This window comes from Ochlerotatus camptorhynchus, unplaced genomic scaffold (genome assembly GCF_037179485.1).
Source record: "Ochlerotatus camptorhynchus isolate MF236.1 unplaced genomic scaffold, CSIRO-AGI_Acam_v1.1 ptg000784l, whole genome shotgun sequence".
In the NCBI taxonomy this organism is placed as follows: domain Eukaryota; kingdom Metazoa; phylum Arthropoda; class Insecta; order Diptera; family Culicidae; genus Ochlerotatus; species Ochlerotatus camptorhynchus.
Genome location: NW_027041249.1, coordinates 92,350 through 236,528, shown reverse-complemented (window position 1 = coordinate 236,528; position 144,179 = coordinate 92,350). Strand labels below are relative to the sequence as shown.

General features: G+C 39.7%; 2 protein-coding genes across 3 annotated transcripts; one reads left to right on the top strand and one right to left on the bottom strand.

Annotated features, from left to right (window-relative positions):
* Window positions 1–17,869: 17,869 nt before the first annotated feature.
* On the top strand, window positions 17,870–21,857 carry LOC135715023 (uncharacterized). The gene is made up of 4 exons (XM_065238432.1): window positions 17,870–17,909; window positions 17,979–18,391; window positions 21,270–21,388; window positions 21,452–21,857. The coding sequence occupies exons 1-4, from the start codon at window positions 17,907–17,909 to the stop codon at window positions 21,847–21,849; spliced, it is 933 nt and encodes a 310-aa protein (XP_065094504.1). The 5' UTR covers window positions 17,870–17,906; the 3' UTR covers window positions 21,850–21,857.
* Window positions 21,858–37,504: 15,647 nt separating this feature from the next.
* Window positions 37,505–130,777, bottom strand: LOC135715025 (uncharacterized). Of its 2 annotated transcripts, none has more exons than XM_065238433.1 (2): window positions 129,799–130,777; window positions 37,505–40,264 (listed from the first exon to the last, which is right to left on the bottom strand). In XM_065238433.1, the coding sequence occupies exon 2, from the start codon at window positions 40,262–40,264 to the stop codon at window positions 39,434–39,436; it is 831 nt and encodes a 276-aa protein (XP_065094505.1). In that variant the 5' UTR covers window positions 129,799–130,777; the 3' UTR covers window positions 37,505–39,433. The 2 variants fall into 2 exon arrangements, with proteins under 2 accessions (XP_065094505.1, XP_065094506.1); XM_065238434.1 differs by lacking the exon at window positions 129,799–130,777 and adding an exon at window positions 95,978–96,049.
* Window positions 130,778–144,179: the final 13,402 nt, after the last annotated feature.

Sequence of the window (144,179 nt, the reverse complement as noted above, 5' to 3'; positions counted from 1 at the left end):
TCAAGATAAGCAATTATAACGGAATTAAAAGGAAATAAACCAACACACTCAAAGCTCTTCATGATTGGACATTTAAAATTCTCGAATAAAGACAAGCAATTGAACTTTGAGAGTGCATATTGCCACTATAACTGAAACGTTCCTTAAACCTGACCATAAGGTTAAACGGGACGTAAATTATTTCATTTATAATGATAAAATTCTGTTTGATGATTTTTCTGCAGGTTATTATACTATTCAATATCGAAACAGCCCAACATGCTCTCTTCAGCGAGAAATTCCTTTGGTCTTAACTGATTCATGTCAACTTTGTAGCCAATTGGTAACAATTCGGTTTTGATCACCTTCCAGTAAGTTTTGAAATATCATAAGTAATAATGTCTAATCCTAACTACTTTCAATTACCATAGATTTGGGAGCAATATTGATCATTTATGGAATATAGCTTGGATCTAAATATTCATTTGCAAACCAAAGATGATATAAATAACGCTCTGAGGACTTCTATAGTTAAGCAAGAGCTGCCTCAGCACCAAAATGCTAGGTTAAATTCGTTTAATTTATAATATAGAAGACGATTTTCAGCCCTTGATCAGCCGTAAAAATGTCCGTAAGAGGCAACATCAAAGAACACGCGAACCTGCCATGAAGGTTATCTTTGCGGGATTTGCAAAAGCAAATTAAAAAGCGATTATCAAAAGTTTTGAAAACATTGTTTCGAAATTAGACCCAAGTTCCAAACCCTTTTGGAACCTCACTTTTTTTTTTAAACCTTAAAAGTCTATTCCAGCGCTTAATGAATTATCAACTTCACAATTCGGAAAAAGCTCAGAAACTTGCTAAGCAATTCGAGAGTTCCCATAATTTCAGTTTGGGTCTTACTAGTCCTATTGATAATCAGGTTGCTCGGGATTACCTGCCTATTTTCTCTCGGGAAAATATTTTTGATGATTCCAGGGGAACTGGTTTGGACGAGGTAAGATCTATAACTAAAAAGTTTCAAAATGTGAATGCTTCAGGTAATGATATAATTTTCTATATCCTCATCAAAAAAGTTCTAGAGAGTACTTTGTCTTTCTTCGTCAAATTATTTGACAGATGTTTCCAATTGACATACTTTCCTGATAAATGGAAAAATGCAAAAGCTGTTCCAATATTCAAGCCGGATAAATCTCCAGCTGAAGCTTCTAGCTACCGTCCAATAAGTTTGCTTTCTTCAATATGTAAACTTTTTGAAAAGGTAATTTTGAATACGACTATATGTTAGAGCTGGAGCTCCTCAGGGTAGCATTCACAGCAAAAAATAAATTTTAATATTACATCCAAGAGGATGCAGTTCAATCATGTCGAAAACCTTATGTAATTTTTATGGCCACACAAATAGACAAATGCAGTAAAAGCAACGTAATGTCAGCTCATGCACTGGATTAATGATAATTTTGCCCTTTTTGGCAAGTAATATTACACCATATTTTCGGCACGATTGAAGTGCATCCACTTTGATGTGATATTAAAATTATTTTTTTGCTGTGTTCTTGTGCCTACACAGCAAAAAAATAATTTTGATATCACGTCAAAGTGGATGCACTACAATCATGTCGAAAATATGGTGTAATATTACTTGCTAAAAAGGACAAAATTATCATTAATACAATGCATGAACTGACATTACGCTGCTTTTACTGCATTTGTTTATTTATGTGTTCATAAAAATTACATGAAATTTTCGACATGATTGTAGTGCATCCACTTTGATGTGATATCAAAATTATTTTTTTGCTGTGTATATTGTATAACATTTTCACTTCCACAAATCGGCGTTAATGGCACAGGCAGTTAACACAGGCATTTCCACCAAACCTACATTCAATTTAATTTTACAATTCATGTAAATTTAGGTGCTCTGAGACTGACATATACGAGCGTCAATTTTGACATAAAATTGAGTCATAATAGACGTGAAGTTCAGCTCAATCAAACGTACTTTCGAACTTTTCAGTCTAGGAGCACCTAATTTTACATGACATGTTTGTTTACGTCTCATTCTTTATGTCAAAGATGGATTCCGTCATGTGTAAAATTAGGTATTTCTAAGTGTGTACAGACAACAGAAATGTTTGTATATTTTCTCTACTCATATACAAAAATGGAAGATTTCTCCAAACGCTTCCAAAACTCAATTTATAGTATTTGTGCATAAGCCTAGAGCTTCATTTTTGAAACCTAGTAGTAGTCACATTGTCACTATGAACGGAGTTCCAATTTCTTGATCAAGTCAAGCTAAATATCTTGGATTAGTACTTGACCAAAAATTAGTTTTTAAAGATCATATTGAGGGCATTTAAGCCAAATTTTACAATTATATAAAATGTTTGTATCCTCTTATAAACAGGAACTCCAAACTTTGCCTGAAGAATAACCATTTAAACTTAAACTAGTTGTTACACTTCCAGGAAAAAGGCTCTTCAAAGGATTCAAAGCAAAGTACTGAAGATGATTTTGAAGTTGTACTGCTGTGGTACATAGAATTTCAAATGTTGAGACTTTCAGAAGAAACGCCCAACGATTAACTCCCTTTATATTTAGTTAAGATTTAGTTTTAGTTTTTAGTTTTAAGATGACAATTATATATAATTACAAACGGCGCCGGTGGTGTAGTGGCAAGCGTGATTACCTCTCACCCCAGCAGGCCTGGGTTCAATCCCAGTCGGCGCCGCCGAGATGTTCTGAGGCATAACATCTCTGATCACGCCTTCCTTCGGATGGGAAGTAAAGCCGTTGGTCCCCGGTTCATGAGTTGATGGGTCGATAGGTATGGTCCAGGTGTGGGAGCTGCCTTCCTGGCACGTCGGTAGCATTGGTGCTCAGCACGGAAAACAAGATCGACGGAAAAAACAAACCAAAGGAATATATATAATTACACTGACATACATGTACAGAAAACCTGTTTAAAATACTGAATTTCCAAGGCTGGAACAATGCAAAAACACTTAGATATATATCATAACAATTAAGGCTGGTAAGTTACGGTAGTAGCTGGAGCATCTTGGTTAAAATGAAATATAATTTAATTTAAATTTGGAACAAATAAAGAGTTAAACAACGCAATTCCTATTTGGTCACGGTTGCAACAGGAAGTACCTGCATCGGTTTGGGCACGCACGGTCACCCCTCAGTCTGAAGTGCAGAAATGTGAAAGAAACACCGGAGCACGTGGCACGTGGTATGTGTAATGCCGTCACGCAAATACTGTCGAAGCTGCAACGTAAGTTGAGAGATTATCAGCGAACTAGCAACGCCGGCTAGCGGGGTGCACGAGCATTGCTTACTGAGAAAAATATCATGCGTTCAATCCCAGACTCCTTTGCATATACTTCATACTCTGTTGGTCTCGACGGAATTCCCGCTTGTATATTGAAAAGATGTGCAGATCCTCTTGTAAACCCTTCTTCTTCTTCTTCGCAATTCAAGCTTATTGCATATCGCATATTAGCTTATTGCGTGCTCTCAACTTAGTGTTCTAGATGCACTTCCACAGTTATTAATTGAGAGCTTTCGATGCCTGTACCATTTTTGCATTGGTATAATTGTGTGGCAAGTCCAATCATACTTCTATGCCCAGGGAAGTCGAGAAATTTTCCAATCCGAAAAATTCCTAGACCGAACCGGGAATTGAACCCCGTCACCTCCAGCATGGTCTTGCTTTGTAGCTGCGCCTTTACCGACTGAGCTAAGGGAGGACCCATTGACTGTTTTATTCAATGCTTCCTTAGAGCAACGTAAATTCCCCACTTGTTGGAAATGTTCTGTCATGTTCCCTGTCCACAAGAAAGGTTATAAGGCAGATATTGAAAACTATCGCTGTGTGCTAGTTCGAAGGTGTTCGAGATCATTGTAAATGATGCTTTATTTGCCGGCTGCCAGCGATACATTTCCACTGAACAACACGGATTCTTCCCAAAACGGTCTGTCTCAACGAATCTAGTTCAATTCCTCTCCACATGCCTGCGTAGCATGGATTCTGGTGCCCAAGTCGACGCTGTTTATACGGATCTTAAAGCCGCGTTCGATCGTGTTGACCATGGAATATTACTAGCTAGACTGGAAAAAATTGGCATGCCTCCTGCTTTTGTCACTTGGTTCAGATCGTTCCTAACTAGTCACACGCTGTGTATAAAAATTGGATACAATCAATCTGAGACATTTTCCAACACCTCCGGAGTACCCCAAGGAAGCAATCTGGGGCCGTTATTCGTACTATTCATCAATGAAATTGAACTTATGCTGCCACCTGGATGCCGAATGTTTTATGCGGACGATGTCAAGATCAACATGATAATTAGGAGTCTACTATGTAGATTGTTTCGAGCTGCAGAGGATGGTAAACTGCTTTGAAATGTGGTGTTCTCGTAATTTCATGACGGTTTGCACTTCGAAATGCAGTATCATTTCGCTCCATCGAATGGTCAAATCGTATGTTTTTGACTACTCTATCGCAGAACAGCCTCTACAACGAGTAACTCAAATACGAAACTTCGATGTTATGCTAGATAGCGAGACTGAAAAGCTCAAAATTACGTTTGATTGAGCTGAATTTCGCGTCTATTATGACTCAATTTTATGTCAAAATTGACGCTCGTATATGTCAGTCTCAGAGCACCTAAATTTACATGAATTTTTCTAAGTGTGTTGCTAAAAGGGTGATTATCGGGCTATCAGCGGGCTTGGTGGTTACTTGGGTATAGCGATGTTATCTCTAAAGCGAATACGCAGCTTGAATTTATATTAAAAATTTCTGCAGAGTTCCGGGATCCACTTTGCCTACGATCCCTGAATTGCTCGCTGGTACAATCAATTTTGGAGTCAAGTGTGGTTGCCTGGTGCCCGTATCATGCCAGTTGGATTGCTAGGATCGAATCAGTGCAGAAAAAAAATCGTTCGATACGCACAGTGCACTCTCCCGTGGAATGATCCTTCCAACTTACCACCCTATGAGGCCATCTTCTCGGACTAGAGACGCTAGAACGACGACGCTTAAGCGGTTTTTGTGGCAAAAATGCTGAAAGGAGAAATTGATGCCCCGAATATCCTGATCGAAATTAATTTGTACGCACCAATTTCCTTCATCTTGGTTCGCGAAATATTCAATCTGGAAAACATGACCACATTAGATTTATGTGTAGTACTTTTAACGACGTTTTTGAATTGTTTGACTTCAATTTGACCATAAGAACCTTTCAACAACGACTCTCTTTAAGGCGATAGCTTTTTGTAATACTCTAATTTAGAAAGTTTAGAAAGATGTTCTAGTCTTGTGCATAAATTTAACTATTTATTAAGACCACAAACGAGTCAGATGAATGATAGGTAAATAAACAAATAAACAAATAAAAACAAACTGGGTTCAATTCTCAGTTCCCTTCATTCTATACAGTTGTTATGATCGCAATGAAAACAAACGATCATATCACATCCCATGTAGAATCATGATCTGCTACCTTTCCGCTAATATTAATACCCTGATAGATGTGGAGATGCAGATGTTTTCTCGGTCTCTAGCAGCAATTTCTGTCATACTAACATTGCTTCCCTTCCCCAATGACCACTATGACTTGGCCGGCGCCACTATTGGTCTAGACAATAGTGATTCACTGTACACTGATAATGCATTACCCAAGCCCCATTCTTTGGGTTCTTTGTGAAAATTTCGCTGAATCAGGTCAATCGTGGAGTAGCAACTACTAATTGTACGATCATCAATGCTCATGGTCATCCTCATGTTAGATTGAAATCAAAGCAAAAGTTCGTGAAAACTCACTACGATTCGCAAACTTTTCTTTGGGTAAACTAGGTAAAATTGCGCGAAAATTTCCAACGGACATTGAAACTCGATCATGAAGAAATCAACACAAAAACAAATAGCATGTACACTGAAGTCTTTTTTTACACGGTTTTTTTACGCGGTTTTTTTTTACACGGTTATTTTTACACGGTTTTTCGCGATTTACAAGGTACGTTTTTAACGATTTCTCGACAACGATAGAACATATCGACTTGATTCCAATCACACTATTCGTTTCAAGCTATAGGTAATCGAATGGCATACTTAGAAAAAATCACAATTTTTGGTGTAAATACAGAAATTTTTAAAATATGTCTATATGGACCACAGCATGCTATAATTACAAATGGCATCAAAATCCGATTTTTTAAAAACATTTAAGCATGTGAAAAATCAAAATCTCGCAGGTTTTTTTTACACGGTTTTTTTTACACGGTTTTTTTTACACGGTACGTACATATCCCCCATGTAAAAAAGACCTGAGTGTACTTCAAACGTTTGTTTAGGTTACTTACATCCTCTGTAAATGTTCCATACGAGAAATTAAATTTTAGGATGAAGGATCTGCGTTAGGAAAATATGCTACCGAGGGGCAGTGGGGGTTAAGGAATGATAAAAAAAAGTTAGTCATTTATGTATACTCCCTTTCAACGGACCGTAGCGATCGAACAAGTTTTTATTAGTATTTATTATATGGTAGGTGTTCCAGTAATAGAGGTATACCTATAGAGGCGGTATGGGGTTTATGCCAGAAAAAATGGAGGAAAACCAGATATAATAATAAAATGAAATTAAATATAAGAGAGCTTGAATTAATAGTTGTGGTATTAGCGATCGTAAATAACATCTAATCGATTTGTTAGCATCTGTATACCTATGGATAAGTTGTTATATTTGGCTGGACATATACAAGTTAACCGTTTCTGACCAAAGTTCTGCTATGGCCAAAAATGCTGCAGCTGAGTATTTGGGGACGAAAAAGGCATCGAAGTTTCCCAAAAAATACCTTATTTGGAAAGCAATTTGCAAGTGTGGCCGAAGGAGTAAATCTTTCGTCACTACAGGCACAATCAACAAGGAGATTTACCAGACAGAGTGCCTGCAGAAACGATTGCAACCCTTTATCAAAAGTCACAAAGAAAATCCTTTGTTCTGGATCGATTTGGCATCATGCCATTATACTAAAACTGTGATGGAGTGGTACGAAGCAAATCAAGTGAATATTGTACCAAAAACCGCAAATCCGCCAAATTTTCCAGAGTTACGCCAATCTAGAGATATTGGGCTCTGATTAAGCGGAAGCTTTCTGGAAAGAAATAAGAAATCAAAGATATCAAACAATTCCAACAAATTTGGACAAAGAGGAGTCTGTACAAACCCTAATGGACGGAGTTAAGCGCAAAGTTTTGACTTCGTGAATTTTAAATCATATTCCATGAACCTGAAATTAACAACTACAATTGAAATATAATTCGCAATTTGTGTTTTACTTAAGTTTTTATGTGTCCGGATTATTTTGGATACAAACCTTACTAATCAAACGCGCACTCCCTTACACAGGTAATAAATTATCGTACAAAAGCATCGTGTTGATATTTGTATAGCATTTCCGGCCAATTCTGAAAATTGTCTTAGTTCCTACACAACTGGCCCAGTACATTAAGGGAAACTTTATTCGAGAATTCAGCTAACATAAATCCTGCACAAAAAAGATTTGATCTGTCATTTATTTGTCAAAGCTCAAATAGGGAAGCTTTACGGAGCCGTAATTTATTTTACTTTTTACAATGTTTCTTAATACTAGAGTTAGAGTAACAAAATTATATGGAAAAACTTTCCGTCGACCATTACAGAATCTGGTTATGCTTCACTGCACAGATTTTTACTACATTACATTTTCTGTATATATTTAAAAAATCTGTAATTGAATATTTCACTTTCCGGTTGGGTCATGAAATCAAAATTCCAAGGATTGTGAAAAGCAAAGTTTAACTACTTTATTTTGAAGAAACTTCTGGAAAATAACAACTCTATCAAAAAATCCTAGCAATCAATTAGGTGCATCTTAATTCAGAATAATACAACTTATAAGTCTACAAACTATCTCTTTAATGCTCGCAGTGCAATGATAATAAACAAACGTAAATTAATTCAAAACCTAAAAATTAAAATCACACTGATATACTCCCTTCATGATTCAATAATTATTATCCTCCATCTCCTTTTGTTCGTCACACTGAAAAGATTTGCTAGCACAGCGAACTCTGAAAAGATTTGCTAGCACAGCGAACTGCGCAATCGCGAACATAAAGATCGCTTTTCTTCGTTCAGAAGCTCCCGAACTGAAAGCTTGCTTACAGCTACAAACTGAAGCTTTTTTTTATGGCTGTGAAATAAACTGTGACTCGTAACTGTGGTCATAATAACTGAACGATAGAATCTTCAATAAATTTAAGCTCCATGACTTCGTTCAGTAAGTAGTACACTAAACACATAGGGTTAAAGAATGTAATTTGGGCCCATGTTCGTATTTCTTGTCTATCACTTAAAGCCAACCTAAAGCACAAAACCATTGTTCGTCACTAGTTGAGTACGATGCGTTATGATTGTTATCTATAGATGATAATACTGACAAAGACAATAATTACGTATATTGTCAATCCACAATGTTCACTAAAAACGAATTTTGCTCAGAGAGTGAGTAACTATCCCCAATCTATCGATGTGAATGATGTTAGGGCCTACAAAGAATTTTCTTCATTGATCCTCAACAGTCGCTCGCCAGCTGGCAAAATAAATGGAGTTAAAGGAGCTTGGGACGATGGCTATATATTTAAGGTGTCGAATATTCCTTGGTTCAAAGGGTTGGAGGTGGGTCGACCTCATGTCCAATCACTAATCGTTAAACGCCCACTTGCTCCGTGTGGCGCTGGGGACAGCAATCTCTGTGAATGTGGACATGGTTACCAGGACTCAGATCACATTATTTGGTCTTGTGCTGATCATCGAGGTAGACAACCAAATGTTCCAGTTCGGGATGTTTTGGCTCTACGCGATCTGGAGTTTATGAAGCTCATAAAGTCTGTTCCATTTAGAATTTGGTCACACAAAATAGGTCATTTCCCCAAGGGGAAATAAAGTACAAAACGCTAAAGGTACACACTTAGTTTTACTCTACCGATCTCGGCTGTGCAAATCTCGGCAAAAATAGGTTTCACTGAGATTTCAGCAAAAGTGACATTTGATTGCTGAGTCTCGGATAATGCTTAGCTGAATCTCAGCAATCAAATGAAATGTTTGCTGAGATCTCAGTAAAACATTTTTTGCCGAGTTTTGCACAGCCGAGCTCGGTAGAAAAAACTAAGTGTGTATCATTTTGTAGGATTTTTATTTAGCTTTAAGGGAAGAATACAATAAAAATCATTCGTCAGCTTTCGGATGAATTTTCGAACTTTTCGCGGAATACTTCTCATCATGTCTTGCACAGTAGTACTGTCAACCTCTTCTACTATTATTTAGCCACATTTCTTCAATTTGCGCTTGATAATAGCCCAAAATTTTTCAAAGGGACAATTTGGTGGATGTTCTGGACACACTCCCCCTTGCAAAGTTGTCCATTCATAGTCGCTCCAGTGATGAAAACCTTTGTTTTCTTCCCGCAACTGCAGATGCCTTGCCAAATCATCAACTTGCGAGCGAATTTATCTGCAAAGACAAATTTGAAATTATCTGGAGCATCCCCCTTACGTTTAGCAAAGTAAAATTGTTGGCGCAAGATTTGTTCTGAGTCCATTTTTACGTAAGTTTCATCGTCCATCAAAATACATCCGTTATACTTGGTCAGAACTTGCTCGTACAGCTCCTTGCACGGTTTTTGGCTACCAGGTTTTGTTTCAGTATCCGGTTGGGATGTTTGCTGGCATGGTACGATCGGAAACCTTCTTGCATACAGATTCGCCGAACTGTACTGTGTGCTTTTCGCCAAATCACTATCGGAGATCCCAGGATTCTTTTGAACGGCCCTTATGACCTTCGCTCGTAGTTTTCGGTCATATGTTCCACATCTACGTTTGTTTTGTTTTGTTTTGCACGATCCAACGTTAGTGTTTCCCGGTAACGTTTAAGCACGGTATTTACAGTCGATTTTGGTAATTTGAGAGCCTTTCCAATCATTCCTCCTGACCATGTTGGATTTTGCTCGTGAGCGTGCAGAATTTTTCACGTCTGTCACGTTCCATCTTCGATAACCTTTGAACAAGTTTATGAATCCAGATGAAATTTTCACTTCCAAATAAATAATCCTTCCGGATCAAAACGCTGTCAATAGTTTCTTGCTACGACAACTAGAGGCGCTACAGTTATTAAAAAGAAGCGGCCAAATACTAACTGGAACAGACTTTATGTGTATTCTTGAAGAATATTAACCTTAGATTGTATGTTTGATTAACCTTGTGTTTAGTTTGTATTTTGTGGCTGCGTGTGTTTTTTTTTTCTGTAATGATTGTATAATTACAGCGCTGATATAACGTTGAATAGTCAGTGTTCACTCGGCTGTCGACAGAAGCAGGCCACTCTCGATTTGAATCACGCGATCGTCTGCTTACTCGGCAGCAACAGTTGTGTGGTCTTCCTCATTGTTCTTCATCCGCAGTTCTTTCAGTCGATGCGACGCCGACTTTGGAAAGCAACCGTTGCGTGATGATTGTGTGAGTGATGACCACGTTTTGCGTCCATTGCATTGTCAATTGAAGCACTTTGCCCCTCGTTGGCGATACTGCCATATAATGAAACCACTGGAAGCGGATTCCACTCTGATGGAAGAGGCTTATTGGACAGCGGAAGATAAATTGTTTTTTGTTTTGTACCTTTTGACTATAGTTTTACGATGTTTTGTATAGTGAATATGAATCCTCGGCTCTGTAAAGTTGATTCGGTTGAGCCTTATTAAATAAATTAATCAAAAACAAAAAATAAAATTAACGTTGAGTAGGACTAAGTTAATGTTTTAGAAAAAGCGAATTTGTTGTATCATAAATCATACTTCAAACCTCCTTCTCCCTTTCCATCAATTGTTTAGTCAATTAATATAGATTAACACAATATCCGTTTACGATGTAGATGTAAAACAAATAAAATCTATTTGATAAAAATATACACAGTAATTTTTAAATTCTAGTATTTTGAGTAAGAATTCCAAAAAAGTGTTATACATCCAAAATCTCAAAATGTAATTTTTTTATTTTTTCTTAAAAATAAAAGCTCATGAAAAAATAAATTCTTTGGAATTTTTTTTTTTGAAATCACATACAAGGTAGAGTTTTTTTTATTGGGTATCAAGCTGGAGCTGCGTGACAGCTTAGTTTTCAAGATTTGACCCATTTGAATAAATTTTGCTTCTATCTTTGACAATACAGCAGAAGGACTAGCCTATGTTGGCCGCTTGAACACTGGATTCCGTATGTATTGTTTCAAGATAGTTATAGAAAAAATGCTGTGACGTGTGCGCGTAGATACATTCGCGTAGTAAACCGATTGAATAAGTAAATCCGTTTCTAACGAAATATCTAAATTATGTAAGTTACGAAAACCGCACGAATTCCGAAAGCCATGCGAGACAACAGAAGCGAGAAAAAAAGGCTTATTATCATTTAAAGAGTGCCACCAAAATAAATGTGATAGCCCATGTTGGCAAGTTGATTAATTTTGGTTTCCTCCCTAGATATTCTACTTATTTACTACTAAGCTTTGTATCAAATTAGTTAATTTAAAGAACGTATCAATCATTTCAAGATTTCGCGACCGCACCGAACAATTTCTATACTACATAAGCTCAAAAGCGTTTGACAAGCTCTACCGAATTGCGTATCAGTTCTGCGTAAGCTCCGTAGACGTAGGCGCGTAGAATCCGACCATCGGCAAAGGTAACTGTACCAACACCGCTTTAGGAACGACATCGAGTCAGTAAAACCGTTTAGAGCTAAACAACTAAATTACGTAAGATACGAAAATCACGCAAATTGTGAACGCCCTGCGAAATAACCGTAGAGAAAAAACAGCTTATTATCACTTAAAGAGTGCCACCAAAATAAATGTGATAGCCTATGTTGGCAAGTTGATTAATTTTGGTTTCCTTCCTAAATATTCTACTTATTTACTGTTCAATTTAGTTATTTTACCGTACGTATCAATCATTTCAAGATTTCGCGACCGTACCAAACAAATTCTATACTACAGAATTTCAAAAAAACTTTTGGTGAGCTCTACCGCATTGCGAATCACTTCTGCGTAAGCTCCGTAGACGTAGGTGCGTTGATTCCGACGGCCACGAAAAGTTAAACATGCATCAATACCACATAAGGAAAGATCGATTTTACGTAGGGTTTAGTTCATAGATTAACATTGACTGCTGTTTTCAAATGTAAGTACTTGGACACTAAGAAATAAGTTTTTTTTTTTTTTCCTTTGGTTTGTTTTTTCCGTCGATCTTGTTTTCCGTGCTGAGCACCAATGCTACCGACGTGCCAGGAAGGCAGCTCCCACACCTGGACCCTACCTATCGACCCATCAACTAATGAACCGGGGACCAACGGCTTTACTTCCCATCCGAGGGAAGGCGTGATCAGAGATGTTATGCCTCAGAACATCCCGGCGGCGCCGACTGGGATTGAACCCAGGCCTGCTGGGGTGAGAGGTAAGCACGCTTACCACTACACCACCGGCGCCGTTTAAGAAATAAGTTAACTCAATGCTTTTACCGCATATATAAGAGATTTTGCGTATTGAGAGAATAATATAGTAATCGAGTACAACAAACTCAGAGGAATACAATACCTCCAAAAGTTTAAAAGCTTCTAATGGTCACATACCTCTACTTTTACTTATTTCCTAAATTATTCCTCTCCTTGTTAATCTTCTTAATGCTATTGGTCTGCCTGCGTTTTCTTTTTAAAGTTCAACACTAAATAAGAAGATTTATTCTACAACTTTAAAGGTTAGTTGCCTCCTTAAGCGGATCCCCCGCATCCTAATTTTTTTGTTAATCTACTTAATGTCATTAAACTTTCTGAAGTTTCTTATTTAAGTTTATTTGATGATTATGACATCTCATTAGTCTAATTTAATAAATTATTAAAAGCTTGTATTCACCTAATCAATCATAACCCATGCTTTTTTAAGTACCTGCACTTGTGCTTGTAATCTAAAATTAAACGTGTTTCAAGTACTTTTGATTTAAGTCTATACCTATTTATTATATCTTAGTTCGACCCAGGTAACACCTTCATGTGACTAAAATGCTTCATTTTGAAGTTAGTTTCCTGGCTGATTTTTAAATTATATAGTGTGTATGCTCCAACTATGCTCACACGCTTCCACCTTGTCGCACCACAAAAATACGTATGGGTATGTCACAATAGAAGCACGCCACAGTGGAAATCCTGAGCCATAGTTCAAACACTTAAAACAAATCAAAATGAAGCACAAATAAGATTAGTTACAATACCATGTACAAAAATGATGTTTAACATTGTTTCCTAAGTAATACTTCAATGAAAACAACAATGAAAGCTTGTCACGCAAGTAGAAGGAGCACCGTTGGGCACTTTCTGAAATATTTCAATAGTATAATCCCCTTGCAAACCCAAATAAATCTATCTGCGTAAAAATAAATAAAATAAGAGTGATTTGCGGCAAAACCCGCCTGTATCACACCCAACGTTAGTGCCTATACGTAAGCGTACTACGACGCGGCTCTCAATTAAAAGAGTAACAAGTGTGATACTATCACTGCTGGACTAAATCTTTGGTTCTCTCATGCAGTGGTTTATCAGAGAGGGGAAGCTTAGTAATCCCCATTGCCTGTCCATGACGCCATTCTATCCCGGCATGAGCCAGCAACGCCGACCATAAACCTACCGTCTCCAACACTCCACTATAAAGCATGAAATTAAGCCCGCCCACCAACAGCAAGGTGCAAAAAACAAGCCAAGGGGAGGGTGTTTTTTTGTGTTTTTAAGGGGTTACGCCTACCTGCAAACTTTCGAAAAATCGATTTTTTTTTTATTGTCCTAATCGAAAGTATATAAAGTCAAGAATATTTCCTCAAAAGATCAAGTTGATCCGATGAAAATTGTGAAAGTTATGCGACGTACAAAAATATTCACTTATAGTGGACTAAACCCAACTTGAAAATTTAAACGCGATTATCTCGGAATCATATTTTCAAAACTGGTGCCAAAAATTTCTCGAAATGTATACATTCGATTCGTCCGATTCATTTTGATTTCTGTTCAGTACTATTTTGTGCAGTCCACGATCGTTCGGATTTCGTCTATCATTTAATTTCGATTTTTTACAGCCGATCAAAGACAAATTTTAAGGAGCAAAAAACTTTGCAAGGCCGCCATTTTGTCAAAAAAATTAAAAAAAAAACTGAACGATCAAGGATTAGTTTAACACATGCTTAACGATTTGGCATGTTTTTTTTTTTTAATTTCAGATGATTACATCACAAACCGCAATTGGCACCGCAAAAAGCGTTTTTTAGAACATCGTCCACGGGGAGCAGCCGTGCGGGGCACCAGGACCTCGTTTTTACAGCATCGACTGATAAATGTACCATTTAATGTGTGTTCAATAAACGGCAGGAAACTGATTTTCAATATGTTGCGTCGTTTTCGAGAAAAAAATCCAAACTTTCGCTTTTTTTCGGTCTTGCAGGAAGGCCTTAAGTGAAAATTCCAAACAGGTGTTAGAAACTCCAATATTTCAAGATGTCCAATTTAAACTTTTTTTTTTTTGTTAAGCGCAAGAAAAATTAAAGTTTTTGGAATGTTCAAAACTATGGACACTTAAAATTGACAAAAATCGTAAAACAAGAACTTTTAGTCAAAGTTTTCAACTTTTTGTTGGTACGCTTTTTAATGTTATTTCATCAAAGGATAAAGGGTGATACGGTCAAAATTTGGTCAATATCAACTTGACGTATTTCTTTCAATTTTGCATTTAAAAAACCTGAACACCCCTCATTTTGAAGGTGTGTGTGTGTAGAATGTTGCTCCTATTTTGATTTTAGAATTCACTCTTCAGTTGTCAAAATGCCGTCCAAGCAAGAAGAGCAGCGTATCAAAATTTTGCTCGCGCATCGCGAAAATCCGAGCTACTCGCACGCAAAGTTGGCAAAATCGCTAAAAGTTGCCAAATCAACCGTTACAAATGTAATTAAAGTGTTTGGGGAACGTTTGTCGACAGCCAGGAAGTCTGGATCGGGGGGAAATCGAAAACCGGAAGCCGCTGAGACGACAAAGAGAGTTGCCGGTAGTTTCAAGCGAAACCCTAACCTCTCTCTCCGAGATGCCGCAAATAAGCTGGGTGTATCGTCTACAACCGTGCATCGAGCCAAAAAACGAGCCGGACTATCGACTTACAAGAAAGTAGTGACTCCAAATCGCGATGATAAACAAAATACGACGGCCAAAGCGCGATCCCGGAGGCTGTACACGACGATGCTGACGAAGTTTGACTGCGTGGTAATGGACGACGAAACCTACGTCAAAGCCGACTACAAGCAGCTTCCGGGACAGGAGTTTTATACGGCAAAAGGAAGGGGAAAGGTAGCAGATGTTTTCAAGCACATGAAACTGTCAAAATTCGCAAAGAAATATCTGGTTTGGCAAGCCATCTGTACCTGTGGCTTGAAAAGCAGCATTTTCATAGCTTCCGGGACTGTCAACCAAGAAATTTACGTGAAAGAGTGTTTGAATAAACGTCTGCTGCCTTTCCTGAAGAAACACGGTTGTTCCGTACTGTTTTGGCCGGATTTGGCATCTTGCCATTACGGTAAAAAGGCCATGGAGTGGTACGCCGCCAACAACGTGCAGGTGGTTCCCAAGGACAAGAACCCTCCCAACACGCCAGAGCTCCGCCCAATTGAGAAATACTGGGCTATTGTCAAGCGGAACCTAAAGAAGACCAAAAAAACAAGGGCGAGCAGCAGTTCAAGGCAAACTGGCTTTCTGCGGCGAAGAAGGTGGACAAGGTGGCTGTACAAAATCTGATGGCAGGGGTCAAGCGTAAGGCCCGGCAATTCGGATTTGGAAAAGCGGAAGCCTAACTGAATATTTTTCCTGAATTTTATACTAATTGAACTTGAAAAAGAAATTTAATTTGATTTTTTAAATAAACGATTTCACCGATTTACACGCGTTTTCCCTTGACCAAATTTTGACCGTATCACCCTTTATTAAACTGTATATAACTTATACATTGTTTTCTGTGTCAAAAGTGTTTAAAAAAAGTACGAGCAATAAGTTCAAAACTTTTACCTAAATTTCTTGTTTTTCGATTATTGCCATTTTTTAAGTGTCCATAGTTTTAAACATTCCAAAAACTTGAATGTTTTCATTTGCTTAGCAAAAAATTAAAAGTTTAACTTGGACATTTTGAAATATTTGAGTTTTTACCAATTGTTTGGATTTTTTACTAAAAAAAACACTACGATGTATGTTTTTTTTTCAAACAGACATTATTTTTCTCTAGAACTTTGCGTGATTGCGATCAAAAGTGATGTTTACGTGCAACATCACCGTAAAATACCCAATAATGAATCAAAAAACTCAATATTGACTATAAAGGAATCATTTTCGAAGAAAACAGCGACTACCAATTGAATGAGTAAATTTTTTACTCATTTATGAGTATTTGTTACTATTGTTACAATGCAATAACAATTATTGTAGCAACCATATATCTTTTAGTCCAAAACAATAAAAATACAGTAGAACTTATTTCTATGGGGGTTGTTAGTTACCGTAACCATAAAAAAAAATCCATTTTTTTTCTCAAACAAGATTGATCTCATTACAACAAATTTTATTGTTTTTATTGTTAAATATTTTAATAACATAGAATTTATTGTAAGCCTATTGTGGTGACTATATGATCATTTGACCAATACAATACAATTAAGGTAGTATTAAGAGTCAACAATATAATCTATTGTATTTTATGGATTTTGTATTGTAATTTTATGATTATTTTTATCTGGGTTACTACTCATTTTTGTAGTTATAATTACTCATAAATGGATAAAAATTTTCTCATATAATGGGTAGCTCCAGTTTCGCTCGAAAATGCTTACTTTTTATTCATTATTGGGTAATTTTCGATCATCGTGCAGAATATTGAAAAATGTCAAAAACCTCATTTCGAAAAAAATTACAAGATCCTAAATTGCCGAATTTTAGCAATTATGTTCGCCTATAAGACGTGATATCAGCTATATTCCTAACGAAGTATTTACCTACGTACTGCATCAGACCATGAAAAGACGTAATAGGTACTTATTGAGTTTGGCACGCCATCAAAACTAATCATTCAATATTGGATTCCATACTTCATAAACCGCATCCGGTGTGGCAGTCCTTGAAAACTACATGCATTGCATATCCACTGAAATCGACAAGCTCAGTTCTGTCGTCTTCCGTCCTAGAGAGTTTGCATCGCTTTTAAGGGAACATTCAATAATCATGAAAGTATTTAGGGGGGAAGGGTGTTTGAATTGGCTACAATTTCGTACATGGAAGAGATAGGATCTAATAAATATATACCGTAAGTATAGACGGATCAAATGCAGAACACATGTAAGATCTCACTGAGGGTAATTGGTAGAGGGGGGGTTGAAAAATCACAAAAATTGTCTGCTTACGTAATTATTGAATTTTCCCTTTCCCCATATCGTACATTTACAAACACCATCACTGTAGCTGACTGACTGCTGTTTGGCAGAACTTTCCGTTTCCGGTTTGTTTTATGTTTCCTCCACCGCAACTTGAAATTTTCAAGTGCATCGTTGCCGTCGTCCCCATCGGGATTAGTTCCAAACGATTTGAGCTTTATTTTATTTATTTATACCAGCTCCGCTTCCCCTTCCACCCACGGTCCAATCCACGGACCTCGATTCTTACGATCGAAGTAACCGAGGGAAAACAATTGCATCCATCTTTCGCATTCCATTTCTTTGGTATATTTTGAAACTGATCCAAATTTCAGCAAAATCGCAATCAATATGGTAAGTAAAACAGTAGAATCTAGCGTTTCTTGTAATTACTGCTGTAATCACCACCTTGATAATCGACAGGACAAAATAAGTCTCACGGATTTGAGGCGCCAGTTCTTCGGTCCAACCCTGGATGAAAGTCTCCTGTATGGCGTCGATTGTTTGATGGATCTCTTTGGGGTCAATCGCGACGGGTACCTAGAACGTCAATCGCGGCAGGAAGTTTTAGATCGAATGAGTCTGAAGCGATCGGTCAGTGATTTGAATATGTTTGAATCGTGCCGTGACGTAAGTTTGCACGGTGAAGAAAGTTCTCCCGTTAGGTCTTTGGTCGGTGTCGAGGACCAGAAGAATTTGGATGTTTTGAAAAGGGAGTCCACTGCTAGTTCAACGAAAAGTAACAATACACCTCAGGACAATGTATCCAGTACATCGACGGAAGAGAAGATTTCGAAGGAATCTTCCAAACAAGATAGGATATCTGGTAAGAAGCGGTGAGTTTGGAATTTGTATTTTTTTGATTCAGTGCAAATATTTACGTTACTTGATAAATCCAAGGTAACATTTAATTATTGACAACAGAAGTTATAAAAAAAAAGAGATTGACCGCTGCCATGATAACCTGAGTTTTGTCAAAAACCGTAAATACTATTGACCTGTGCATGGACGATTTTGGGTAGTTGTACACTCATAATAATTTTAACGTCAAAGCTACGTGAAAACATGCATAGATGGTTTTCAATGATTTTTATTCCGGTTTAAATCAAATGTATTCTTGATTTCAAATGAAAAAAGATCCTACAGTATTCCTTGACCATTGTATCTTTATTGTGGCAAATATACCTACACACAGAAGAAGAAATTAACTCGAGTGAAGCTGGACTCAGGGAGGATATGGGACACATATGAAAAGGGCCATTTAACTCGCAGTTCAATCCATGGTACTCCTTGTCGTCAGACTAAAATAAAGAAACATGTTACATATTATTCTCACCATAAAATTTGTCTATGATAAAATGTTCAGCCATTATACTTACAACACGAAATTGTCTCACGAAAATAAGCCCCAAGATTTTAACTGGCGTGTAAACATGCACATTGCAATTCCACCATATTGTGTACCATTATGAGTGAGGCACTCATCTATTTTATCAGATGTGAAAATCACTCAGGTTTTACGTGAAATGCACATAGAATTTGTGTATGAACAAATCACGTGCGTTACATTAAATACCCAGTGACTTTAAAGGGACTTCCCGTTGATACGTATGTGGTATCACATAGACTCTACTTGTGTCACGTAAATTTGACATAAAAGCGAAAAGAGAGACTCCACGTGATTTTTCACGTAACAATAACAACCGGTGGAAACCAACGATTTTAAATTGGCTCACTACTTGACTAGCCTAATTGGTCCCAAGCAAATCGATTAACATACCCCATTCTAGTCTAAATTCTAGTACTACAATATGTTTGTTTTGATTCGCTATGAAAGTTTGACAGATAAAATAAGGGGTTCATGGATTTTCCTATGTTTCGAGGGGTGCATCGATTAGCTTGGGACCGAAGAGAGTACCAGAGCTGAGCCAAAAAGTTGAGCACGTTTCTTCGAGACCTTCTAGTCTTAGAGTTACCTCTATGGCAATAATATGTCGATTATTTGGAGTGTACAATCTTCAAATACAAAGAAAATAAATTTTTGACTTGACCATCTCCGATTTGTATTTGTCTTTGATATTTTTTAATTAATAGCAGCAAAACGTTACTTCTGATCGAATGACGTCTGGGACAAAATTTGTAGAGAAAAATGAAGTCTTTCTAGGAAAAATATACAATTAAGGACTGAACACAATGACAGCGGCACAGTGGCAAACGTGCAATGTACTAAAATCGTACAAACCGCTGTACCGCTTAGGAGAGCTTCCGAGTAGTTCTGAGAAGAATTTCAAAGTAATTTTGAAGAGAGCTTCACAGAGGTTCACAGTAGTTCTGAAAAGAATTTCAGGGAAGTTCCGAGAACTCCAGAGAAGTTCCATTGGCCTCAGGAAAATTTAGGGTAATTTATGAAACTCCCCGGGAGCACCCGGAACATGTATGGCCAGTGTGGTCCTGAGTACCTAATGTGGTCACCAATGTTCTTATTTTGAATTCTCATATAGTTTGGTGTGTCATATGAGGATGTAGATTCAAGTTTCACTTCTCCGGGGGTATCCGGAACATGTTCGGATCTGGCCAACGTGGTATTCAGTACACTCAACCGGGGGATGTAAGATTCGCTTACAATTCAAGAAAATTAGGTTGTCAAACGGATTTCAGTGTATTGGAAAATTTGCGATTGCCACTTTGCCGCTATGCTGCTATCATTGAGTTCAGCCCTTTATGTTTAGATTGTCATCAAAGAGTTAAAAAAATGTTTTGTTCTGATTTAACACTTATATTCATCAACTACAAATTTCATATGACTGATCCTTTAGTACCTACTAATCACTTTGGAAGTAAACTAACAACGATATTCTGGGAACAGTTCATGTTGCCGCGATGTCCTCCGTTTAATTGTCACGTACCAGGATTCGGGTTGAACTCGATGATGATGAAGTTGTAAGCGTGCTGAGTTGGTTGGAAAAAGTATCTCGCCTAGCGCAGGCATTGCGTGGGAACGACGATGATGTTGGTGGTTAGAATTGTTGAGCTGACTGATTGGATGGCTTACCTGACAACCAAATTTAAACGGTAATTTTGCTGAATTTTCTCACCAAAATACATCGTTGAATGTTTTTGAATGATTTCTTAGTATGTTAACTTCAATCTGATTACATTTTTATAACTGAGCAAACCTTTTATGCTAGTTTTTTTTTTTTTTTCAATTGAAATACACGCACTACAAAATACGGCTGATTTTGAGTTTCCGATAACAGAACAGCTGGTTAACACGCAGTTCAAATGGAAATACCGAAGAAAAGAGGCTTCCGACAAGTTTGGAGCATTTTAAAACCGTGGTCAACCCGTTTTGGACAGTTCTGGAATGCATAAAATAGCAAGCAGCAGATAAACGTAAATAGAAGTGCGGACGCTTAGCGACGAGAATATTATTCCAAAATGGTTTTCTGCAAATAAGTTGAAAATCAATACCGAAAAATCAAACTTTATTATTTTTTTTTTTCAAGAGGGAACGGAGACATTTTTACACAAAAATATAAATATGCTGAACTTATGAAACAATCTCATCATATGATTTCTTATAAATGCTTTCCTATTGCTAGCATACCTACCAGTGTGTCCGCCAAGAGCCACAACGCCCAATGCATGTATACACTAATTAAAATTCTAACATACCTATTACAAGCATTTCTTTCATTTCATTTGCATTTCCAGATCAATAAATTCGTCGCTGTCCTCCAAAGAGCCATCGAAATCATCCCGCAGCAACAAACTTTTCTCATCATCCGAGCAAAGCAGGAAAACAAAGTCCTCGTCTACCGGAAGTAGCAAAAGTAACTCTCCAAATCGCTAGACGCGCAATTACGAAACACTTCATCAAACTTTCGCTTTCCCAGTTCTAGAGAAGTTGAAAAAAGAACTCGCCAACAGCTATATATTTGAGACGAAAACCAATCCCTCATCGCCACCACGTGGACGCCACTCCCCCAGAGCGTCACGTCCCACCACCCTGCGATCCTTGTCCACTCCGCCTCCGAAAGCACCCTCCCGGCGACCCAAGCTGATTCGTACCAGATGGGCCATCGTCAAAGTGAACGAGTTCGATGATAGTGCAAAAACGTACGAAATACTCCAGACGGATCAACACTCGGCAGACGACGTTGACCAGCTCAAGAATCAATTGGTCGGAGCCGGGGCAGACCTGCCCCCGGAAATGATCACGGAGATTGTTTTTGCCAACCTTCCAGACGGCTCCACACTCAGCTATCGGTTGGGCAGTGAGAAACTACGCTGATGTTCTGTTTTAATTCGGGAAAAGCCTGTTGTGAAATATTTGAAATTGGACATGTTTTCCATAATGCACCATACTGCAGAAAGCAGCCGATCACAACATCATTCGTCGATTAAATGAACTTGTATTTCGTTTTGACATGTTTGATTTATTGCTAAAATGTTAATCATTCTTGCCTACTTGCCTCGCAGTCGTCGCGAAGCGCCGATCGGTATTGTCTTGCTGTCTGGATGGAGTCACCCCTCAAGACGACGACGGCGACAGAACCCGCTCTTTTCCTTCAAGTAAACACAGCATTTTTGCTTTTGTTTTTCGCTGCAGCAACCCTCTCCGCAATTCGAAGGTCGGCTCAGAGCGCTTCACCTCGTGGAGATTGGTTTGGTGGAGATTCACGCGCCTTCAGGACCGGCTAGTCATCATCTGACTGGCTCCAGACTGCTGCTGACTGGGCTGGCTGGCTGGCTGGTTGACTGACTGATTGTTTCCCAAAAAAAAAACATAACCAAACAAACAACAACAGCAGCACTGCCGACGGACGACGACGTCGCTGTCGTGATGTGTTGAGGATGCTGCTTTTACTCGACATATAGTGCAGTGAGTAAAGAGATGATTTTTTTTCGGTCTTGTGCTTTTAAAAGACAAGCACCGAATAACATTGTTCAACCATATTTGAGTTAACTCAATCAATCACTCATGTTTTCTTTCACGTTTAAGACGTAGTTTTTATTATTAAATCAGACCAAAAAACAAATAAAAATTGTTTTGGACGAAGTTAATTTAAATATAGGATCAAATTAACAGACCCTTTCCCCTGAGTGCACCACTAATGGATTAATTAAATTTTGTATAAAAAATTGAGTGATTTACCGGTACATTCCATCGGAAAACACCTTTTCCAACTACTCTGCATACAGGGGAAATGGCTCTAATGTTGGCCTATGGATCTAAGATTTGGCCCATCGCTAAAAATCTGCTATTTATCAATTTTATCTAGAGGAACGCGTCATTGGGACAGTACTAATCACAGCAAAAAAATAATTTTGATATCACATCAAAGTGGATGTCGAAAATTTCATGCAATTTTTATGACCACATAAATAAACAAATGCAGTAAAAGCAGCGTAATGTCAGGTCATGCATTGTATTAATGATAATTTTGTCCTTTTTAGCAAGTAATATTACACCATATTTTCGACATGATTGTAGTGCATCCACTTTGACGTGATATCAAAATTATTTTTTTGCTGTGATGGATATGTTTGGTCGCTATTAACAGTTGCTTAATTTAGGCATTAGGGGCATTTAGGCATTTTCCCTATGCAATTTTAAACAAGCAAATTAATGAACAGGGTGAATCAATCGATCTGCATCTAATCATCTGTATCTTAACGACATCTCAATATTTTAAACTGCCATTTTTTAAACTGTTACCAGTTTAATTATGATTGAAACATATTCATTGAATTTATGTAAAAATATAACGTTTAACAAATGTAGTCAAAGCAAAACGAAAAAATAAAGTCAATTTTGCCGTTGGTGATTCAGCAAATACATGTAATTTTGACATTGCGATATCTCAACAGCAGTTACGCTTAAAAATCTAATATTTACATCAATATTCTTACTTTTGATAATTTTATTTGGTGACTTATAGTTAGGCCAATGCATAGTGAGAGCGAAGAGGAGCGGAGAGGCGAATGAAGCGTTAAAATAAATGTAAGGAATAATATCAATTCTGGGAATTTCCATTTATGATATTATTCCTTGCATTCGTATCAACGCATCGCTCACCTCTTCGCTTTTTTTAACTCTTTATTTGTTCCAAATTCAAAATGAATTACATTTCATTTTAACCTAGGTACTCAAGTTACTACAGTAACTTACCAGCCTTAATTGGTATAATATTATTATTATTATTTAGCTTTATTTAGGAGGCTTTCAGCCTTAGGCTGGTTCGCCTCCAAATTGGTATAATATATATCTAAGTGTTTTTACATTTTTCTTGGCAATTCAGTATTTTAAACAGGTTTTTTTAACCTGCAAGTCAGTATAACAATTTACATCTTAAAACATAAAACTAACACTCAATCTTATCTAAGTATAAAGGGAAGTAATCATTGCAATTGAAGATTGCAACGATTTTTGCCTGAAATTGTTAATTATTTTGTTGGACATTTGTTCTAAAGTCTCAACATTCGAAATTCTATGTACTTCGGTAGTACTGTACTGTAACTACAAAATCATCTTTAGAACTTTGTTCTGAATCCTTTGAAGTGCTTTTTTCCTGGTAGTGCAACAACTAGACCATATTGGCACAGCGTAAAGCATGGCGGTTCTAAAAATTTCTTTAAATATTAGAAGTTTATTCGTCAGGCAAAGTATGGATTTCCTGTTTATAAGAGGATACAAACATTGTATATATTTGTTAGATTTGGCTTGAATGCCCTCAATATGATCTTTAAAAGTTAATTTGGTCAAGTACTAACCCAAGATATTTCACTTGGTTTGACCAGGAAATTGTGACTATGTGACTTCTACTAGTTTTCAAAAAGGAAGCTCTAGGCCTATGTGGAAATATTATAAGTTGAGTTTTGAAACCTTGGGATAAATCTTCCATTTTTGTGAATAAGAAGAGAAAATATCTAAACTTTTCTGCAGTCTGCTGTAAATAACACGAACTTTTCTTCCTTTAGCGGAAATGCCTGTGTCATCAGCGAACAAAGATTTATGGCAACCCTGAGGCAAATCAGGGAGATCTGAAGTGAAAATATTATACAATATAGGCACAAGAATGCTACCCTGAGGAACTCCTGCTCTAACAGAATTTTAATAATTTACCTGCAGAGTTCTGTCAGTTAAATAATTTTGAACTAATTTCATAATATATAGTGGAAAATTAAGCAGCTCCCACACCAGGACTCTATCTATCCAACTATCAACGGCTTTACTTCCCTTCCGAAGGAAGGAATGATCAAAGATTTTATGCCGTAGAAAATTCCGACGGCATCGACTGGGATTGAACTCAGGCCTTGCCAATGACATGAAAGCAATCTTGCATAATTCTAGCAGTAACATTGTCTACTCACGGTACAGGCTGGGGAGAACTGTACGACGACAACCGCTCAACCTTGATATACGACATGTGCGACTTCTTCAAAATGACAATTCTGAACACCGGGGAAGCAACACGAGTAGCCAAACCTCCAGCAAAAATAAGCAGATTAGACCTCTCACTTTGCTCGAGTTCACTATCGTTGGATTGCTCGTGGAAAGTAATTCAAGATCCCTACGGTAGTGACCATTTGCCAATCAAAATTTCTATTACCAATGGTTCATCTTCTACTCGCTCGGTCGACATCGCGTACGATCTTACGAAAAACATTGACTGGCGAAAATTCGCGACCGCGGTTCTTGATGCCTGTCAATCGGTTGACGTACTTCCTCCGCTGGACGAGTACTCCTTTCTCGCGCATGTCATCATCGATTGTGCGCTGCGAGCACAGACGAAACGTATTCCGGGTGTTTCCGTTCGCAAGCGACCTCCCACCCCGTGGTGGGATAAGGAATGCACCGAAAGAAAAGCGAGAAGTCCGCCGCGTTTAAACGCTTCCGCAAACACGGTAAGGTCGAGGATTTCGAGCTGTACACCGACCTCGAGAAAATATTTAAGGGCTTGACTGAAGCCAAAAAACGCGGTTACTGGCGTCGGTTCGTCGATGGTTTGTCGCGAGAGACTTCCATGAGAACTCTCTGGAATGTCGGCAGGAGAATGCGAAACGCGTCATCACCGATTAACGAAGACAAGGAGTATTCGGACAGTTGGATATTCAGATTCGCGCCGAAAGTTTGCCCGGATCCGGTGTCGGTTCAAACCAACGTTCGTGATCGTCCGTCGAGTAATACCGAAATAGATTCCCCTTTTTCGATGGTGGAATTCTCACTTGCTCTCCTTTCATGTAACAATTCAGCTCCAGGAATGGATAGAATCAAGTTCAACTTGCTTAAAAATCTCCCAGACGTCACGAAGAGACGCTTGTTGAACTTATTCAATCAATTTCTCGAGCACAACATTGTTCCGGACGACTGGAGGCAAGTAAGAGTTATTGCCATTCGAAAACCCGGTAAAACCGCTTCGGATTATAACTCGTACCGTCCCATCGCGATGCTGTCCCTAGTGCTGTCCTGTATACGGAAATTGTTGGAAAAAATGATTCTTTTTCGTCTAGACAAATGGGTCGAGTCGAATGGTTTACTTTCAGAAACGCAATTTGGATTTCGGAGAGGCAAAGGAACTGTCTTGCGTTGCTTTCAACTGAAATTCAACTGGCCTATGCGCAAAAACAGCAAATGGGTTCAGTTTTCTTGGACATTAAGGGGCTTTTGATTTTGTTTGTATCGATGTCCTTTCGGATAAACTCCACGATAGTGGGCTTTCACCAATTATGAACAACTATTTGAGCAACTTGTTGTCTGAGAAATATATGAGCTTTTCTCATGGAAACTCTACAACTTCATGAATAAGTCTCCCCCAGGGTTCATGTTTATTTATTTATTTATTATTTATTTATTATTTGTCGTCAATCAGTGTAGACCGTTTTACAATTGTTGTCTTAAGTGCTATTTTTACAATTTTGTCTTTGTTTATATTTTTTATAATATTTTTTATAATTAAGCCCCCTTCTTTATATTTTTTATGTAAAAGACATTGATGGTTGTCTTGATGAAAATTGCTCGCTAAGGCAGCTTGCAGATGACGGGGTTGTGTCCGTTATAGGGCCAAGTGCACCGGACCTGCAAGGACCATTGCAAGATACCTTAGACAATTTGTCTACTTGGGCTATGAAGCTGGGTATCGAATTCTCTCCGGAGAAAACTGAGTTGGTTGTTTTTTCTAGGAAGCATCATCCTGCACTGTTACAGCTTCAACTAAAGGGTAGAACAATCACTCAAAGTATATCTTTCAAGTTTTTAGGTGTCTGGTTCGATTCCAAAAGCACGTGGGGAAAATATATTGCGTATGTGAAACAAAAATGCCAACAAAGAATCAAATTTCTTCGTACAATTAATGGAACTTGGTGGGGAGCACACCCGGAATATTTGATCAGGTTGTATCGAACAACCATCTTGTCGGTTCTAAAGTACGGTAGATTCTGCTTTCAATCCGCGGCAAAAACACATATCCTGAAGCTGCAACGGGTTCAATACCGTTGCCTCCGAATCGCGCTTGGTTGTATGCACTCGACGCATACGATGAGCCCCGAAGTACTCGCGGGTGTTCTCCCACTGACAGATCGTTTCGCGGAACTGTCCTTCCGGTTTCTTATCCGTTGTGAAGTACCATTGGTAATAGAAAACCATTGATAACCCATTGGTAATAGAAAACTTTGAGAAGCTGCTCGACAGAAATCCTCAAACAAGATTCATGAGTCTCTATTACGATTACATGACGCTGGAGATCGGCCCTTCTTCATTCAGTTCCTCTCGTGTTTGCCTCCAAGACTTTTATAGTTCCTCTGTAAATTTTGATCTGACCATGTTGCAAGAAATCCGTGGAATACCAGATCACCATCGGTCGATGGTTGTTCCCTTAATTTTTGCAAACAAGTACCACCATGTTAGTAACAATAAGAGTTTTTTCACAGATGGGTCAACTATAAACGCTTCCACTGGATTTGGAGTATTCAACGAATTTCATAGCGCCTCATATCAGCTGCAAAAACCCTGTTCCGTATACATTGCGGAACTAGCAGCCATATTTTACGCAGTAGAGCAAATTGCCTCACTACCATCTGATCACTATTTTATTTTTACAGATAGCCTAAGCTCGTTGGAGGCTATTCGATCAATGAGGCCGATGAAGCACTCCTCGTATTTCCTGACCGAAATCCGAGCTAAATTGAGTACTTTATCTAACTGCTCCTATACCATCACCTTAGTTTGGGTCCCATCTCATTGCTGAATTCCGGGTAATGAGAAAGCGGACTCGCTAGCTAAGGTGGGCGCTATGAAAGGCGATATTTTTGATCGACAAATCGCCTTTGCGGAATTTTTCTCAATTACCCGTCAGCACGTCCTCACCAACTGGCAACAAAAATGGAATGAGAGTGATCTGGGAAGATGGTTACATTCTATTCTCCCACAGGTGTCGAACAAGCCATGGTTCAAAGGATTGGACATGAGCCGTGACTTTATACGTGTCATGTCAAGGCTCATGTCCAATCACTACTCGTTAGACTCGCATTTCTTCCGAATCGGGCTCGCAGGCAGCAATTTGTGCGCTTGTGGTAGTGGCTATCACGATATCGACCACGTGCTTTGGTCATGCACCCTACATTGTGTTGCTAGATCCGAGTTATCCGCATTCCTCAGGGCCCGAGGAAAACAACCTATGCAGCCCGTTAGAGACATCTTGGCGAGCCGAGATCTCGAATATTTTAATTTAATTTATGTGTTTTTAAAACGGATAGATCTGATGATTTAGTAGTTAGTGTCATCTTGTGTTCCCCCAAGTTGTTAGCTGCCCATCGGTGTACCCCCATGTTGGTCGCTTAGTTCGAGATCAAGAGCACATTGCTCTCCAAACCTTGTGTTCTCAATCCCTACCCTGTCATCCATTTGTTACAATTTGTTACCCCTAACCTCGAGATAGCCGCGAGTAATCGGCCCCCGCTTTACTAACGTTCTTCTTCTTCTTGTTCGCATTTCAAGCTTATTGCGTGCTCTCAACTTGGTGTTCTAAATGCACTTCCACAGTTATTAATTGAGAGCTTTCGATGCCAATACCAATGCATGAATTTGTATATTATGTGGCAAGCACAATAATACTCTATACCCAGGGAAGTCGAGAAAATTTCCAACCCGAAAGATTCCCTCGACCGGACTGGGAATCGAACCCGCCGCCTCCGGCTTGGTAATACCGTGCCTTGACTGACTAGGCTATTAGGCCCCTTTACTAATGTTAGTTTTAAGAATAATCCAAACAATGAATATCGACTCCGCAAAGCTACGGCAAATGAGCCTGGAAAAATAAACGCATTATATAAAAAAAAATCCCACATTTTTTTGTTCAATGATTGGCCACTCGCAAGAGTCTCGGTCCTTCTGCTGCTGGACAGCGGTTGAACTGATATCTGCGACATGTTGGAAGGCTGCATAATATCAGTGTCCACCCAGCTAAAGCTCCTCCCCTTTTTAGTGTTTCTCGTTAAACTCCTTCTCTCAACAAGTTGGTAAATCTTAGCCTTTAGCAGAAAGATGCTTAACACGTTTTTCGACGAATTTATGATCCTGTTTCACGTCATGGCTCTTCTCTTTGCCTGTTCCGATAAATTATTACTTATATTTATTTTCTCTACTGCGCTAAATCAAACGAGTAGACATAAGATGGGATGTCCGTTACACGCTCGAATAATTAAAAATTCGATAAATATTAAATCAAATAGCTAGAAAAATCTTTACGATTATTCGTTAATCGAATAATTGGACTTTTAGGCATCCTTAGAAAATAGTGAAATTTCATGTTTTTTGTGGTCCTTCGAAAATGTCAAACAGCAAGTGTACCCCAAGAACCAAGGGCGTAGCCAGGTTTCGAGTTAGCCAGGGGCGAAAAAAAAATAGTATGGAAAATTTCACCGAACGCCATTTCACCGAAAGCCTTTGTATTGCTCGCTACGCCTATGCCAAGAACCAAAAGCGGTGCGATGCTAGTTTTCATTGCTATGACGGCTCAGAAGCAGAGGGGTGAAAGTCAATTCTCTTTTGATGACCATGGCTTCACTAACATATTTCGCACTATTTCTCAATGAATCAATCAATGAATGTGTTTGCCGTTGCTTTATTAACGAAACAAAAAGTCGATTTGGAGAATCGATCAAAATCACTTGCACCACTGCTTCCAAATTTGGTTACAAGAGTACCACTCTGGAGAGCATTTTGTGCATTGGTTCTGAATATGGCGATGAGTGTGCAAAATGTTACGCAATTGCATCTTCCCTATTCGTACACGGGCGAAGATCGGAGGCGAATGCCACTTCGACTTGTTTCGTCTACTAACGACTCTCTGATGGCAGTGTTGGGGAAGCAGCAATGCTACATCGACATGTTTCGTCTAGAAACGATTATCCGATGACTGTGTTGGGGAAGTAGCATATACATGTACGTAATTGGTGGAATTGTTAGTTATTTCAACGCTTTTGGGCAATGCTTGATATTTAGTTTCTTGATGAAATTCAAAAGCATTGCTATCGATGCGTAGAAATATTTCTGATCGACTGATGCTAAAATTATTGAAATTAGTCCAGGAGCAGCTGAGTTATTACCGTTCAAAATATTTCATAACTTCGTTACATGTTCCATTTTCGGTTTTCACAAAGTGTACCCCCATATAAAAATCACACACGTAGTCCTACGTCAAAATCATTAGATTTATAACTATTCTTATTTCTAATTTTATCTGTTTACAAACATAACAAGCTATTAAAAAGTAAACGATTCTGATTGTACAATGCATACTTTAAACATGGCTCTGTGAACGGAATACTCTCCAGAGTCCTAGATAGAAAGAAAAATCGATCATCACATCCTACAATATGTACTTACCTTCCGATAATGCCATCAAACACGACACGATCACAGACAGGGCATGGCACGTGCGGACTCCCAGCTGGCCAGCGATTCGAAAATCAATTAGAACGAAATCAGAAACAATTAGCCCTGCGGCTGAGGGGACGGAGCACAATTAAAACACCATTTGTTATTTTTAAACTTTCTCCCAATATAAGTATCGGGAGCTTTTATTGGGTTTACTGTTTCTCTTCTCATCTGGCCTTCCACATTTATTTTCGTTCTTTTTTCTACAATCTCGAGAAACGAGAACAATCAATTTTCTGCAATTCATGCTGTTTACACTTTTAATAAATCACACCTTTTCATAATTCGTAATTGTATATATATATATGGTCATGGCTGGTCTGTAGCAATCTATTAATTTACACATTTTGGAAAGGGGAAAGCTAAGGGGGGAAAACAAAACAAATGACGCTTAATGCTTCACCGGTTGAGTGGCTAACGATTAAAACAATGTGTATTACAAATAAATTACATTACCGTAGAATCTATGTTTTCTTCTTGACTTATTTTTACATTTTAATAGGAACATTTGTTTTAGAGCTTTTCTATGTTTAATAAATAACAATTAGACCACCGAGACGAGAGCATTGACTGACCTCGTCCCGTTCTGCAATTCTAATCAAAAACTATTTTTTTTTTAGTAAAATGCCTACGTGTTCAGCGCTTAGTTACAGTTCACGCTTAGTTAGTTCAGGGAAAGAGATAGAACAATTAATTTAAAGCATTCGGTTCGGTTTTAACAGCTACGGAAGAATCACCTACTTGTCAACTACAATTGTTTGATTTTTGTTTGAATTGGTTATTCTAATGGCCACCTAGTTTTCGTTAATCTCAGCGTTAGATTTCGTTTCTTTTCTTTCTTTTTTTTTTTGATTTCATAACAGATCATTGTCGTTTCGTTCGTTGATTACAGGTTATTTGTGTTGCTAGTTATATTAATATATATATTTCCTATAGAAAAATATTTGTTTTCGCTTTCTTTGTCTCTCTTCTGTTGAGGCATACCTTCGTACTAATACTAGGTTGTTACATGCTTACCCTCCCGCAAAAGGTGGTTTCGTTTTCATGAGTAATTTCTCTATTTCTAATTGAATTCATGTACTTTGTCATAACAGTGATTAGATTTTTTGTAGCTTTAGGCTGTGTGTTGTGTGTTGTGTGTCATATCGACAGAGACGGATTCAAAGCATTGTACATTTATACTGTTTTGGTAGCATCAATGATTTGTTTCACATGCTCAAGCCGCCAGTAATTACTCATGAGGTCACTGAAACATGAACGGTGATTTTTATGCTAAAAAATCTTAAAATTTCTTTAAAAAGGAGATACACTGGGAATTATAAAGAAGGCGAATGTTTCAATGAAGTAGTCCTAAGTAAACAAAATAGCAAAAATCTTGTATCGAATTCCTCGGTGACTCACATCTCGGAAGCTACCTACGACTGTTTATCGTTTCAAAGCAGACACTCCATCGCCTTTCGCGCCACAACGGAAAATCATCAAACCTAATTTATCGGATTAATGCCATCCAAAAGTGTCATAATCAATCGCGGTTGCCTTTCGTCAGAGGATTATCCGTCCAAATTGGAGCACACCTAAAGATTGTCTAGCGAAACGATTTCCAACGCGCTATTGTTATTATAATGCATGCAAACAGGTGCTAATCCGTTCTCGAGATGACTCACATGCGACGACCTGAGTCTGGCACACGCAAAAATGAGTCTTCTCCTCAAGTGAACGACGTAACCCAAATCCATCTCGGAAACGTTCAGACACAACCCGCCAGTCAGTGTCTCCAAAGGTGAGATAATGCTCCTATAGCATTGTCGCATAAATTACCACCACCTAGGAACAGTGAAGAGTCATGCTTATCCGTCTTATTATTTTTTTTTTTTTAGATGAAAAAAAAACAAAACATCCCGCAGAAAATGACGCGATTTTGACAAGCCTCCCCATCTGTTTGGACCAAGATCAAACAGAGATCGCAAGGCGGGTGGGGAAACCACCCCTGAGCGAAGTGAGTCATCGTCAACACGAGCCGCACCACGCCATGCGCCAGCAATCGCCAATCAGCCAGAGTGGACAGGTTACGAACTAATTTCCATAATCGCCTAAAAAAAAGTTTCGAAATCCCATAAAAATTATCAATAAAAATCATCGCTTACGAATACAGCCGAATAGCGCCTGCCGCCTCAGTGGCCGCCGCGAGTTTTGAATTAATTTTTGCGCGCGAATCTGCGACCGACCCCAACTTTGGCACTGTGCGAAGTTGGCACAAGCGATGAGTCAAACCCGATGAGCTTCGCCGTTGTCGTCTACCTTCGCAAGATATAATTACTACTAGAATAACAACAACAGATACACCCAAAAAGGAAGGTTTTGTCTAAAGAATATTCTTCATAAATACGAATAATTATAAATTTTGTGTGGTTTTCATACTAGAAATGTACGCATTCGATTTATACAATGCCGTAATAGAATGGGGTTTCGTATCTTATTTGAGTGTACCGACAGAAAAATAACACTCGGTATCATTCCGCGCATACATGCGGTATCGATGATGGGGCTCTATGATGCGGTGTCGCTAATGAGCAAATGGGAGACTTTGTATATGCGATCATCCGACGATGAGCTCTGAATGTGGTATCCATGGGGGTAACTTGATACACAATAGAAATTTTAATATGCTAACTGTTTAGCTTTGAAAAATCAATGAGGATCTGAAAATGTTACCTTCACCCATAATTCGACCAGGATTCAGAATCCAAAAAGAGTCTACCCGATTTCTGACAAACGTTAGCATCGTTTGATTGCAGAAGATCATAAGATCAATCTCATGTTCCTTCACAATATGAACTTACGATGGTCGCATTGATTTCTTTTACTTTTGTTTTGCGTTAAAATACGACGTATGCCAGATATAGGTTCGGAAATTAGCCAGTCGCCATGAATTGTTATGATCGGTGGCCTAATGGCAACAATTTTTGGTTAGAACATATACGTATAAGAAACTTTATTCGTGGCACATTAGGAAGTGTGCTGGTTGGAAATCATAAAAGAATCCTTTTATCATCCAGAACGGCTCCTTTGCTGTCGTTTTCCTGCTGATGATCGTCGTCGAAACTACCGCCGAAATAACAATAACTCGATCACAAATTCGACTATAATTGTTTTATACGCACAAATAATTAGGGGCTCGCTGGCCTAGTGTTGACCGTTTTTGCTGATTAAGCAAAAGATCGTGAGTTCAGTTCCCAGGCCCTTCATTATAAAGATTGGTTAGAGTCGCAATGCAAACAAACGATCACATCACATAAAACGGTGAATCCTGATCTGCTAGCTACCTTCCCACTCATATTAATTCCCTTCCCATGAAGATGTGGAGGTGCAGAGGTCATACTAACAATCCTTCTTTTCCACGATGACCCTAAAGACGTGGTCAGCCGCTATTTATCATGAAAATTCTGATTCATCAATCATTTCTTTTTTGTGTAAATTTCACTGGATCAGGTAAATCGTGGAGTAGCAACTACGAATTGTATGGCCATGTTCAGAACTAACTTGGATTTCTGATTATACATTTCCTGTAAATTTCCAAAGAACTAACCTCAGCATGAAATTTTTCAAAAAATTTCCGTGGGATTCGTCGGAATTCTCCTGAAAACTTGTGAGGAATTCTCTTCAGCATTTCTCAATTATTCTCCCGAAGTACCCTTGGAATATACTCAGAAATGCTTCCAGAAGTTCTTTGATATTCTCCTTAACACTACCATGGAATCTTGCTCGTAATTTGCTTGAACCAATCCTTAGAATTTTTTTGGAACTATATTCAGTTTCTGATTCTCTTAGAAATGTTACAACCTGTATCAATTGCCATCCAAGAACGGAAATCGAATTCAAGCAAGGCGCCTTCACACCTTGAACCTAGATATCAAACCCATCAACACGAACGGGGTTTCCCGAATTGTTTTTGTCCGACAACGGACAAAACGCTACCTCTACTGCTTGCGGACCACCACAATTACCACCGAGACGCATCGTGGATAGCATTATGGAAGCCCCTGATTTCTCTGCCTCAGTCGAGATTACTCCAGCCAGCGCTCAGCATAGTCGTCTCAGCCCTGAGTGTAGATGTAGGTCGGGGGTCTTCCAACCAGCTATAACTGGCAAGTATATTGACGATTCAGCCTCTCCTTTGCCTGATACTGCTTTAACGTCTGGCTGTGTTTCCGGTTCTGCGGCCTCCGCACTAGCCACATCATGTCCCATGCATGCGTCCTGCCTACTGCCAGCATGAAATATCCATGTTCTACCAGAGGGTCGGTGGTATCAACTGTGCTGTCGACGATTTTCGCGTAGCTACCGTGGATCTTTGCTACGACATCATTTTGGATTGTTAAAGGTTGAGGTGTTTTAATGGCTGTAAATTCAAGGTTTCAAGCGAGACTACAAGAAAATAATTCTTGAATATGCTTAGAGCAGGTAAAGCCGTCGATCAAACTGGGTAACCGTACCCTTTTTTCTCTGTGCGGTGTACTTTCCTCCCGACCGTATACGCGAGCGTGACCTCATCGAAACCCATTGCCAATCGGTTTTCTCTGTTCTGGATACCGCTAAAGCAACCGATGAAGTTATTGTGTTTATTGACTTCAATCTCCCGATTTCATAAAAAAAAACTCGCAACCGCTTCCTATATCCTAATATGGATCAGTCTGTCTGTTCTGGACAATTACAGCTCCGCCACTCTTTCTCAAATCAATCAGGTTATTAACCAGAACAACTGCAGGTTGGATCTTTGTTTTGTAAGCGCCCAGGACATAACTCCTTTCTTAGGCGAGGGGCCCACTCCTGGGGTGAGACTGGATCGTCATCACCCGCCGCTACTGGTGACGTTAAGTACTAGCACCGGTTGGAAACTAACGATTTAAACTTGCCTCACTACTAGACTAGCCTATTGGTCCCAAGCAAATCGATTAACGTACCCCATTCTAGTCGAAATTCTAGTACTACACTATGTTTGTTTTGATTCGCTATGAAAGTTTGACAGATAAAATGAGGGGTTCGTGGATGTTTCTATGTTTCGAGGGGTGCATCGATTAGCTTGGTACCGAAGAGAGTGCCAGAGCTGAGTCAAAAAGTTGAGCACGTTTCTTCGGGACCTTCTTATCTTAGAGTTGCATGATTTTAATATTTCATCTGCCGGTATCGCTGGATTACTCTCCAGTTTAGATTGGGACGACTTATTGGACACCGTTGACATTGAGTCCGCCGCTCAAACTATTTCCATTGTTTTGGCATATGTCATTGACAGGCACGTTACAATAAAGATTCATCATCATACGACCCATCCACCATGGCATACGAGCGAATTTCGTCGACTGAAATCCAGAAAGAGAGCCGCTCTTAGGAAATTCACCAAGCACCGCACCCTATCCCTTCAACGTCACTATGTCTGGATCAATCACGAATCCAAAAAAGATTCGAAACAGTGCTTTCTTCAGTATCGACGTGGATTGCAGTAAAAGCTTAAGTCACGTCCCAAGCAGTTTTGGACGCTTGTCAACGAACAACGTCATGAAGCTGGTCTGCCGTCGTCTATGATACATAATGGTAACGTGGCCCCATCTACGCAAGATATCTGTCAGCTGTTCTCTGAAAAAAAAATGCTAGTGTCTTCACGGACGAGACACTGAGTGACGACCATGCCTGACTGCCAGTTACTTACCACTATATGGCCAAACCATGAGCAGAATTGAAACTCAATTCGTCGTATAATCCGGGAATTCCATCGGCGTTCCTCAAATCGCACTTGGACAGTTTGTTGTCTCCACTGCTGCACGGTTTTTCAAAGGTCCGTGGACGTCGGCGTTTTCCCATCCTGTTGAAAGCTAGCGCTCCAGTTTCCATTACACAAGAAGGGCAACAAACAGGACGTTGGCAACTACCGTGGAATCACATCGCTTAGCGCTGTTGCTAAATTGTTCGAACTCGTTGTTATGGAACCGTTATTCGCTCACTGTAAGCCGTATATTAGTATCGACCAGCATGGTTTCATGGCTGGTCGCTCCACTACCACTAACTTGCGGTGCCTTACTTCCTACATCTGTAACAGTACGTCGGATCGTGCTCAGACGGATGTAGTTTATAATGACTTATCTGCTGCCTTCGATAAATTGAATCATCGCATATCAATCGCAAAACTGGACACGCTTGGTATCCACGACTGCCTTTTGCAATGGTTTCAGTCGTACCTCACCGATCGCTATCTTACTGTTGTCATTGTTGATCACCAGTCCCGTATGTTTGCTGCCAAGTCCGGCATATCCCAGGGTAGTCACCTGTGACCGCTGATTTTCCTGATTTATTTCAACGAATCTATGAATCTGGTAATTGAGGAACCACGATTATCATGCGCAGATGACCTTAATGATGTATTCTGAATCATATTGAGGTTAAACCGTCCACATGCTCGATTATCTCTTTTTCGCGCAAGAAAGAGACTATTATGTTTTGTTAGCCACTGAAATTGAGCGCGTCACCCAAATTAAGGACTTAGGTGTGATTCTGGATACACAACTCTCTTTCAAGCAACACATCTCGTATGCCGTCGACACAGCTTCCAGAATTCCAGGATTAATCTTCAGAATTGCAAAAGACTTCACGGATATCTACCGCCATAAATCGTTGTACTTCTCCTTGTCTCGCTCCATATTAGAATACTGCTCGGTTCTCTGGACTCCTCACTACAACTACGGTGTCGAAAGAGTTTAGTCTGTTCAGCGACGGTTCCTGAGATATGCGCTACGTAAAACTGTCGAGAATGGATCCATTCCGATTGCCTGGCTAAGAAAGTCGTTTGCAATTGATCCATCTGGAGCCCCTGTCGGTCCGAAAAGATACAGCAAGGTCATTGCTAATTGCGGATATTTTGCAAAGACGCACGGATTGCCCTGTTTTCCTTGAGCAAGTTGACATCAATGTTCAACCCCGAGCCCTACGGAATAATTCAATGCTTCGCTTGTCCATACAGCGAACTAGTTATAGCATGTTCGGCATAATCGGTGGTTTACAGACACTCTTCAATAGGGTCTCCGCACTGTTTGACTTTGACCTAACTCGCCAGCTGCTTCGCCGGAGGTTTAGTTCGTATTTGAGTGTGGCAAGTTGTCAAAGCCATTTGTGCCGAACGAGACGATGAACACTGACATTTAAGTTCGGGAGTGTTTGAATCGGCGTCTGTGGCCCATGATCCGTCAAAATGAAAGCTCAGTACTATTTTGGTCTTATTTGGTGAAAATACACTACTCAAAAGACACGGTAGCTTGATACAAATCAAACAATGTGCATTACGTGCCAAAAGAGATGAATCCTCCGAATTGTCCGGAGGCCCGGTCAATAGAAACTTTTTAGACCCTTTCCAAGGGATATCTACGGAAACACTTTATAGCAGCGAATTCAATCAAAGAATTTGAAAAAAAAAAAGGCTGGACAAAAGTGAGGTAGCTCCCATACCTGGACCCTACCTATCGACCCATCAGCTCATGGACCGGGGACCAACGGTTTCACTTCCCTTCCGAATGAAGGCGTGATCAGAGATTTCATGCCTTAGAAAATCTCGGCGGCGCTGACTGGGATTGAACCCAGGCCTTTTGGGGTGATAGGCAATCACGCTTACCACTACACAACCGGCGCCGCTGACTGTAGCGAAAGTTATCGCCAAGAAATCTCAAGGCTGAAGCTCATGGGCAGGGTCAGATCAAAATATCGCTCTTTGGCATACGATTAAAGAAACTGCGGATCATTTTCATCGAATTGAAAGAAAATACTATAGGGAACATACATATGTAATACAACATTCATTAACATATCGTTGTTTTATTCCAATAATAATACGTACTTATACTTTCCGGGACACCCTACATAGATTAAAGCACTGCTCATGTATAAAAGAAGGAAAAACCTCTGAAAAATATAAGATCTTAATATTTCATCATGGGTTACATCTCGCAATCGAAATAACATTCATCGAATTTGATGAAATTAGTGGAAATTGATTACAAGTATGTCACTGATAATTCAATAAAAAATAGCTTTTTATTAAATTACTTCATTTTTATAAACCCCCTAACCCTTCAGACAGAAATCCTTGGTCCCGTACTGGCGTGCGTAATTATTGAATGATCCCTAAATGCTAACTGATTTCAAAAATCTGCACACAATCCGTTTACGTACACAATGAGTTACCGATTTGGAAGAAGCCATGTCCGAACGACTATTGCTGGTAGCTGTTAAGAATCGCAAAAAAAAACTAGTAAACACCGCTCACAGTCAATACTGTGCAAGCATAAATTAACATCAATTCTCACTTCAGCTGACGCCACGTGGGATAAAAGCAGCCAGAGTCAGATTCCGGCACGGCAACGGGCGCTAAAATTGAAAATCATAACCATTATTTCAATTTGAATGTGTGACTTCTATTGCAGAAAAATCTAACAACTGAAGCTCCGTTTCAAGCAATTAATCACATTTATCTACCATGCGCGACTGTCACACTTTGCGGAACTCAGATTTCCTCAACGGTGACGGTCGATTCCAAATTCAGTGCCAAAACAGGAATCACGTAGAGATACAATTACACACACACACAACGTACCTACAGAAGACTTAAAACAAAACAGACTTATTAAATATAATTAAAAAAGAAAAACTTAAAACAAAATAAAGCCTACTCTCATTTCTGGTTTCGCGTGCGCTCACTTACTAGCCAAGCACAAACGGAAAGAGCGCTCAATCATTCACCCACCCACTCGTACAAACACAGAAAAATAAAATAAAAAATACATTTACATATTACCCACACTTTCACGTCCCATCCTCGTCGACAACAGAACCAATAATATTAAAGTAATAAGAATAATAACAGCTCTCTCTCTCTCTCTCTCGATCTCTCTCGCTCTCTCTAGTTCAACGGCTCGGCAATACATTTGCACTGTTTGATGCGTTGGATGCGCTTCCGCCGCAGCTGGGGCACCAACGAGGGACACCGCAACGTCACCGTGATCCAGGTGAACTTTTTGGGCTTGCAGAAGGCGCACGAGCGAAACGCCGGCCCGGTTAGGTCCTCGTCTTCAAAGTCCAGATCGACCTCACGCCGGCCACCCCCGTGATGACCGCCGTGCCCGTTCCGTCCTGCTGCGCCACCGTGGTGACGCCTACGCTTCGGTGACTTTGGAATGTAGAACGAATTGCACTGCCCGTAGCAAAAGCGATTGATGATCGTCCGGCTGAGGCATCCCTCTTCCCGGATTCGTTGCACCAACGGTTCCGTCTTGCACCAATCCTTCTTCAGGTACTCCTTTCGCGTCACCACCAGTGCATTCTTGCTCGATTTGAGCAACTTGTCCCCTCGGTACGCCTGCAGATCGGCCAAAATATCCGCATTGGGGGCGGATCCCGTTGGTTGGTACTGAAAGCCGCTTTCGTTGAATGATGTTACTGAACCACCCGGCTGACGCCGCCCGTTAAAGTCAAAATCAATAGCCACCTCGGGCGTTTGGTACCCGAGATCACCGGTGCTGTCCTCCGTTGCGTCTTCGTCCATCAGCTCGTTCTGCACCATCGTGTAGCGTTTGTCGTCCCGCGAGGAGTTCATCCGCCGCTCCGCCATGATCCGCTCCACGTGCCGGGTGTTGATGATGTCCAGAATCGAATCGGACAGCTGTATCCGATGGCCGGATGAGTAAATCAGCAGGAATGCAAACAGTATCAGCAGCTTCATTGTCAGATTCATCTGCAAGTAGTCAAGGAAGAAAAGGGAAAGTGGCTGTTAGAGCTGTGGCGTAATGCAAATAAATCTGCAACATTTGAGATCTGGTATGTTTATTGAGTGTGTCAAGTGGGTATCTGTATTGAGAACGGAAATTGCACATTGTGAAAGTTTATCAACGCATTGCAGATTCTGAAATTGCGGTACCTTAAAGCAAAATATTTACTATAATATAGATAAAGATTTAGAAAAGGAGAAAGATGCTTATCTCCAGTTAATCATCTGAGTTGCTCAAGCCAAACTCTTGGCAGGTGATGAAGTCAGCGGGTGGTTTGGTGAAAAATGTTTGAAATGCCATTCTTCACCCATCCGATCACAATGCAATGGAATGCTAGCCCTCCATGCTGCCATCCGTCACCGCTGTCGCCTGACTGACGCTGCTAATGCTTCGCCGGAGATAAAAGCCCGTAAATTTACATGTTACTCTCAGCGTACAGATCTTAATTCATATATTTGTTCAAATACTCATATTTCCCATTGTTTGGCACGCTGGCGGGCTGTAATTAAAATTCCATGTGCGATAATTGAGATAAATTGCGATAATGTAGAGTAGATACTCCGTTCGTCGTCCGCCGTGGCTGTCAGCTGGAGTTAGTGTGCGCCAATAATATCCCCCATCGTTGATAGGCTTTTACAAACGTGTCGCTTAAAATTATTTGTAATAGTTACGACTTTGGCGACGATGTGTGCTACAGGAAGAGGTGCAGAGATGTGAAGAATGTATGCAACGACTGACTGTGGAATTGACTCGTTGGGTGAGGTGTCAACACGCTAATGAGTTGTTGGTGGAAATCTGTAGCGTAGTGAGGGTTGGATGTTAAGTACTGTTTAATTCAGGCAAGCCGCGAAAATGTCCAATCCAAAAAGATCCTCCCTCGAACCACTTTCAGTCATTGGCGTAATTTATTTTTCGAACTTCTAAATTAGGCAAGTAGCGAACAATTTTGATGTGTAAGGAAAATAAGTAGCCTCCCTAGCACCTCCGTAGTTGCAATGCTTTCGGCACACCCAAGCGGTAGATGTAACATTCCGTTACAGATTTGTATAAAAGATATACAGAACCCTTAATGAATCACCGCATGTACACTATAGGTGTTATATAGTTATGGTCGGCAGGCTTTTAAAATAGTTTTGCAAAATTAAAGTCCGTTAATTTTACGAATCAAGTTCAATTACCTCAATAGTCGCCAATATTCAATTATGCAATTAATATCATGAAAGTGAGCAGCTCCTAAAATAAATGTTTGGCTCGATCTTCTCCGATTTGCGTGAAACTTTGCATAATTGTTTGTTATGAGCAATCATTCACATTTCCGCTCAAATTCGGCCATTTTGAATCTAGCTATTTTTCAATAAATCATTGGACGAAAACGTCCTTCTAATCGTAATGACATCTGAGGCAAAGCTGTAAAATCGAATAACGTGAAAAAATATAAAAGAACAACAAATTTCGTTGTTTAATATTATAGATTTTTTTTAAGTTTATGAAAAAACCAACCTATGGAATATTGAAAACCTTGAATCAACAAAAAAAATTAAAAAAGGTGTCTGGAAATTGTTGTTCTAATATTTTTGTAAATTTTTGATTGTCCAAGGTTTTAAATAATTCAAAAGTTTGCATTTTTCATAAGCTTTAAAAAAATCAATTACATTGGTCAAGGACAATTTTGGTTATTTAGTTTTTGACGTAGGACTACGTCTTTAATTTATATACACAACAATCCAATGCAATGCTGGTCGGAGCACGTCTTGGTCTGGTATGAATGCTGCCATATAGGTATTTGAAATTAGGAACGCTCTGACGAAAAATACTACAAAAGGGAGCGGCCTAATTAGCTGTTCTGCCAGTATAAAACAGACTGTAATTCAGTGAACGTGATCAGTTGCAATTTCATTAGCTGTGGGGCAGTCGTCACAACTAATTTGAAAGTCCCAGACATCGGAATGAGAAGTATTACCAACGACAACGACATCCTTCGAACGTTACACAGCTAAGTTTGACTACAATGATCACCTGCGTAATGCTGCTGCCAGGAAAGCCAACTGAGCACGCTGTCTCTGGAGATACCCAAGTACACCAGTTTGTTCGCTTCGATCTAAAAGGGCAGTTTCATTTGCGACGGAGATGGTCACCACAAATTTGGTAGGACCCTGAAGGACGCGGACATCGGAGGCTCTCTGAGTAGCTTCATCATCTTTCGGACGTTCCACTGCAGTCTTTCCGTTAGGCTGACTACAACATTGATCACCTTCAAAATTTCAACTGCTGTGCAATGGTGTAAGCATGCCATCCCGAAAGTACCAGCATGTAAATCTTTTGGATTTCAAATGGCCTTTTTCAGGGCACTATATTTCTACGCTATAGAATTTCTTTTAAGATCTCTAGATGGTGGGTAAAACAGGTTCACAAAATTGAAATATTTTTGAACCATGGAGAGAAATAACAGCAAAGAATCAGTGCAAATAGCAGTGTTTGGAAAATCACTAGCAGCTTTGGGTCATTCAATATCCGTGAGAGAATAAACTTGCGTGAATCATCCAATATAACAGTAAAATCAACAAATAGCGCCAAAATAAAAGGAGCGCCAAAAGGCAACAGCAATTAGTACCTATTCGTTCCGTACCCTCCAACCCCAACAACCAAACCAACAAACAAACGGCCCTTTTCAGGGCCACCAATTCAAATACAGAAAGAGTTAAGATAATAGATCGAATAATTAAAAGAACTAAGAGCAAACACGTTTGTTCTGACCACTCACGGCCGTTGTGCTACATATTCCAAATCTTAGATGTAAAGTATTCATCACCTATTTCTCTTACCATCGGCCTATACTTACTGTTATATGTAAGTAGTAATATCATTATTCAGAATTTAATGTCACAAACAAACTTTTAAAATTACAGGTATCAATAATCACAATTTTTTCATCAGCCGTCCCAAACGATCAAAAAAATACCAGAAAAAAAAACAAAAAACGGCCCTTCTTAGGGCCACCATTTGAAAAACAACCGGCCATTTTCAGGGCCACCAATTCAAAAACGGGAAGAGTTAAGATAATAGATTATCGATCAATTAAAAGAACTAAAGGCTCAACATATTTTTTCCGTCCACTAGCGGTCCTACGTCAAGCTTCCGTTCGTGCCCCTAGGCTAGACCCTTCTACTTTTTATCTCTTTCATCGATGCTTTTCACAACAACAGGATCCCAAGAGTTGGTAAAGCGGGTCAAAGTAGTTTTCATTTACAATTTTCCATTCGCTTTCTACCCAAAAGTAGGTGAATATGATTTTACTCAACGTTGGGTTTCCACACTTTACTACCCCTGTGGAGTAGTTTTGCTCTTCCGTGTTTGACAACAATATAAGGAGAAAAGGAGACAAACAAGCCAAAAGTAGGTAAAAGTGAACTGGCGGCTGGGTATTTTTTTCTTACCGTATAGATAGACTTTTTTTCCCTAAAACTTTGTCTCACACGTCATTACGCACGTCGAATATGCAATTTATACAATTTTTAGAATGTGCAAAATGGCCGAATTTTTAGCAGAAATGTGAATCATTGCCCATAACAAACAATTATGCAAAGTGTCAAATTGATCGATTCGTCATTTGGCATGGAACTGCTCAAAACTGATTCATCGGAATTTGCTGATAATGGATTGCTGATCGCAAGCCCTATAAATTGATCATATCGTCCAGCCATTTTCCACAGAGATGGCGCTGTTCCGCTGGTAGGAAGTGATAAAAATCCCCATATAGAAATTGAGAGAAGTAGTAATAATTCGCTTTCGGTGCATATTCAGGTCACAATAAGTGAACGACAACCTAAATAAATTAGTCAGGGACTTCGTCGGTCAGTTTTTTTTCCCGGAAATTATTATTAAACAAGCTACAATTAAATAAAACTGATTTTTCCCCATACAGTTTTACCTACTTTACTACCAGTTCCCAGATAGCCAAAAAATTCAAATCTGATAATTTAAATTTACTCTTCCTAGTTCAATTTCTCAACATGCCATGTATTTTGATGACACTTTATTTGTGATTTCCCTCTCACAGACCACAAAATAGAGTTCCTGCCCCGCCCCATTCATAGAAATCAGCACCAAATCCAGTGAGGGATGAGCTATTTTGTGTGCAGAATGTGTATAAAAGGAGGGGCTTCGGATATAAATCTAAATGCATATATAGAGGTACCATACATGTTTTGCACTGCACTACCCTCTGTGAACAATTAACGGTAAACAGATTATGTGTAGTTTCCGATAGATGTCACCGCCAACAACAGCAGTGACATCTGATGGAAAATGAATGCAGAAGCTTGACAAAATGATTAATTTGGTTCTTTTGCAAATTTAGCTGGATCTACACTCATTTGAGCTAATAGTCGTTGTCAAGGCAAACCATGTTAATTGTCAATGACAGTGCTGTCAGTGACGAACAAGTGTAGGTTTTTTTATTAACTGAATTTGTATCGGAATTAGATGACTTGAGCAAATCAATTACATGGAGCCGTTAAAGTGAACAAACATCTACGTCCTGAACTGCTCAACAATAATGTGACATAGAATGCACGAAATTACACTTTATGTTAACAGCTGAAACTTTGTCATTAACGAAAAAAAGAATGAGATCTTGACGAAGGTTTTTTTTTATGAGGATCAAGTCTGCACACCAAAAACCTGAATCGAGTTTCAGCAAAATTAATTGCTGAACTGCTTCCAGCAAAAAACATTTCTTGCTGAACATCCAGTAATCCATAAAAAAAAATGCTGGATTTACAGTAATCTGTTTGAAACGTCAAAGTCGATCGTTCACTTCTCTGCAGTATTTTTTTTAATTTATCGAGTCAAGAAGTATACGACTTTTGAGTCATACCATGAATTACATGAATGGTATTTTAATCATGGAGTAGGTATTTTTTACTTTAAGTTGACTAAGTTTAAAAGGTTATTTTCTCTTTATTTATAGCCTTTTCATCTGAATAAAACTATAGAATGGCCAATGGAATGTGCTCAAAATAAGCCCAGTTTTTTTTATCGTTTGTTCAAAAATTGTATCTTCATATGAGAATAATAAAGTTTTGTACGATTATAATACGTAAACCTGTGTAATAAAGTGTTTTTCAGTTAAAATTGAATCAAGAATGTTATAAGCAATTTAAACAATTGAGAATTACTGTCTTCCAGCAAAATGTTTGCATTACGCTATGCTGGATATTCCGTATATATTGCTGGTTTTACAGCAAAGTGCTGTCAGTTTGACTTTGGGCCTAATTACTGGTCGTCCAGCAAACAGTATTTTGCTGGATGGATTGCTGAACTTCCAGCTTGGCAAAATCCAGCAAAATATTGTTGAAATCCAGATCATAAGTATTGATATGAAGAGCGTCAACCAGGCAGCAGTTCTAATTGTTTGGTGTATAAAAAAACAATATAATCAGAAAAAAGCAGCTTACAATTCAATTAATAGCAATGAAGTTCCAGTAGAAATGTAAGTAAATGATAGATTTTGCATTTGAATATTGCGGGGTTACCTTTAAACAATGCACAGTGCACAGTGGTCCAGAATGCAGATTTAGGTGGAATCTTGTTTCGAATCTTGTTGAGAGAAGCCTGGATTTTCCATTAGTTACTGGGACTTTAGATGAATATGGAGCTGTACTTACTAACCAATCAATTAGTTAAACAAAAGTTTGTTTCTTTGAAAAATCCGAACAGCTGGTACAATTTGGATCTTTTGCGTCTTAAACGTAAGAAAGACAAATACACAGCAAAAAATAAATTTTAATATTACAGCCATGAGGATGCACTTTAATCATGTTGGAAATCTCATGTAATTTTTATGGTAACAAAAATAAACAAATGCAGTAAAAGCAGCGTAATGTCATATTACACCATCTGGTTGACACGATTAAAGTGCGTTCATTTTGATGTGATATTAAAATTAATTGTTTGCTGTGTGGTACAAAAAGTTGTGTAGATCTAATAGTATTAATCATTCGAAAAGGTACACGGTAGCGTGTAATAAATATTCACAATCGAAAAAGAAAACTCGATATGAATATATTCAGAGGAAAATTGATCAACATCAAAACAGCAGCACAGAGTTATGGAAAATTTTGAAATCTTTCATGAAGCCTAGTGATTTTTAATCGCGGTCCATAACTTTTGACCATAATAAAATAGACAGAACCAATTATTGCACCTAAATTTAATGATTATTTTGTAGACAGTGTTTCATTGATTAATCAATCCATTGAATTGGTCGATGAGCCTGACGAAATAAAGCAGCCAGTAGTTGTAGATTTGAAGGTTTTCACCCAATTACATTAGATGAACTAAGAGTTATTTGCTTTTCATTAGAAAATCAGCTGGAGTAGACAATGTTAATGCTAGAATTATTCAAGATTGCTTTCATGTCATTGGCCACATCTTGCTGGACCTTATTAATAAATATATTGTAGACTGGACATGGCCCACACATTTGGAAGGAATCCTTAGCGGTTCCTATTCAAAAAGTTGCTGGAACGATTAAAGCCGAAGAGTTTCGTCCTATCAACATGTTGCACATATTAGAGAAAATTTTAGAACTTGTTGTTATAGGCCAGCTGTTGGAGTATTTAAATAGTAATAGTTTGTTCACAGACAAAGAGGCATAACACTAGCAAGTTGTTCATCGAAAAAGCATTTAACGGTCAATTTAAAAGTATCGTAGTTGGTAGTACCGCCACCTGTGGCGCGCATAGTCAATTCCCTTGCGTTTGACGTTTACACACTACTGCCATCTGTTCAGCGTACTACCCACCACAGTGCACTCAACAGATGGCGGTAATGTTTAAACGACGATGTTTTACAGTGAGAAATATTCAATGTATTATGTCTGTTTGTCTGTGGTTTGTTGATACCAGAACAATCGGGATATCGGGATATATTGATTGATGATTAAAATTCGGCGAAATGATCCATTCGACGAAATGTCCTTCAGTGAAATGTTCTTCGGCGAAACGACCTTCGGCGAAATGACCCATTGGGTGAAAGGATCTGAACTCCACAATGATTTAAAAAAATTTGAACATCTTATATGGTCAGTATGGATCTAAGATTGGGCCCATCGCATTGAAACTGTACTAATGGATAATTTTGGTCGGTATTGAAAATTTAGTCGATTTCTGAATTTATGTATGGGCCCAAATTAGGGGCATTTAGGCCGACATAACATCCATTTCCCCTACATGGAAATGATTCGCAAATTATACGTATCATCTTCTACCTGGCATTGACGCTCTTTTAACACTCTGAACACGATGCCTCCGAACGGAAAACTTACAATGGTTGGAGAATCATGGCTCAGCTATTTATTGACGAATTTCAAATCTATTGGCGCCATTTGAATGTGTTAATGAGATTTTTTCGGCTCTCAACTTAGAGTTATAGATGCACTTCCACAGTTATTAATTGAGAGCTTTCTATGCCAACACCAATGCATAAATTTATATATTGAATGGCCAGCAAGCATAATGATAATCTATGCCCCTTCGTAATTCCGTGCCTTTACCGACCAAGCTATTTAAGGCTCCAAATGATACGTAAAGGGTGATACGGTCAAAATTTGGTCAATATCAACTTGACGTATTTCTTTCAATTTTGCATTTAAAAAACCTGAACACCCCTCATTTTGAAGGTGTGTGTGTGTAGAATGTTGCTCCTATTTTGATTTTGGAGTTCACTCTTCAGTTGTCAAAATGCCGTCCAAGCAAGAAGAGCAGCGTATCAAAATTTTGCTCGCGCATCGCGAAAATCCGAGCTACTCGCACGCAAAGTTGGCAAAATCGCTAAAAGTTGCCAAATCAACCGTTACAAATGTAATTAAAGTGTTTGGGGAACGTTTGTCGACAGCCTGGAAGTCTGGATCGGGGGGAAATCGAAAACCGGAAGCCGCTGAGACGACAAAGAGAGTTGCCGGTAGTTTCAAGCGAAACCCTAACCTCTCTCTCCGAGATGCCGCAAATAAGCTGAGTGTATCGTCTACAACCGTGCATCGAGCCAAAAAACGAGCCGGACTATCGACTTACAAGAAGGTAGTGACTCCAAATCGCGATGATAAACAAAATACGACGGCCAAAGCGCGATCCCGGAGGCTGTACACGACGATGCTGACGAAGTTTGACTGCGTGGTAATGGACGACGAAACCTACGTCAAAGCCGACTACAAGCAGCTTCTGGGACAGGAGTTTTATACGGCAAAAGGAAGGGGAAAGGTAGCAGATGTTTTCAAGCACATGAAACTGTCAAAGTTCGCAAAGAAATATCTGGTTTGGCAAGCCATCTGTACCTGTGGCTTGAAAAGCAGCATTTTCATAGCTTCCGGGACTGTCAACCAAGAAATTTACGTGAAAGAGTGTTTGAATAAACGTCTGCTGCCTTTCCTGAAGAAACACGGTTGTTCCGTACTGTTTTGGCCGGATTTGGCATCTTGCCATTACGGTAAAAAGGCCATGGAGTGGTACGCCGTCAACAACGTGCAGGTGGTTCCCAAGGACAAGAACCCTCCCAACACGCCAGAGCTCCGCCCAATTGAGAAATACTGGGCTATTGTCAAGCGGAACCTAAAGAAGACCAAAAAAACTGCTAAGGGCGAGCAGCAGTTCAAGGCAAACTGGCTTTCTGCGGCGAAGAAGGTGGACAAGGTGGCTGTACAAAATCTGATGGCAGGGGTCAAGCGTAAGGCCCGGCAATTCGGATTTGGAAAAGCGGAAGCCTAACTGAATATTTTTCCTGAATTTTATACTAATTGAACATGAAAAAGAAATTTAATTTGATTTTTTAAATAAACGATTTCACCGATTTACACGCGTTTTCCCTTGACCAAATTTTGACCGTATCACCCTTTATATACTCTATGAATCTGTTTGAATACGTTTCGACATTGCTGTTGACATTGTCTTAGTCGTAGTTGAACTTGAAGATCATTTGATATAAAATCCAGGACGATTTGGAGAACCTAGAACATCTGATAAGGGATCATAAATTATGGAGTCTACTTGGACGTGTTCTGAAGCTGGAGACATTGGTCCATACTTGGTTAATCCAATAAAACGAATGATCAAATCTTCAGGACGATTTGAAGAGCTTACAACATCTTATACGCTATAGAATATGATCTCAATTGATGCACATAGGCTCCATAAATATGTTTAGACATGTTCTGTTTGCTAAGGATATTATGCAAGGCCTGGTTGATCAAGTAGATCATATGCTCTGAACTCTTGAACGATTTACACTCAGAATATTATTTAGACATGATAATGGATTTTGAATTATAAATCTACATTTAATTAACATGACTGAGTACCATACCACAAAAAAGGCTAGTGCCCAGGTGTTTTTAGCAAAATAACCAAGAATAAGCACGTCAGGATAGATTGGATGGCCGATATTATGCATTTTTTAAATGATTTTCGATTACATCTACCGAAACTGTAATCCTTACCTGTAATGTGTGAAGAAAAAAGTCGTCCCAAAAGGGTTGAAACTCTCAGTACAGCCAAGAGTAGGTGATGTTTCATTAAATCCGTTGAATCATAGTAGTTAGTTAGTTCCAAGTCTAGTGATGAATGTCCCTTTCAAGCTAATAAGATGAATCTCTTAATATGAGACCGTTTATTGAATGTATATGCTATTACTAATAGTCGAACCTTATCACAAAGGCATTTTTTCAATACAATACAACTTCTGCAATACAAAACTTACCAAGACTACCTATATCATCAAATCTACTTTCCAGGAAACTAACTGAACTTTCTTATTATTATTTTTAATGAAACGTTACCTTTTAAGCTTTTTGAAATTTGATGATGCCTCTAGAATTGTAGTAGGCGATTACATTTAATTTAAATACAGTAAATTTTACTTTCTATTGATGGTCATGGCCAATGTCCTTTTAGAAGCTATTTGTGAAGTATTTCTAAACATTTGCAATTTACGTTTTTATTTAAAATTGTCATCGCAACTTCCCTGTAGTCATTAACGCAACCCCCTGAATTTGGTACCCACATAGTATAGAACCAACCCCAAACTGCGTCACTGATCCCTGTCAAAAGCTATAAAAATGCAACAATTGCGGAATACGAAATCCCGGCTCTCCGATGTACTTGATCTACATTGAATTGATCTTAATAACTTACGACTCCCATGTCATCTCAATGATCAGTCGCCATCAACAATGTTGGCAAACAATACACACGTTAACGTGCCTCATTTGATGTATGTACTTAATAATAATTCACCGTGTGTGATGGCTATAAGTATCATTGCAACCACCAAATCGTTTCGCACTGAACCAAAGGAGTGAGAGATCATTATTAATGACATATCCCCGCCAAGCAGACATCGTTATGAATGGCGACAAATTGATCTCGTTCACCGATGCCAGCCAGCAGTCCTCAGCAGAGAGCGGAAATCGATCCACGGGGCGCGCGTGCCTCCAACAAAGTTATAGAAAGGAAAGGCGCCGTGATCTCCACTTCTTCTTCTTATCTCGACGTCTTTGGATTTACTACGTGCTCGCAACAGAAGAAATGAATGAAAATAAATCCGTACAACTCTTAGAGAGCAGCATAAAACCCATTTGTAGTCGAGTCTTCGGTGGTGGACCGACGACGGGTCCGGAGGTGATGCGGATTATTTTCATCGTATTTTAGTCCACATAGCAACGGCAGTTAACGCCAACCACTTGCAACCCACAGAGGCTGACACTGCTGGTACCTACTGCCAGCAGCGGGCAGGGCCATCGGCAGAACGCGAATGACGGTCGTGCGGAGGAGCAGCAGCGTGTGGCAGGAGGGCGCCGCCTTTCGGTTTTGGGTTTACAGGCGGCACAGTCGCAACAGGTCAACCAGGCCAATCGGCGCAAAGTCCCACGACAGACGACGAGCCTTTTCTGCGAGTTTCCCCTACCCAGGGGTAGGGATGGTCATGGGTTTGCTAGATTTTCGGCGACAGGATTATGAGAGAAATGGATTTATAGTGCATCTTTCCGACCAATTGTTGTAGGTACGCAAAACAGAAAATAATTGTCTGTTGAATTAAATGCCGGGTTCCTGAGGTATTAAATTAAAAAATTAAAATTATGATTACGGTCTCGATCATAAGATATATGTTAAAAATATTGCTTTTGGTTCCAAGTCCCAGGACGTTTTGACGTGGGAGAGTTATCGGATGCCGGGATCTAATTAGGAAACAATAATTCGGTTTCCGTGGGAGCCCAAGTCATCGTGATGGCGACTGTCGGCCAGATTAATCGCTAGAAAGTGAATCGAGCGTTGGCGACCATCGCCTGCACGAGCATGGAATTGCTAGTGGGTCGAGCGATCGTGGTGGCAGCCCTCAGCCGTACGAACGAGGAATCGTTATGCTAATAGTACAAGTATAGAGTACTATCAGAGCAAGACTAGATAACTTCCAAAGTAAGCCTGAAGAACAAGCTCAGAAGAGTTCCATTAACAAAATTATAACTTAAATTTTATTTTAGAAAGTTCAGAGGCTGTGGAGAGCAAATTTGGTCTGGAAGACCTCCAGCAACATTACATTCGGGCTTATAGTTCATAACATGGCTGGAAGACTTCAGTGCTAATTCAAACGACTTCCTGAGCAGAAAGAGAAGCATACCAAGCCAAGTCCTAAGTTCTTACAAAGCGGATCCATTGGGCCTTTAAGGTTCGTCAGTAGGCATGATTAGAGGACATGAAGAGCATTGACAAACAAGTCCAGAGTAGTATGGTATCCATGCCAAACTTGAGAATTTCAAGAAAAAGATGGACGATTTTAATAGTAAACAATGCATGTCCAACTGTTTGAACAAGGCCATATGAAACGTACTACGTTGCAGTACACTTGGTTTTCAGAAAATTTTCAAATCATGTTCAGAGAATTTTCAGAGCACTCCAAAGTTCTTTCAACGTAATTCAAAATACGGCAAGAAGTCAAGGCACTTCCACAGCAATACCAGAAGAGAAGAGAAAAATAATTCAAACTAAAAACAAAAGGATTTCAAAAGAATGGTCAAATTATTACTAGGTTAACATGAGAGAGCTTTCAGAGCAATCAAGGGGACTTCCTGAGTAAATTTAGAAAACTTTCTTTACGAACCAAGACGATTTCTTGGGCATGTTAAAACGATTTTCGGAGAATTTCCAAAAATCTTCAACTTCAACAGAATAAATCACGAATATTTTCACATAACAATTTAAGAACAATGGTACAGTGCTTCAAATGACTACTAGGGCAAACGCAGAGAACGTCCAGAGCATGTTCAAAAAGCTTCCAGAAAAATCAAGAGCAATTCCACAATTTTACGGAGATTTCAACAGCACAGACTTCAGAAGATTTCCAGGGCAAGAGAAGGAGAAATCAAGAGCAAATCAAGAATTAAAACTTTCTGGCCAGTTCCAAAAAAAACAGAGCAACACCAAAAGACTGCAAGAACGGATCCAGATATCTTCAATGAAAATTATTGGGAAAAACAAGGAAACCGTGAAATTGAGCAAGCTCATTGAGCTTTTGGGGAAGATCCAGAAAACTTCCTGAGTGAGTAAGTCAATCTTAAGGGACTGCTAAGACAAGCTAAAGGACCTGAGGGATGAGTTTAATATTGTTTTCCGTACTGAGTACCAATGCTACCAACGCCAGGGACCCCTGGACCCTATCTATCGACTCATCAAAAACTAATGGACCGGGGACCAACGGCTTTATTTCCCCCGAAGGAAGGCGTGGTCAGAGATGTTATGCCTTAGAAAATCTCAACGGCACCGACTGGGATTGAACCCAGGCCCTTTGGAGTGAGAGGCAATCACGCTTACCACTCCACCACCGGCGCTGCTAAATATAAATGCTATAATTGTTCAAATGCAAGTTTGTATGCATCTGAGGACTTTCAGAGCATTTAAAAAGGGTTTCCATAACAGCAAACATCCAGAGAAATTCCAAAACACTTCTAGAGCAGAATCCAAAACCTTTGAGTGGACTTAATGGAACAGTTCTGGAAACCCCGTGAACTGCTTGGACAAATTAGAACGACTTCTAGAACAAGTCCAGTGATCTTCCAGACTCGCACAGAACTTCTAGGCAAGCTTAGAGTACTTCCAGGACAAGATCTGATGACTACCGGGATGAGTTGAATGACTACCAGATCAAATCAAGACGACTTCATAAGCAAGCTCAGAGAACTTACAATTCAAGTCGTTAAAAGCATGACCATGCCAAATTCCATCTGGAAGACTTTCAGAGCATATTTAGAAGCTTTCAGAGCAATTCCAGACAGCTTCAATTTCTTCGACAATGTAGCTACTTTTCACAATTCAGTCAAGTTACTTATTCACTCTAAAGGCTTACCTGCACAAATCTGAATTTTGACTGTCACGCAAAACCTCCTCTCGTTTAATTTTGAGCTATTATAGCTATTATGATATGTCTCCGTATCGCGTTACGCTGTATGCACTCGATGCATACGATGAGCCTCGAGGTACTCACGGGTGTACTACCCTTAACAGACCGTTTCGCTGAGCTGTCTTTCCGGTTTCTCATCCGTTCCGAAATTATGAATCCATTGGTAATAGAGAACTTTGAGAAGTTGCTCGACCGAAATCCGCAAACTCGATTTATGAATTTGTACTATGAATACATGGCGCCGTCTTCGTTCAACCCCAATCTTGCAGGCTTCGAAGACTTCTACAGTTCCTCTGTACATTTTGATTTGACCATGAAGCAAGAAATCCATGGAACACCAGATCCTCATCGTTCGATGGTTGTTCCCTCAATTTTCACTATCAAGTATCGTCACAGAAACCCTGCTCAGTTCCCTGACCATTACTTCATTTACACGGACAGCCTAAGCTCACTGGAGGCTATTCGTTCATTGAGGCCGATGAAGCACTCGTCGTAATTCCTGTTTGGAATAGGTCTACCCTGAGTGCTTTATCTAATTGCTCTTACACTATCACCTTGGTTTGGGTCCCTTATCGTTGCTCTATTCCGGGTAACGAGAAAGTAGACTCGTTGGCTAAGGTGGGCGCAATGGAAGGCGAGATTTTCGAGCATTTTTGATATTCATAATCTGCATTAATAATTGAACCCAAAACAAAAATTTCATCAATGTTGGTACACTGGAACTATTTTAAATAAGTACGATTACATTTGCAAAAATCACCTTATTAGCGCCCCTCGGTGTCACTTTGTATGGGAGCGAGCTGTCAGTTGGTCAGTTTAGTGTCAAACAGTGAAGTTATTATTTTGCTTTAAATCTTGATTTAAAAATTGAGATGAAAGTGTGTGACGAAACAAAGCTCTTTCAGATATATCATCTTATAAATATATCAAAACCGATACATTTTTCAAAATGTTCTTTAATTTCCAATTGCTCGCCAGCAAGTCCTCAGCAACTGCCAACAATAGTGGAATGATGGTGATTTTGAAAGATGGCTACACTCTATTCTCCCACAGGTTAAAAGGGTTGGGCATGAACCGTAACTTTATCCGCGTCATGTCCAAGCTCATGTCCAATCACTTTTCATTAGACTCACATCTCTATCGGATTGGGTCAGACAACAATCTATGCGCCTGTGGTGACGGTTACCATGACATCGAGCATATTGTTTGGTTTTGTACTTTATACTGTGTTGGCAGATCTGAGTTGCGTGAATCCCTTAGCCGCGATCTCGAATATATGAAGTTGATTTACAATTTTCTAAAACTGACCGATTTGAGAATTTAAGAGTCTATAGCAGTTTTCTTTTTATTTTTTATTTTCTATTTTTTTTTCGTTCTCGTGCGCGACAGTCTGTTTGTATTCGTACTCTCATTCTCTACCATCGTCTCTCTTACACGACACAAACGGTAGAACATCATTTGAGCAAAAATACAATCATCAAATAACTATCATATGACATGTGTGATTTCGTTCTAATTCCTCAATTTGGTGAAAATTAAACTATTTTTGATCAGAAATGTTATTACTAGGACATCGTTGCTTGCTATATTCATAATTCACCCAAGAACAACATCAGCAGCTTTGTTAGCTTGAGCTTGATTGACCGCCCACGGTTGCTACTCTGTTACTGCCAGATCAGCTATAATTACACAGAGAACCAATAGACGATGCTTGGGACTAGCAATCATCCTCAATGTGTAAAAACTGGTGAATTAGGCAATACCAGCGCCGGCCGCGCCCGAACACAGGTCAAGAAAGGAATGGGAAGGATTGTGTTGACATGACACTCGCTTTGATGGAAGCCGAGAACACCTCTGCACTTCCACGAGGAATCACTGGGATGTTGGATAAGAGGGTTGGGTTTGCAGCAGGGTTCGTTTTGGTAAACAATAAGCTGAATTGATTAAACCCACGGTCTTCTGCTCAGTAAGCAAAAACGTTTGCCACTAGGCAGACGAGCACCTTTTTAATCACCGAGTTGCTGTTATTACCATGTTGTCATATTAACAAATAAAACGATTGACGAATCTTGAATGTGGATGGGCCTGAGATTAGACTCATGATGTTCTGCTCAGTAAGCAAAAACGGTTGCTCTAAGGCCACCGAGCCCCTCATATCACATAATACCGTTGCTCAAATTTGTGTATCCATTCAAACCCGGAACCAACGACAACAACGAGTTTCGCAAAATACACGATACACAAGCGATTTTACCATAAATCTCTTTGATATGTAAGGACCTGGGACCGCGTTTTTCTGCTCAGTAAGCAGGCCACTGTAACCGACGATCTTTCAAATCCGAAAACTAAAAACTACGAAAAAGTACTTAGGCCTTCATTAAGTTCCACTTTCACGCGACGTTCAATGACAGGGTCCTATCCAGGATTACATCTGAAAAATCCAAATCTGGCCAACGCCCACCTAAACCTGTTCTAATCCACCTGAAATGACTAACGAATGGAAGACTTTGACTACCCAGCCATGCAATAGTCTCATTCCGTGCCTTATGGCAACTTGATGATTCTATTGCGCTCATCTTTTGGCACCACCCAGGGGAGACTTGGTCCTGTACCCAATGCTTAACTTATCTCCATTCCACTCAGCTACTCGCAATTTCTTGTGATATAGTGGGCGGAATATTATTATATGAGACAATTCAATGCAGACGTCTTTCCAAATTTGGCAGATCGACAGGTAATCGGTGAGTTACCACGATAGTTGCTATTCAACAACTCGACAACGTCCCATCGTCAACGCCTACTATGATAATTTCCCATTGCAGACGCCAACAAAATGACGTCATCGAGCTATCGATCAACTACCCTGGTTATCGCCTGGTACCTTATAGCACGATGCTAGGAGGCGAACCGGAAGAATCGATGAGCTACCTCTCCCCCAAGAACAACATCAGCAGCTTTGTTATGAGAAAAACTAAAATACATACATTCGTGACGGTCTTCGACGACAGTGTCGTATGACAGAGCATGTCATATGACCTTTTAGTTTGGTACTGTAATTTGATAGTTTGTTTTGCAAGTGTCGGAAGCAAAGGCAGTCGATTGTCACAGAAAATGTGTCGACTCCGGTGACCGCTTACAAGACTGCTCAGGACTTCTTGAAAATCTGGAAACTTCTTAAAACTTCCCGCTATTTTTCTGAAATGAATAGATTTGCAATGATCTTCCGTGAAATTAGTGCTCCACTATCCTAAAGTTCTTTGATCTTCCCTGGAGTTCTCGGAACTTCTCCTAAGTTCTTGAAATTCTCGTTCTTCTGAGTTCTCTGAACTTCTATGCAGTTCCCAAAAAAAATTCTGAAGTTATTGAAACATCTATGAAGTTCTCAGGACTTCTTGAAAATCTGGGAATTTATTTTTGATTTGAAATGATCTTTCGAGTGTTCCCACAATTCTCGAAACACCCCTGAAGCTTACAGAACTTTTTTTTTACATTTTCGCGATGTTGCCTGGAATTTAATTAGGTTCCCGCATCCTGCTGTTTAATGATCATAAATGGTTTAATTCAAACTAACTTTAGGAATTAGAACGAAATCGCACATTGTCATATGATAGTTATTTGATAATTTTTATTTTTCTCGAATGTTGTTCTACCGTTTCTGTTGTGTAAGAGAGACGATGGTAGAGCATGAGTGTACAAATACAAACAGATTGTCGCGCATGACAACGATGCAATTGTAGTAAAAACGTCAAACGTTTCAACCCCTGCTCTGGACTACTTTGAAATTTTCGGAATTTCATTAGGGTTCTTAAATTTTACTGAAGTTCATGTTCAGAATGTGTCGGGATTTACGTTTACAGAACATACGCTCACACTTAAAACTTCCCCGACGCCACCTAGTTTCAAAACTTTGCAGCCATGGTGTTTCTCTATATATGGTGATGATTTTTCCCATTCAACCCGCTTTAGAAATGGGTAAATGTTAAACAATATTACTCAAATTTGGATCAGAGCCTCAGGGTGACATGGAAAACAAGTGGCTTCGTGACGCAGAAGGTTGTACAAAATTATTCAAAATCCTGGGCACAGTGATCACGAAAAGCAACAGTTCATTAATATATAAGGTGTAAGCTGTTTAACATTGTCAGTATTTAAGGGAACTTTCTTTAACATATTCACTCATATTTCACAAACTGGAACGTCAAAAATCCACAAAAAAAAAACTAGAATTATTTGACCACCCCAAATCCCAAATGTAAACGGATACCCACAGCTCGATCGATCCCTCAGTGAAAGAGCAAGTCGTAAAACAAAATATTATTGATGATGGAATCCGCGTGCGCTTCGAAGTCATTCAGTCTCCGAACGACGACAACGGCGACGACGGCGGCGGCACACACTGCAGATTCGTCGCCACCATCATAATGCTGGATAGTGTGTAGGAGTGTCATCATTCTACGATTACAACGCTGCCGTTACCCACGTGCTTTCGGGGGAAGTTTGTTTTACTATCGAGCCAACGAACGGCCCAAAGCTGAATGGGGAGGCGATGCAGCTTTCCAGTTGCAAAGGTACCGTATGATGATGACGACAACGACGACGACGACGGACGGAAATCGGGCCAAATGTGACTTGACGATCAATAGAGCCGTTCCGTGGACAGATAATTTACACTTTTACCCGGCGGGATTAATTTATTGATGTTATACAAATGAGTGTATGATTAATGCTAATTGCAATCTTCACACTTTTTCATTGCGCTAAAGCTACAAAGTACGGTCATTAGAATATCGAATTGCGGTACTTGATCACGAATTTGTAATTCCCTCCCCGATGCTGTAAATGTGTTGGCGAGAAAAAGATCCATTCGCTAACAGGTCCTTTCAGTCACAGAGTTTGGTGCTTTTATGAGCTCAAGCAAATAAGCGCTAGAGTCAGCAATAAACCTCCTGCCTTCTCATTACTCGCACTAGGTAGGTTTATGGATGGGCAGAAATCGTCCGATCAAAGCATCGCTGCCGCAAAAAGATGGGTGGGATGTAACTACTACCGTAGCCAGAGGCTAAGAGATGGCATTCGAGGGAGTGGAAGTCTTCTCAGTCGAAACTCACGTTGCGCATATTACCCGCGCACTAGTTGAAGATGCGGATTTCGAACGATTATGGAAGTGATGACGTGATGGTTTCAATCACTAGTTTTGTCTTGGGGACGCGTAGAGGGGATTTTTGGTTGTGTAGGGCAAATTGATAGTGAAACGAATTACCAGTGCTGTTATCGTAACATTTGAGCTAAGTAGTGGATTTTTTTTTCTTCCATTTGGCGCCATATACTATACAAGATCAAAAAAGCGCTAACGTGATCAAAATCATGGCGACAAGAAACATTAGATCATTTATTTTCGTACATTTTACCATTACGAAAAGTATAATGAGTGTATCTGAATAGTTCATAATACTTCATAATCGTCAACTGGAAAACCCGGGAATTCACAGGAAATTTTATTTTTCCAGGAATTTTCTAAGAATCTCATCATTGCACAGAGAATTTAAAAGTTATCTTACTAAGGATATTTTTACGAATGCAAACATTTAATTTTCCTCATTTCACAAACACTGAAAATTAAATTTAGTATATACAATTAAATCGTTTGTTCCACGAATCAATTCGTTGATATCTGCAACGAACTAGATTCATACGTTATATGAAGCTAGTTTCGCAAAAAACTGCCCCACTCGCTTCTGATTTTATTTCGTATTGGCAACGAATGTTACAATACAATACAAACTATTCGTGAGAAAAAATCCAAGGATTTAAAATACCACGAAACATTCGTATACCAATAGAACAACATGCGTAAATTGGAAGATATCAGTACAAATGGACACGAAATTATCGTAGAAAAATCGTTTGAAAATAGTACGAAACATTAGTAAACTCTTAAACCAACATGCGTACATTGTACGAAAAAATATAAAAGGGCACAAACATTTCGTATAAAAATAAAATCGTCTTTCTGGCTATCCTTGGATGCACGAAAACATGTCTTACGGTCTCGCTTTTAAAAATGCATATCACAAATAATTCATGAGCCTTTAGCGCGTTTGATGAGATTTGCCACGTTTATCCTACCACAGAAAAAAATTCTGAATTTTAATTATCGCGTAAAATCTCCCTTCGTTTAATTTTGTGCTACACTTGGCATAAACAGTGAAATCCTTTACAAGCTTGAATACAATATTGCTAATTTATGCGATATTGCGCTTAAATTTACACGAAATATCACGTAAATTTATGCCAAATCTAGCGTTAATTTTATGTGCGCTATATCTCGCAGAAATTTACATGAATTTTTCGAACGGTACAGGGCCTTAGAAACAATTCCACTTCTGAGGTGAGCAGTCTTCATTCACATCAACACAGCGGTTCCGCCTTCCCAGATATCAGTCAAACCAACTTCATACCCACCAAAATTCTCATCAGCATATGCTTAAACAACACAGCAACAGCAGCAACAAGAATTTGGATTTGGCTACTGGGAAGACTACAGCAGCAAAATATTGTTGGTAGGCCTATTAAATGAAAATCGTCTCTTGAATCCAGTTGACAGATGGCGAATCATTCCCGTACCGGTCGATACACACTTTCCGGCGTTGATGTTGTCCTCTGGGTGGCGTTAAACTTGCAGTTTGCCTAGTTAGGGTAGGATGGTGCAAAACGCACCCTTTAAGCAAAATCGTCAATGGCTGGCGAATGGAAGCTAAAATCAAGAAGAAAGTAATGGCGTTTGGTTCATTACCATGTTTTCTACAAAGATCGAGTGATTTAGAGCTACAAAAGGATGATTTTCCATGTCTTTCAAGGTATTTTCTAAATTGCTTCCAAAATGATAGCGGGGCAAAACGCCTGATTCATGATGCAATATGCACCACAACATTGGGGCAAGACGCACGACAACATTGGGGTAAAATGCACCCCATGGTGAACAAACCATAACCCCTGCAAGTAGATAATGCAAAGGGATGCGGTATTTCAAATGATTATTTCTTTATGTTACATCAGAAATAAGGTCTCAAAATCTCAATAGAATGTTAAACTGTGATTCATCAAGTAGAATATCTAAAAAATATACGAAACGTAAATTTTTTAATTTTTTTTTGTGGTACATGATGATAAAAGCTTAATTTACAGTCGATGATTTTAACAACTGTGTCCTGTTTTGCACAAAATGCAATTTTTTTAAGGAATCAATAGGTCAATACATGATTTTATGATCAAGAATTATTGGTTAAACCTCCAGTTGAAAACAATCACAAACCAAGGTTGCAAAGACTCATTTCAGCTAAAATAATGTTTTTCGGAATAATAAAACCAAAAGATGGTATGATGGCATGCTTTACTTGTAACTTACAAGAAGAAGTTACAAAGTATGCGTTGGAAACATAAAACCTGTAAATTTTGCTTTCTATGAGTCACAATCAGCGATTTGCTGATCGCTGAGTGAGTGAGTGAGTGAGTGAGTGAGCTTGTGAAAAATCGCTGATTTTGACTCTCATGAAGTGAAATAAACAGGTTTAATATGTCAAACACATTCTTTGCAACCTCTTCTTGTATCGTACCAATTCAAAATTTGATCATGGCATCTAATTATTTCATAATTTAGAAAAACATTGTTTTAGCTGAAATGAGTCTTTGCAACCTTGTCACAAACCGTAACCCAGAAATGGCATCTGAGGAAAAGTTATCGCTGTTTTTCTATAAGTGGGCATTTTACCCCAGGGGTGCATTATGAGCTGTTCTCCCTTATGTAGGTTAACGTCGACTAATTTTCGACTGTTGTTCTGCTGATAAAGGGTGATACGGTCAAAATTTGGTCAAGGAAAAACGCGTGTAAATCGGTGAAATCGTTTATTTAAAAAATCAAATTAAATTTTTTTTCAAGTTCAATTAGTATAAAATTCAGGAAAAATATTCAGTTAGGCTTCCGCTTTTCCAAATCCGAATTGCCGGGCCTTACGCTTGACCCCTGCCATCAGATTTTGTACAGCCACCTTGTCCACCTTCTTCGCCGCAGAAAGCCAGTTTGCCTTGAACTGCTGCTCGCCCTTAGCAGTTTTTTTGGTCTTCTTTAGGTTCCGCTTGACAATAGCCCAGTATTTCTCCATTTCGCGGAGCTCTGGCGTGTTGGGAGGGTTCTTGTCCTTGGGAACCACCTGCACGTTGTTGGCGGCGTACCACTCCATGGCCTTTTTACCGTAATGGCAAGATGCCAAATCCGGCCAAAACAGTACGGAACAACCGTGTTTCTTCAGGAAAGGCAGCAGACGTTTATTCAAACACTCTTTCACGTAAATTTCTTGGTTGACAGTCCCGGAAGCTATGAAAATGCTGCTTTTCAAGCCACAGGTACAGATGGCTTGCCAAACCAGATATTTCTTTGCGAACTTTGACAGTTTCATGTGCTTGAAAACATCTGCTACCTTTCCCCTTCCTTTTGCCGTATAAAACTCCTGTCCCGGAAGCTGCTTGTAGTCGGCTTTGACGTAGGTTTCGTCGTCCATTACCACGCAGTCAAACTTCGTCAGCATTGTCGTGTACAGCCTCCGGGATCGCGCTTTGGCCGTCGTATTTTGTTTATCATCGCGATTTGGAGTCACTACCTTCTTGTAAGTCGATAGTCCGGCTCGTTTTTTGGCTCGATGCACGGTTGTAGACGATACACCCAGCTTATTTGTGGCATCTCGGAGAGAGAGGTTAGGGTTTCGCATGAAACTACCGGTAACTCTCTTTGTCGTCTCAGCGGCTTCCGGTTTTCGATTTCCCCCCGATCCAGACTTCTTGGCTGTCGACAAACGTTCCCCAAACACTTTAATTACATTTGTAACGGTTGATTTGGCAACTTTTAGCGATTTTGCCAACTTTGCGTGCGAGTAGCTCGGATTTTCGCGATGCGCGAGCAAAATTTTGATACGCTGCTCTTCTTGCTTGGACGGCATTTTGACAACTGAAGAGTGAATTCCTAAATCAAAATAGGAGCAACATTCTACACACACACACCTTCAAAATGAGGGGTGTTCAGGTTTTTTAAATGCAAAATTGAAAGAAATACGTCAAGTTGATATTGACCAAATTTTGACCGTATCACCCTTTAATGAAGACCGCTGCACTGAGGCTGAGCCGGCGGCTGCAAATCTCGTTTTCTTCAATGTAAAATTTCTCGAGTTGGTGCTGATTTTCGCAACTTTTATTTGGAGTTGTATTTTTATTCAGCTAACTTTTCCACTGACGCTTCTGCAGCTGTTGTTGTGCCGCAGATAATGAACACCGCCATGCTGGTAATAGTTTACAACTACCGAAATATGAATCGAATAAACGATTTTTTTTCGTAGCGTTGCTAGTTCAATAGCTAGTATGTATGTAGGAATGATTTTCGTATTGGGTTATAACTTTCATACGAAATTCAATACATGAATTCTACGAATTATGCGTAATGTTGGCATTTTACCTCACGACATTTAATACGAATGTTTCGTACAATTAACGAAAATATAGTACGATGTACGAAACTCATTTTTACGAAATGAGCTTGAGAGAAATAACGAAAATATATTATCAGTGAATCAGTAATCGAACATATTGGATTCGTAGTGTATTTCAGTGAAATCTCATTGAAATTTCTGATTTTTCAATGATAATTCAGAGCAAAACTCCTGGGAACCTCAAAGGAAAAATCCAAGGCTAATCTGAGGAAAACTTCGAAAAATTTGTGAGGAAAAATTAATACTAAGCTTAATTTCTTGGAAAGCATAGGAGAACACTTAGGGGTATGCTCAATGAAGGATTACACTTAAATAAGAGAATAACTCCAGGAGAACTTCAAAGGACTTTGCAAAGAATTTCAGAAAAGTTTGCCAAACATATTTTTAGCTGAAATCTAAGGAATGTGAGAGGAAAACTGCAAATGAATTCTTAGGAAACTTTCAATGTGAGTAGCATAACAAGGGAAGGAGTGAAATACAAAGAGATTTTTGAAATGAATTTATCGAAAATTCTGAGACTTATTCCATAGAGTTTCTTGCAGAAAAGAATTTCAATGTAATACCTAGGAAAATTTAAAGAAAATTGAATTCGGAGGATAGCTCCAACTAGAGATGGGCAATCCGCTCTCAAGCTGTTCTAAAGACCCGTGTCACTAAAGTGAGCTTAATATGTTTAGGAACCGCAGCTCATCAGCGCACTTATATCACAAGTCTAAACCATTCAGTCCGTCACTTCAAACGGAGCTTTTTAACAAAGGACTAATTACTCCACTTCTTACGCATTGAATAGACACCGCGTAAACCAAGATGCGCGCGTAATATAACATGTACCTACAGTAAAAGCAAACATTCAATCGACTGTATGGGAGAGAGAGAGAGAGAGAGAGAGAGAGAGAGAGAGAGAGAGAGAGAGAGAGAGAGAGAGAGAGAGAGAGAGAGAGAGAGAGAGAGAGAGATATGTATTTGCGTTACACGAAGTTAAATTTCTACTGGTATTCTATAATGTATTTACGTACCCGGCTCTTCTTGCTGATGTTATTCCTCCAGCTTATGCGCTCTCACCTCTCCTCCTATCATTCTCTGGAGGAGCGGAAGATCCGCACAAAAGCGAATAACCGAAAAGCGAAATGTAGCTCTCCACCTCACAGCTATGCTCCGGATCCGAATCATCGACCCGAATGATTCACTGGGAGCTGTTTAGGATGACAGCTCTTGGACTTGTCCAGCTCTTCGGATCTTTTTTTCTCTCGATTCTTCACGATTCAGTTCCGGATCCGGATCTGAGCGGATGAACTGGAGCTGAAGCTAAGAATAATGAGAGCAATTCTGCTGGAGAATTAACATCAGCAATAACATCTGTATGTAGACTAGATTGCATAGCATGAGAAAAGACGTAACATCATGTGACACGATGTCAATCACATCATTGCGTGTGAGCTCTCACATTTTTTGCTTTTACTGATATGTTGTTGGCACATTTTGGTCGCATTTTGGTTTACGCGGTGGTTGTTCAGCTGTTGCGTTAGTGGCCTTTTCTAATGAAAAGTAGAGCCATGTTGTAAGCTTCCGATTTATTGGTTTAGACTACTTTTACGACTTTATGTAGATTTCAGCTATTATAGCTCGATTGGTTTAGACTTACAAAAATCATTTATTTATTTTCCGATTTTGAATTTGTGTCCAAATTTCTGTAATTGCAATGTGAGCTGAAGAGCTGTTCAAAAGAATCGGCTCCCCTTAGTGAGCTGGACAGGTCTGATCCGCTCAGCTAGATGAGCTGTTTTGCCCACCTCTAGTTCCAATTAGTGAGCTGGACAGGTCTGATCCGCTCAGCTAGATGAGCTGTTTTGCCCACCTCTAGTTCCAATTAGTGTTTTCATTTCCCGGCCATTTTTGGCTTTCCGGGAAACGGGTAACTGCTGATGATTCTTCCCGGGAATTCTCGGGAAATCGAAAATATGTTTGTTCTAAATGCAGAGAGATAATAAGTCGATTTAATGGCATTTAGCTGAGTACTGCGAACTAACTCAAAATGCTTGTCATCTGGGAGCCGAGTCAAACTGTCAAACGGAAGCCAAACATTCAAAAGAGCTCAGAAGTCACGTAGGTAGTTACTGTTCGAACCACAAGTCAAGGTGTTGCCACCTACTGAAAACAAATTAAGAATCATAATTATGAAACTGTCGAAACATCAACCTTAGTAGGCGGATAATGTAAATCATCGAGCGTGATGCTCGAAAAAGTGTTTTTATTTGATATTGATAATGCCAAAACTGGGTTGCTGAAATCAAACTTTATAAGAATGTTATCAAACTTGATAAGAGTCATGTGAGCTTTGTGGGCAGGTGCACTCCCATCACTATGTATACGTTATTTCTGGAGCAGAGGAGGAGGAGCCAAGAGTTCATTTATCAGCATGTATATACAATTTCATGAGCTGTTTCAGCAAAACAATTTGAAACTTCGGAAGATATTCAAATGTTTTCTAGCTCACTTGAAAAATAAAATCGGCTGGGTTCGCAGTACCCAGGCATTAAGTCATCAGAAAGTAGCATAAAGGGTGTCCCACATCAAATTGCATCACGGAAAAAATGCTGTAGAAAATTACACACACAATTCGGTATTTTTACTTGAAAATTTGGGTAAGAGTAGTTTAGAGTGTATTGTGTAAATTTTTATCACTGTCAGTTTTTCGAAAGTTAGAAAAAATGGCGTCACCCGAAAAGCAACGTCGCGAATTGATTTTGCGCAAGCGCTTGGAAAATCCTCAACTCTCTCATCGAACAACTGAAGGTCTTTGGAACAGTAACTGATCAATCATCAATTTAGAGAGATGTCATTTGAATTCTTGAACATTTTGAGTTCGCGGGCCGCACGTTGTATTTCGATCTCTATGATGCAACAACCTCAACCGAAATTTCCCCCTGCTACAGATTCTCCCAGGGACATTCCGGTGATTCTAGAATGGCCAATGGTTCTTTTCAAGACTTCAGATAGCCTATTCATGAATATCCACAAAGAAGCAGTTGTCGAATGAACATGTCATTTGGCGTAAAACAGACAAGTTTTACAGGTTCCTTAGAAGGCATCCCGGTGATTATGGAACGGTTAATATGGCCTATGGTCCTCTTCAAGACTATAGATAGCCTATTCGCGAGAATCCACAAAAAAAACCGTCATATTTTGGTGCCTTCTTGGCGTCGGTAGCATTGGTACTCAATTCGAAAAAAAAAGCACCGAGCTCAAGAAACGACCCCTGTGTAGCACCACCTTAACATACCCTATCAAACGTAAGCATTAGTCGAAAGGCTTTAATCGGCTTTAATTTAGCACTGCTAGTACTGAGTTGGATCCAATCAAAATTTAGAAAAGTATTTCAATTTTATTTAAAACACCCACTATCCAACACTGCTTCACTTCAATTTCCAAAACGAAACCATTTCCAGTTTCTCACCACTACTCCTTGCTGATGCAGCAGTTCTTGACCTCGACTCTGTCATGGCAACATATGCGATCGATGAAGGTTCGACAGGTAAACAGTCCGAATAAAAATAGCGTTACTTAATTCCCGAAATGCTTGACTGACAGTTTTAAAATGTTATTTTTAGTTAGTTGAGGAATCGTCGGGGAATGAAGAAAATCCGCAACAACAATACAAACAACACCTCTCGATCGAAGCGCCACCAGACAGGTATGTACCTATAGATGGGTGCAAACCGCGCCCGCGAATAAGCAAACCACTCGTTCCGGTGGATGATTTAGGGAATTGTTTGCATCTCGACTGGAATGTGCTCGGATAAATATCTAAAGTGCGTCATAACTTCCAACGCGATCATTCAACGTGAATTAACAGCTTTGGCTGTTGAACCTTCAGTCATGGGGAATTCGATTTTTGATAAAATGAAATGAGCCACGTTTCACTCCAAAATTGAAACCTATTAACGGAATTCCTCTGTAATGTGATCCCGTGCACCTCCAACGCATGAATTAATAATTGGTGAAACGAAACAGAAAAGAAATGTCGTAGATTTCAAGCATGACTCTCTGATTTGCAATGTCAGTCAGGCTTTTTTGGAGGTACCAAACCGTAAAACTTGAGCAAAATCCGACCGACTCAAATTTCAGTTCAACCGTGTGCAGACTTTTGGACCCGAACGAAGGAAACCCGTCAATTTGAAACCGTAATGCACCGTCCGACAAGCGCCATCCGAAAGCTCCGATTTCATCCTCTGATCATTACCTACATAGGGTAGAGCACTACTTGAGCAAATGCGCCCATTTCCGTCATATCGAGTAGAATGATCATGTATATCATTTATTTCGACGTGAAAGAATTAATCATACGACTGTCAACTGGTGCCATAGTTTAGTTCAACAGCTATAGCTATAATCTGTAGGAGATCGCATGATATGGATATCTCATAATAATGGATTCTTCTCAAAAACAAAAGAAGCGGTCCTAACGAATCCATTTTTTCTGCCTCAATCTGGAATCAAGAAGCAGTGTTTGATTTTAAACAATACTCAAGAATTTTTTGACTCTATAAAATCTAAAAAAACGCGTCGAAAGGTAAATAAATTTAGAACACATCCCATAACCCTATATCTAAAAATGAACGCAAAACTCAGTTTCTCTTTACCGTCGCAAACGAAATTATTTGACCACCACCGCCCGAGCATAAACGAATGGTTTACAATTCTTTATTTCCATCGTATTATTCAGACTGGTAGCCGATGCCGAGCTCGAGATACCGTCAACGTACGATCATAAAGGTAAAATATTGAGACATTCGTGAAGACGCCAGCCAGCCACCGACCGGATCGCACCGGGGCGGCTCTCGGTGGGCGCCAGCCCCAAAATTCGTTGCTCTGCGTGGTTGATGGACGCTTAATCTTATGTTGGGGTGTCCCAGTTGCTACGCAAAATGATCATTTTTTCGACGATGTGATAGGGTTCCGTGTGTAATAATCCTTTAATAAATTGATACTTATCGAATTTTAGAAAAAGTAAGCGGTTCTATCCAAGACACGAACGTATATTTGACGTAGGATTACGTGCTTGGTATCAATATTCGGCGACTGTGTTAGGGAGACCACTTTTTTTCCCATTACGGAAACGCCTCGTTTTCTGATAACTAAATTACGCATTTTTGTACACAAAACGCTCGGAATTTTTGGTTTATTCAATAGATAATAAAAATGCAAACGTCCATCGGCTCCATAAAGCTGACGCGCTTGAGCCTTCCAAGTAAACGAACTTAGATTAAAAAAAATGCGAAATTGATTGGAGCATTTTCTTGCTTAAATTTTCCAATCGCGAGATATTCGCGATCAATCATATAAATTCGAGATTTTTTTGCTTTTCTCCAGCGTTTCTAGGAGAATATCTTACCTTTTTTTTTTTTTTTTATAATCCATTTATTTGTCAAGGCTCAAATGCGTTAGCTTTGCGGAGCCGAATATTTTTACATAATTGTGTGTGAATATCATTTTCTTACAACTAATGTTAGTAGAACGGGGGCCGATTACTCGCGGTTTACTCGAGATTAGGGATTACATTTATTGATCATTTGGAGGGAGGACAAGGGAAAGCATTTTGAACTAATTTAAAACTTAAACGTAAAGGATGACTAAAACACAAAACACTAAACACATAAATCAACAGCTTTAAGAAAGTCGTAAATAAGCTTCATAAAGTCGATATCACGGCAAGCCAAGACGTCTCTAATTGGCTTAAAGGGTTGTTTTCCTCGGACCCTAAGGGAATCACACAGAACGGATCTCGCCTCATGATGCAAGGAGCAGGACCAAACAACATGCTCGATGTCGTGATAACCGTTTCCACAGGTGCACAAGTTGCTGTCGGCAAGCGTAATACGGAAGAGGTGGGCGTTTAACGAACAGTGATTGGACATGAGCCTGGACATTACACGAATAAAATCACGACTCATATCCAACCCTTTGAACCAGGGTTTGATCGACACCTGTGGGACAATAGAATGTAGCCATCTTCCCAGATCACCATCATTCCACTTTTGTTGCCAGTTGGCGAGGACTTGCTGACGAGAAATCGTGAAAAATTCGTGGTAGGCGATTTGTCGCTCGTAAATATCGCCTTCCATAGCGCCCACCTTGGCCAGCGAGTCCGCTTTCTCATTGCCCGGGATAGAGCAATGAGAAGGGACCCATACCAAGGTGATGACATGTGAGCTGTTTGATAAAGCACTCAATGACGATCGTATTTCCTGGAGGAAATACGCCGAGTGCTTCATCGGCCTCATTGAACGCATAGCCTCCAGGGAGCTTAGGCTATCCGTAAAAATGAAATATTGGTCAGGTGGAAGTGAGGCAATACGCTCTAACGTGTACGATATAGCTGCTAGTTCAGCAACGTATACCGAACACGGCTTTTGAAGCTTGTATGAGGCGCTATGAAGATCGTGGAATACTCCAAAACCAGTGGACGCATTTATCACCGACCCATCTGTGAAAAATCTCTTCTCGGTGGGGACGTGGCGGTATTTGTTCGCAAAAATAGTTGGGACAATCAGGGCACGGTGAGGCTCTGGAATTCCTTGAATCTCCTGCCTCATTGTGAGATCGAATCTCACGGAAGAACCACTGAAATGATGGGAGACAGCGCGATTGGGGTTGAACGAGGAGGGGCCGATGTCCAGAGTCATGTACTCGTAGTACAAGCTCATGAATCGTGTTTGAGGATTCCGCTCTAGCAGCTTCTCAAAGTTTTCGATCACCAGCGGGTTCATGACTTCACAGCGGATGAGGAACCGGAACGATAAATCCGCAAAACGATTTGTTAAGGGGAGGACGCCCGCAAGAACTTCAAGACTCATGGTATGCGTCGATTGCATACAACCTAGCGCGATTCGAATGCAACGATATTGAATCCTTTGGAGCTTCAATATGTGCGTCCCCGCCGCCGATTGAAAGCAAAAGCTACCGTACTCCAAAATCGAGAGAATGGTGGTCTTGTAGAGTCTTATCAGATCTTCCGGATGGGCTCCCCATGAAGTGCCGGTAATGGAACGAAGGAAATTGATTCGCTGTTGGCATCTCTGCCTCAGATACGCTATGTGTTTTCCCCAAGTGCACTTGGAATCGAACCAGACACCTAAATACTTAAACGACATGCTGTGAGTGATTGTTCTACCCATAAGTTGAAGCTGAAACTGTGCTGGATAAAGCTTCCTAGAAAAAACAACCATCTCTGTTTTCTCCGGAGAGAATTCGATACCCAGATTCATTGCCCAAGTAGACAAATTATCCAAGGTATCTTGCAATGGTCCTTGCAGGTCCGGTGCTGTTGGTCCAACCATGGAAACCACGCCGTCATCTGCAAGCTGCCTTAGCGTGCAATTTTCGGCCAGACATTCATCAATGTCTTTGACATAGAAGTTGTACAGGAGGGGACTTAAACATGAGCCTTGTGGAAGACCCATGTAGCTGATTCGTGCAATTTCCGTGTTGCCATGAGAGAAGCTCATTCGTTTCTCGGACAACAAATTAAACAGGAAATTGTTGATAATCGGAGAAAGCCCACTCGCATGGAGTTTGTCCGAAAGGATGTCGATGCAAACAGAATCAAACGCCCCTTTAATGTCCAAGAAAACTGAACCCATCTGCTGTTTTTCAGCATAGGCTAATTGGATTTCAGTTGAAAGCAACGCAAGGCAGTCGTTCGTCCCTTTGCCCCTACGGAATCCAAATTGCGTATCTGAGAGTAAGCCATTCACCTCGACCCACTTGTCCAGACGAAGAAGAATCATTTTTTCTAACAGCTTCCGAATACACGACAGCATCGCGATGGGACGGTACGAATTATGATCCGAAGCGGGTTTACCGGGCTTCTGGATGGCGATAACTCTCACTTGTCTCCAATCATCCGGAACAACGTTGAGCTCAAGGAATCGATTGAACAAGTTCAACAATCGCCTCTTTGTGACTTCTGGGAGGTTCTTGAGCAGGTTGAACTTGATTCGATCAATTCCCGGAGCTGAGTTATTGCATGAAAGAAGAGCAATTGAGAATTCTACCATCGAAAACGAGGAGTCCATGTCATCGTTTTCCAGCGGCGGATCGCGAGTGTTGCATCGGACCGGAACCGAATCGGGACAAACCTTACGCGCGAAGTCGAAAATCCACTTGTTAGAGTACTCCTTGCCCTCGTTGACCGACGATGCCGCGTTACGCATTCTCCTGCCGACATTCCAGAGCGTTTGCATGGAAGTCTCTCGCGATAGCCCTTCGACGAACCGACGCCAGTAACCGCGTTTTTTGGCCCTGACCAAGCTCTTAAACTTTTCCTCTAGCTCCGTATACCGCTCAAAGTATTCGCGGGAACCGTATTTACGAAACTGTTTAAACGCGGTAGACTTCTCTTTATTCACGTCGGTGCATTCCTGGTCCCACCACACAGTGGGAGGACGTTTGCGAATGGTAGTGCCAGGAACAGGCTTCGTTTGTGCTTGAAGCGCGCAATCCACTATGAGCCGCGATAGGAAGGAGTACTCATCCAACGGAGAGAGAACGTCGACCGATTCTGAACCGTCACGGACCGCGTTCGCGTATTCTTCCCAATTGATGTTTCTCGTGAGATCGTACGCGATGTTGATTGGACATTGTGAAGATGAACCGTTGGAAATCGAAATTTTGATGAGCAAATGATCACTACCATAGGGGTCTTGGATTACCTCCCACATGCAATCCAATGATAGTGAGTTCGAACAGAGTGACAAGTCTAGTCTGCTCTCTCTTGCTGGAGGTTTGGCTATTCGAGTTACTTCACCGGTGTTTAGAATGGTCATATTGAAATCGTCGCATAGGTCATAGATGATGGTTGAGCGGTTGTCATCGTACAGCTCTCCCCAGCCTGTACCGTGGGAATTAAAATCCCCTAAGATCAACCGCGGCTCAGGTAGCACTGAGCAGATGTCAGATAGCGCTCGCCGAGAAACAGCCGTTCTCGGAGGGATGTATAACGAGGTAATACTGAAGGTTTTACCTCTAATATTCACCTGACATGCGACAATTTCAATACCTGACACTGGAGGAAGGTCGATTCTGTAGAATGAGTGTTGTTTGTTGACCCCTAGGAGCACCCCACCGTACGAATCTGCACGATCGAGACGGATAATGTTGTAGTCGTGAAGAGAAAGGTTAACATCTGGAGAGAGCCATGTTTCGCAGAGAGCAAACGCATCACAGTGTATGTTATGCAGTAAAAATTTCAATATGTCTAGTTTTGGTAAAATGCTTCTACAATTCCATTGAAGGAGAGATACCGTATCATTTTTTGGAAAATTATCCATCGAAGGATACGAATGAAGCAAGGAGGGGCCACTTGGAAGCAAATTGCTTCAGAAAAGGTTTCACGATTGGAAGCATCATGTTAATGATGCTCCGAAGAGGGTCAGTGATGTTGAACAGATCCAGAATGCTGTCCACAATTCCAGAAAGCGTGAACATGGCGTTCTGCTGTTCTGGTTGCAAAACTGGGACATCTGGGGTTTTAGATGTTCCCGGAAGCCCCGGAAATTCTTTGTCATAATCGACAGGCTTAAAACCCGGTGGATTGGGTTTCGGTTTATTTCCGTGACCTCTTGATTTATCCAAGTGGGCTTGGGAGTCAGTTTTTTTTAGTTTTCTGCGAGTCATTCTTGGATCGCTTCCTTGAAGGACCTTTGAAAACAAAAGGACTTCCGTCATTGCCCTCTGAGTCAGTGTCGTCCTCGTCAACTGGGAGAAGATTGAACGGATTATTGTTTTCTTTTTCCGGAGTGATTTTGGGAGGAGGATTGAAAGTCTTCAAGATCTCCGCAAAGGAACGCTGAGAGCGCGCCTTCAGAGACCGTTCAAGTTTTTTTCCTTGCTGTTTATACTTCGGGCAATCTGCGAGAGGATGCGGAGGTGCCAAACAATAAACACATTTAGGAGGAGCACCACAAGCACCCTCCGCATGCTTCTCGCCGCACTGATCGCATCGTGGCTTATTGCCGCAGAAGGCGGCGGTGTGGCCTAATTGTTTGCACTTGGTGCAGTTCATCACCCTTGGTATAAACAACCGCACAGGAAGTCGAACCCTCCCAATTCGGACGTAATCTGGCAGAGTCGATCCGGAGAAAGTCACTCGAAACGAGTCAGTCAGCGAATAGATTTTTTTTGTCCCGTCGAGGGATGCTGACTGCATTTGGGTGCAGTCAAGAATCTTGACTTCTGGAAGAACGGGGTTCTTGAAGACACCAACCCCCCTCTTCAAGAAGTCATCGCAGGTCAAACTCGCTTCGGTGACCACTCCTTCGATTTCCACGTCACGACTGGGAATGTAAACGCGGTACTCTAACGTAAAAAGCTCGCAGGCAACAATCTCATTCGCCTGCTTGCGGTTACCAACAGTGACGCGCAGTTTGTCTGGCCTCACCTTCAAAATGTCGGTCACTGACGAGAAACGCTTGAATAGATCTTTTTCGATCTGGTTAACGTTAAGCGGTTTTTGTTTGGGTCGGAAAAAAACAACCCATGGGCCTGTCGAGGCGTCTGGGTATGACTTATGGCGCGGGGCAGTTTTTGTTTTCTTGGCGGGGTTAGGCGCAGTAGGGGGAGACGGTTTTGGCGGTGTGGGGGGAGAGGGATTAGGTGGGGTAGGGGGAAACGGGTTTGGTGGTGCGGGGGGTGACGGTGCTGGTGGTGTTGGTGGCGATGGATTAGGCGGGGTAGGAGGAGATGGGGTAGGCGGTACGGGCTCCGGTGCTCGTTTTCGCCTGGGCCGCTTCGGGATGGTTCCGGTGTACTTCTTCACCGTGGCTGACGTTTCCACGTCGGACAGTTCGTCTTCAGTGGGAAGGGCAGGAAGGGTATTCCCCCCGCCATCACTATTACCATCCATTGCGGGGCAACTGCCACCGCAATAGATACAAAACAACTACACACAGGGAACACACAGGGACAAGAGAAAAAAGAAGAAGAAGAAGAAAATATTTGCGTGGGATGGGAGAAAGGGGAAACTAAAACAAAGGGGCAATAAATAAAACTTATTCGCTACTTAACTACACCGGCACAAAGCGTGTGTGTGGAAACGCTGTTATCACGTGGTGCGTTGGTGTTGGTCCACGCTGCTATCCGGTGGTGATGGTTGGTGTTGGTGGGTCAGCAAGCTGGTGATACGACACGCTTCACTATCACTTGCACACCCTCGCGACGGCGTGAAAAAATGATGGACTTGACGACGCCGTTAACTCCGGTGATGGATTACCGGGATGAATTAAAGCTGGATGGTAACTCCAAGGGGCTCGGCCGATAGAATTCCACTTCCTCTGTTGGACACTGGTCACTTGGGGCACCCAATGGGGGGTGAAAAAAACCGCTCGGGCGGAAAAAACACCGAAAAAAACTAGATGCCGCGCAACTGAAACCGGGACGTTGTTAACCGACTGAATGCTCAACTAGGAATGAATATCTTACCTTAATTCGAAGTGTTTCTGATCTGGGGCTTCCTACAGCTCAGTTGGTAAAGACGCAGCTACAAAGCAAGACCATGATGGAGGTGACTGGGTTCGATTCCCGGTCCGGTCTACGAATTTTTCGGGTAGGAAAATTTCTTGAATTCACTAGGCATAGAGTATGATTGTACTTGCCAGTCAATTATAATACAGTGCTTTTCCGATTTGATTTCAACTTTTAGGCTGAGCTTGAGCTTGAGCTTGATTGACCGCCTACGGTTGCTACTCTGTTACTGCCAGATCAGCTGTAATTATACAGAGAACCAATAGACGATGGTTGGGACTAGCAATCATCCTCAATGTGTAAAAACTGGTGATCTTAAATTAGGCAATACCAGCGCCGGCCGCGCCCGAACACAGGTCAAGAAAGGAATGGGAAGGATTGTGTTGACATGACACTCGCTTTGATGGAAGCCGAGAACACCTCTGCACTTCCACGAGGAATCACTGGGATGTTGGATAAGAGGGTTGGGTTTGCAGCAGGGTTCGTTTTGGTAAACGATAAGCTGAATTGATGTCCTAACGATCATATAACGCGAAGGAGCTTGGGACTAAACCCACGGTCTTCTGCTCAGTAAGCAAATACGTTTGCCACTAGGCAGCCGAGCACCTTTTCAATCACCGAGTTACTGTTATTACCATGTAGTCATATTAACAAATAAAACTATTGACAAATCTTGAATGTGGATGGGCCTGAGATTAGACTCATGATGTTCTGCTCAGTAAGCAAAAACGGTTGCTCTAAGGCCACCGATCCCCTCATATCACGTAATATCGTTGCTCAAATTTGTGTATCCATTCAAACCCGGAACCAACGACAACAACGAGTTTCGCAAAATACACGATACACAAGCGATTTTACTATAAATCTCTTTGATATGTAAGGACCTGGGACCGCGTTTTTCTGCTCAGTAAGCAGGCCACTGTAACCGACGATCTTTCAAATCCGAAAACTAAAAACTACGAAAAAGTACTTAGGCCTTCATTAAGTTCCACTTTCACGCGACGTTCAATGACAGGGTCCTATCCAGGATTACATCTGAAAAATCCAAATCTGGCCAACGCCCACCCTAAACCTAAACCTGTTCTAATCCACCTGAAATGACTAACGAATGGAAGACTTTGACTACCCAGCCATGCAATAGTCTCATTCCGTGCCTTATGGCAACTTGATGATTCTATTGCGCTCATCTTTTGGCACCACCCAGGGGAGACTTGGTCCTGTACCCAATGCTTAACTTATCTACATTCCACTCAGCTACTCGCAATTTCTTGTGATATAGTGGGCGGAATATTATTATATGAGACAATTCAATGCAGACGTCTTTCCAAATTTGGCAGATCGACAGGTAATCGGTGAGTTACCACAATAGTTGCTATTCAACAACTCGACAACGTCCCATCGTCAACGCCTGCTATGAGATCCTTATGGTGGTGCTATGGGATAATATGACCAAAAGCGATTATTTACGTGTTTTGCAAAACAAATTTAATGGATTTTCACCAATAATCACTATAAGAGCTGCAGAACAGTACTCTGGGAAATTGTTTATATCAATAAGTCTTTTAATAGTACGAGAAAAAACGCTGTTGCTCATATAACGCCAGGGTGCGTTTTACCCCACCTTGTACTACATATGGCTATTATTTGTGAAAACTCTTCTAAATCATCAAATAATTAGAATAATTAAATCAATTTTCCATTGACGATAATGAAATATGTATCAACTTTCAAAGCAGAGAAAATGGGGGGGGGGTCAAAAAACCAGACCTGTATTGAAGTTGGCACGGGGTGGTATCCACTAGTTGCCTAGTGAAGCTCCACTAAAGCCCATTCCTCATTCTCTCCTCTGCCTGGATCCCCCCGGGACCACGCTAAAGCGACTACTTCGAGGGGGCTGGCACTTCTCATACTCCAGCTGGCGTTGCTAGATCGCTGCTCCTCTCTCCATTCTAAGTGCCTTCCTCTGGACACATTTCATCAACGACATTCTCCACGTTAAGGGCAGACATCTCGCTTCGCACTGTCTCGCACCTTGGACAGTCGAAGACCACATGCTCCGGCCAAAGACTCCGCTTTCATCACTTTCCGTACTCTACCGGCTTCTCTCCGACTGTAGCACTCGCTGTCCTCCACCGGGTGATGCCTATTGGGATCATTCCGGCAATGGCGCATACTGCTTCATATGCGATGGTTCTATACGCACTCACGACTCGGATGGCCATGAGCCGGGACGCACTGCTCAGTTTCCTTTGGTTCTGCTTCGTTTCCAGTGCTGCAAACCAGGCTGGACCTCCATACCTCAGTATTTAGCCAGAAGACGCCTCTTGACATTGCTAGGAATAGAGTTGTTCAGCATGACTCTAGCTATTGTGTTGATGGCATTCTCACAGACATATTCGACGTGTCTGCTGAAGTTTAGCCGGTCATCGATCATCACTCCCAGGTATTTCAACACGCGTTTCGAGGCAAATGCGTGCGTTGGACCAGGGTTGGAGCCTTGTGGAACTCCTCCGAATCCTGCGCAGGCAGTCAAGAACCCTCATTCTATGCAGCGCTTTGGCAATGGCTTTTCAGCTGCGCTGTTGAGCGTATTCTTGATGTCGATCGTTATCACGGTGCAATATCGACCTCCTCTTCGCTTCTGTTTGGACGCCTTCTCGGCTCTCTCGACCATTGTCCAAATTGCATCCACCGTTGATCTCCCTTTCCGGAAGCCAAACTGCCTCTCCGACAATCTAAAACAAAAGCTGATAAGGCTGATTATGTTTAAGCATTGTCCCTTTCAATTGAAGATGTTATTTATCTCCGTGATGTGGCTGGCAGCAAGGAGAGCAAACTTTCAATGAAAATTAACTCTTAAACAACAATAATTTATAGTTGTCCTGAAAAGAACCGTTTTTTTTTGTTGATTGGTGAGTATTGCTGAGCTATTAGGGTGTTCAACACAAATGAGGCTTTCGAGCTGTATGTTGTTTGGAACGAGGGTGACGCGCTTGGCCTAGATGCTCCACAGCGACTTACGAAGAGCTGAATTCGATCAGTAGCGGTGCGGCTTCTTCCTCCTTCTTCGGTGAATAGACGCTCATGTGGCTGCAGCTCGCTGCTTGTGGGCGGGTGCCATGCGCCAAAAGCACTGCTGCTGCTGCTGGTGATGACCGACCGGACACCACACACGGTGATTGAATAAGCACCGTTCGACAAGACCTAATGGAACTCGATTTTGAAATCTGTGTTAGGGAAAGCGCTGTTTGCAGGCAATCGGTGATAATCTTGATCACCATGGCAAGAGTTGGACATTTGTTTAATTTTCAGTAGTGACCTGTTGAAAATTGATAAAGTGTTCATTTGAGAGATTTGTAGGAAAAATTCCAATCGATTGGCTTTTTTAGAATTAAAATCCATCCGCTATTGACAGAGTTATCAGTGGTCAACACCTGACCACTTTTAGTAACGCGGCTGGTTTTGGTTTTTGACGTAGGACTACGTCTGTGATTTCTATATGGTGGTACACTTTGTGAAAACCGAAAATGGAACATGTAACAAAATTATGAAAGATTTTGAACGCTAATAACTCAACTGCCCCTGGACAAATTTCAATAATTTTATCACCAATCGATCAGATATATTTCTACGCATCTGTCAAATTTAAGACGTTATCATTTTTCAAAATGTCACTATTGAAAATTGCACGAATGTGCAACTGTTGCTTTGAGCACCTATTGCCCATAAAAAGCGATTTCCCTAACACAGATTTCAAAGTTGAATTCTATCCGGTCTCATCACAGCGTGATGAGTGATGGTGTTCTCCAGTATACAACGAAGGGCTCTCTGGAAGCAACGAGCTGCAGCCCACATGAGCATCCAAAGACAGAAGAAGAAGCCGCACCGCTATTGATCGGAATCAGTAGCTCTTCGTGAGTTGCTGTGGGCCAACTATGCCAAGCGCGTCATACTAAAGAGTATATAAACAGAGAAAACCCCGCTCAAATGCCTATTCCTACACAAAACACAAGCTCCTGCTGCAGTTAACAAATAAGATTTATTATATAAGACCACGTAGTTCTACGTCACCATTGCCTGCAACCCCATAGGGCTGTCCTTTGTAGTTTTTTATTTAATTAAGATAGAATTACGTCAAAAATATTAACGAATTGTTAATTTTGGAGTTAAATTTCTTGACCATTTATTTTATTATTAATTAACAATATATTTATATTATTGTATGGAGCAGCAAAATTAATATCGCAGTTCTATGTCAACAATGCGGTCGTCCTTTGGACACAACCCTTTAGTTTTTTTTTTAATATGATGATGGACATGTTTTGTTTTTTTTTTCAGTCGTTGTTTTTTCAATAGCTTCTGTAGTTTTTTCATAAATTTTTAGCTGTTTTTTTTTCTATAAATAATTAAAGGTATACAAATAGTAGAAAGTTAGATCTGATTCACTCTTTCTGCAGCAGATTTGTTTACGTTTCCCATACTCGCGGGTGCGTGTTGGTCTTCGCGACTGTGAACCATCGTTGAAGCGGTGAATTTTAGTGGGTGAAATGTTTAGTTTTTTTTTCTAATTAATGTCGTTGAAAAAAAAGTGTTTTATTCAACGTAAATTGTGATACCGGGAATCACTAGAAATCGTTTGGTCATGAGACAAATTGTTAAATACACGTGTTGTTATTGTTGTTGTTGTTGTGTTATTTTTACTCATTTCGGTGCCGGTGAAAAAAATGAACAACCGTCGTTCTTTTTGCGATTTCCTCGGTTGGTAGTTGGTTTGTTAGTGTTATCAGACGTTTTAAAACGTTGCTGTTTAGAGCAATTTGAGCCATCCGCCTCAAAATTTGTGTGAGATCCTTCCATTTAAAAAAAAATATTCCAGTACATAACATAGCATGCATTTACAAATGCAAAAATATTCAGCAACTAAATACGACGGGGCATTTTGTTCAGGACTTGTTCAGGACGCCTTGTCTTGCCTTGAAAATTATCCTTTTAAAAGTACTGATTACGGAGCATTAGCTTTGATCAAATTATTCGCAGTTCTAATTGTCCAACGCTCCCAGCTACGTGAGGGGTAGATAATGACTTACATATGCACTTCCATCTCTTCCCAGCATCTGATCAGCTGTCCGTATTAAATGTAACACATGGTAATTTCCCATGAAATGTCTCAAATTAGTTTCATATAACTAAAGTTTTGAATCATCGTGAAATGTGCCTTCTGAATCTGATAATACACAGCAAACAATTATTTCAACAGTGCAAACCCAATCTCCTCAAACGCACCAAAATATGAATGTAATGAAATGACAAAACAAACGGAAATCATTCAGATATGAAAAGTAAATTGACATCGATGAGCGCAATTCCATCTAGGGGAAACAGCCCTATTGTTGCGGTACGTTAGCAGCGTTAGAAACCTATTGTTGTGCATGGAGGTCTCCATACACAACAATAGGCTTCTAACGCTGCTAACGTACCGCAACAATAGGGCTGTTTCCCCTAATGCCAAGTTTTTCCATTCTTGACCATATGGTCATCGTGGTTGAAGTGCATCCTCTTTGATGTGATAGTAATTGGAATTGTTTACTGTGTAACGTTTATTTCATACCTTCAACCTTTATCATCGTTACAGCTTTAACTACTATCAACTTTCTAAAATCTAAACAATGGAACGACCCATTGTTTAGAACCATCCTTACAAAAAAAAAGTAAAACAATTCGCAATTAGGCATTAGCTAATTGGCTTTTCTTGTAGGAATTCTAAAAGCACCATCATCTTCCTGGAGAAGGTGATTTGAGTTGATTTGACACCCTCGTTGGAATAACATGAACTCATTGGACATGGATGGTGTCAATTTGCGTTCCCATCGCAGGCATGTTGAACTATTTATGTCGATTAATCTTTCCTGTGCGTTTGAACGTGCATGTATGTGTGTGTTTGTGTGTTTGCCCCCGGATTCTTACAAAACGTGCTCTCTATCCGACGACGCTGTCACACTGTGAACGATCGAAGGGAGGACGCCGTACGAACTTAACGATTGTCGCGTGATCGCGAGTATTTCTACCCTGGCAAATAAATAGGTGGGCAGACGAATCTAAACCAAAGCGACGACGGCGAAAAAGCCACAAAGCCGATTTGTTTTTATAAGGTGTCAAAAGCGCTGTTTGTTTGAGATGACGGTAACGGTGGGTAGGCGATGATCGAGAGAGTTGTACTCTTCTGTTGTTGAATTGCGACTTGAGAAGTTAATGAATGAAAATTGGTTATTTGCTAGGGAGTCGGGAGCGGAAGAAGCGGGGGTTCTTTTCCGGCGTTGTCTTCGGTGAACGAAAGCCTGTGGTGACATAAATCATGTCGCAGTTTGTTGTTGTTTCTGCATGAAAACAACAAACATTCTACGGTGGGATTGATCATCCACCTTGAAGCGGAAATGCTTATGATAAATAGGGTCGCAGGTTAGACCTATTTTTCATATTTGCTCAACTGAGTCGAGACGAAGTTCCATCTGGGAGGAGTTTTGCCTGCAAGTGGTTTGACGTACGCGAGATCGTGACTTTAAATTGCCGAGTTCCTGGTAGATACAAACTTCATCAAGATGGCCATTAAAGATCATGAAACGTAGTTTGGGAGTGCAATAAATGCCACATTTCAAGAACAATTACCACAAAGTGGAAAGTCCCGAATGAAACAATGCAAAATATAACACTTTGAGCGGTTGAGGAGGCGCGCAACTCTATAAACAAAACCCTCGGAATATTGGTGGATTACGCAATCCATTCCGATGGACATTGACTGTGCGTTCGTCGTGCTGCTGCCTACCACGATCAGAGCTGATCTTGAGAGCTTTTTGGACCAAGCAAGGTGGGAGTTCTGCACAGAATGCTGGACTCCGGCACCCAAGGCCGGTTCTGTGTGTTTGGTATCCACCTGCAGGCGTTGAGAAGAGATTGTAAACACGCGAAATTATATCATCGCCATTTCTAGCCACACTGGTTCATGGTCCGCTATTTATTTAGCATCTCCGACAAAACAAGAAAGCACAATCTTAGCGTTATTTCCAACGACTCTAGATAGAGCACTGATCGTACTCATCAAACTTTAAGCGAACTTTGAATCACAGAGCAAACAATAACGAACGTCTTGCTACAGGGACTTTATTCCTAGAAATATACTACCTAAAAACTATTAGCAAAGCCCACAATCCCAAATCATGTGTAATCCAAATTACAAACCGACAAACACGTATTCCCCCTTCCTACCGAAGTAAACTCTAACAAGATCAAACCATTCGATAAAAAGGTACGCCCACGCACACGTCCCAAGCGAACGACAGAGGCATTAGGCACTGACAATAATGCACCCAGAAAGACATTCCAAAGCAGCTTAAACACGTTTAAACGCAGGAGAAAAAAAAGCGAGGTGTTGCTGAATGGGATCGACAAATCTCCTAATAATATGAATGGAATCCCGCATCGACGACACCGACGACCGACGGCAAACGACAATGTTGTTTCTTTTCTCCTCGCTTTTGTCCAATCCAAGTTGCTTGAATGGATCTACCTGAGCGAGATGTAGATCATGTTCACACCTTGCCTCCGGCATGGTTTAGGATATTTTTTTCGATCGAATTGAAGAGAAGAGTGCACAAAAAGGTGCGCTTGATCCTTTGTGGAATGTAATTGTTCCGGACGGTTCTTCCGGTGCGCTTCCCACACACATCAACGGGCGTAACGAACGTGCTTCCTCCGGGGTCTCTACAGTTGACTTCCTAGGAAGGAAGAGGGCGCAGAACGTGACAAACGGAACGTTTACTGGTATATGAGTTGTATGACTTGTTATATTTATTGTTATGTTTATCAAGGCTGTTATGAGATGTGTTGGAGACCAGTGCTGTCATGATAAATTGAGAGTTCCTCTCCCCGACCACCCTAAATTCATGCGCCCCCTTTCACGATCGTTCAGAACTGTAATGTACTAATGTATAAAATCAAGTAAGCATAATTTAGTTCCCTCTATTTGACACGAATGTGTGAAGCTTGTTTGTAATTAGCTCACTATAACACTTAAAAATACTAGCAATGAAGAGAGTCATTAATATAATGCTCAATCATTTCGTGTTGTGAGCTATCTATTTCTGAGACATAAAAAAAAATACGCATACGATGTGAACCCAGATCCTTACCTTGATAAGCCAAACCCTCAACCACTGTTCTATCCCAACATGGTTGTTTTCCTGTCTTCGTATACCAATAAAAGTTAAACAAGCAAAAATAACGACACTTTTCACTGCATCAGAAGAACAGGCAATAGACACCACTAATTTCAGCGAGAATCTCCAGCTGATTCCGGTCGACAGAGTAGCTTGAAACCAGATACGATGTTTTATAAGAGACGCACGGAGAAAATACAAGTATATCTGGTTGCACGGTCAAGAAATTACGAAAAACAGACCAATAAAAGCAGAAAAGCTTGAATGCGCTTCTTTGCACCCGAATAAAGAAAACATTATCCAAAAAGATAAACGTGTTCAGACATAATGAAAATAAAGACAAACAATGAAATAGCACAACAGGAAACAGGCAATAGGAGAAATAGAAATGCATAAATGCTGAAAAAATAAAGCAGAAATACTAAAGACTTTAAAATGGCAGAAAAGGAAAAAGGTCGAAAATCTTGATAATACAGAACAGAACAGAAGATCAACATAAAATTCGTTCACCTAACTCACTTAGAAAAGATAAGAACTGGCCGCTGGAAATGGAAAATTGAAAATTAAAGTAACCAACTGTAAATTGACCACATTAAAATTTGTCAATTGGATTGGCCAATTGAAAAATGAGCGCAATTGAAAATTGACCGAATTGAAAATTTACCCAATTGAAAATTCACCCAATAAAAAATTGAAGAATTGAAAATTGACCAATTGAAAATTAAGCCAAGGGAAAATTGGCCAACTGAAACTTGACTAATTGAAAATTCACCCAATAGACCCACTGAAAATTGACCAAATGGCCAAGTAAATTGACCACATTAAAATTTGTCAATTGTATTGACCAATTGAAGAATAAACTCAATTAAAAATTGACCCAATTGAAAACTGACCCATTTGAAGAATGACCCAAATGAAAATAGACCCAAATGAAAATAGACCCAATAGAAAATATAACCTATTGAAAATTGACCAACTGAAAATTAATCCAATGAAAATATAACCCAAAAAAAATAACCAAATTGAAAATAATTCAATTGAAAATTGTCCAATTTAAAATTGACCAAAAGCAAATTGACTTATTAAAAATGACCTATTGCAATTGGACCAACTGAATATTAAATAACTGATAATTGATCAATTGAAAAATTCAAAACAGACCAATTAAACATTAGGACATTCAAAAATAAAACAAATTGAAAATAAATTTGATAAATGATCAACTTGAAATTGACCAATGAAGAATTGACCAAATAAAGCACCAATGCTACCGACTCCAAGAAGGCAGCTCCTACACTTACCTGTCGACCCATCAACTCATGAACCGGGGACCAACGGCTTTACTTCATCCCTATTCCTCAGAACATCCCGGCGGCGCCGACTGGGATTAAATCCAGGCCTGCTGGGGTGAGAGGTAATCACGCTTACTACTTCACCACCGGCGCCGCTCAATTGAAAATTGACGAATTGACAATTGACCAATTGAAAAGTGACCAATTGAAAATTGACCAATTGAAAATTGACCAATTGAAAATTGACCAATTGAAAATGGACCAATTGAAAATTGACCAATTGAAAATTGACCAATTGAAAATTGACCAATTGAAAATTGACCAATTGAAAATTGACCAATTGAAAATTGACCAATTGAAAATTGACCAATTGAAAATTGACCAATTGAAAATTGACCAATTGAAAATTGACCAATTGAAAATTGACCAATTGAAAATTGACCAATTGAAAATTGACCAATTGAAAATTGACCAATTGAAAATTGACCCATTGAAATTTGACCAATTGAAAATTGATCAATTGAAAATTGACCAATTGAAAATTGACCAATTGAAAATTGACCAATTGAAAATTGACCAATTGAAAATTGACCAATTGAAAATTGACCAATTGAAAATTGACCAATTGAAAATTGACCAATTGAAAATTGACCAATTGAAAATTGACCAATTGAAAATTGACCAATTGAAAATTGACCAATTGAAAATTGACCAATTGAAAATTGACCAATTGAAAATTGACCAATTGAAAATTGACCAATGGAAATTGACCAATTGAAAATTGACCAATTGAAAATTGACCAATTGAAAATTGACCAATTGAAAATTGACCAATTGAAAATTGACCAATTGAAAATTGACCAATTGAAAATTGACCAATTGAAAATTGACCAATTGAAAATTGACCAATTGAAAATTGACCAATTGAAAATTGACCAATTGAAAATTGACCAATTGAAAATTGACCAATTGAAAATTGACCAATTGAAAATTGACCAATTGAAAATTGACCAATTGAAAATTGACCAATTGAAAATTGACCAATTGAAAATTGACCCATTGAAATTTGACCAATTGAAAATTGATCAATTGAAAATTGACCAATTGAAAATTGACCAATTGAAAATTGACCAATTGAAAATTGACCAATTGAAAATTGACCAATTGAAAATTGACCAATTGAAAATTGACCAATTGAAAATTGACCAATTGAAAATTGACCAATTGAAAATTGACCAATTGAAAATTGACCAATTGAAAATTGACCAATTGAAAATTGACCAATTGAAAATTGACCAATTGAAAATTGACCAATTGAAAATTGACCAATTGAAAATTGACCAATTGAAAATTGACCAATTGAAAATTGACCAATTGAAAATTGACCAATTGAAAATTGACCAATTGAAAATTGACCAATTGAAAATTGACCAATTGAAAATTGACCAATTGAAAATTGACCAATTGAAAATTGACCAATTGAAAATTGACCAATTGAAAATTGACCAATTGAAAATTGACCAATTGAAAATTGACCAATTGAAAACTAACCAATTGAAAACTAACCAATTAAAAATTGACCAATTGAAAATTGGACAATTGAAGATTAACCAAATAAAAATTAACCCAATTGAAAATAAACCAATAGCGGCGCCAGTGGTGTAGTGATTATCTCTCACCCCATCAGGCCTGGGTTCAATCCCAGTCGGCGCCGCCGGGATGTTCTGAGGCATTACATCTCTGATCACGCCTTGCTTCGGAAGGGCAGTAAAGCCGTTGGTCCCCGGTTCATGAATTGATGGGTCGATAGCTAGGGTCCAAGTGTGGGAGCTGCCTCCCTGCCCAAGCAACACATATCCATTAAAATAGGTTGCTGTAACTTGATTGTGACTGAAATAAGGTTCATTCAAAACAAGATCGACGGAAAACAGAACTAAACCTGAAAATTGACTAATACGAACAAAATACAAATTGACTAATACGAAGACAGCAGCAACGAATCGGCAGTTTGACGGACTACTTACGAATGACCATCCGAGGCTGTCATAGCCGAACGAACAAAATACATGAATAAGAACGAGCTGTCGTGAACTGCACAAGACGGCAACATTGCATGTCGTATGACAGCCTCACTGTGGGCTGTCGCTTATAGCTCAATTTCAAGGTGTCGTGGGAAAAAGAAAGCGACAGCCGTTGGAATACTGTCACGAGGTGGTACTTTTGGTATGCTCAAGGCCCATGATTTTAGTGCTCTATTCTACGCACCAGTAAAACCAATGCTGCCTGCTGAACAGTTGATTGAGCATAGTCTTAAGACATCAGTGATTGCAATCATTAATAACACTTGTTCCTTAATTTTCATAGAAAAGTGATCTTCAACAAACTTGAAGCTGAGAAAATTTCTTGAGAGCACAGCTATAATTTTTTAAAGCAGAACAATATGGTGGATTGCTAGATATATATGGACAAAAAAATGTTTTTCCATAGTAATTTTCATATTAGGTACTTCAAAGGTTTTGTTCCAAGTCAGTTTCTTATTAAATGAGTTCAAACTTTGGGAGGCTAATCAGGAATTTGGAACGTTTTGGGCAATGTGGAGAGAAAATTTCAAATTTTGCATCAGTCTAACGCTTATGCTAATGACAGCTTTTCAATACAAAATCCATAGCTATCCGTTACAAACTTCATCAAGATACATAAATTGCCAAATTATTAAAAAAAAATCCCTGGATAACTCTTCAAAATACAGTTTTAACGTGTTAAATGCAGTGTGTCTAAATTTCTGTAATTGTTGCTGAGCGTTTGATATGTCCAAGCATCGAATTTAACACATTTATTCCTTTAAAATATAATGAATTTTTCTGAAAGACAAGACAAAAAAATGTGGTTAAAATTGTGATAGTTTGATCAAGTTCCATTCAAAAAAATTAAAGTTCCAAATCTTGATGTTTTGTCTATGCCTTTATCTTTTTTTGTCTATGATCTTCACAAGATTTAAGCGTCTCAGAAATTTGTTCAATTGTCTAAGTCTGAATGCTCGATAATTGTTTCACATGTCTTTTTTGACTGCCCAACCGTTGATTGTATTTGCACCATAGCTTCAATCCACCCTCGCAAGATTCAATCAAGTGAAAGTAAGCTTTGAAGAAAGGTGCCTTAACCGATCGGGTAGGTGAGTAGACCCTCGATAGTATACAGCTCTCACAAGAAGTTGTTAAACGTTTCATTTTCAGCCCACCATCGCAGCCAAAAACCGCTCCAAAATGATTCAGTGTAGGTGCGCATTTGAGTGAGTTGTGCCTCATCAACAGCCAAATTACACGTCGTCGTCGTCGAAGACGAAATATGTATGCTAGGCACCTCTTATAAATCTGGAATCGATCAACGTAGCCGCCTCCTCAACTTATTATATTAAGCCGATATAATGGGGAAGGAATGAAAAATCATCCGGCGAATTTATGCGATTTTCTCCATCAAATTGTAGATTATGACTCAATTACTGCTGATCGATGGGATTATACCTACTCTAAACAGTCCACGGCTAGAACGCGCGTGAGCTCTTGGTGAAACGAATCAATCACAGAAAATGTTTCTGGTTTCAAATTTTAAGCAACGATACTGATCAGACAGGATCGTGCCGGGCAACCAAGTGCAAATCGGGCAATTGAATCAGACAGCACTGATATGATAACAATCCCATTACATGACCATTGGCCATGTGGGATTAAGTGGTATTGTGTGAGACCCCGGCCAGATATAGTGCACACAGAACTGAGGTTAAGCCCCTGACCACAACAGCAGACAAAAGTCAATTAGATTCAATCATAAAATCTTGCCAGTGCACACCCAGAGCCACTTCAGCAGTAAGCGTATGTGTAATGATAGTTAAGCTGATATCACTCTGCACAGTGGGGAAATGTAAGATTCTTTTACAATTACATTTTGAAAATCTGTAATGATTCACAAGATATGCAAATTCTGCAGTTTAGTCAAGGTAAAGTTCCTTTTTGCATAGGAACCATTGATTTAATCTTACAGTCAGCAAACATGTACAACATAATATTTTATGAGCAGTCTCAAGTTTAAAATTTTCCACAATTGTCCCACTATCCCTCGTGTGACACTTGAATCCCCACTGGATGAGATTTTATTTGTGAGCCGATTATCCAATGAAAGAAAAATTTCTAACCCGTTGATCACGGCTCGTTGGCGGTTGGCTGGAAGTGAGCACATGCAGGAAGACGGGTTCGGAACTGGGACAACCTGCTTAGTCCATGACTTGTTTGCACTCTGTGAACGCGCCGAAGTAATCTTGACGACTGCCCAGTAATGTGTCCCTCCAAGATTGCGTCCAATCGGCGTATAGTCGTGATTTGGAATATTTATTCAAATTGGCAATAAATCACACCGAATCACACATATTTACGTGGCGTGCCGCTCAACTCACTCCTCTGTTCATAAGGGTCCATATCTCTCCCCCCCCCACCTTCCCCCACAAATATATTCACATTGTGGAAGACTGCAAATTGCTGCTGTCATGTAGGGATGGAGTTTCTCTGTTTCCTGCTACAGAGCACGACTTTTGTTTTATTATCTCGGCAGGACAGCAGACAGATATGAAAATGGCGACTGACTGCTGTTTGTCAAAACTTGCTCGGGAAATGGCAATAAATAAAATATTGATAGCTTACATCTGCGTATGAGCTCTACATGGAGAGGTGTAAGCATTCCGATTACCCCGCAGGAATATCGCTCCATTCTGAGTCATTTCTATTTTTTCTGCAACGGAGCAGAGTGCTGAAATCATACGTTCTGCAATCTCGATTGTAATATAAAAGTTGTTTTCTTACTTTGTATGGAATGTTTGTTTTTCGACTGACATTGAAAGCTTCGTGGTGTAATCGTATCAAAGTTTAAACGTGTGCCAAAATCGGCTTCTTTCGTCGGTAATTTGTAATACCCTGAAATATTTACTTTTCTCAAGATTTTTTGGATTTCTTGAGGCATAAATAGCGTGTGTTTGTCTTAAGTTTTAATAGTCAACTCAACAATCTTAAATCATCACAAGGAACATCGATTCACTCGCATCAACGCCCTCACGGTCCACGACCGAAACGCCTAACAGAGAGATTTAAAATCAATTCGAGACTGCTGAGACATAATCTGAAAAATACTTTAACATAATTTTTTGTATTACTTTATTTGTACAAGCTAAATCGAATAAACTTTACAGAGCCAAATTATCATTTGCGTTTAGTGTTGGCAAAATCATCAATCAATTGATATTTTTTCACTCTCATACGCTCTCAATATCACGCGTGATATTGGAACAAAATATCATGCTTGATATTGATTTTACAAGCTCCTTTGATATTGCGAGACTATTCACAACGTGCAAAAACCAAGCTGAGAGTTGACTAAACACAAAAATGATTCCGTTGCACATCGTTTTCTTAGAAAGAGAAGGTATACTTTGCTATCTCTTTTTACTATTCATCGATGGCAGACACGAAGTGACTGCTGCCAGCCGTTATGGAAGTTTTCACGAAACTCGATCTCACCACAGTTTGTTGAGATTTGCAGCTGGCAGAGTTGAAAAAATCATGAAAAAATCACCAGCATTCACTATGAAATGATTTCTTCATCCATAGTGAACTTTGATGAATTTTAGCGATTTTTTCAGCCCTGGCAGCTGGTGAGTTTTGTTTGCTTGATATTCTGGGCTGCGATATCACAGCTTGCAAAATCAACCGCAGTTGTTTGCTTGTTGATTTTTGTCTTCGAAAATCAAGCATGATCTTGGGCGTTGGTGAGATTTGATTTTTTGATATTTTCCCAACACTGTTTGCGTTATACATTATTAATGTATTAAATCTAAAATTAATGGAATCGAACCGATTACTCGAGGTCCTCTCGAGGTTGATGACAATTGCATGGATTGGAAGAGGGAGAAGGAAATTTTAAATATGATTTATGTTTAAAACATTTCACTATTTCTAGAACATGTACTTAATCCTATCAATGTTATATAAACTCTGTAATTATGCAATTATTACAGAAACAAATATACAAAACAAAAATACAAACACACACACACACACACACACACACACACACACACACACACACACACACACACACACACACACACACACACACACATACACACAAAATACAAACTAAACACAAGGTTAATCAAACTTACAATCTAAGGTTAATATACTTAAAGAAAACATAGATGAGATTCATAAACTCGAGATCGTATCCAGCCAAACATACCGAACTAATAACATAATTCATGGGCTTATAAATAATTCCAAAATTACAATTGTAAAGTTTCTGAGAAAAAAATTACAGAATTGTCAAGTTTCTGATTTCCTTTTTTTTCTCCTTTATTAGAGAGATTTTTAGCCATAGGCTAGTTCATCTCTTAAAAGTTTCTGAGAGTTGATAGAAATATGATCTCGGATTAACAAATTTCCCATGAAAAAGTTTGAAGATCTGGGACCTGAATACACTTTCATTGTCCTAGACACAGTTTCATGTTTCTGAGACTTCGAAAAAACAATCGACGTCTCGAATATAAAATTGTTTTGAAAGATCTTGGTACTGAACTAAAACTAGAAGCGGATTCAACCATTCTAACTTACTTTGCAAAAAATCCCTGATAATTCCAAGATTTTCCAGGTCTTTTGATATTCTCTGATAGTTCCAGGTTCAATGTTTTTCCAGGTAGTTGCCACCCTGTTAAGGAGCAATTTACTATTTTGAATTTTATTAAATTTTTATCTAATTTACTTCAATGTAACTGAACGTGATTCTCTATCCGCAAATATTTTCATCAAAAACCAATCGCATATTTCCGCCAAAAACAACTTTGATGCTAATTTTTATGCATTTTTTTGCTTACATCCCTTGATCCTGTGAATTCCAGGGAAATCCCTTTTATGATTCCAGATTCCCGGGAAATTTTAAAACCCTAACTAGGACTTATGTTTTGCTAGACCACTGCGTATTGTGCTCGACAAACAAGTATTTACGCATTTGAAATGTTACATGCTTAAAACTGATCACCTTAAACAATTGAGGACACTAAGTTCAGGAAAGACGTACCATAAAACGGGGTATCTTTGATAACGCGGGTAACTTTGATAGTATAGTATAAAGAATAAATTTACTCGTTGTGCTTTTTCCAAATAAGAAACATTGGTTCCATATTGTAGCTTAGGGTATTTCCGTTGATATCGTATATATTTTTTATATAGTATGTGTTACATATTTTACAAAAATATTAAAAAACCATTTTCGTGTTTTTCGTCTTTTTGAAAAAGCACTCAAACTATCACTTATGAAATGTATTTCCGATACAGCCATCACAAATTCAATGTTGTATTCTTATTGCCTATGAAGTTTTCTGATTATATTCTCATTCAAAGATTCATATTTAAAGAACTAAATTGTTTGAGTTTCACTCATTTTTTTCTACATTCATCGAGCCTTATCAAAGTAACCCGAAATCAAAATACTGAAGTTTGGACACAAAACTAAAAAAAAATAGTGCAAATGCTTTAATTTTCGTTCAACATATTACTAACGAATTAACTCTTGGATCCTCAGTACTTGTTTTAAAAATATAAAATTTGAAAAATATTAATTGCTGTAAAAATATTTAGAATATACTTTAAAAAATTATCAATGTTACCCCGTTTTACGGTACTGTTCCAGTTGGGTCGTACATAGTCAAACAAAAGAATTCCAAACCGACTCTGATAATAGCTCAACCACAAGAATCAGCACAGCTCACGTGCGAAAGAGAAATGCTAATGCAGATTCATCCATGCCGTTGCTGTTTATTTTCCCAACCAGGAATTTAGTAACATACCCTCGCTGTTTCATTCACAACCCACATATCTAGACTAGATACCGTTCACGCGTAGAATGTGGATAAACTTGCAGTCAATTAGGAAAGCATCCAAAAACAATCAATTTGCCGTTCGTTGGTGGTTTCGTTCATTCCTATGCGGTTTATTTACACGCAATGGAATGTGAATTCGGCTACAGTGGAAAGTCTTGCGATTTTTATGGAAATCACCGATATCAAGTGAACACCACAGTTGATGTAGGCAAGTTGCCCCACAAATTTGAGTAGTATGCTTGATCTGAGCGTTAAAATGCTACTGCATTTAAACCATAAAAGGCCCAAAATTCCATCATCACTAGTATGTCAATTTGACAATTTTTATTTTTACTGGCCTGAGCGAAAAAGATTTCAGAGAGATTATTTTTAGCAAAGCTAAGGCAGGTCTGTCATGGCGGTTACTCTTAGTAACTCCATGAGTAACCAGGTCCGTTAATCGAATTGATTATTTTAAAAATAAAAACTAGCTGGACGCAAAACATGTCGATCTCTGATCTACCAAGAACTTTAGGGAATATCCAACATATTCAAATAAGTTTCGAAAACTTCAGGGAAATTCTGAGGACTACATGACAGTACTGTACTTTGCGAATACTAATAATCTTTAAGGTTAAGTTCTGAGAATTTCAGGACAGTTTCATGAACTACAAAACAAAATCATGAGTTGATGAGCTTTACCAAAACTTCGAGAAATCTTCTGGGAAGTTTAAAGATCTATAAAAAAAAGGTTCGAGAGCTTCGAAAATATGGGCAGTCCAAAAAATTTTGGGAACATATGAAAAATTTCTGAAGCTTCAGAAAATGTTTAAACATTTTAGGGGCGTCCGATTAATTATAAAAAAATATACCTAGACGTAGACTACGTCTTACGGGAAGATACTGATAGTAATTTGAAAATCTAAAATTGCGACCGTCACGAAAAAGTGTAGGGTTTTGAACGCTTGTAACATTGTCATTTATAGATGAAATTAAAATCCAAATACACCGATCGATAGGAAATAACTCTAACAATCTGCTACAATAAATGCTTTTCTGATTTTCAAAAAAAAATCGTTGGAAAATGTACAAATAAAAAGTGATAATTTTATCACTGTTCTCATGAAATAAACGTTCTCCCCAAACCAAGTCGTCATAATCGAGTACCATTTGGTTGTGCATCGTTTTGCTTGAACCTGTAAAACTATATAAGAGCTCTGCTGTCGTTCCTCCGCTCATGGTCATTGGTTGCTAGACCGTCTAGCAGTATAGTTCGTTCGTTCGTTCGCTCCGCTATCGAGTTTCTTCTAATTCTTTTGTATTGTCTAATTGCACTTGTTACTAAACAAAGCATGGTACACAAGCGTTCTACTACTCCTGCTTCGGAGAGCCCTAGTAAGAAGGCCCAAACGGACGCCAGCGCTGCTTCGGATGACGGAGCTTATCGGCTGTTACAGAGCAACCACTTCTCGGTGCTCGGAGTTGAAAATTACGGTGGTGACGCCGCTGAAATTGCCAAAAAGGAGCGGATTCCCCCGCTGTTTACCCCGATGAAGCCAAGTTTAGGGCTGAGCTGGCAAAACTCAAATTGCTTCCGCGATTCAAGATCTGTAGCGTAGGAACAAAGATCATGTGCTCCAGCCTACAGCAGTACAAGTCGGTCGGTGACCTACTGAAGAACAGTACGGTGGAGTTTTACACCCACGATTTGCCTTCGGTGAAACAATTGAAGGTTGTTTTACGGGGACTACCGTCGTTCGTAGCGGCTGCCGTAAAAGTTGAACTTGTGAGGCTCGTATTGAAACCAGAGTCAGTCCACCCAATGAATCGACGGCCTATGCCCAATACTAACTATCGTGACCAACTGTTTCTGGTCCACTTTACGAAGGGCTCCATTACCCTTGCTGCACTGAAGAGCAACATACGTGGCCTGCTTCAGGTCATTATCTACTGGGATTCCTACACCGTGATGTGACCCAATACACAAGTTGCCTTCTGCGCACCTTCAAAACTCGATCTGAACAGCTTCATACTGCCTTATCACTCGTCACCAAGTATGGACCGTGAAGCTATAAAAACAGCAAATTGGAACGTTTGCTCGCTGACGAACAAGCATAGAGAGCTACTCGATTACCTCAACACCAAGGAGATCGACATTGCTATCATCACCGAGACGCACTTGAGCCCGAACTGAATGTATTCCTTCCCGACTTACGGCTCGTCAGACGTGACCACACCTGCTCCGGGGGTGGGGGAGTGGCCATCGCTGTCGGCTGCTACCAAACTTTCAGCTGAAAACAATCGAAGCCATCGGACGTGCATGTGGCCAACAAACTCGATGCTGCTTGCAGTTCAGTTCTGAATAAACGCATTTGAGAAGGTTTCTTCAAGAATCGGGCTACTAAGCAATATTAACATTACGGCCAAAACGAGGGCCCGAAAGCTGTATGCTGGCCAAATTCAACGGATTCATCTTTATGGACGATGAAACGTATGTCGAATTGGACTTCAAACAGCTTCCGAGACAGAAGTTTTATGTTGCTAGGGGTCACAAAGGTGTTCCCAAGATATATATAATCTAGTTTTTGCGGACAAGTTTGCCGGTAAGCTGAAGATCTGGCAGGGAACCTGCAGCTATTGCCAGAAGACTACGATTTTCATCACAACCAACAATATGAAAGGACTTTTATACATCAACGAATGCCTGAAAAAACATGTATTGCCGTTCACTAGGTCCCACTGGGGCCTCGTCAAGCTTTGGCCATATTTGGCGAGTTGCCACTATAGTAAGAATGCGCAACAGTGGTATCGCGATAATGGAGTAAACGCCATTGTGAAAGGGTACCGATTCTAAATTGACAGGGCTTTATTAAGACATTTTCTTAAATTTCAGGACAATTCTAGGAATGTCATCAGAAAAGAAGCGAAAATATCTGCGAAGTTCCAAAAACTTGAGGAAACATTAGAGAACTTCAGGGTGATTGACAAAAATTATAGGAACTTTAAAGAAAAATTATGAAAACTTTAAAGTTCCAAAATTCTCAGGAAAACTAGGTCTAGAGATCTTCACCCAAGTAACAATATGGATTTTATTATAGTATTGTAGCCCATGCTTTAGACTTCAAGAATACATTAAAACCTTATGGCCTACAGTGTCTCACGACGAGCAACTGAATCGAATCAGTAGCGGTGCGGCTTCTTCCTCCTTCTTCGGTGCTTGCAGCCAGCCTTTCGTTGTGTACTGGAGAACAATGTTCAACGCCACGTGCCGAAAGCACTGCTGCTGCTGATGATGATGACGACCGACTGGACACCACCACACACGGTGATTGAATAAGCACCGCTCAGTGAGACCGGTTCGAATTCGGTTTTCAAATCTATGTTAGGGAAAGCGCTTTTTGCAGGAAATCGGTGATAATGATTTTGATCACCATTGCAGCAGTTGGAAATTTGTGTAATTTTAAATAGTGACCTATTGAAAATTGATAAAGTGTTCATTTTAACAAAATTGTAGAAAAATTTCCAATAAATTGGCTTGTTTAGAATTTCAAATCCATCCGCTATTGACAGAGTTATAAGTGGTCAAAACCTGACCACTTTTCGTAACGCGGTCGATTTTGGATTTCTTGAAATTTCACCCCCAATATGTTGCCGAAAGACGTAATCCTACGTCAAAAATAGGATTTCCACCACACACTCTATGTGATTTTGACTAAATGTCCTGGACACATGTGATACAAATGTAAACTTACCACAGCACAATAAGGAACAAACACCCTATACTTACTTCAATATATCCTATACTTCAATATGGGGAGTTTCAACACTGTTGACTAGTCCTCCAGAAAATATGGGAGCTTACTTACTGATATCGTGGTTAGGGAAAACATACCTGAAAATCAAAGATAAGATACGTTATGAGAAACAATATAACATTTAACCATTCAGTCAGGGCTATTTTTCACACAGATGGCACTGTTTCATTGGTAGGAAGTATTTTCCGATTTCCTACCAGCAAGCTTGCAAATGCTCATTACAGCTAAAATGCTATTTTTTTCGGATTTATGAAGCTATGAGATATTTTAATGATAATTCTTATTTACAAAATGCAAGAACAGAAGGTAAAGTGTGCGTATGACACATAAAACATGTCAATTTAGCTTTCAGAGGGTCACAATAGCGATTAGCTGTAACTATGAGCAACGCGATGAGCGAGCAATCAACGATCATTAAATCGTTAGTTGTGACCTTTTGAAAGCAAAATTGACAAATTTTATATGTCATATACAAACTTTACCACCTCTTCTTGCATCCTACAAATACAAATTATCATTATAGTATCCCATTGTTTCACAATACCGAAAAATAGCATTTTAGCTGTAATGAGCAATTGCAAGCCTGCCTACCAGTCCCCAGAGAGCCAAAAAATTCAAATTTGAGGGCGATAATTTTCTCTCAATATGCCATATATTTTGATGAAACTCGATGTGTGATATCCCTCTTACAGACTACAAAATAGAGTACCTGACACTGAAAAATATGTCTGATACCTCTATAGAGATTTTCACGTCCGGTTGTATTGATGCGATATGTGAGAGCGTGTTAGTGAAAATCCGAGTAAAATACATAACGAATCGCTGTCAAAGTCATTTTAACAGATCTAATTTCATACACACTGCTAGTGTGCGTATGTTAAACGTCACTAATCTCTATATATGCATTTAGATTAACATCCGAAGTCTCTCCTTTTTTTGCATATTCGGCACAAAAGATACTTTCAAAGCCCTACCCTATTAATAAAAACGGCGGGAAATCATATTAGAGTGATAAGTGTGCAACATGTATAAAATATTTGCAGTAGTTAATAAAACATATTTGCAGTAGTTAATAAAACATACAAAGTATAGGAAAGGGATGTGACATCCAACATATCCACACCAGGTGTTACTGTCCCAATCGAGGCCACTGCTGAGATCAGTGCATTTTATAGATATTTAGAAGATCTGTTTTTCTAGATCTAGAAAATGTTTGGGCATAGATCTTGGTTTGCTTAAAAATCATTGGTGCTTAAAATGTTCAGGTAAAAGACTTGAAAAAACATAGCTTTTATCATTCCCTTCATACGCCACAATTATACAAGGGGCAGGGTCACTAGGCACCCCAATGAGCTACGTTAATTAAAAATTAATAGATTTTTTTAAACTGATCAAAAGCCAATAAGATTGACCAAACCTTAAACATCACGTTCAATGTACATTACTTCTACTACACTTACTAGTGGATTATCAAGTGAAGATATTCAAAGAAGTTGATAGAAATGTTTGTTCTAATTACTCTGGAACTTATGTACTGAAAACTTCGGCTCCGTAAAGTTTTGTTTTAATCAGTATAGGTAAAGCTACAAGCCACATGTCACAAAAACCACAACTATTCACCTACACTAGTCTAATCATCAAATCAAACATGTCAACCGTATCCAAATAATCAAAATTTATCACCTCTTGAGCCGAAATAATCTGGTTTCGCTGCAACGCTACACTCCAGACATATCATCGTTAACCCGCCGACGGATAAACCATCCCTCGTTCGTCCCGTACAGACAATTCAGATTCAGACAGTTCAAAACAGAGCACTCCCGTCGTCGTAACATCTGCTCATCCCGCGGCAAAACGACGGCCGTCGTCGTCGCCATCACCACCACCACCGCCGCCGCCGCCGCCGTCATTCACAGCCCGTTTTCCGAGGATCAAAACATCACTCATTTCGATACGTACGAGTAAATGCTCAACTCAGCGAAACCGTCATCACCGTCATTATCGTCTGATTTGACTGCTTCATCACGCAAACTACGAATCACCTACCTACCAACCAGCCAGTAACCCTTCCACCTCTCACAGGCTCACACCATCCGAAAGCCCGGTTCCGCATACATTTCCATTATTTATTTATAAAATAATTGTATCGAAAATGAAAAATTAATTTCTGATATCATACTCATAAATACACTGCTGGAGTGTACGAACCTCCGGCATATAGCCGTCGTAGTCTTATAAAAGCCGGCGTCGTTGCCACAGCAAGTCACGCTGCGTCAAAAGCCGCGCCACGATTCTCCCGCGCACTCCCTTTTTTATTGTGGTTCTCCAGTGTCGATCCCGGCCGGCGGCGTGCGCGGATGATGCTGCGCTCAACGAGGAACTCTCACATAGTGGTCCGAAAAGTCGCGCGCGCATCCACCCGGACCCTTGGCGACAGTCCTCGATCGATCGAGTGGGATGAATGAGGTGGAAGGGCGACGAGGCACGACGGCGGCAAACTGAGCCAGTGGCGACGACGACGACGACGTACGCTACCATGGTTATCTCGTGTGCGAGAAGCAGGGACGTAGGCCAAATGTGAAGACGACGCCAGCCAGCCAGTCAGCCGGCTGCTGCTGCTAAGAGTCCGAAAAAGAGAAACAGATCGAAAACAACAACAACGACCTGCTTCAGGAGACGATCTGCCCCAACTTTGAATGGCATCGGGATAGTATCTGGTGGCGGCCGGCCGGTAGGTGGTTGTAGACGAGGGCGATACGCGTTCGTATAGGCATATGATTTACTATGGCTCGGGAAATAAAGAGCACAATATTCGTAGTGAGGAAGTCGCGAAAGATAGAATTGTACGGAGCAGCAAAACCAGAAGACTTTCTTCGATGGTGCGTTTTGGGAATAACTCTCATTTGATTTAGTAGTAATCATAGTATGTGCGAAAAAAGCGATGTTCTATCGAAAGTATAATTCCACTCTAGATTGGGAAGATAATGTTCATGATTGGAACATGTTTGTGACTCTCGAAAGTCATGAAATTCTTCAGAATTCAGGAACTCTTGGAAAAGACTTGGTATTTTCGAATGCCGGAGATCCTGACGTAGGAGTAGTGTACGATTGTTATCAATATTAACTTTTCATGTCGTATAAGCACATCAATAGAACGGTGGGTGAAAATGTAGTTTTGTACCGCAAATACTACATAGAAAAACTTTGAACTCCTGAAAAAAAAAGAAACTTCATCAACTCTAAAAATTTCACACTTTGGAAATATCAGCTGAAACTCTCGAAACTCCAAGAACAAACAAGTATCTAATTCTTTAGAAGCTTTTGCAGCACATGAAACTTAAAAATTCCTGGTACTTTGGCAACTACAGCGGAAATTTCCACAACGCCTAGCCCTAAAATAATGTTCAGGTACTCAGAGAAATCTCGGAACTTCGAGAACATTTGGGATATGCAAAGCGTTCGAAACTGCCGGACTCTGTGAGTCCGTGATAGTTTCGATGCATTAAGGAAGCTCTAGGAGTTTCCCTGCGCTTTGGTCACATAGCATATAGGGCGTCGTTGTGCCAATTTGGTCGTGGCACATTTCGAGTATGAGAGCGTGATTGTAGTTTGCTCAAAAGTGCCTGAGTAAAATGCAAGTACTTTCGATGATTACCTGTAGTTGTTACAGTGAAGATATACACCTATATTCTCGTGTATGTCTGGACGTGTTTGTCATACAGAAATATTTTTATTTGATTTTGTGTTGTGGATGGGTTTCAAACGTGGACGGGCATATGGGTCATAATATTAAGTTTACGTTGATAAATTGAGAAATGTTTCGCTTCAGTTTGAGAAACACTTCACTTCGCAACCGATTAACTATTCTGACGGCTCACATTACCGTGCAGGTGCCGTGTGTTGGCAGGGCCCAATATTGGACAGTTTGATGTTTATAAAGTTCCATCAGTTAAAACTGTGTTTCTTAGAAGATTATCATATTGGTGTACGCTGATTCAAAGAGTAAATGGTATTAACATTGAGCTGTCCATAGTTGGGCGTTGTTGATCTTGTGGTACTTGCACAACATTTCATGTGAGTACCAAAGTAACCATATAATCACAAAATAACTTTAAATGTAGGTTCAGTGACAATGTCACTGAGATATGGTTAGTTGGGTATTCAGATGAAACGATTACTTTAAAAAACTAATCCTGGTTGTATCTCTTTTTCGTTTGCATGTAACACTGTTTGATATTACTAACCGCACCGAACCTTTATTCCGGGTGGTGAGCGAACCTGAAGAAGAAGAAGAATAAGAATAAGAAGAAGAAGACCATCAGTCCCTTCTCGGAACGAGTGTATTGTTGATGGACCTGGTCTACGATTCATGGTTGGATTCTGTGATGATGAGTATCACAAAAAGGTTAAATAAGTAACACGATCTTCATCGAAATGTAAGTATTATTGACAATAATCATAGCAATCAACTCGTATATACATTGAAATACATATTTAAAAGGGAAGGGACGGTCCAACAGGGCACCCGATTGAAGCGATTTGGACGGGGAGAGTGGGAATGCCAACTCCCTGTTGATAACATTTTGTGGATAAAGGGCGGGTTCTTCTCCCCAATCATTGGGGCATCTTTCTGTTTGGGGGCTTGTCTTTTTGACCAATTGGCTGATCAAGTTGCTGGAAGGAGATTCTTTATTGTTCCGTAGATGCGTATAGGTAGCTTTGCCTATCGATCTACCCAATCCGTTTTTGGCCCTTTATACAGCGACATGTTGAAGACAATCAGAGGTTATTAAGCTTGATCAAGACAAACAGAGAAGAGAGCCCACTGCTGTCGGACTTAGTTTCCGTGCTACAATGGATGGTAAATCACTATCTATCATCATCATTACGGAAGCTCCAGGAGTTTCTATTGTTTCAAGAGTTATTTTCTGTAGTACTGAAGATATTCCACACAGATAAAAATTCTGAATTTTAATAGTGATGTAAACATTCATTCACGTAAACTTCTATTTCATTTCACGCAACCGAGCAACTTGTAAACAATGTTGTTTACAACAATGGGCTTTTGTATACAATATTTGCTACATTGCATGAAATGTCTCAGAACTTTACATGATATATCATGTAAACTTATATGATATGTGACGCTCCATTTATGTGCATCATACTGAACAGAAATTTACATTACTTTTTCGAACTGTGCAGAGCTCCGGGAGTTATTCACGTTTCAGAAGTTTTCGAAGTTTCTGAATTAGTCGGAGTTTTGAGAGTTTATGAAATACCCTGGAGTTTTAAAAGGAAGATGCACCCTAATCGGGAAGTTCCTTAAGTTCCAATGGTTTGGGAAGTTCCGGATCCATTATGGCAGTTTTGGGAATTATTGGCGTTTCAAAAAATCGTAGAGTACCAGGAAGATCGGTAGTAACTAACGGGAGTTCAAAAAATATCTAAATTTATTTGAATACAAGAAGTTTCATGAGTTAGTGTGCCAGTTCTTGGCCTTAGTGATCCTATAATTGGCCTTTTCTTAAATTTCAATTTTTTCATTCAATTCTAAAATTACTTGGATGCAAGGTTAGAACATTTATTTTCCCGTAATAACATTACAGCTCAAAACTATGGCCAAAAAATGGAACACTAGTGCCTATAACTGGAACACTTACCCTATTGCAATTTGAAGAGTTCCAGACCTTCCGAGAGCTCCTTCAGTTCCTAAAGTTTTTGGAACTTATTACTCGCAGTTCCAGGAGTTCTGCAGAATAGTAGACTTGAAAGTACAGAAATCCGAGAATGTCAAGTACTCAACGAATCCACATACATAAAGCAACCAACGATACAGACAGAACGGTTGCTGCGACTACAATGACAAACTCGCTCTGTAACATAGCTTGATCGGAGTGGTAGAAGGATAATGATATAATGCTTGCCTGCTTTGTTGCAATATACACGGATGAGGACATAGCTAGATCTGAATCGAGAAAAGACATAACAAATAAATTCCCATTAACACACGTGTATCATCTTCGGCTTTACTCCGTGAAGCAGCTTGCCAACAATTTGCTCGTTTCCTTCTACCAAGCCCCAAGTGATCTGTGTCGCAAGGGCTGCTTGTCATGAAAAAAAGGAAGAAGATTAATCATTATTGCTTTCCACTTCTGACATAGCGTTATCATTCGGTTCGTTGATCGCTTGTCATTTTGTCATTTGGATGTATTTTCCAAGTCACGGATTCCGGAACAAGTAAATTTTTCGTTAACGAAACTACACCATGAATAAAAATCATGGAATCGTGAATATTGTTTCGCAAAATAAACGTAACGCCTGGGTTACGATGCACCGGTACTAGCAAAGGCAACAAGAGTCATACCCAAGTAACAATTTTGGTTTTATGAGGGTTCTATTGACCATGATTTAGACTTTTATCATGTTTTAAAACCGCTATAAAACTTAAAATGTTACTTGGGTAGAAACGTGAACTGTGTTCTGAAATCTGGTTTTGGTAAACGTGATTAAAGTTCATGGGTTGTGCTTGATATCGTGAACCTTTTCTCGAAAACGAGAACATGGTTCATGGACTGTAAAATGTCAACAAAAGTCATGAAAGCGTGTGAAGCTTTACAAGAGATAACCGACAGCAGGAAATGTGAAATGGAACAGGACACCAAGACGTCCAATTCCCCTTGAAACAGGCCACATTTCCAATGGAAACGCCCAGCTTACGGATTCTCAGCTCAGAAAACAAATTTGGTAAATCTTCCGCAAGTGGAAAAGACCAGCATCAAGGGCACAAATGCGTGGTGAGTGATCAATTGTTCTACCGCAGTTCCCATACTCTGGATCACACGAAAGCAAAGCTAATGCAAATTGACCACCAAATGCACCGACCAGAAAGGCAAACCGCAGCGGTTCTTATGCTTTACAAAAATTTTCGTCGCCAGTTCTGCCACCATCGATATCAGTCACAGCTTGTAAACCGGATGATCCTTCGCCGTGCAAGGGAGATCGGCGAGTTCACACTCACTTCTATCGCCGCTGCTGCTGCTATCTTAGCCGGCATTGTTCATATCTCGCGCCTTGCCTACCAAACGGTAATGGTAATGTGTCTGTATTCTTGCAAATAAACAAACTGAAAATGGCAGCTGCAGCTCTGCCGTGATCAAAGCTCATGGTTACAGGAACGAAATCACGATTATAGGTTCATGGTCGCGCTGAACAGACGTGAACTAAGTTCACGGATTTGGAATTAAGTTCTTAAAAATCCGATTTACGTAATTACGTTTACGGGAAGCAGTTCAGGTTATTATGATTTCTTGTTCACGAATATCGGAACGGTTTTTTTTTGTGTATGATAAATCCAAAATTATTACTTGGGTTGTTTAAATAGCATCGGAAATCTCAACAGAAATCGTGTAGAACCTCCTGCACCGAAAACACGAGAATATTCTATAGAAATTCCATAGAAATTCCGTTGGCAGCATCGACAATCTCCACTGGAATCGTGCGGAATATCCTCCACCGAGACCGTGATAAAACTCCATCTAAATTCCCTGGAACTTCTACTGGCAGCAAGAAGTCTCCAACGAAATCGTGCGGAAGCTTCTTAACCGAGAACGCGAGAAAACTCTGTCGAAACCTACTGGAACCTTCGTTGGCAGTATCGGAAATCACCACTGGAATCGTGTAGAACCTCTTCTACCGAAAAGGCGAGAAAACTCCATCGAAACTCAATGCAACAGAGTTGCGTTGACAGCACCGAAGTCACCCGGAACCCTCTCTGCCGTAAACATATGAAAACTTCGTCGAAACTCCCCGGAACCGCCACTGGTAATACCGTGCGGTATTCTCTCCACGGTGAAAAAGTAAAAACTTCGTCAAAACCTTCTGCAACCTCCTCCAGCAGCACCGAAAATCTCCACCGAAATCGCACAAAACTCCGTTGAAATTCCAACGAACCTCTGCTGGCAACATCGGAAAAAAAAACTACTGGAATCTTGCGGAAGCTCCTCTCCATAGAAAACACGAGACAACGCCGCAAAAGTTTCCTGGAACTTCCATTGGAAGCTCCGGAAACCTCCACCGAAATCGTGCGGAAGCTTCTGCACCGTGAGCATGAGAAACCTACCGGCTCCGAATAATTTACATGATTCAGCGATTCAGGAAAATTCTTCTAGGAAAAACTCTTGCCAACACCCCATTACGATTCTACCAGTACACGCCCCTGCCACATCATAGTAGAATACTGGGAAGCCACAAGACAGAAATAAATCCAACATGCAAAGGGCGACAGGAAAAGGGAAACGCACATGCAGAGAATAAGAATGTGCATCGAAAACAACTTGTTAAGCGCCACTGGACTCGGGGGTATCTCACTTAGCTGCGGTGGTTGCGGAAGAGGCAGCATCCCGTACGGAAGATCGACGACGGGACGGCGACAGGTCATCCAACCATCCGAGCAGCAGCGAGGGAGATCCGGGAAACGGGGTTAATCAAATTGCATATGATGGGAAATAAATGCGTTTCAGTCAACTCAGTCAGGCGGCGATCGTTCCGTTCGATGTAACGAGCGAGGGAGAGAGAGAGAGAGTCGAAATGTTTATGCTGCGCGTGAGCTGATGGAAATGGAATTGAACACAGCAGGACGATTGGACTGGAGATGGGAATGGAAGCGCCATGCTCCAACCAACTATGTATATGTATTGCTCACACGCTTGACGCTGAGAGAAACAGACAGCAATAAATTTGACGAACCCGATGATGATGACGATTGGACTTCGGTTGTTGGGGCTGTGATTTTCTCATGACAACTTGTTGACATTTCAGGGAGCAAATTTAGCGAAAACGGTAACAGGAAAGAAAGCCACAAACTCGTCCTTCCGTGGCATTGATTGGCAAGGCCCGCCGCGTGGTGCTGAGATGGCTGGGAAAGAATGCCAGGTCTAGAGATGTGTGAGCAGAATGAAGATGAGTCTGTGGGAAAAAAGGCGATTTCATGCTAGGGATTCTCGGGCCATTCCTTGTTCGGTTATTGAGGCTTCCTGTCGAAATTGTTCAAACGCTAAATTCTTATAAATATAGAACTACGACCAACAATTTTAGGGTTGTTGCAGACTAACGAAATGATCATCAATGACTAATCACGAATAATATCCAGCAACTATAGGTCAAGTTGAAATGATCGGATATTAGCAATTTTGCCTCAGGCGACTGCAACAATTATCACCCAACTGAACAATTCAATTAATCACCGCCAGAATATGATAGCGTCTAACGAGCTGTTAAATGCCACTTGTCAGCTTAGTCTGGCACATGATCTGTCTCCTTCTGCCACTCCCTACCCTTTTATTCAGCAGCACCTCAAAGACTAATAACGACATCACACGATTCTTCTAGCAGAACAAGTCCCGCGATCGCATAAGCAGAAAATCACCACCGAAATTCCTTTCAGCCCGTTGAGAAGTTTCATTTCTTGATTCCAATAATTCCTTGTCGTCGTCGCCGTCGTCGTCACACACAAAGACACCCAGGACACCGCAGAACGTGGCGGCAAAGTGGCAGCTATAGTGGACCTGTTAATCCAATTCACCCCTCAATCTCTCTGTCTCATTACGGTTTCTTCATATTTACTTTATCTCAAGTGTAGGTACCCCCTTGGTCGACACCACACTTGCTTTTGCAGTACCGACCCCCCCCCCCCCCGTCTGCTTCCACCAAAGACCGTCTAGATTCGGATTTTATAGGCAAAAAGTGACCAAGATAAAGTCCACATCGTAAAAGCCGAAAAGTTTAACAAAACACACCAAACCGCAACCGCATGCGATGATGGCCAGCCAGGGGCCAGGGCCGAGGAAAAGCACGGACAGGCGCCCTACAACGAGGCGCGAGCGAGCAGCGCGTAAAATTTGTGATGGCGCCATCAAGAGTTTCGCTCAGCGAGCAGCTCAGTGCTGATGGGGTTCTCGCTGCGTTGTTGTAAGGTATATAAAATAAAATATGAGAGAAAACATGACTGAATGTTTAAATATCATGAAAAGTCAATCAAACCGAACCGGAGCGCATCGTCGGAGGCCGACACATGGTTCAATGGATGGAATGAGCGGGAGAGGGGGGGGGGGGGGGAGGACAGCAGTACTATACACCATTAAACGATGATGAGGGTACGGAGCGGGTCGTATAAGTTTACGTTGTGGGGTCGTCTGTCCACACGAATGGCGCGTGTTCCGTCTAGGGGACAGCTGAGGGATCCTGGGCGGTGATGCGCCAAGTCGAGCGTGAAATTAGTGACGTGAGCGTGTGAAATATTGCCGCCCTTTCGGGGCGGACACCAAATACCATTGAACTTGGATGACTTTTTGGGAGATTGCATGGCTATCCAGTTGAAACTTAGGATGAAACGGATCTATTGGATGTGGGTATGCAACACAATAATTACCACACTTAGATTTTTTAGCGAATCTCGGTTTTGTATTGCCGACATTCGCACAGCCCAGTGCTCGTCAATGATCTCGGTAAATAAACGATTACTGGTAATCTTTGTTTATAGTAAAAATGACAGCTGGTGCGTTTTGCTGAAAACCTCGGCATGATCAAACTGAATTCTAGGCTTAAAATGTAAACAGTCAAAATTAATTTAACCGAGGATTCAGCTAAATTGTATGAATTCAAAAAAAAGTAAATTGAAAATTCCATATTAAGCTTGCATCAACAAACAGTTTTATTAAAATCAGCTGGTTCAGAAATATATTTTTCACTCAATTTCGTTCAAACAGATCACCAACTTCCAAGACTCCAACAGTGCAGAGATGATGAGTATTGAAACTTTGGGATGTGTAATTCCATTTCCAGCTGAAAATTAAGAAACAGAAATGTATGAGGAGTAACGGGTGTTAAATAAAAAATTAGAATGATTTCAGTGCCGTCCAGCGCTCTTGTGAGAGCATCGCGACTAAGTTGCGTCGTACGGCTGACCAGGGCCCCTTCTCCAACATTCATTGACGTTTTTTTGAAGAATAAACATTATTTTTTAATAAAGAAATACTGAATTTGTTGAAAAATATTTTTTTACTAGCTATATGACTGAAAAAAAATCTCATTTTTTATTGAACACCCGTTAGATGTGGATTTCAATTATACTTACGAAGTATTCCTTAAAATGGATTCACTCTCACTATAATAGCTAAACTCATCAACGCAAGTTTCTACGGTCTCGAACTCGCGAATATTGTTTCGTTCGCTATGAAATATAATGATAGATGACAGATGAAATGGCGAATCTCGTTAAACAACCAATGATGAAACGAAATCTTGGCAAATGAGATTACCGAGATCAGCGAAAATATTGGTATCGTTGGAGCTTCGAACCCAGTGTTGCCGAATTTCAGATAAAAACAAGATTTAGCCGAAATTCCAGCTAGAATCGGTACTGAATTTCAGTCAGAGTTGATTATTTGCTGAATTTTCAGTAAACTGGGTAGTTGCCGTGTTAGCTCGGTTATTTGCATTGCCGGGCTCGAGAATTATTTGTCCAGGCTCTGAACATTTCGTAATTTTTTGGTTTTGGTTTTAATTGATTATTTAGTTCCTTATCCCTGCCCTTTGGTTCAGTAAGCGTTAGGACGCGTTCTGCCAGGTTGGTCCAGGCAGATTTCATTTGTGTGTAAGTGATGACACTCGTTATTGTTATGTGCAATTCACTTTAAACGGGGTGTTTCATATTTCACCACATGTAGTTCCAAAGAGCCTGAATGAAATGTAGCGCTTGCAAAGATCACTTGAAGATATGATATGAGGGAACATTGATACTATTTGTATAAAACACAACTAAATAGGGTTAACTACCCCATTTCCGGCCTATTAAGCACAACCCACACTTAGTCTTTCTTAATCTAGCGCAGTTTAGCACCAAACGGAATGTTATTATTACTGATGGGTTCCAAATTTATTTACCTTTCCGTATGTAGCTTAAGATTTGATAAAGACAAACCAATCGTTGAGATATTGTCAAAAGTCTAACACTGCTTCTTGACGCCAAACTCGGCCTACGGATTCTAAACTCGGCCTAACACATTGAAACGCCATTGAAACGCCAATGAATTCACTTCGGCCTATCGGATGAAGATAAAAATTTATTCGGTCGGAGTGCTTCTTTTGTTTTTGAGAATAATGGGTGCAAACCTTCAAATCACGCGTTCTCATTGACTTCGTTTGATAGCTTATAAACTAAGATATCGTACCAAACGCATAATTGACTTGTTAACTCTGAAATCATGGATTTATTTGAAGTTTTTTGCGCGATAGGCCCAAAATGGGCGAAATTTAATGTTGCATTGAAATACTTTAAATCGTGTTAAATTCAAATATTCCATCATTTCACATCCATTGAACCATTCTCAACGGCCATTCCATTGTGGTTATATCAGAGCATTGCTTATATCAAAGATATCTAAGTAACAAGATATTCCACCAATCGGTTCCTCGAGCAAGGCAATGGATACATCAGCCTTATGTGATCGCAGTGCCATCTGGTGAGTGCACATTGAAACTGCTGGGAGTCCCCCACCAACTTCACCACCAGAGCTCAATAAATGACACGTGTCAATATGACAGATACCAGCACAAACGTTGATGATATCATCTTCTATGTTATCATTATTATATTGCGATTGCAAGATTCTCAATTTTTAAGACTGCGTCGAGTTTCAATCATTACCACTTTATGCGCAACAAAAGCACTTGAAAAAACATTCACACATCCCAGCTCACATCATGATGGGCTTGTTATATGTTTTGCTTTCGAGTGAATGAGTTTCTAATATCATCACCGATATCAGTAAGATCCAGAGTCGATGTTATAATAAGAGTCCCGCGATAATAACAAAATGTTGCGAACAAGCAGCACTGTTTGTGATTTATTTATCGTCAGAGTAAACGGCAACCAGATTTTTTGCATTAGCATCGGATGACTTTCATTCAGAAGTGAAAAATTTCATGTCAATAGCGGAGCTTCTGGGAGACAAAAACAATTATAGAACCTGAAAAATGTTCAAACAAGAGTTTGGTATAATTTATAAATACCACAATGTACTAAATAAAGCGAAGAAATGTAGTTAATCTAAAATTACTAAAATATTGTCAGCAATGAATGCAATACTTGTAGTTCACTGGCTGTGGGAACGATAATGTTTATTTACTTGGCTTGTTTGGTACCCCGCTCGACAGTTCGATTGGTACTTCTGGCTTCACTCTTGGCGGGACTCTCATTATAACATTGACTCTGGTAAGATCTAGTAAGATGCATTGTTTACAAAAGCAGATACGTCCCTTGCAAAAAGTAATCGACAATTGATGATTTGTGAAGCTGTTTTTCAACATAATCTTTAGAAGCATAGAAGTATACATGGAAAAAACGCAACGTATTGAAATCATTGCTAAACAAACGTAATAAAATATGCCGGCTTCCTTGGCCATTATATTCGAAAATTACGTTGGAATAATGATTACTTTCCTATTTTCTTCTTATCTTCTTCTTCTTCTTCATTCTTTTATTTAACTTTGGTCTGTGTTCCGCAATCTAGTGCCAATCACCGACAGACATCGATTGCCATCCATTGACGGCAATCGAACGTGCAGGGTTAGGGGATTATTATTATTATTACAGCTTTCACACACCTGCGTAGGATATCGCACCCATTCACACCACATATACCTACGGCTTTACTTCCCTTCCGAAGGAAGACCAGAGATTTTTATGCCTCAGAAAAATCCCACCGACCTCGGCTGGGATTGAACCCAGACCCATTTGGGTCACGCTTGCCACTACACCACCGGCGCCGGCACTTTGCTATTTTGTAACGAAGGTAAACGGTGTATTCGATAAAAATGGAACACCGAAAATCTTCTGTAACTTTTTAACCGTATGAGTAAACAACCTGAAAATTTGAGTAAATCTTATTCATTGTGTATTGTTAACATCTGTTATTTCATAGTTATTCAAACAGTAGTTCCAGTCATGTCGTCGAAACAAGAAAATGTCTGAGAAAAAATGGTGTGCACTTACAATCAAAATCCAGAGGCGTCCCACCGATGGATCGCAAAAAGCTTGGAATTGCAAATACAACTGTATCTCGTGTGATAAAAATCTTCAATGAGCGTCTGAGTGCCCGAAGGAAGGAAGGGAGTTTTCGTAAAAGTGGTCCAATGGACAGTAAAGTGGCCAGGAAAGTGATGCAACAGTTTAAGAACCGTCCAAACATGTCAATTCGGATGTCGCTAAAAAGTCCAAGGTGTCAGTCAGTTTTGTGCAGAAAACCATGAAACGTGCTGGGTTACTTGTTTACAAGGCGCAAAAATCCTCAAACCGGAATGAAAAGCACAACATAAACACGAAAACCCGCGCCCAGAAACTTTACACGAAGTTGCTCACGAAATCATGTTGCATCATGATAGATGACGAAACATACGTCAAGTCTGTCTACCGTCAACTTCCTCGGCAAGAATGTTTCGTTGCCATGTCGTTCCGGTGGATGTTCGAAAGAAAAAATATCGAAATATGCAAAGAAGTTCTTGTTCTAGCAGACGATTTTCGGATGTGGTGAAATAAGCGCTCCCTTCATCACTTCCGGAACAATCAATCCGGAAGGATTTATACGGAAGAGTGGCTTAAGAAGCGTCTCTTGCCATTCATAATTTAATAATTTAAGCACTAAGAGCTTTTTGTTGTAAATTTATTATTTTTAATCATAACACCATTTCAAAGATATTCGATAATTGTAGGTAGTATTTGGGAAAATAGTACTTTTTTCAATAGTTCATAACTTTTTTGTTTACGAATTACCCAGCAAATATACATTTTCAGTAGGTATCACTTAATCTAAACTACAATATAAATATAAAACATAATTAAAAAAAAAATGCAATTTGAGTAATTTTTTATAATTTAGATTTTTTTTTTTTTGTGAAGAATAAAATATTTTTTTACAGTGCATATTTTTTCTTGAAAGGCACAATACTTGTCCGCAACTTCGCCGAAGACACCATCACGCCACTCACAAGACGCGACACCATCTCGATCAAACAAATCGTTCGCGAGATTTATGTTTTTCTATTGATGCGTATCATTTTTGCAGAATCCCTTTTCAAGTGTTAGTCGTGTTCAAAACTAGAGAACCAAATATGTAAAATGACATGTTGAACAATAATAAACAACTGTGTAACTAATTTTTAGAGTACTAAAAATCATCCATCAATGAAAATTTACAAATCGTAGAACAAAAACTTTTAGTAGAATTGGAACTTTTTGTTAGCACCCATTTATATGTGATTTCTAAACAGGAACAATATTTGTTACGTTTTAAATCGTTTTCCATGCAAAAATTACTTTATAAACCGTGATAACAAGAACTAAAAAAATTTGACTAAAAGTTCTCGTTCTACTTTGTTTGTCAATTTTCAAATTCCCTTGGTTTTCAATATGCCAAAACATTCCTCATTCTACGAGCTTTTATTTAAAAAATAGAAATAATTAACAAGGACATTTTGAGATATTTTAGTATTTAACAATTAAAAAAAAAAACGTGTATATTTTCCCCAGAAATAATATATTTTGCTCTAGAACTTTGTCTCAGACGGCATTTCGATCAGAAGTGACGTTTTCATGCTACAATTTATTGGAAAATGTCAAAGAAGCCATTTTGAAAAAATTACAATAACCAAAATGGCTGAATTTTAGCAAAAATATTAATTATTGTCCATAACAAACAATTATACAAAGTTTCGTGTAAATCGAAGAAGGTCGAGTCAAATATTAATATTTTTTGCTATTTGTCCTGAAACTTCTTAAATAATCTCATATCAGCTTAAAACACATTTATAGACCCCGTTTCCGGGTGGTTCTGTCATACTATGGAACTTAAATATTTGAATGACGTGCAGCGCATCATCAACAATATGTCACCACATACAATGTACTACAATATAACAGACCCAGATTCCGTTTATCAAACCCAGTAGTACCTGAATCAGCACAAATCCATCTCGTAACGTCCACCTCAACCATTATTGACTGCTGCTGCTGCTGCTGGACTCTTCACATGATTCGACTCCACCGACGACCGACGCTGTGGCGTGTCAATAAACCGTATCTGATGTACGGGGCCCTCTCTTCGACTTCTCAACCCACTCGTAAATTTGCCGATTCCGTTGGTTTGTTTTCAAAATAAATTTCTGTGAAACGTTGGGTGCCTTTTTATAGCGTGATCGCGCAACGCCTAGTCAAAACTCGACAAATCGAGCTAACCCATACCAAATTCAACCAATGAATGTGTGAATGGAAGCGTGTGTGACAAAACAAGTCCCGATGTGACCAGGGGACGCAAGGGGGCGGGAAATCAAAGAGTGGGAGGCTGTTAAGTGTACCATACCACACATTATTTGTCTCGTGACCACTTTTATGAATGAACCAACAGTTGTTTATGTTCTTTTTTTTCATCCTCAACTTAGCTGGAGTGTCCGGTGTAAGTTGGAGCACCGTTGGAAAGCTTGTGACGTTTTTGAACAGTAAATCAGTGGCCATTGGTGGTGAAATTTCTTCCAGTGTACAGAATCAATTGAGTTGGTGCAATCTCTGCAAGCCCATTAAGAAATGGATGAATGTTTTTGCCAGGTAGGCCATACGGGATAGGATTGCCGTTGTGGTTGTCAGTGGGAGCACGCGCCAGAAACTACGCGTGTGTGTGCGGAGATTGAGGAAATTGAGCTGTTAAAGGTGGTCATTCTTCGATTCGCGTGGAGAAGAAAGATGGATAATCAAAGCTCCACAGCCTTATGCGGAGCACGTGGAGGCGCATGGCGAATCGTAAAAAGCATTACCTCATTCATGCCTTCCCGAAAAGCAAAATTGCATGGGAGGGTAATATACCTATATTTTCACCAATCATTTAGTGGTGCTCTTTTCCTAGGAAGAAATAGACAACGGAGAGTAATTATTGCGTTGAAATGAAACGAGAAACCGGGTGGCAACTGCCAGAATATTGATCGATGACACTATTAAGATCTCATTTGCGGTTCGTTCTTTTTTTTTTTGAATAAAATAAAGATGATGAATGGCGATTTTCCGGAGCTGTCCTCAACCACAAAAGACAGACTGCAGTGCAAACCAAAGAAGAGGAGGTTTTCGATCTTGCTTTGGACAGAGCATCCGGTTTGTCGTTGGAAACAATGATGTATCTTTGTTTTCGAAAGTTTTCCCTTCAATGTTTGCTGTGCTATGAGCCGATATGAACGTGGTCTTGACATTGAAAACTTAATCGATTAAATTTTTGAGTAGGATTTGTGGTTGAAATATCACTGGTTCCAGATGTCACAAGCTGATTTAAATTGATGAAATTAGCGCACTGTATGTATTTGGAAATCTGTGACAGAAATATTCGCTTTTCATTTATGGCGCCTTCCGGTTCTAACCGGCGACAGTGGCCGAGACGATGGTGGCGCCTTAAATATAGTGTAAGCGACTCAGCCTGTCTGGCTCACCAAACGCGGTGATCTCTTTTTGCTCCCTGGAAAAGGTTTCTTAGCTTAATTGCAAATCCTCTTCTCCTAATCTAATCGGTTCAATGGTCATGACCGATATATTCCAATACCGAATTGGCGGTTTTTATGTTTGATTGGGCAGTATTTACATATGTCCTCTGGACCTCTCCAGATCGACGACCCGACATGGCATGGAACCCGGCTCGAAGGAGGATCTGTTTTCCCTCCTTTTGGGTGGGGAATTGATGAAGACGACGACGATGACGACGCGCGGTGCGGATTATGATGGTTTGTTTATTTTTTTTATTATTATTATGTTCTCCGCGCAGTATACAGTTTTTATCGCCTATATGAGATTTGAATGTAGCGGCGTGGCGCGGCTACCGACTAGACGCCGGAATCACGCTGTTCACGTTTCTCATATTCCGGGACCGTCGGGGAAAGCTACGGTATAGTTTTATTTTTTTTTGACAAAATGTTCACACCAAATGTCTAGAATGTAGTTTATGTTAGTTGACATCGCCATGCTAAGCTACCTTATCCGTTGACAAAAAAATCGCTGACGCGGGATGTGAACATTTCGCTGATATCAGACATTCGAAAGCAATATCTCGTTACGATTTGTTGGCAGTTTTGTCGGGGAGAGAAGAAAGAGAAGAATCTCTCGTTTACGTTGGCTAATTTTGATTTTGATATAAATTGCGTAAATACAGAATTGAGTGTATTGTGTATGCAACGAAGTATGAGTTTGATTCCTGCTCCAGTCGATTCAACTTTTCGTAAAAAGAAATTTCCCTTGGGACATGCAACATGCAACATGCATAAATGATGTAGTATTTGAGAGTGGAAGGAGAGAGTTTCAGAAGCTGTGTGCGGTCATGTATTACGTATAGCACTATACGCTACGAGGGGGGAGGGGGAGGTTCTAACATTGGTCAAAAATATGCGATGTCATTTATGGATGGTCCCCTACTGTTCCATTGGTTGTTGTCCATGTTGTCTAATGTTAAGTAGTCAGTTTGTGCAACTTCTGGATAAAGACTTTGTCAATTGTTATTTATTTTGTCTGAGAGCTGGCGTTCAGGGTGACCATTGCACTGGGAAATAACCGGGAATTTGAAAAGTAACCGGACAGAAACAATAAAAACCTGGGAATTTGATGGAAGAACCGTGAAAAACCAAAAACCTTAACAAACAATCAGCACCGTACTGAGCAGGTGGTGAAGGTGACATTCAAGCTTGTCATTTCCTCACACATTGAGCGCAAAGAGCAAAATTTACAGCTTACGACATTGAGGTGATAGTGGGTCGGTTCATATTTTTTTTTTGTTTTTTTTTTTTATTTTAGTCAATTTAACACTCTTTGGTCATTCGTGACTTGGGTGAGATTTGAACTCGTGAGTTTGGTGTGAGAGGTATGGATGTTAACCACTACGCCGGGGTCACCCCCCTCGGTTCAGAATGACTCACTTCATCGATTTCTTACAAAATAAAGCAAAGCTCAATCGAAAAAACTCATGCTTGCAAAGTTCACCGTCAACTAAAATTGCTATCTCTAGTTGTTGTTACAAAATTGATTTTGAGTTTAAATTTTCTGAAAACCATTTTCTAAGTTCAATTTTAGGACCACAATCATAGTGGTCGCTAACTTTGCTCATCAATTACACAAGTATTTAGTATGAAAGATCATATTTGACTTCCTTAGATCGTTTCAAAATATTGTTAGAAACATTTGCTCCGGAGACAATATACCTGTAAAATGCACAAGTTCAATACAAACCACATTTTTGTAACGCAACCCATTTCGTTTTCCTAAGCAATCAACTGGTTTTTGCATGTATCTGTGCGTATGCAGCCTCCAGGTGGAAGAACAATGTGATTTGTAGTGCTCGCACAAAACAGAGAAGTGAAAAAAAAGCCACATGACGGGGCGATCCATGAATGAATTAGCAAAAAAACAAACAGCACCGAGAGCATGATCAAGCTCGCGCGTGACGTTTGTCGTTCGCAATAATTGATGAATGTTTTAAATCTTTTAATTTTGTCGAACCTCTTAACGGAATCCATCAATGAAGAGCGTTGGGTGTGTTGATTTACATCCTTTTAAATCCGTTATAATTGCTTATCTTTTGACAGATACGCGTATTTCGTCTACTACTTGCAGACTTCTTCAGTGCCAAGTGGTTTTGACTACTTGGCACTGATGAAGTCTGCAAGTAGAAGACGAAATACGCGTATCTGTCAAAAGATAAGCAATTATAACGGAATTAAAAGGAAATAAATCAACACACTCAAAGCTCTTCATAATGAATATTGTAAGATATCTTTTGGAATTTCAATTAGAGGATTCGAGTATTCGAGGATATTCTGTGAAAGTTTCAGCCTACCTCCCTCAAGTATTCTGATATATCTGGATATTTTTAAAGATAATTAGATAAATTGGACTATTTTAGAAATCACCCACCTTTGCAATTGCTAAATGAAATATTTTTTATATTAAAAAGTTGCTCAATTTTTACAAGTATTTAAAGATATTCTGTGAAAATGTCATCCTATTTGATGGAGGTATTCTGATATCACTGGGTATTTTTAAATAAAATTAGACAATTTGAACTATTTTAAAAATCACCCACCTTTACCATTGCTGATTGAAATATTTTTAAACCAGATTGATCCTCAATTTTCACAAGGAACTATCCACCTACCCTCTTCTAAACATCATTCTCTAGCTAATAAATTATCACACGAAAGCTTCATGTTAGCATTTCCAACCAGCTCTGAAAATCGCTAACTTCGCGTATGAAGTAACATAAAAACACTTTGAATGTAACAACTCAAGGCGGGAGTAAGCCGTCAACAATGCTGATGATGGTACAGCACGCAACAACCACCCTACTGCCTTCTCTCTGAGATGACCAAGTTGGTCATGACGAGAGGAGCAACACAATAGTTGGGTAAAGAAGAATTGCATTATAACACACCATCGACTGGAAATGCTCTCGCAACGTGGGGCTTTAGGTAGTGATGAAACGACGTTAGAACTATTCCACAGCCGCAACCAGTTTATGAGCAAAAGGAGGACGCACATTTTTTGCCTGTAGACTTGAAGACATACTTCAAGTCTCCGCGTACATCGTACGGGTTAGGCAAAAGATGTGCGTCTGACTTTAAAAACTGTCGCATTAATGGCCCTTCGCTCATTTTCGACTTCTATTCAATTTTCATACTGCCGTACTCTAACGGAACTATCCACCTACCCTCTTCTTTATAATACAAATAATGCTCATGTTCACAGTATGTCATACAAGTGTATCTGCGGCATTAGGATGATCGACTTTTTCATGAAAGACCCGACATCTTGAAACCTCTATTTTCAAATTCATCCGTCTTTTTTGATCCACCTTTATTTTAAAAAAACCGTCATTTTTAATTCACCATTTTGAAATTCATCTTCTATCTTATCTTGAAACTGTAATTTTTTTTTTTTTTTGGTAATCACAGTGGCAGCAACTTGCTAAAACTCTACACTGGACCCCTTTTATTGATAAATTTTGCTTCTATGAGCCTCTATTTTAAATCAACACACAGACTTTCCTAAGCTATGGTGCCCGTTTGGTCACTGTTGTTTTTGTGCTGATCCAAATAGTTTTGATAATATAATTGCGCATTCTTGTTTTTTTAAAAGGTTGATTTTTGTCCCAGTCTTGTCTTCTGTCGTCACTTATTTTGTCATTTTGTCTTGTGTACTTGTGTCAACTTGTGTCTATTGTCCTTCCCTATCTGTTACTCTGTCATGACTAATTTCATTGATATATAAAAATAGTAATATCAATTACAGGATAATATGGTTATTTCTCGATTACTTTTTCAAAGGGAAGCACCAGCTCCTGCAAACAATGCATCTGATCGTCGATCCGGCGCAACCGGCAGCTCGCACACGCTTATCAACACCACCAGCAGGTAGAGGAAAATTTCCCCTATCTGATGATAGTGCCAGCCCACGTGGGCGAGCCACCAGTTAAGCCAAATCGACGACCAAACGCACCGCCTACAAAGCCGATATTATCGAGATTTCTACTAATTAATGAATTATTGACAATTACCTCTCATGATCCTTGGCTCTGATTTTAACTTACCACTTTTTGATTATTTATCAAATACCTCTCCCAGAATATATAACTCCCCGATGCCTTGTTGGTTTCTGGTCTCATTTGGATTGGTCCTGAATTTGTTTGACATCCTGTTCGAAGTAATTCTTTGAGTTCCAGCTTGTACGTGTCTCACGTCATATGATTCGCCATTCATAAAGATAATGGGTTAAAAGGGAGTAAAACATACATAAAGGTAGATTAGTATTAGTTGTACTTGATCCAAACAATAGAAAAAAGCATAGATGCCTTAGTAGAAAAATAAAACTAATATATAACTAAAAGTGCAATGGATAAGTGTTAGTTCCGGGATCATTTTAGTGTTAGTAGTTACGTTAGTTTTGATCCGTATTCAGCCCTGCTGGCCCCTCAAGCACTATTTGCAGCAATTGTGATAAGATTATGCGACACTGCTACTACTACTATGTTAGATGTATGACTTGTCAATTTTCGCAACGCAATGTCTTTCAATAAATCACTCAATCAATTTGATGTTTGAAAATTTGCTCAAAAGGGCTTTGTTGACACATCATACCTTACCGAAAACTAAAGCACAACAATCCTAATTCTTATTTCAAACCTATCAACATATTTAACACATCTTTCCTAAAACTTCACTTGTTCGTAAGCGCCTGGTTGAAGATATGACTTTCGCTATTGACATTGTCTGTAATTAACAAATACACTAAATAGGAAGATTTATTATACAACTTCATAGGCTAGTCACCTCTCTAAGCGGACCCCCTCGTCCTATCTCTTATGTTAATTAACTTTCTGAATTCTATAATTGAAGTTTATTTAATAAATAACTGAAATCTCTAATCTACCTACACAATCATAACCCATGCTTTTAAACTACAATTTAACGTGTTTCAAGTACTTCTGGCTTTTACATATATTAATTATATCTTTGTTCGTCCCAGATTACACCTTCAAGTGACTAAAATGCTTCACTTTGAAGTTAGTTTCCAAGCTAATTTTAAATTGTATATTGTATAGGGTAAATGTTCCAACTACGCTCTCACGTTTCCACTATGTAACACCACAAAAATACATATGGGTATGTCACAATAGAAGCACACCACAGTGGAAATCTCGAGCCATAGTTCAAACACTTATCCCAAATCAAAATGAAGCACATATAAGATTAGTTACAATACCATGTACAAAAATGATGTTTAACATTGTTTCCTGAGTAATACTTCAATGAAAAGAACAATGAAAGCTTATCACGCAAATAGAAGGAGCACTGTTGGGCACTTTCTGAAATATTTCAATAGTATAATTCCCTTGCAAACCCAAATGAATCTATCTGAGTAAAAATAAATAAAATAAGAGTGATTTGCGGCAAAACCCGCCAGTATCACACCCAACGTCAGTGCCTATACGTAAGCGTACTACGACGCGGCTCTCAATAAAAGGAGTAACAAGTGTGATACTATCACTGCTAGACTAGATCTTTGGTTCTCTCATGCAGTGGTTTATCAGAGAGGGGAAGCTGCCTGCCTGCCCATGACGCCATTCTATCGCGGCATGAGCCAGCAACGCCGACCATAAACCTACCGTCTCCAACACTCCACTAGCATGAAATTAAGCCCGCCCACCAACAGCAAGGTGCAAAAACTAGCCAAGGGGAGGGCTTATCTTGAAACTGTAATTATTATATCAATATTGGAATCATTGAAACTGTACTACAATATTGGAAGATTGACTATTTTCTCAAAGACCCACCATCGTTAATCCAAAATTTAGAAAAACATCCAACATTTTGGAATTGAAATTTCCCATTTCAATAGTGGAGTTATTATAAGCATATAACAGTATTATATTTAGAAAGATCGAACATTTTCTCGAAGACTTATCATTTTAAATCCATTATTTTGAAAATCATTCGCCATCTTGGATCCACCATTGTGAAAATAAACCATCATCCAAGAATTTAAATAGCAGGACTTCTCTAAACTTCGGCAGGTCTTCCCCGACCTTCAGCAGGCCTTCGCTGACTTCGGCAGGAGTTGTCTGAACTCCATCAGGACTTCCCAGATTTCCAAGAATTGAAATGGCATGCCTTCCCTGAACTACGGCAGGACTTCCCTGAACTTCAGCAAGACTTCCCTGAACTTCGGAAGGACTTTCCCGAAGTTCAGCAGGCTTTTCATGAACATTGGCAGGACTTTCCTGAACTTAGGCAGAACTTCCCTTAACTTTGGCAGGATTTCCCTGAAATTCGGCAGAAAGTTCGGGAGGCCTACCCTGAATTTGAAACCTTGGAATTGAAGTTGTCATTTCAGTAGTAAAATTATTATAATCATACAGTAATATTGTACTTACAAATATGGTCAAAATGTCAATACTTCCCATTTTGCTGATTTGCAATGCTTGTTGGTATTGGAGAAGTTTGAATTTGGGTGTGGAGCCAGTATAAACGGAAAAAAAATAATATCTTTCATCTTACGGGGAAGTTCACCGCTCCGGAAAAAATAATTACGTTTTGATTTTTCTAAAAATATTGGAAAAAGATATAAAAAATCCTCACCAATTTTCTAGTTTTCTTAAAAAAAAAACGTACGAAAACCTTTTTTCTAAGTCATCATGGCATAAAGTTGGACTCATAACATCACAAAACATCGACTTTTCGGTTTTGCTGAGAGTCCAATTGTTTTTCATGATGAGATAGAAAAATATGTTTATGTGTAATTTTTCTCAAGAATCCAAGAAAAAAACTGATTTTCTTGGATGTGGATTTTCCGTTACCATTGTATTGCAAAGTGTCCTATCGATTTTAGTCCAACGTGTATTCTCCGAGAAAATTGTTTGGAACAAAATAACATTATTTATGTTTACGGTAATAGTGCTATAAAGCAGGATATTGTAAATCGAATCCGCGTCAATGGAACACGTAGTATGTTAAGATAATTGGCTCCACCTTGAAATATCTAGTAATCCTGATCTGTCTCCGCAACATTTATTCAGTGGGTCAAGGACTTTTCGTTGGTGGACAGAAGTTCATAATATTGTCACTACGGGGCGCTAGCGTGCAATTAAAATTTCCTGAGTGTGCTAAAACTTGGGATCCTGGCCATATAGAACGTTTCTGTCTTAGACAAATTTGTTCACTTGGTTAAGGCCATTTAATTGATGAACAGCAGTTCAACATTTTCTCAATACGCGGCGCAAGTGTGCAAGTGAGTTTCCTGAATATGCCATATCTTGGGACCCTAGCCAAATAGAAGTTTACTGCCTTGGGCAAAATTGTTCAATGGGTAAAATCTTTAGGTTAATGGACTTAAGTTCAGAATTATCTCAAGACGCGGTGTTAGTGTGCAAGTTGATTTCCTTGGAAAATCCTTATGGCTTTTGCTAGAAGTAGGTATATTCCAACTTCCAAAAGGCCTTAATCTACCGAAAAAAAATTGAAGAAATCTGTAACCTTCTATATGATGAGGATCACGAGATATTCCGAGGAGGAACGGAAAACCCACGTGTGTTGTACAAAGTACAACGAGCGAGTGCTCGTATTACAAAGATGGAGCGAGTACTAAGGACTGTTCATTAAAGAAAGTGGACACCTGTTTAACAATGGTTTAGGGTTAAAACTTAACGAAAGATTATGAATTATCACTCAGTGTGTAAAAACATTGTTTATTTTGGCCACACACCTGAAAAATAAAAAAAAATAAAGTGAGAAATTTCGAACGATGGGTCGGATCAGCTTATCAACTCGCAGATTAATTCTGCACAAACGGTTTTCCGAAAAGTTGTCGTTTCGAGAATTGGCAAAAAGCGTGAAGTGCAGTAAATATACAGTGCTCAAGATTGTTAAGAAGTTTGGAGAAACGTGTCAGATTTACCGAAATCTGGGCGCAAAAAGAGGGCATCGGAACAGAAAAAGGAGCTGGCAGCAGTACGCCTTTTGAAATCGCATAAACCGTGTTCCGTTCGTTAAATTACCAAAACATTGGACATTAGCGTCGGAACAAATTGTATGGAAATAGATTCCGCTAATAGGGTCCTTAACCACTACTTTAAAAAAATTTCGGGCGAGGGAAGGTGTTCAATATTACAGATTTATATAACATCATTTGACTTCAAAGAACTTCGTAGACGCTTGGAGAATTTCTTGAAAGTAAAATTTCATGGAACTCCATAGATCTTCTAGAAACATTGTAGAACTTTCGAAAAATAGCAGCGCCCGTGGTATAGTGGTAAGTGTGATTGCTTCTCTCCCCAAAGGACCTGGGTTCATTTTCTGAGGCATAAATCTCTGATCACGCCTTCCTTCGGAAGGGAAGTAAAGCTGTTGGTCCTCGGTCTATGAGTTGATGGGTCGATAGATAGGGTCCAGGTGTGCGAGCTGCCTCCGTGACGTCGGTAGTATTGGTACTCAGAAAACAAAATCGATGAAAAACAAATCAAAGATAAAAACTTTCGAACACTTCTTTAACATTCATTGGACTGAGTAGAAGAGCTGAAAATATTCTAGAAGTTTTTAAAGCAATTTTTAAAATAAGTTCAGCTAACTTTGTAAAAGCTTAATGAACTTCATAATTTTTTTTGTAGAAGTTAAGAGAACTTTGTTGAGATTTTTTTATTAGCAAACTTTAGATAAATTTAGTGAATTTTGTAGAAAGCCAAGGAACTTTGATGAAGGAATTTTTTAACGCAATTAGACTTTTTTAAACTTGAGAGACTTTGCAGATGGTCATAGAAATTAAAAAAAAAATCAGGATAAACTTCGCACAATTGGGAACATTAAACTAGTTTGGGAAACTTCGTTGAAATTAAGAGAACTTTGTATAATGTTAGGAAACTTCACGAAAGATCTTATTTTAGCTTCCGAGCACTTCGTTGAAGTCTAATGGACTTAACATAGAGCAGGAAATTCGTTAAAATTCAGGAAACTTTGAAGAACTTCATAGGAAATCTATAAAACTCTCGGCAGTGAGCTTCATAGGACCTCTGAGAACTTTGTAGAAGTGAAGAGATTTCCGTTGCAATTAGAGGAACTTCGGGGTTTCATTTGGGATCTTACAAGATGTTTTGGGAACTTCGTTTCACCCAGATGTTTAGGAAAATTCGTAGAAAATGTTCCAGTCCTTTCTTAAAATTTGGAGATTATCATAGATGTCTTGAGATCTTGGATGAATTGAGGGAATTTAAAAAAAAACTAGGAAGTTGAATTAAGTTAAATGAAGTTAATGAAACGTAGAAGTTGAGAAAATTTTCAATAAGTAAACTTTGTAGATATCGAAGGAGCATTGAAGCAATTTTTCCACCCCTCAGGAATTTGTCGATGTAAAAAGTCACCTGTGCCACCTGCTGAGTACGGCGCTGTTTACCGTACAAGACCAGTACAAACAAGTACTGAACCTCTAAATACTGGTTAAGTGTGTGTAATAAAGACTGTACTCGAATAAAATGCTCGACTGCTTGACCTTGTACTGGCGAACGAGCTCGCTCTCCCGGAATGCTCGGTATCTGAACAGGGTTCCTTCCATTCATTTTGGCTAAGAAAATGTTTTATGAAATTATGGAATAATAAGATTATATGATAATATTTTGTTTATGTAAGCAACAAGAAAATATTGTGAAGTTTGTGTCTGACGCATAATTCCTGAAAATTTTGGTACGTTTGCGTCGCAATAAGCGATTTTGTCATTTATCTCACCCACTCTTCGCTCTTCACTCTTCGCGAAAAGGCGATCAGAAAATCGCTCATTGTGACTCTGTTAAAGCTAAAGTTGCATGTTTTGTGTGGCAAACATAAACTTTACAATCTTTTCTTGTAACTTACACATACAAAATATTATGATAATATCTTATTATTCAATAATTTCATAAAACATGTTTTTCGCAAAAATGAATGGAAGGCACCAGTCTGAAGCTGCAGATCCTTTGATAAGTCTTGATGCCGATCACCCCGCGTTGGAAACATCCATCAGCCTTCATGCTCCCATCAGCTTTGAACCCACCGAAGATGTGCTAGGTCTTGATTTCCGCAAAGCAGACTTTCTTGCACTGACTCATGCGCTTGAACAAGTCGATTGGCAAATGCTTGAGCAATCACCCAGCGTCGACGAGGCTGTTGAAAATTGCATTGGGATTGTCAACCGCTTAATCACTACTTGTGTACCATTACGAAGACCTCCTTTACAACCCGCTTGGTCAAACACGCACCGCTCTCACAAAACGATGGTTCTCTCGAGCTAGCAACAACTATCGGAAGTATAATCGGTTTCTCTACAAATGGTATTCTAGGCGAATGCAGCACAACCTTCGCACCAACCCTAAATTGTTTTGGTCGTTTGTCAACACTAAGAGAAACGAAGTTGGAGATCTCTCTTGGAGATAGACATGCGCGCACTCCATTCGAGAAATGTAACCTTTTGGCAGAACACTTCAGACACGCCTTCAACGACACAACTGCCTCAGCGGATCAAGTGATCGAGGCAACCAGAGACACGCCAAATGATGTGTTTCGTTTCGACATCTTTGAGATATCCGAGGAGCTAGTGGAGTCTGCCATTAAAAAGATGAAACATTTGATTGCTGCTGGTCCTGATGGGATCCCCGCATGTATCCTGAAGAAATGTTCCACACTAAGCCATTAACGAAGTTGTTCAACCTTTCACTGCAGCAAGGTGAATTCCCTAGGAGTTGGAAATCCTCCTTTATGTTCCCAGTATTCAAAAAGGAGAAAAGCGCAAAATTGAAAACAATTGCAGAATCACTTCACTCTGTGCCTGCTCTAAAGTGGTTGAAATAATCATTAATGACGCCCTATTTGCAAGCTGCTGTAGCTATATTTCTCCGGACCAGCATGGGTTCTACTCTAAGAGATCTGTCTCTACAAATCTAGCACCATTCGTATCCTCCTGCCTTCGGAATATGGAAGCAGGTGCACAAACAGATGTCTTCTATACGGATTTGAAGGCTGCTTTTGATCGAGTTGATCATGCTATCCTGCTAGCTAAACTGGATAAGCTTGGTGTGTCACAGGGCTTCATTTCAAGTCTTACTTGACAAATCGAGAGCTCTGCGTGAAAATCGGAGCAGCACAATCAAACTCTTTCGCCAATACATCCGGTGTCCCTCAAGGCAGCAACTTAGGACCGTTGCTATTTTCAATCTTCATTAACGAGGTTGGATTGATTATTCCGGCTGGCTGTCTCTCTTTCTATGCAGATGATGTTAAGATTTATGTTGTAGTTCGAAGCCTTACTGACTGTTTACAGCTACAGCATATGATCGAAGACATTGAGGATTGGTGCTCCAGGAACTTCATCACGCTGAGTATTCAAAAATGCAGCATCATCATTTTCATCGCAAGCAGAAGCCAATCAAGTTCAACTTTACAATCAACAATGAACCTTGGCAACGTGTGAGCAGTATCCGCGATCTAGGAATTACGCTTGATCCTGGAATTACATTCAAGCTGCATTATTCTGAGATCATCGCTAAAGCTAATAGACAACTCGGGTTTATCTTCAAGATTGCTGATGAATTCCGTGATCCACATGCCTGAAAGCACGGTACTTTTCTCTCGTGCGTTCAATATTGGAATTTGGAGATGTCATCTGGTGCCCATACCAAGCAATTTGGATAGCGAGAATCGAATCCGTTAAAGAAAAAATTCGTACGTTATGCATTACGCCACCTCCCATGGAACGATCCTGTCAATCTCCCACCATACGAACATCGCTGCCAACTTTTGGGCCTTGATACATTAGAACGTAGACGCACTATCGCTCAGGCAGTGCTCGTTGCTAATGTATTTTTGGGCGGTATCGACTCTCCAAGTATGCTAGCAGAATTAGAAATGTATGCTCCTGAACGACCATTGCAGACAAGGAATTTCTTACATCTTGGGACGCGCGCAACAAATTATGGCCTGCATGATCCAATAAGATTCATGTCTGCTAGTTTTAACAGCTTCTACGAATACTTCGATTTCAACATTTTTGCGGCTGCGTTTCGTAACCGAATTCAACGAAGTCTGCACGAGGGATGAAATCTACTGAAAATTGGAATAACTCGACGTGCAATGATGGGCAAAATTACATTTTGCAACAGGTGAGTAACATTCCAATGCTCTCACAGCTTAAGAAATGTGCTACCTGAATCTTTTTTGTTTCATGTTCTCTGTATTTTACTTGACGACGAGGTTTGCTTCCAACGATGGACCATGCCAATTACACATTTTATGCTTCTGACATCATGTTTGTTAAATGTTATGTTCCTAATTTTGTATTTTGTATTGTGTATTGTGAAAAGATGTGGGGTTTTTACGTCATTTCGGCTTTTCCCCATCAAATTATCAAATTTCATTAAGACAACACAAAGTCAGATGAGAAATATTAAATAAATAAATAAACATAAATAAAAAATAAAAAATTAAATGCAACAGTCAAAAATGATCATCAAAAATTCATTTTAAGTTGGATATTTTTTAATCTCTCAGGGAATAAATAAACACATATTAGCTATGTTTTTGAAAAGTTGGTTTTTTCATCCTCCTCTCTTAGGCTAAATGCTCGCACCTTGGACTTAACGCTACCCATCAAATCCTGTGCAACACTTGCGCCATCTTTCTTACACACTTTCATCCACTCTTTCTTCAAATCCTTGCCCCTCCCTATTTTCCGGAGCTTGCCCTTCATAATCGCCCAGAATTTTTCTATTGGGCGAAGTTCAGGCGAGTTTGGCGGATTTGCCTCCTTCGGCACAAAAACAACACCGTTGGGTTCGTACCAGTCCATCACCGGTTTCACGTAATGGCACGATGCCAGATCCGGCCAACACAGAGTGTCACCTTCGTGGGACCGGAGGAAGGACAGCAGGTGCTTCTGGAAGCATTCTTCTTTATATATTTGGCCGTTAATGGTGCCGGTCGTTATGTAAGGCTTGCTGAATTTACCGCACCCATAGATCGCCTGCCACACTAAGAACTTCTTGAAAAATTTATCGACCTTCTTCTTCCAGAACTTCGCCGGAACATCCAGGTGGGACTTGCCGACGAAAAACTCCAGACCAGGGATCTGCTTTGCATCCACTTTAATGTACGTCTCGTCGTCCATTACGATGAATTTCGACTGCACCGCGGTACAGCCATAGAGGTAACTCTAAGACAATAAGGTCCCGAAGAAACGTACTCAACTTTTTGGTTCAGGTCTGGTACTCTCTTCGGTCCCAAGCTAATCGATTCACCCCTCGAAACATAGGAAAATCCACGAGCCCCTCATTTTATCTATCAAACTTTCATAGCGAATCAAAACAAACATTGTGTAGTACTAGAATTTTAACTAGAATGGGGTACGTTAATCGTTTGCTTGGGACCAATAGGCTAGTCAAGTAGTGAGCCAATTTAAAATCGTTAGTTTCATATTGATTATTGATACAGCTTCCTGGTGCGAGATTTGACCACCGTATTCTGTTTATCGGTTCAGTAAGGCGCCTTCCTTACCTTGAAGACATGAAGTCTGGCCCGCAGACGCAATAATTGACCTACTTGGCCACGTCCTGAATCGAAAGGTTCAGATTACGATTGAAGTAATCCCTCACCTTCCTTGCGTTCACGGGCCGGTCGTCTTCGCTTTTCCACTGCCAGCTCGCCACTTGGTTGTCTGGGTCTCCTTGAACGATTTTACCACACGGGACACGGTCTAAATGTCGATTCCAAACTGTTCCGCGATCCACCTGTGGGAGTGGCCTGGATTTTCCACGACCGCTCCCATAATTTTTTTGTCGAAGCACTTCTTGCTTGGAAGCCATCTCGACTACTACTTGACAGATTGTAACAAGATTTTGCACATGTAAACATTACACTCTAAACTAATTTTTCTCAAAATTTCATCAATTTTTACCCATGCGATAAAAAATTGTACACGAAAGAAAGTGTTGCATTTTTTATTCGAGTACAATCTCAAAATAACTCTTTGTCAGCTTTTGTAGCCAAGGATGTTGTAAAAAATCTTTTGTATCGAGAAAAACGTGATTTTGAGGTTGCCCCGATGAAATTTTTGAAAAAAAAAGTCGATTTTCATAGTCAAAGCTGAATAAATATTTCTAAAGCTTCGGAGTTCAGTGCAGTCATATTTTTTACACATTCCTGAGGATCTCTATTTACTATAAGAGAAAAATTTGTCACGGCCTGCTAGATGCTCAATTTTTTCATGATTTCTTTATTATTGCTGATTCACAGAAAACTTAGCATGCATAGACATTTCACAAATAAGAAGAAGCAACATCCGCAGCTATCAAACATAACCACAACCGGTTAATAACTATCATTCTTCGAAGCCTCGGTTGAAGACAGATCGAACCCTCTTGATGCAATCGACCCGATCCGCTGGGTTATCAGTTGTATCAATCAGGCTATACTGGAACCACATGTAACACTAGAATCTACTAAATAATTGTGGAGACGGGTGTCCTCATTAAATGCAGTAGTGTCCCAAGCAACACACCTGTTCTATAACAGTTTATATAACCTTTATATGACTGAATTTGGCTATATGGCAGATTAATCAACATAATTATATGATTTTGTGTTGCTTGGGTGTAGCAGTCCATAGGTTGGTTGGAGGATCTTCTTGTGCCAATGCGCTGAAATGCAATTTTAATTTACTGTTCTATTCAAATAGCTTCAGATTTCTTTAATTTGATCTTTCGAACTTCCAATTATTGTTGTTTTGAATGTTTTCTTTCATGTTTTATGTGTTGTCATGCGAACAAGGTCTACAACTCGGTCTTCAAGGAACGATTTTGGTTCAGTGCTCGAAAATCCCAAAAGCAGCTGTCAGTGACGATTGTCAATTTCGGTTGTCAAATCTGAACTGGCAATAATTCTCAGAAATCATGATTTTTCAGGTGCATAATGTCATTCAACCATCAAAAGTGGGTATCAAAATAAGTCCTATAGTTGATTTAATTCAGTTAAAAGTATGGCAAACAATTTTGCAAAAACGAGTCTTATTTTGATACCCTCTTTTGATAATTTAATGACAATATGCACCTAAACAATCGTGATTTCTGATATTTGAAAAAAAAATTCTTGAAACATTTTTTTTTCCTTATAGCAGGAACCCCAAGTAATGTGTAAAATATGCAAAAGAGTTAGATTACACTGAATTCCGATGCTTCAAAAATATTTGTTCAGCTATGACTATGAAAAATCTACCTTTTCAAAAATCTCATTGGGGCTACCTCTACATCAAGTTTTTCAGAGATGCTGCGATGCAAAAGGTTTGTTGTAACATCCTTGGCTATCATTTGGAGAGTGAGTCCTAGATTTCCCGACAAAATGTTATTTTGGGCCACCCTAAAGCAAAATGTATAATGTATTGAAGAGTTTTTTTAAAGTAATGAACGCAATGGTATGATTTAAAATGTTTGGTTAGCTGGCTGAGTTGTATTGAAAGTGCTGTACGTGCCCCTCGCCAAAACTCTAATATTACATATCAGATATTCTTCCAGGATGGCAGATTTATCAGAAAAAATGCTTCAAGACTTCACGTTAATCAATTATTATTCTGAAGATCTTTAACTGTTCGAAAAATTGCAGAAATTTTTACAGGATTGCTGGTTGAACATATATAAATAAGATTTTGTAAACGATCTCTAGCTGATCATAAATTTCAAATAAGATTTTAGAATGAGCAGGTTGGATCGGACGTGTTCAAAAGATCTCCAGCTAATCGAAAATATCAATAAAGTCTTGTGGATATTCAGGGCGATCAAAACTGATTTTAGTTCAATTATTCATAATCAACATTTAAAATATGAATTTCAAAAGTAAAAATCTAGAATATTCAGAAATATTTTTTGGAAGGCTTCATCAATTACAACATGACTCCAAACATCTTCATAAAACAAGGAATGTATCCAAAATGTTCGCGGAAAAAACTGTCCCTTGTTGCAAATGCAAAATTTTAGGCATTTATCTAAATATTTGTTAAAAGATGCGATTGACAAAATTTCGATAAGCCTGAAATTACAGAACACAACATTAAACAACAGCTCCTGATACTTTTGCAGAGGCTTTGATGTTTAATATATTGAATAAATATCTATCAGTGGTTTAGTTTTCATTAAAATCACTAAATTTTAAGTAATGTTCTTACCTTGTCGTTTATCTGATTAAGTAGTTGTTTGGAAGAAATCTGCTTACTGTAATATAAGTCTTAGAAACACTGTTTAAAAATATATTTTCCGATCACTATTTCAGCGTATAACACTCCTTCTTATTGATTTTTACTTTTACCGTCGCTAATCAATCATGTTTCAATTTACATTAGCCTATTTTTTCATTCGTAGTCGTTTCGTCACTTGGTATATTCCCAGAGTCGATCTTCGTTTGAAACTTTCAATTTGATTTATTTATGTTTTCCAATAAATAGCAAATTATCACCTATCATAATATATACCGCCGGCTGTTCGATTTAAACTCCGGGGGATTTTCCCACACCTTCTTTTCTCTGGTGAGGTCGATGAAAATAAATGTTTTAATTTGTACGTTTTTTCACATCATAATATTGAAAGGGAAATCGATTTCGTTGCTTTCTGCTGCATTAGAATTTCACTGTCGCCGTTAATCCCACTGAATGGAATACAAACCGCGATTTTAGCCGGCTTTTTTTTTGTATAATTACTTTTTGGGATTACATTAATAAGCAAAATATTGCTTCAAACTTCCTTCGAACGTAACGCATCGGAGCACGATCGCACTTTGCCCAAGCGTTTACCGACGCAACGTTGTTGTTGTTTCATCCCGAAAGGAGAATATTATTTATTTTGAATCAATCGCCCCTTCCTTCGCAATTACATACAATTCGACTCAAATGGTTCGACGGCCGGCGCCTGCCTTATGATCTGCGCGAATGCAAACCGCGGCTTCACATGCACACACACGAAAATCACCACCGCAACAAAGTTTACAAATATCCCAAGTGCTGCTTTGATCGTCACCGTCGTTATTGCAGCGAAATTCTCAAAGCGACGTTCAAGAGATTTCCGAAGAAAAACGCACACTTTCCACAGACTGTTAGGGGTTTCTGGGTAGGTACTGGAATCGAGCCACCACTAACTTCGAAAACGATGCTTGCCGCTTCAAGCTCGGAAGACAAATGATTCGAAGCAGCCAGCGGTGATTCTGTTTTTCCATGTTTGTTATTCACGCTCTCTCGACGCGCCGTCGTGGTCGTGGGCCGGGGCTCTTCCCTCCCTATAGACGGCATTCGATTCTCTGGAATATTGCTGTGGGGTAGAGCAAGCTATCTGTGGCAATAATTGTTAGTAATTATAATATTCAATTCACAAAAGGTATTTCAATAGTAATTATCTTTCAAAGTTTATGAAAAGTAAAACTATCCCCCGAAAGCGGCACATTTCACCCCATTCTCCCCGACCGTCACATCTCTCAGCACTCCGACCGACCTGCTCATTTAGATATAATGCTTCTCATCCAACCACCCAACCAATGATCGCACCAGAATCCTTTCTCGATAAACAATGAATGTTAGGTGAGATAAATCTCTGTATGGAGCAACTGTGTCCGTCGTGTTAGAAAAGTGATGATCATTGCTCTGGATGCTGCTGGATTTTCCCATTATCTCGCTCGCTCGACAATTATGCTGTGTTGTTCGACTCTCTTTCTCTCGAAATAATGCTCTCATGCTCTCATGCTCACATGTGCTATCTTCACTTCGGCGATGGCGGAGGCGGTTTGTTTCTTGTGTGGTGGCAGAACGATTTTATGCTGCTATTTGGTTGAAGCATTAACTTGTTGCTACGTTCTCTCGTTTGTGTTTATTAATTTGTTATGCTACTTAAACATTGGGGTGGATGGATACGGGAAAAGAAAGTCAGTTCGTTTGTGCCGTTTTTGGCTATACCTGAACTCATGGAGGAGGTTCGTTCGGTAAATATTCATAAAATAACATGCGTCATATTGATTCCATTACCAGGACTCAGATCACATTATTTGTTCTTGTGCTGAGCATCGTGGAGTTAGATCTGAGCTGTACTATTTCCTGCGTTGTCTACCTCAAGACAACCTAATGTTCCAGTTCGGAATATTTTGGCTAAACGCGATGTGGAGTTTATGAAACTCATATACAGCCATTCCATAGCAAAATAATACAGTTCCTTACGGCGAAATATTGGACCAGTATTTTTTTTATTTTGTCATTCGAGTGACCATTTCCATGTTAGGGTGGTCCAAAAAATCGAATCTTTTCAAAAATGACTTTTGAACCACTGGGCCGTTTTTCAAGATCAAAATATCAAATCAAGACCAGCAATTGTAAAGGCCTCAACTCCATTTTGTAAACAAACCTTGTAAGGCCTTTTTCTCGCGAACCGAAACCTATATTCGCATACCTAAAACACAACCGGGTAGAGGAGAATTTTCCTTACCTGTTCATTTTGTTGGTTTGCGTTGGCGGAGTTCAGTTCGCCACAAAATGTTGTAAGGCCAGGTTTGTTTACAAAATGAAGTGGATGCTTTTTTAATTGTTGTTCTTGAAATGAAAGGTCCCTAAACATTATTTTTAGGAAAACATAATAATATTAAAATATCAGGATTTCGTTCAGAAAAACATTGATTGTATTTGTTTTTATGGTTGTCATGGTTTGTAGATCATTCCTCGTTCTGCTTGCAAATGAGCAACATCAAGGCCTGTTGTCTCGTCACATGGCATAGCTTTAAAAGTGTTTTCACCGTGAAAAGTTTTTTTTTCTGAAAGCAGTTTTTGTGCCTCAGGTGACTCGCGCATTACATAAGGAAGCAACCGATCCTGGCGAAGCCTACGATCGGACTGTCCATCTTTAACCCGCTCGAAGATAAAATTGATTTTATCGGAGCCATAGTCAGCAGCAAGAGCCGTGTAATACACATCGGCAAACGACAACCACACGGACGGTGTGTACGACTGGAAACAATAACCAGCAGAAAGCAGTGAGCCACCGCACGGACGATGTGTACGACCGGCATCTATTGTGGCAGAGCAGCAACAGTATAGCAGTAGAAACGGTAAGGGCAAATAGTAGCACGTATCTGTTTTTGTATTCCCATTCCTCTGACTGTTTGCTTGTGGATCGTCTGTCTCTCCCCCAGTAGAATCGTTCCACATAGGGTGGTTCGTTAATAAAAAAAAGTAAAATAATAATTACTTTTTGACGACAATTTTTAATTTCTAATGGATGGTTCAAAGGGGGGCAGTAAGCCTCCCAATGATAAACTTAGAAAGCGCCATTATCAGGCGTCCTCTGCCTCGCCTTGGGTTGTCTATTTTCGGCAGAAAGAGAAAGCCCTTAACTTCTTAAGCAAACCCCACACGGTAAGAAATATTGTCAATACTTACAAGTATTGACATTAATATTGATGATGTGAATACAGAAATATTGTCAATATAGATGTATTGACGTCAATATAAAATGTATTGACAATACGATTATTGACAATAAAAGCAATCGTGTAGGGTCCACTTTAGGGATTAAAAGAATATTGACGCGTCTTTTCCCGGGGACCGAATTTCATCAGGTCAATCGGAACAAACTGCGTATAACTGCGCCTACATATAATATCGCAAATGATATTGCTGACGACGAGGCTTATAACAAAGAGTATTACGTCTACATCCCATCTCGAGATGTGGAGATAGACGGCGTGGTCTCTGCAGTGAGCCTGACGTGTGATGACGTCATGGAAGGTATGGGGCGCCTTCAAAATGCTGCTACATCTACCGTAGACGTTCTGGGTTGCAGGATATTGTATTCAGCGACCACGGTAGATGGTCAAAAGACTTATTCCCCTTCAGGCTCACTACAGGTGTCTTTCGCTGGATCGGTTCTCCCAAAGTTCTTAGAAATTGAAAATGTTTTTTTCCCGGTGCGACTTTTTGTACCAAGGGTATATAATTGTACCAACTGCAAAAAGTTGGGACACACAGCTGCTTTTTGTGACAACAAGCCCCGTTGTGGCAAATGTAGCCAAGACCACATGGAGGGTGCTTGCCAACAGGAAGCAACTAAATGTGCTTACTGTGGCAAAGAACCTCTTCATGCTTTGCAGGACTGCCCCGCGTACAAGAAGCGTACCAACAATGTGAAGCGTTTAATAAAAGAACGCTCCAAGCTGACGTTTGCAGAAATGGTTAAGTTGCAAAATGGATCCTCTGCTTCGTTGGCATCAGCCGCTCAAAATGAAAACACTTTTGAGATTTTGTCTTCCGATGAACTGGACTCTGACATAGCAGATGAGAGTGAGTCTCCGGAGGTACACGCCCCCGGTAAAAGGAAGCCGACTAGCTCCCCGGGAGTGCGCCGGAAAAAAAATAAAACCACTCTCAAAAACATGCAAAAATCTGAAGGTAGCGAGGATTCATTGAAAAACCCGAACAAATCGGTAATTGCTGCTCCATCTGATCCTTGCTGCAGCTTTTCCACCCCGCCGCTACCTAATAAAGGTAATCGTAAGAGGTTACCAAAAATAAACACCACGTCTACTCGCAATTCAAAGAAAACTCTCCCGTCCAAGCGAGGAAAGATTAAATTTAAGGACATTGTGGATAATACTTTGAATGCCCTCGGCTTTCCCGACGAATCGCCACTTCGAAGGCTTATTGACCTGCTTGTTCCTATAGTCGGAAACTACTTCAAGCAATTGACTGCATCATGGCCCCTCATTGGTGAATTCATATCTTTCGATGGATAATTCGTCGAGTGAGGATCAAGATATGATCACTTTATTACAATGGAACTGTCGTAGTTTAATACCTAAATTAGACTCGTTCAAGTATTTGATTCACAATTCTGATTGTGATATATTTGCACTCTGTGAAACTTGGCTTTCTTCTGAAGATGAACTAAACTTCCACGATTTTAACATTATCCGCCTGGACCGAGATGATTCATATGGTGGCGTACTTTTGGGGATCAAAAAGTGCTACCCCTTCTATAAAATCTCAATCCCAATAATTTCAGGCATTGAAATTGTCGCTTGCCAAATAAATGTGAAGAACAAAGATCTTTGCATAGCTTCTGTATATGTCCCTCCAAGGACTTCCATAAACCGCCGTCAGCTTTGGAGTTCAGTTAATATCCTTCCATCTCCAGTTCTAATACTGGGCGATATGAACTCACACGGTACTGGTTGGGGCGAATCATACGATGACAATAGAGCGGGTATTTTCTATGATTTGTGCGACGATTTCAACTTGACTATCTTGAACACTGGTGAAGCAACACGTATAGCAAACCCTCCTGCTCGAGAGAGCCGTCTTGACATTTCTTTGTGCTCTAACTCACTATCATTAGATTGTCTGTGGAAGGTTATCAATGATCCCCATGGTATTGATCACTTGCCAATTATTATTTCAATCAAAAGTGGTCGTCTAAAAACATATCAGTCAATTCAAGTTCCTTTTGACCTCACGAGGAACATTGATTGGCAAAAATTTGTATCGGCGGTAACTCTTGGTATTGATTCTACCGATCCTCTACCACCACTGGAAGAGAACCGTTTCTTTACCGAGCTAATCTACAAAAGCGCATTAGAAGCTCAGAAACGACGTGTTCCAAGTGCATCCCTCAAAAGAAGACCCGCCACCCCTGGATGGGATGACGAATGCACAAAGTTGTATCTTGAGAAATTCGATTCCTTTAAAGATTATCGTAGACATGAAAGATCTGAGCTTTTTGAAAAGTATCTAAAGCTTGAAAAAAAGCTTAAAACTTACTAAAAGCAAAGAAACGAAATTACTGGCGTACTTTTATCGAGAGACTTTCTAGAGAAACCTCGATGACAACGCTTTGGAAAAAGGCTCGCTATATGCGAAACCGCTCATCTTCCAATGAGAGTGAAGAGTACTCCTCCCAATGGATATTCGACTTCGCTAAAAAGGTTTGTCCAGATTCTGCTCCAGCACAACCAACTTTACGGGATACAGCCCGAAGTAACGGTTCTCTGGATGAACCATTCACAATGCTGGAATTTTCAATGGCACTTCTTTCATCAAATAACTCTGCTCCGGGAAGCGATAGGATCAAATTTGACCTTCTAAAAAACCTCCCCGATATCGCTAAAAGACGATTACTTAACCTATATAATTCATTTATGGAATTCAATATAGTTCCACCAGCATGGAGACAGGTTAAAGTAATAGCTATTCAAAAGCCTGGGAAACCAGCGTCTGATCACAATTCTTACCGTCCGATCTCTATGTTATCATGCCTGAGGAAATTATTAGAAAAAATGATACTATTAAGACTTGACCATTGGGTTGAATCAAACAATCTACTTTCAAATACGCAATTTGGTTTCCGGAAGAGTAAAGGAACAAACGATTGTCTAGCGATGCTTTCATCTGATATTCAACTGGCCTTTGCGCACAAGGAGCAATTGGCTTCAGTCTTTTTGGATATTAAGGGCGCATTTGATTCGGGTTCCATAGACATACTGTCAGACAATTTGCACAGTAGTGGATTACCCGGTATTTTGAATAATTTTTTGTATAATTTGCTGTCAGAAAAACAAATGACCTTCAATCTAGGTCAACTGACAACTTCTAGAATTAGCTACATGGGCTTTCCCCAAGGTTCATGTTTAAGTCCCTTACTTTATAATTTCTATGTCAAAGATATTGATAACTGTTTAGATAATCAATGCACGCTTAGACAGCTTGCAGATGATGCCGTGGTTTCCATGAGAGGTCCACGTGCAGAAATCTTGCAAAGACCATTGCAAAATTCCCTAAATAATCTGTCTCTCTGGGCAAGAAATTTAGGGATCGAGTTTTCACCGCAAAAAACTGAATTGGTAGTGTTTACAAGGAAGCGGTTTCCAGCCCAACTGCGTCTAAATATTTTGGGCAGAGACATTACCCAATCTTTAACCTTCAAATACCTTGGAGTCTGGTTTGATTCAAAATGCACTTGGGTTACCCACATTACGTATTTGAAACAAAAGTGTCAACAAAGGATCAACTTTCTACGATCAATTTCCGGGACATGGTGGGGTGCTCTCCCGGAAGACCTCATTAAACTATATAAAACGACTATTCCTTCAGTTATTGAGTATGGCTCTTTTTGCTTCCACTCGGCAAGAAAAAGCCACCTAATCAAATTGGAACGTATTCAATATCGTTGTTTACGTATTGCCCTTGGCTGTATGCATTCAACACACAATATGAGCCTAGACGTCCTAGCGGGCGTAAAACCCCTGCAGAACCGTTTCTGGGAGCTCTCATTAAGAATATTGATTAAATGTAATGTCAGTAACAACCTTGTGATTGAAAACTTCGAAGAAATGCTCGAATTGAGCATCCAGTCTAGATTCGTGCGAATCTATCTTAATTATATGTCATCGGATATTAGCCTTCCTTGCTATAACCCCTCTCGTGTATGCTTTACTAACTACAGTTCCCCCATTGACTACGATCTCTCCATGAAACAGGCTATTCAAGGAGTTCCAGATCAACTTCGACCTATCTCAATTCCCCACATTTTTGCTGAAAAGTACCAACAAGTCAATTGCAATAGAAGATTTTTCACTGATGGATCACGCATTGATGGATCCACTGGCTTCGGCGTCTTCAATGAATACTCAACCGCCTTTCGGAAACTTCAGGAACCTTGTTCCGTTTATGATGCTGAGCTAGCAGCAATCAACTTCGCATTGGGGATGATTTCCGATATGCCCATAGATCTTCTCGGATAGTCTCAGTTCGATTGAGGCTATTCGGTCGATGAAACAAGGTAGGCACTCATCTTATTTCCTTTCAAAGGTAAGGGAACAGATGAGTTTGCTGGTCGAAAGATCATATATGATTACCTTTGTATGGGTCCCCTCACATTGCTCAATCCCAGGCAATGAGAAGGCAGACTCTCTCGCAAAGGTGGGCGCACAACAAGGCGAGATTTATGATAGAAGAATTTCACATGATGAATTTTTCCCATTAGTACGTCAGAGTTCTCTTTTAAGTTGGCAAAACGATTGGACAAATAATTCTCTTGGGCGGTGGTTACATTCCATTATTCCAAATGTTTCTTCGAGAGCGTGGTTCAAAGGTCTGGATGTAAGTCGGGGATTCATTCGAGTGATGTCAAGACTTATGTCCAACCACTATTCGCTAGACGCACATCTCTATAGAATAAACCTCGTTGACAGCAATATATGTAGGTGCAGAACCGGTTATGATGACATCGATCACGCAGTTTGGTATTGCCCGGGTAATGACGCCTCCAGAGCACGACTATTGGATACCCTAGTGGCCCGAGGTAGACAACCCTTCCGTGAAGTAAGAGATGTATTGGGAACACGTGATCTTCCCTACATGCAAGCGATCTACGAATTCCTTTGTTTGTCTGATGTTAGAGTTTGATGTGACTATCCCCTCCTTTCCAAACAATTTCCCGCCATTGTGTCCCAGTCTTATTATCCTCCTGTTCCTGTGCTACTTGCCCCTGCCCAGTCAGGATTTGGTCAACCATCCGAGAGTAGTATCTGAAGGAGGCTTCAGAAACCAGTTTCCTACCTAGATCCTTCCAATTGAAATTATTACCCATTAACCTCGAGCCCGCCACGAGTAATTGGTACCCAATACTAACCTAGAAATACTGCTATTTAAAAAGTAAATCAAACATTACTGATTTTGGCTCCGCAAAGTGTCACACACGACTGAGCCTAGTAAATAAACGAACTAGTTAAAAAAAATGGTTTGTAGATAGTGGCCGCAATATGTTTTTATATTTTTCCTTGAAAATTTAGGCATTTTTACACATTATATCACAAAATCAGCGATGTTTTTAACGTTTTTGATTTATATTTTTTGAAGTTATCAAGTTTTGGGTTTTCGCTCAATAATCCTATGCGACTAGACTCCCTGTCTTGCCTTAGCATTAAAATGTCTTCTGATTTCCCCAGAAGTTTTCCTGAATTAACTCGGAAATATCTTCTGGCTTCCCTCGGAAAATTCCTCTAATAACTGCTGGAGCATTCCTCCGATATACCTTAGAAGATCTTCAGACTGCCTCTGGAAGTTTCTTAAAACTTTCGTTTTTGAAATTTCTGATGACTCCTCTTGGAATTTTCACCCAAAACTTCCTTAATAGTTATTCTAATTTCATTGGTTTAGAAACCACCCGAAATGAAATATTTATAAGTTAAATTGAACCTCAATTCTCATGAGTTGTGCTAATAGTATTTGAGGATATTCCGTAAATATTTCAGCATATCTAAAGCATTGCATTTATCCGATTATTTTTGAAAATAGTAATGCTAATTTAATTCATTTTAGAAATCACCCAGCCTTGCCATTTTAGATTGAAATAACCTCTACTCTCATGAGTTGTTTTAAAAGTATTTGAAGTGTTTCCCGGGAAATAGTAACCAATTCCCGGAATCGGGAAACGTGATTTTTAACTAATTTCCTGGGATGTGCCGGATAGGAAACACTAGTTTAAGATCAGTTTGTGTATTTTTACTCCTTTTGTTCTTTTTTAAATTATTTTTTTACTTTTTTACTATTGTAACCGTTTTGTTACAAAGGTCCAATACAATATTTTAAATATGCACCATGTGATCGAGCATTCAAGTAAATTTGTATAACACTTGCGGTGAAACCCACTGGGCAGACAATACGGTGCGCATGGCCGCGGCAAAATGGTGACACGGGGTCATGGGTGATGAGCTGAAGACTGCGATGCTTATAGAACGGCCATTTTTCACATTATCTAAGGCGAGCGTGTAGACCAGAAGTGTCATTGGAGTATACTTTAACAGAATACTAAGTGCGAGTAGTAAATCAAGGTGAAGTGTAAATCACCAAGAACGGCACTAATGGATGTTACCTCCACACTAGGACCTTTTCAACCAATTAAATTGCTTTCTGGTTGGCGAGTCAAGGACCTCCATTGCACGCTACGGTCTACGTGACATTTAATTACCTTGACCTAAACGTAAAGGACATCGTACTCGGGCTGAAACGCCAAGGAGAATTTCCCTTCCCGGTTCGACAGAGGGCGGCTTTGCTTTCGTCGACCGCCTTCGTCAGAAAAAAAAGCGCCTGTACATCGGAACCATCTCCACAAACCACTATACCAGCCCCGGTAAAATCAACCCGCCATCGCACTACAACCGACGTTCGGTCAGCCTTGCTTCATCCGCCATTGTCGGAATTGTACCGGATTTTCAGCGAGCGGTGGTACCAACTATAGCCGCTATATTCATAGTCTGGCGGATAGAATCTCGGGAACCAATTGAGCTGTCAAATAGCGGAACCAATCGAGCAAATCTCGACCAACAACAGAAAAGAGCACATCAACTATTGCGGATAAAACTTCGGAAACCCTTTTCTCGTGACTCAAGGCTCGCCTACGCAAACTAACACCATCTATGGGTTGGCGAATGTTGCCGATGATGCCGGTAATTTGCGTTTGATTGGTGAGGAAAAAAGAATCATAGTTTTGTTTATAAAAGTTCATAGTACCTTTTCAATTGTTGGTCTAAAATATATTGAATTGGTTCCGCTTTATGATAGATCGAAATTCTATCCATCAGACTATGAATATAGCGACTATACCAGCGATCAACCGGTGAACACTCGTGTTTATTGCAGTTACCGTGGGGACGTAATTTGTGATTAGCCCCGGTCCCTTTCAAATAGTATCATTATTAATGTACGCATTTCATATTTAAAATGACGTTTCAAATTCATCTAGTGATGCCTGATTTTCATTCGAATAATTGATTAATCGATTAACGAACCGAAAAGTAAAATATTTGTAATCGGTTACATCATGCCGGTATAAGCATTAACATCTCCAGAGGATCATCACCGATCGTTTCAAACATGTGCTGCACTCTCATTGGTGGAAAAATGGCAGCACAGCGAACAAAAAATAATCGATTAACAACTAATCGAGTAATTAAAAAATGGGACATCTCTGATTTTAGTGTGATTGTTTTGAAAAAAATTAACGCAAAATTTCATATCTACCGAGGGGGCAGCAAAACCACAAAATTACCTTGAATCCGGGAGTATTCATTGGATGAAAGGAACCGTGAAAGAGGACACTAAAAGAGAAAGTTTTTCTTCCGACAGTTTCATGTAGTATTCATCTTTGATTAATCTGCTGATTAATACACCGATGATGAGCCTTTACAATAAAAAAAGGAGGGTTGTTGAGGATCTTACACGCAAGGAAAATCAATTAATCATGTTTTGTTGTTTTTGACATCATCCACATCCAGAGGGCCAGTCACTTTGAATGTATGGGAATGGTAGGAAACCATTTGGAAATGCATGAAAATTTTCAGTTTTTATTCATTATCGTCTTTATGGGCGATGTTTTAGATGCATGAAAATTGCACGAGTACATTACTATGGTGATAAGGTAGACACTCGTTTATTTGTTTCCTTCTGTGAAAGCATATTAAGTCACAAATCGTGGATTTTCTGATATTCTCCATACTGCAAAAATGATTTTCCTACCACTGAAGGGGCGACATCTCTCGGATCTTCAGAATAGCTACTACTCAAATCATATAATTAATTATTTAGTTCATAAGTGATAATTAATGCTTATAATTATCGAATACTATATATCATTCATTATTTTATTCACATTGCATTTATAAAGGTACACAAAGTAATCAAATGAAATTCTATTGAAATGCATAAGTCATGATCTATGACCAAAATCTATGAATATTAAAGATTACTTTTTACGAACAACTGCTCTAAAAAAATTAAAGGGTTGTGTCCTAGACACAACCGCAGTATGACGTTGAACCTATCCATCTATCGCTATCTATGAAGCATGATATATGCATTTAGGTTAGTATCCGACATCCCTCCTTTTTTACATATTTTGCAGAAAAAATTCATTCGATGTCCCTCCTTTTTTACATATTCTGCACAAAACTTACTTTCTAAGCCCTGCAACGGACAGGTTTCCCGCCATTTTATTATGAATGGGGGTTGGACAGAACGTTCCTTTTGTGCAGAATATGTAAAATAGGATGGACTTGTGATGTTAATATAATTGGATATATAGACCTTTTTGACGTTTAATTGTCTTTCTCTATCTAGTACACATGGATGAATGGACGGTTTGTTTTCCCACTAATCTGTTTCCCTCTTGCTCGCACTCGTTCGATTTAAATGGTGCAGTAGTGTGCGCCGATCTAACGTCAAAAAGCTCTATAGCAGTATTTGTTTTACCGTCAGTTGTGTGTAATTCATCAACTTAATAAATATCATCGAATATGTCTTTCAAGCAAATTTTATCTCAAATTTGAAAGTTTTGGTGTGGTAAGAAATTAAGGGAAAAACTTCTGTTTTTACTAATAATTGTGGTTTGTATAAAATTTATTTCCCGGAAAAAAGTGATCGTCAAAGTCCATGTCTTTTTCGGGTTATGTTAAAGGGGGAGGGGCGAGGTTGTTTAGGGGGAGGGGGTTTTACATGCACGTTTTTTCAAGTCTCATTCCTCATTGTGGTGGACACGCCGTGATCCACCTTTGGCGGCTGACTTGTTCCTGCCTGCTGCAGGACCTAGTGTGACGCCGTCCGAAGCGGTAATGAGCAAAGGCAGGAGAGCAGCGCTGATTTATATCTTTTCAGGTTCAAGCAGAATGATGTGCAACCAAGTGGTATTCGTTTATGATGACTGGGTTTGGGAAAAAGGCTTATTTCATGAAAACAGTGATAAAATTATCATTTGTACATTTTCAAAAGTTTAATTAAAGCAAAATAGGAAAAACAAAAATGTTTATTTCAGCAGGTTTGTAATGTAATATCCTATCGATTGGCGTATTTAGATTTTAATTTCATCTATAAATGCCAAAGTTACAAGCGTTCAAAACCTAACACTCCTTCACCACACATATTTTTTGATTTGCACCCCAGTATAGTCGACAAAGACGTAGTTCTACGTAAAAAATCAGAAATGTTTGACTGAACCGATGAAGGATGTCGTATTAGCTACGTAAATATTAAAGTTAATTAACAGTTCATATAATTATCATCCAGATTATCATCAATTCTTCAATAGATCTGAATATTCGAATCGACAGCCGTTGATGCTATTCAGAAGGAGCAGCAGGAGAGACAACGGCAGGAAATTTACGGTAACATTCCCAATTAGCCTGCAATGACGAATAATCAGTTTCAGATACAATATTTATTGTGTGTGGCAGGATAATTTCTCAAAAAGCGATTATACCATAGAGGTAACTCTAAGACCAAAAGGTCCCGAAGAAACGAGCTCAACTTTTTGGCTCAGCTCTGGTACTATCAACCGGTCCGCACTCGGGTTTATTTCAGTTACCGTTCGGACGTAATTTGTGATTAGCCCCGGTCCCTTTCAAATTGTATCATTATTACGGAGAATTTAATTACGGCCCTAAATTTGAAATGACGTTTCACATTCATCTAGTGATGGCCGATTGTCGTTTAAAATATATGCTGCACTCTCATTGGTGGAAAAATGACAGCACAGCGAACAAAAAATAATCGATTAGTTGTTAATCGAATAATTAACCAAATGGGACATCTCCGATTTTGGTGTGATTGTTTTGATAAAAAAGAGCGCAAAATTTCATCTCTGCTGAGTGGCCAGCAAAACCACCAAATTACCTTGCATACGGGGGGTATTCATTGGATAAAAGGGACCGTGAAAGAGGACACTAAAATAAAAAGTTTTTCTTCCGACTGTTTCATCTTAGTATTCTTCTTTGGTACTATCAAAGATGAATACTAAGATGAAACTGTCGGAAGAAAAACTTTCTATTTTAGTGTCCTCTTTCACTGTCCCTTTCATCCAATGAATACCTCCTGTATTCAAGGTAATTTTGTGGTTTTACTGCCCCCTCGGTAGAGATGAAATTTTGCGCTCATTTTTTTCAAAACAATCACACCAAAATCAGAGATGTCCCATTGTTTAATTAGTCGATTAACAACTAATCGATTATTTTTTGTTCGCTATGCTGCCATTTTTCCACCAATGAGAGTTCAGCACATGTTTGAAACGATCGGTGCTGATCCTCTGGAGATGTTAATGCTTATAACGGCATGATATAACCGATTACAAATATTTTACTTTTCGGTTCGTTAATCGATTAATCGATTATTCGAATGAAAATCGGCCATCACTAGATGAATGTGAAACGTCATTTAAAATATAAGGACCGTACATAAATAATGGTACGATTTGAAAGGGACCGAGGCTAATCTTAAATTACGTCCCCAAGGTAACTGAAATAAACACGAGTGTTCACCGGTTGGTACTATCTTCGGTCCCAAGCTAATCGATGCACCCCTCGAAACATAGGAAAATCCACGAACCCCTCATTGTATCTGTCAAACTTTCATAGCGAATCAAAACAAACATAGTGTAGTACTGGAATTTATATTAGAATGGGGTACATTAATCGATTTGCTTGGGACCAATAGGCTAGTCAAGTAGTGAGCCAATTTAAAATCGTTAGTTCGTATTGATT

What these genes read in the sequence shown, in the direction of transcription:
- LOC135715023 (XM_065238432.1), top strand. An exon ending in AGGATATCTGGTAAGAAGCG is followed by an intron (nt 18,392 to 21,269) that starts GTGAGTTTGGAA and finishes TTGCATTTCCAG; the next exon opens with ATCAATAAATTCGTCGCTGT. An exon ending in GTCTACCGGAAGTAGCAAAA is followed by an intron (nt 21,389 to 21,451) that starts GTAACTCTCCAA and finishes TCGCTTTCCCAG; the next exon opens with TTCTAGAGAAGTTGAAAAAA.
- LOC135715025 (XM_065238433.1), bottom strand. Translation starts at nt 40,264, where the DNA reads ATGAATCTGACAATGAAGCTGCTGATACTGTTTGCATTCCTGCTGATT.